General features: G+C 31.0%; 3 protein-coding genes and 2 long non-coding RNA genes across 36 annotated transcripts; 1 reads left to right on the top strand and 4 right to left on the bottom strand.

Annotated features, from left to right (window-relative positions):
• Window positions 1-30,841: 30,841 nt before the first annotated feature.
• Window positions 30,842-77,599, bottom strand: LOC148612130 (uncharacterized). 32 transcript variants are annotated; one of them, XM_088593262.1, is made up of 32 exons: window positions 77,065-77,593; window positions 76,255-76,437; window positions 72,301-72,372; window positions 68,359-68,430; window positions 67,642-67,713; window positions 64,734-64,805; window positions 64,098-64,169; window positions 61,030-61,101; window positions 60,317-60,388; window positions 58,187-58,258; window positions 57,630-57,701; window positions 56,984-57,055; window positions 53,858-53,932; window positions 53,162-53,233; window positions 52,669-52,740; window positions 51,496-51,567; window positions 47,536-47,607; window positions 46,894-46,965; window positions 44,235-44,306; window positions 43,770-43,841; window positions 43,132-43,203; window positions 42,275-42,346; window positions 41,360-41,431; window positions 40,867-40,938; window positions 40,221-40,292; window positions 38,711-38,782; window positions 37,093-37,164; window positions 36,399-36,470; window positions 34,676-34,747; window positions 33,543-33,691; window positions 32,148-33,211; window positions 30,842-31,889 (listed from the first exon to the last, which is right to left on the bottom strand). In XM_088593262.1, coding segments are annotated over exons 1-31 (2,292 nt in total). In that variant the 5' UTR covers window positions 77,067-77,593; the 3' UTR covers window positions 30,842-31,889; window positions 32,148-33,200. The 32 variants fall into 32 exon arrangements, with proteins under 32 accessions (XP_088449388.1, XP_088449387.1, XP_088449386.1 ...); XM_088593261.1 differs by having other exon boundaries at window positions 32,148-33,044; window positions 77,065-77,592; XM_088593260.1 differs by having other exon boundaries at window positions 32,148-33,691.
• On the top strand, window positions 77,521-84,363 carry LOC148612128 (uncharacterized). The gene is made up of 3 exons (XR_015924315.1): window positions 77,521-77,560; window positions 78,261-78,337; window positions 83,564-84,363. It is a non-coding gene; the product is annotated as an uncharacterized LOC148612128 (long non-coding RNA).
• LOC148612129 (uncharacterized) lies at window positions 79,930-82,979 on the bottom strand. Its single transcript, XR_015924314.1, has 4 exons — window positions 82,781-82,979; window positions 82,394-82,465; window positions 81,670-81,741; window positions 79,930-81,115 (listed from the first exon to the last, which is right to left on the bottom strand). It is a non-coding gene; the product is annotated as an uncharacterized LOC148612129 (long non-coding RNA).
• A 4,158-nt stretch (window positions 84,364-88,521) lies between the features above and the next one.
• Window positions 88,522-103,316, bottom strand: LOC148612127 (uncharacterized). Its single transcript, XM_088595360.1, has 11 exons — window positions 103,240-103,316; window positions 102,415-102,486; window positions 100,851-100,922; window positions 100,414-100,491; window positions 99,863-99,934; window positions 98,242-98,313; window positions 97,847-97,918; window positions 95,060-95,131; window positions 94,706-94,777; window positions 94,001-94,072; window positions 88,522-88,597 (listed from the first exon to the last, which is right to left on the bottom strand). The coding sequence occupies exons 3-11, from the start codon at window positions 100,901-100,903 to the stop codon at window positions 88,522-88,524; spliced, it is 639 nt and encodes a 212-aa protein (XP_088451486.1). The 5' UTR covers window positions 100,904-100,922; window positions 102,415-102,486; window positions 103,240-103,316.
• Window positions 103,317-103,623: 307 nt separating this feature from the next.
• Window positions 103,624-111,388, bottom strand: LOC148612126 (uncharacterized). The gene is made up of 8 exons (XM_088595359.1): window positions 111,220-111,388; window positions 109,081-109,329; window positions 108,507-108,578; window positions 108,063-108,134; window positions 107,663-107,734; window positions 106,863-106,934; window positions 106,042-106,113; window positions 103,624-103,699 (listed from the first exon to the last, which is right to left on the bottom strand). The coding sequence occupies exons 2-8, from the start codon at window positions 109,248-109,250 to the stop codon at window positions 103,624-103,626; spliced, it is 606 nt and encodes a 201-aa protein (XP_088451485.1). The 5' UTR covers window positions 109,251-109,329; window positions 111,220-111,388.
• Between the last annotated feature and the right edge of the window lie 359 nt (window positions 111,389-111,747).

The raw sequence follows: 111,747 nt of genomic DNA, 5'->3' as shown, positions 1-111,747 counted from the left end.
ATTTTAGGAGTCGTAGCCCCAACCGTTTTAGAATTAGGAGTCAAATAGAACCCTAAAAAAGCAATGTGAAATTAGTTACTTATTCGACATTCGTTTGATATTCGTTTGCTATTCATTTGGTATTCATTTCACTTTCGATTGACATTAATTTTAGTTTCATTAATGTCTAATTTCGATATAAAGTGTCATTGTAAAGAGTTGGCGGTCAGGGCCGTTTTGACATAAAACCTACATATTTGTATTTGCAACGAATTTTGCTCCCCTAAACCGGAAGTGTTTCAAGTAGCCACTATGCATGTGTTTTAGTACTCAAATATTGCAAAAATTGACAGCCAACCGATATTCGATTTCTAGAGATTGAAATCTCTCAAAAGATGGCGTCGGGATCGTTTTGAAATAAAACCTGTATATTTAACGCCTTTTGCCAACCTTAATCGGAAGCGTATCAAGCAGATTGATTGATTGATTGATTGAGGAATAGGAATCTAGTATCGATTGTTGCCCTAATGGAGTACTACAACCCCTATGTAGTGGCTGTACTTTTTGTACACTTCCGGTTATATATTCCAGACATATTCTGTACCAAATTGGTCAGACTTTTGAGATTTAAGACTTAAACCTTAGAAATAATGGGCCAACAAGGGGGTAACAGAAAATGTCCAGACAATAATTTGACTATTATTCATTTTTGGTTTAATTACAGTTTTTTTATTGGATACCTTATGAAAATCCGCGCCTGTGTTTTCAGATTATAGATACCTCTTAATGGTGGTCAGAAAAGTGTTTGTAATTGATTATTTTATTTGATATTGCCAGGCATATATAATCCGGGGTTATATTTAATAACATGATATTTAATATTTATTAACATGTTGATAATTCGTTCAATTTATTGATATCAATAAATGATTTATCAGCATGTTTATAAATATTTATCAACATGCTACTAATTCATCTATTTATTGGTATCAGTTAATCATTTATGCACATGTTGATAGAAATTTATTAAACATTTATCAACATATTATTAATGTACACTTATAACGGTCATGGCTTGTGAATATAGAGAATCTTTCAATATTCAGATGATTAAAGCTTTTTATTATATAAAGAAGATTGATGGAATAAAAAATTAAAAAAAAGATTTTTCTATTGCAAAAAAGCGGTAATTCTTATGTCCACGAATGTGACACCGTCGTATATTGCTTTAATCTTGACCTAGGGTGAACAGGTAATATTGGGATGAAACGACTCGATATATACATGTACCTTTCATAATATATTTCTCTCCCCTATTCCTCGTAGTATCCCTGAATGCATAATAGGTGTGAAACCACTATTAAAAGTCCCATTTTGGAACAAATCCTTGGAACTCTAAAAAGTAGGATTTATACATTATGATGGTTGTGTACACTGCATCTTCATAGGTAGCATACAATACCGGTACCTTAAAAAAATAAATTCATAACTTAATGGCATAACTCCTGTCATGTCATAATTTATTTATTTTAAGTACACACGCATACACATACTTCTTAGTTTATCTGGCCTAAAAGGCCATGTGAGCTTTTGTCATCACTTGGTGTTTTTCATTTTTGTACGTCGTTATCATTTCTTTTAAAGTCTCTCTCTGAAACCATCTTGTTCACATTTAAAGAAAAATGAGATTTCAAAATGTATGAAAGATAATTTTATCTGGAAAGTCATTATTTATTCAACATCATTATTACATGTATCACATTAAGTATAGACCAACATGAACATGTACAAAACAGTAACAAGCACCTATTCTACATGTACATTGAACTTTGTACTTTTGCATTACATCATCCCCATATTGGTCATTTGTTCCCTAAGAAAACTTTGTACCCGTAGATTCAAAGGTGGCAATGGGTGCATGAACCCCAGTTGCAAAAACTAATGGGCATGGTGATTGTTATATGAGACCATCACTTACCTTCCATTTATTTTCATTTCGAATTATGCCTTAGGAACTACATGTACCTGAATATGTCATTTTATGTGCATTTGCATTTGTACTTCATATATTACACGTATGTGCAGGCCAATTAGATACTGTTTGAGGTACTTGTATTGATGTACATTGTAGCTTACTTATGATGTTGGTAAACTATTTCAATTATTGAATCCTTAATCGCATGACTATATGAGTACTACATGGAAGATTTTTACTTTAATATTTGTCTTCATAAAGATTTGCTGTATACTATAACCAATTTTATTTTCTTTACTATGTCAACTACCTGTACTGAGGGATATACATGTACCTAGCACAACAACGCAAGCAACTTCTTTTTATTTTTGTATTATTACATTATAAATACTTGTATATTCATGTGTGCATTTTAATTTACACGTAAATTTACTTACAGGCATCAAATTAAAGTGGAAATGGGTGGACGCACATTCATGTTTGTGACCAAGTAGATTATGCATTGGTGTACTTAAATATAGCGTAGAATATTGAAATACAGGTATACATGTATAAAACATACATTTATGTTTTTACAGTAAAATTTTATTGGACTGCCTTGACAAAAATAGCAGTACATGCAAGTTTTGTTTTGTATCATATGATTTTTGTGGAAAAAAACATGTATGAGTACACATTACTCAACCCATGTACATCATTGTTGACAATTGTTGTAATAAATTCGGGAAATTCAAACGATCCTTCTATATTTAGATCTTGTAAGCACAACCTTCTGTTGATTTACACATACCACTTCATATGTTACAAGTATATTTAGAAGATATCAGGTTGGGATACAGCTACATATAATGAAAATAAAAAATAATAAAAACAGTCTTATTATCAGAGGATATTCTTGGATTTTAATCACTGGATTTTGAAAATTGATATACTTTTTCTTATGTATGTACTGTATATGTCCATGTACATAGCAATTTTTCTAGGGCTTGTCATTTTCAACGTCGACAAAAGAATTTTCTGGATGACAAAAATAATCCAGTCTCAATTTTTCCACCTGATATATTTGAAAGTACAAAAATCTTTAATAGCTGTAAGCTCAACATTGGTTCAAGTGGGGAAAGTGCCAACTTGATTAACCCAAGCTACATCGTAACTACAACTCTCAACTGGTGTCAGTGTTTCTTGTAAACTATCACCTAATTGGGAAATTGCACTAGCCAGGCACATGGAGTAAATGTCTATCTTTTGATCATGCAAGTGTGACTTTAATGCACATGGTTAAAGGTCTATAAAAAAGTTCTGCCTCTTCTCTTTAACTTTGTTTGAATTGACATAAAAAAAATACTTATAACTTATTTTTGTTTTATACATCAAACTTGAGTGTTAACCTAATGTGCGTAATTTAGTCACTACCCTGATAATTGAGTTCATTGATAGCATAATTGATCTTTTTTCAAGATCGTTAATATTGCCGGAAAAAAGATGGATTTCTATTTATAGCTCATCTGGCCGAAGGCCATATGAGATATTGCCATCACTTGGTGTCCATCATAGTCTGTTGTTGTTAACAATTTTTCAAAACTCTTCTCCTCTGACACAACTTGACCAATTTGAACCAAACTTACTATTCATGTGTCTTTGGTTATCTTGCATAGAACTGATGTGGGTTTTTTTGATTTTGTGGAAAAAACATGGCTGCCATTACTAAAAATAGAAAATAAGGGGAAAGACAGAAGTTTTTCGCATACATCTCGAAAGCCGTTAGGTCAATCTAGATTTTAACTGAGTAAAGGTGTTCAACATAATGAGATCTATTCGTGGTCAAATTTTTGTGTTAATCTGTTTAGCCATGATGGAGTTATTGCCCTTTTTCAACACTTTTTTTTTAAATTGTTTTTTAATTCTCGTTCTAAACCCTCTCATCTGACATGTTTACCACTCGGAACCAAACTTGGAATGAATGTTTTTGGGGTGTTCTGCATAGAATTGGTAAGAATTTAGGAGTCAGACAGTAGTTTTTTGCATACATCACCAAAACCGTAATTATTTCCGGCCTTCAAAAATCTCGAAGGATCAAAGTTGGCAGTCAAATCCATGTTAAAATTATCGCCATTGAAAGATGAAAAAAAAAATTATTATTTTTTTTTACAGTTTTCAGCAAATCATAGACGGAATGAAACTTTAAATTTCTGAAATGATCCTTATGATACGGCCTAGAAAAGTTTGCAGGGATCAAACTTGTTGGACCACTCCTTGATATTGCCCTTGAAAGGCAGAAATTTATATGTTTATAACTTTTCAGCCAATATCTTGAAAGCTATGATAGATAGAATGAAACTCTCAATTGATAACATGAACATGATCTTTATTATAAGTCCGACCAAGTGTTCCTTGAGTCAACATTGTTGGAAAACTCTTTTTTAGAGTTTGACTGCAGATTACGCTCTACAGATTGTGAATATCTCCATAGTACCTTCGTTAAAACTTTACAAAGTTCAAGATTTTACAAATCATTTTCATAGACTACTGTGAAAAATACCAATTGTCATCAAGTAATATAAACAGATCTGGAGTTATTTCCCTTGAAAGACGAAAAATATTTCCTGGTGAGCGATTCAAGCCCCAATGAGCCTATTGTTGATGATTCTTAAAGTTTCTTGTTTAATCAGATCTCAGGTACATGTATGCTATTTTGATATTCCGGTATACATGCATGCATGCAAGATAGTTGAAAATAATGTGCTTTATTTATATGCAATGTACTTACACAGGGCCACAAGTAACAGACAATACTGAATTATCTTATTTCAGATGCAAATTTTACTTTAACTGCAACTAATTTACATAACCATGGAAAGTACTAGTCCCATGGCATCTCAAAAATTTATCCCAATGGAAAATTCTGAATTAGCAAAGTTAAACTAAATCAGCAAAATTCCAAAAGTTTCAAATTTTTGGCTACTAGATTTGCAGTTAATCAAAGAGAAGGAGGCTTTACTAGAGGCCCTAAATATGCATTGCAATACTTAATTGCACAGAAAAAAGTTTGTTCAGTTATCCATTTTACTTATTATAAGAAGTAACATTTATTACTTAAAAGAGGTTAGAATAGCACATATCGCAAGAAGATACAAGAATATCTTCTATGACGTCACATTTGAAATGATGAAACTTCAGAAAATTTGGAATTAATAATTATACACCTCATCATATACAGAATGTGCATGATTCTTTCAAAGACTGCTACTGCAATAAGTTTTCAGTTAAGTGTGTTACTCCATCCATCCATACATGCACATTAATGAGTTTTTTTTTTCAAACAATAATCAATTCGGCATTTTGTTAAACATTTTCAGCTTTGATGCATATATTTCGTGTTTCACTTAAAATGTGTTTGGAATCTATTGTACCATGATTCAGTACAGTCATAGAAACGATCCAATCATGATCGACATATCAATCAGTTTTTGAATTATAAACGGTCAGACATAAATTTCACTAAATTAGTTTTTTTCGACAAAATATCAGATAATCTGTAGAAATCAAATATTCTTTAGGTTTGTAAATCGTCATTTATATGGAAAGAATCTTATCTGTACTTTATCTGAAATAAAAAGGATTAATATATTACGTGACAATACATTGCAAAGAACGTATTCTTACATGTTGTTAACTAATTGATCTGTTGGTATTTGACTGTATGTAAGAAAAATCTATCATTTCTTTTGAATATATGTTGCGGTTTTTTTCTATATTACTTTAGAGGACTCAAGAGAAATCAAAAGAAAGTAATCAAGCGACAAAGACCAGACATGGAAAACAGACACGTATAACAATAAATATAAAATAACCAAACTAATACGTACAAAAAATAAAGTATTTGAGCATCTCGGACTGCAAACTTAGATCATGTACCAGGTGCACCAGTATAACAAGCACCTTGTACAAAAACTTTGGACAAAGAAATTGTCCATTTCTAAATCAACATTGTATACATATAGTAAAACACTAATAAATTTTGTAAAAGATAACTTGATGTAACTACATTTTCTTTTTGCCACGATGATTTGTAATCTAAACGTTGCCCCGAAAAGATTATCCTTTGAAATGATAAAACAAGTGCAAGAACTAAAACAAAATTATCGTATAATTTTTATTATATAGGTCAGATGACATATTTTATTGAACCCCCTTGAACTTTTAACACAATTAAACATATCAAGGAACTTTTTTTTCTTAATATCCAGCAAAAAGACGTTCACTTAGCTTATCCTGTTTTTTTTAGAAACAAAAAATATACAAGGCAACAATTTCAGTTAACTAAATTTATATTGTCTGTAGGTGGGCGCAAGTAACACTGCAAAGGATAGTGTTTTCTCTTTTTATATGCACTGATGCAAGACTTTTCAACAAACGGTGGACATTCCCGTGAGAACAAATTGTGTTTCTCTACTTGCTGACCAATTCCGTCACTCTTATGAGGCTGACTTTATAGCTGATCTGATCAGAAGAAAGAATATCGTTTAGCTAGATCCTTTAATCTCAGTTTCTGCTATATAGATGACGTATTATCTTAAAACAATCCTTATTTTTGAATTTGATACATCACATCTACCACAAAGAACTTGAGATAAAGGTTACTACAGACACTATGAAGTCAGCCTCATATCTTGACCTAAATTTAAAAATCGATGGCAAAGGAAAACTATTGATCAAACTTTACGACAAACGTAATGATTTTTCATTCAAAATTGTTTTTAGTGATTTTAGATGATTTTAGTTACTTTATGTTCTTTGTTGTGTATGTCATTATTTCCATGTCTGGTCTTTGTCCCTGGATTACATTCTTTTGATTACCACTATAACCTTGGTTCCCTTGATTATTCTTAAAAAAAAACATAATTAAATTTGATCATGTAAATATTTGATAGGAAATATAAGACCCGCGCAGGTCCGTGTGTCAAAAGAATAGGCCTGCAGCAGTGCTAAGCTTGTCGTAAAAGGCGACTTAATAATGCTCAGAACCTTAGCCGGGGGCTAGGGCGCTCTGCCCGCAGAGCAACTGAGTTGTGTGTCCCAGGTGGTGGAATGGGGTACCCCTGGTGTGTTATATGCTTGGGTTGTCAGGCTATAATACGGAAAACCTGACCGCAAACCATAATGGTGCACCGTGTTGGGAAAGATGCCACGTACCTCGCACGTTAAAAAACCCTACTGTGGTATTCTCCCAGAGTAGGAACCATAGGGCTCTGCTACAGGATGTTAAATTGCCCGACCCTACCCACCTTTCTCTATTTCTAGTGGCAATCAAAATTTGTCGACCCCATTTTCCTTGTGTCCCATCCCATTTTTCATTTCATCATCATTTCATGTTCATTTCATCATCATTTCATGTTCATTTTATCATCCACTTCATGTTCATCGCCTGAATATAGCTGATATATTGCTGCTCGGGCGTTAAACCCCAACAAACAAACAGCAATGGGGATTCGATGGGGGAATGGGGATTTTGAATTTTTCAGTGGGGAATAGGGGATGGTATATGGTGCAAGTGGGAAGTTTATACCATTCAATATTTGTACATGTTTCTTATGACTTGTATACACATTACGCACGCTGTAACACTTTTTCTACTTGTCCAAGATAACATTTTTCATTTATAATTGAATGAACTACTATTTTTAAGTAATTATGAACCATATCATTGTCTTGCCAAATACAGAGATTCTGATAGTTTTTTAATAGTAGTTTATGATGATCTTGTGATTTCACGGAAAAAAAATCGTCCAATACTAAAAGAGAACATGTGTGGCAGGGAAAACGATATTACTGATTTTCCTATAGCCGACAATACTAACCTTTTCAAGTTTTTCAGCAATTTCTAATTAAAATTAGGACTCGAAAACCATTTTTTGTTGTAATACTTTCATCTAGAGATTAAAAAAATCACCATGGAAATAGAGGTTGACCATCTTTTTTTCAACCACCATCAAAAGTTTGAAGGTACCGGAAGTTTTGCATTTTTTGTTTTGGTTCCGCACTCATTTGTAATACGCAGTCTTTTTAAAATTTCATGAACTATGCATTTTGAAGGATAAAAAAATAAACTTAATTTTTTTACACTTTAATCCTTTAAGAATCTGAGAGAGAAAAATCATCATAACAAACTTTGTCATTACACCAATCTATTCTTTCAAAGTTCTACTTCCTTTCATCTGAATAGGGTACACGATTGGTCAACCTAATGCAGGGAAATAAATACCACTCTTTTTCCCTATACCTCCACTCATCTGAATGAACAAACAGGAAACGTGTTTTTTTTTCACTAAGTACATCCATTTTATGACACACATAAGAAGTTACAGGGCTCTCGTACATTGTTTTGATCCTTGCCAGGGCATATTAGAATCACTGTGCACATCATGCAAAGACAGCTTTTTTCCCTCCTGAAAAAATAAATTAAATGCTGTTTATTCCATAAATAATGAAAGCTGAACAAAATACAACATTGTTTCATCATTAGTTTGACAATGAAGTGTATTTCCTACAGAAACATAGCCCTAATACACAAAAATCTAACAAATAAAAATACTTACTTGAATCTTCTAAGAAGGTTATTTTCAAATCAAGTGTCAAGTATCAAATACATATGGCTGTGGTGCTGCGGCAGGGCACAGTTATTCAGTCAAACCTCTAAACCTGGCCATTGACATCTATTCTTGATTGCTTATACCTATATAAGACAGAATATTGTATTTATTACATGAACAAATCACAATTTGTCACCATATTACCATAATACACGAAATTCATATGTTTTATGCTATGAAAATTAGGCCTCGAACTGAGTCACGGACAATTCAAAGTTTATAGAAAGAAATATCACTAAAGTATGATAAAAAATTATTATTCCAGACATGTCGCAAACTATAATATGTATCGTAACTGTAATTTGCACCAAAACTTTTCAAGAACATGGTCAAAATGAATGAATCTGCTATTAAGTGACCATATGTCATTGGAAATAACTGTTTTTCTTAAAATCCTCAAGAACTGCATAAAAACATTATTTTTAGACAAAAATATCAATTGAAAGGAGCAAAAATACATTAGGTGAGTGATTCTTACATTCAAATATACATAATAAGTGTGCACCTACTTTGAAATCTTCTATATTAAGTCATGCAGGTGTAAGTGCTTGTGTACGCCATGAAGCGGTGTCCGCAGAAAGTTATTCGTTTTTTTTTCCACAGTAACGCACTTATTTCTGCCATTTTTGTGTCTCGAGTTTTTACTTAGTGATACTATGCAAAAACATGCTACAAGTATCAAGACGTTGTATTTCATGTGTTACAAAATTGAAAAACACCATTCAGCTATAGGAAAAAAACGATAGCATTTATTTTCCTATAGTAATATGCAGTCTTTTTACAATTTCATAAACTATGCATTTTGAAGGATAAAAAATAAACTTTTTTTAAAACTTTAAGTTCTACTTCCTTTCATCTGAATAGGGTACACGATTGGTCAACCTAATGCAGGGAAATAAATACTCTTTTCCCTGCATATAACAAATGAAAACTGCAAACTAATTGAGAAAGCGAAAAACGTAGATTTAAAACAAAGAAGGGGTAATACTTGTAATATAATATAAATTTTATTTGCTAATTTTATTTTTATTTGTTTTGAAATATGAGCTATTTTACTCTTGTTCAAAATACGAGACTGGCTGAAGTTAGTTGGTAGGTTTGATAAGAAATGCTCTTTTACTGGTTTAACTTCATGAATTTTCAGAATATTATTTTCCTTAATTTTGATAAAGTCCATATTTAATCCTTTTCTGTTGTATAAGATATAAGCATCGTAACTTTTCGGAGTCCCACTACCTAAAACGACGTTTTTTCCTAATAGTTTGCGTTGTTGATAATCCTGACGTTCATTATGTTACACTTAAATGTATGAACATCGAGCGTAACGTCTGATTATGTCGAGAAGAATAAATCAATTTTCAAATTTCTGTTAAAATTTGACATCTCTTGACCGGTATAAAGAATATAGATTCTTCTTTACTAATAAGTGACTTATTTTTTTTCTACTCTTGATCAAGCATGTTTAAATCTTAATTTTGCCATAGACAATGGAGAAATTATTTAAATCTCAAAAATAGGCTGAAGGGGATAGGTTTCTTTCATGAAGTGGGGAGAAAACTCGGATAATGTAAACTGGAGGTGTATGTACGGGAAAAATTAGACACGTATTTTTGTGCAAATTGATGATTTATTCACAGCATTTTAACTTGCTAAACAAATTTTTTTTACAAAACGTTGAATTGCCTTTATCTTTAACTTATCTGTACTGCACATTTTGCAGTACCAAAATACCATGTTTTCTTAACCTTTACAAAACCACGATTTAAACTATTCATTCTGTGTAAAAGGGGTAATTAAGGGAACCAAGATTTAGCGGAAATCAAATGAATATATATATATATGTATATATGGTATTTCCGCTCAAATCTTAAATTAATTTGTCATATCGTAAAGTCAGGTTCAAAAACTATTTTAGTTTAAATTTTACGTTGATATTCTTACCACAAGACTTCAAATTGTTACCGGCAAGGCTACGCTTTTATAATTTAACAATCCACAATGTATTGTCGCGCCTCTCCAAATCCACGACCATGCCGTTGCTTTTCAAGATTTTCAAGAGGCAGAAAACTAATTTTAAATGACATAAATTTAAAAGAAACGTAACACAGGAAGCAGATGACTGAAATAAAAGACCACTTTGTTCAGCACAAACTATAGCCATATATACAAACAGATTCCAAAATACGACCAAAAGCTGAATTACAACAACAAATAGCACGATGGGAGCGCTTTGACCCAATATCAGTTTATACAAATACTAAACTTAGATGTAGATATTTACACATGACCGTTGAAAATTTACATCTACGTTCATGTACCCCATGAACGGTGTTGCAAACCAATTCATCAGGTAACACTCCAGGTTTGATATAAATACGGGTCTGTGTTGATGTATTAAAAAAATGTACACGGAATACAAAAGAAACGCTGGAAGTTCAAGTGACAAGACAAACATCTTGCATATAAACTTTGCAGTATCGAACTCATTACTTGCATGGACATGTTTGATATGTGTACATTGTACATATGCATGTATTGGAAATATTTTTCCGGAAATAGAAAGTGTTTTCAGATACACAAATCTTAATCATTTCATTAGATAAATACATAGAGTGTTTGCCTGCAAAACTAAAACTCAGGATAGAGTTAAATCTTTATTTGCCTATAATATCAAAACAGTGTTTCCAACTTTGTCGGATAATATTAGGAAATTGACTGCGTTGCTGCATTTATTACTACAAAATTATCTTGAGAGAGCGTGCTACTAGTTTTTATGCACCAATGTATATACTTGTACCAGATTTTTAAAGGCCTCTCAGTCAACGCAAAAAAATAATAATGTAGAACAGATACTGAAACAAGTATAAAAGCAATCGAGTAATTAGGTAAAACTTACGGTCAGGTTTTCAATCATCAGACAGTAAACAATGTCAAAGAGTAATCAAGGGAACCAAGATTATAGCGGTAATCAAAATAATGTAATCCAGGGACAAAGACCAGGCATGGACAACAGATATACACAACAAAGAACATAAAGTAACTAAAATCATACATACAATGTAACAAAAGCAAACAATACATGTGCAGCTAAAGTTGGATTTAGCGTGACGTTTGATGTTTTAATAAATGGACATAGAGATCAAGTGTTAATAAAAAATCCTTTCTCCTGTAAAAAGAATGAATAAATGCACACTTACAATCTTGTTGTTTGTTAACGCTGGAAAGTATGTTGCAAAAGAGTGGGAAAAAAAGCTATTTTGTTTACTAAAAAACCTCGAGGATTTTTGTGCAACCGTTTCTCAATCGTTACTTTTATAAATTAAAAACTGTGGTTCTAAAAAGTGCATAGAATTGAAAATTCCCAATGTAAATTATGTAATTATTAAGTTTTCTTCCGTGTTTTGACAATTGTTTTTACCAGTAATTTCAGTAGGCAGAATAAAGCCTTTTGATTCCTCATCCTTTGCTTATTGGTTACATTATGTTGCCATATTAAGAAATTTAACCTAGTAAAGTGCCAAAACACCTCTTAGCATACCTTGTAAAGTGCATTTGTAATCATTGGTCAAGAATAGGAGAAAAACAATATTTTTCTTCTTGATTCGATCTTGATCTAGACTAACGATTTGTTTACATTTAAAAGATTCATCCTCTAAACAATTTTTTGTTCTTGGTGACATTGTAGGGTCATTATGACACAATTACAACGATGTGTTTAAATCAGTTATTTTTCAATGTGTAATAAGTGAAAAAAAATTTTTGTTTTTGTTTTGGGTGTTCAAACTAGATCTTGTCACTGTTGCTGTTAAAAGGTACCTATGGTAAACTTAATCTAGGTTAACTTTTCAGCAGTTAAACTACAAATCATCCTTGAATGAGAAAGATTTCCAAGGAATGATAGTGCAAGATTTTTGTTTACACTCCTGTCGTTTCGAAAATGTGAGAGTGGTGAGGAGTAGAAACCAAAAGTAAATATTTCCCACTATTCAAAACTATCCCAGCTTTCAGGTCGTGCTCATGTTGATGTATTTATTAAATATTGGTCTTAAACAATTTGATTTACATTTTTTACAAGCTGAGCAAATATTAAAATTTTTAGAACTTATAAAGTTTGAAGGAAAACAGGTCCCTTCAACAAAATTAAATTAAGTATTACAAATCTATTCGATGTGAGTAATACATGTGTAGTCTCATCACAATTTCAACTAGTTTTCACTGAATCGTTACAATCACAGCCATGTCTTGAACAGTCCCAACACAGTTTATTGAGTTCTTACTATCTTAAAAGTCTCATATACATGTACATGTAATCTAGAATACGCTTGACCAGTTTTCTTTATGTCTAAGTTTATCACCTTATCGCTAAATAATAATATTCCATACTCATTCTACTTGCAGGTAATCCTGATATAAAATCACCTCATACACACCCTTAATTCAATGTTATCATGCAATCTTCATACAAAATTACTCCACACTAATTTTACATTTAATTTTATCATGTAAACCTTTAACAGAATAACTCAATACTCATCCTACATTCAATTTTGTCATGTAATCTTTATATAAAATCACTCCATACTGATTCTACATTTAATTTTATCATGTATTCTTTGTATAAATTCACTCCATACACATTGTACATGCACTTTTGTTCTTTTATGTAATCCTTCATTCGAATCACTGCAGAGGCATTTTCTGCTTACTGTAGGTGGAGATGTCAACAAACATTTTTTAATATTTGAATAAAATACAACAAAGTAATCCAATGGTACCTATCTGACCTTCCGTTTTATGGCACACATATATATATAAAACAAAAGATCATTGAACGTACAATGTTACTTATTGATTTCATTGGTTTTGTAACAGTCTAGAGCTAACCAAATACAATGTATCAAAGTCCATCAGTTAAAGGAAAAATATTGTATATGAAAACCATACTCAAAAATTAAAACGCATTTTCCGCTTATGTGGCCAAATGGTTAGAACATGGCAATCTTTGTATCACATCACTTTATTGTCAGCTACCCATTGATGGCAATAATCAAAAGTTTGACTAAAAGATTAAATTACAAAAATGCCTAATATTAAATGTGTGATAAATATTTGCACGTATAGAGTTATTCTTGGTCTGGCTGAAATAGGAATCAATTTTCAAAAAAAGGCTGTGATTTTCCAAAAATCTCTTCATTCAAATATTTCAAGTAAAACCTTCTCCCATATGATTATAATTACAAGCCATATTCAAACTTTTATTGAAATCTATCAAAAACTCAAATTACTGGTCAATGGGATTCAAAATCTGTGATTTTTAAATAAAAGCCTATGTTTTTTCCCTCAAAAAATGTTTTTGTTTAAATATTTTCATCAAGAACTTCTCCAAGATATATATAATCACAAGCCAGATGCAAACTATTATTACAATCTATCAAAAATGCAAGTTATCAGGTCATCGGGAAAATGCTCAAAATCAAAAAATCCTTTTTTATTCAATATTTTACATCAAGAACTTCTCCAATATAATTATAATCATAAGCCAGATGCAAACTATTATTGAAATTAATCCAATACTCAAGTTATCAGATTAACCGAACTCAATTATCAAAATATGTGATTTTTCAACTATCACTTTCCAATAAAGACCTCATTCAGGAGAATGAAAGTAATATGCAACATACAAAATAGATTAATAAAATGTATCTATGTATTGCCTTGAGTGATAATTTAGTAAGACTAAGATGTAGAAAAGGACTGATTTTGACCCAGAAAATGTCTCTTTTTGTTGCCATGGGATCCCAATATTTACCGTTTATTTCTTAAAATCAGGTAATAAAACGGGTGAAATACCGAAGCCATATCATTAATCAGTAAATCGCTATAATCTTTGTTCCCTTGATGATTAATCTTTGAAGTATCATTTTATATAAGTAGTTACATGTAATATTTGCCTCATCACTAAGAAGATAGTTTTAATTGAACAAAGCCCTGATCGGTGTTCGAGAATTTTCTGAAGTCGGCATGATGGAAAATTCAAAGAAACATATAATGAAAACGTATTATTGACCCACAAATCCGAACTGTATAAGTTTTTTTAAGCAAGCACAGCATTTTTATCGTCTACAAATCAACACAACATTCTACAGAAAATCCGAAGACAAGTCCGCATTTTATTGTTTTGAAAGGTTGCATTAAAATGAAAGATATCTTTTTTATTGTTTTCCCTAACACTTGTATCAAGTAGAGATAAATTTCGTTATTTTTTTCCGTATCTTTACAGAGTGTCTGAATTCTGTAATTGGAAAAATTCAATGCATTTGAATGGTAGATTGTGATCCATAGTCGTGAAATGATTGAGTCGACTGACGATACTTACATACCCTTTATCCAGTAGTATGATAATATGTATGTGAAAAACGAAACGGTATCAAATGAATGAACAAAAAAGTTAATGCAAAGTGTAACATGTTGCATGTGTCATTAATTGTGTTTTCCATCCATATTTTATTGCTGTAAATTCCGAAGTTATTGCCTGTATTGATTATTTTAAGTGTTTAAATCTAGCCAAACACGTTATTTTCATAATTACTATTTCGAGAAAAAATCCCACAAATTCCTAGTTATAGTATGGTTTTAGGCTTTGCCTATGCGGGCAGAGCTACTTTTACTCAAAATACATGTGACTAAGTAGATAATGCACCGTTATGTTATCATATCACTGATGTCTCGACCAATGGAATATGCGATACTCTTGTGCGCCCCTGTTAAACAGTTTCAAACAGTCACTTCCGAACTGCATATGTCATTTCTGATTTAAATCGTTATTCAATACCGACAAAACGATTTTCACTCATTCATGTATAAGAACATCTACATCAATAGAACGTTCTGTTCCGAAACCTTAACGAAGTAATTTTAACAATTTTTAAATTGCAAGTTCTTTTGTTCATATAAAGAAAACATTCCCTAGATATCGAATATGAGAACTTGTGCTTCATATATTGAACAGTGTACCGTTTCATGTTTTATGAACTGTTCATTCGACATTCATATATTTGCACTTATTTCTTAATTTAATGTTTCCACTCGAATATGAAAAAAGCATTTATTGATTGGCTGTTATATTTTGATACAACAAAACATAAGAGTTAGATTTTTGTAAACATAGAAAGAAATTATAACAGTTATTCCTGATATCTTAATTTTAGTATCGTATCAAGCCTTAAGGAAATAATCGTCATGTAGAGTTGGAGAGGAATAGTCAAGGTAACCAATATTCTAGCAGAAATCAAAAGAATGAAAACCAGGAATGCAGACTAAACTGGGACATCAAATAAAAAGAACATAAATACCAAAATAACACGGCCAAGAAACTAAAGTAAAAAAGCAACTCGGTCTCCACTAAAAACTGGGAGTATGAACCAGGTCCACTGGTAGGAGGCACGTAACAAAATTTGGTTCATGATTTGATCGACATTTTTTTTTATCTAATCATAATTCATGAAATTAATTTTTAGGTGACATTACAAGATCACAGATGCAGTTCATGTTCACTTTCCACGCTATATTTCTCCTCATGGGGACACTGCAAATCTCAGCATCAAACACCATCTGTAAAACGTGTCTATATGATGATGCCAATTCTGATATATATTGCTATAGAAAATATTAACCAGCATTCCGAACTATATAACGTCATTGACGGGCATATTGCTTTTGTGAGTTTATTATGAAAGAGTATTATTTTACTTAATAAAAAGTATTTGTAAGAATCTGGGAAAATCTGAAATTTTGAGATATAAATGTAATGAATGTAATGAATGATTAAGAATATTGTTGATGGTAGTGGTAATCATGTGATTTTCACGAATATAGAATGTGAAATTACAGACTTTATCTCACAGTGTGAATGCTATCTCATCTATGTCACACTTCTGAATGAAGCTTCTCAGTTTGTTTTTTATTAAAGGAGACGTGACACAAAAAATATAATTTCATAAACTTTTATATTTATTAAACCAAAGTATGTTTAGATACGAGTGTAACAAAGGTTTTCTTATCAGGTTAGCGATAAATAATGTTAAATGATTTATTTGTGTTTTCATGACGACCTAATTAATATGCATAAATGAAAACCAAAAGTAACACTCAATTACCATATATGGAAATGCTACGTCGTTGGTTCTCAATCTCCATTTGGGTACAATCAAAATGTATACATGTGCCCAAAAAATTTAATTCGTCACCGAAAATAGTATGGGTGCAACAGTCGTGTTTAGGAAAGACTGAAGTTCTTCTCGTTTTTTGTCAGGTTTTCATTTTTGTTAGGCATTCATCCCTGTGGTGCATACACAACTTCTTTTCACTCTATTTTGGACTTGAACAAGAAGGTATAACTAAAATAGTAACACTCTGTGTAGCGTTTTTTTCTTAGCCGCTGGGTTTTATTAATAAACAAACCCGATAGACTTAATTATGAACAAGCGATAGCATGGGCGACTCCTTTATCTTTACATGGTTCAGCGACCCGTGACGCAGGTGTCGACACATGTGTATGACATAAATAAGAATTAAAATTTAGTTTCGTTTGTCTTACGGATTTTGAAATTCAATTAACATGGGGAATTTGACATAATTTGACATAATTTGAATTATATATATATATATATAATAGGTGACCCCAGTCCGGGCAATATATTTTTATAGGTCAGGTAAAATATTCATATTTAGCAAAAAAAAAAGATTTACAACACGAGGAAGCCTATAGAAACCCTAATCGTTAATCAAATGAAATTTTCAAAAACCATAATATAAGTAAACAGGATCGTATTATCCTCTATACTGACAGGGATTTATATTACACTACCCTGTACTGGTACTCTATTCGGGAGTAACGTTCCGTCAAAAAAGGTTGAAATAATTTTTAATTGAAGATCGATATCGGAACAGTTTAAATCTTAGAATGTGAATTTAATTTGCTTTATGTAAAAAGTTCAATCTTACATGACAGAACATAATGAAATATTTCTATGTAACAGAAGTAGTGTGTCTCACAGTGGATAGTCTAGTCTTCAAACATGTAATAGTTTAATATTTTCGACATTGTTTATCATTTTCATCTCCAACTGGTTTTGATTGATACATGTAAAACTGTAAATATGCATTCGTTGACAAACCAAAATCTTCAGTATTGTTACGTCCAGTTGTAGACATTATGCAACAAATGCAGATGACCCATGCATTTCAACCAATCGGTCTACTTAATTGAAAACCAAAACATAACACGGTCACGTGATCTCATGCTAATTAAAATTCGATTTTCAATAATTGTATCTTCAATTTAACGACATAAGTGACTACAACGGGCGTTTTGATTATATAAATTAGATTATATAAGTCAAAAAACTAAAAATTAAAAAAAACAAAAACTTATTTTTTGTGTCACGTCTCCTTAAGATTTAAATGTGGATGTGACAAGTCAGCGACAAGAAATTATTCAACTAAGGAATACCAGAAATCATTCGCACAAGCAAATTTGTCGGACAACTTGGAAAACTTAAACATCAAAATCAGGTTTTGTTATCAACGAGTACTACTACTTTTTCAAACTTGCATTTTCATTTTTTTAAAGATTTATCAATATGACATTTATAAAGAACTTTTCTAATATTATCATGAACTTGTTTTAAGGGATCTCGGATTTAACCAGATTTCTACAATTTTCTACTAGAATTTCTGTTATTATTTTTTTCATATTATTTTCTATGAAAAAAAGAACCTTAATTAAGTGGTGCACGCTAAATATCCTGTGCTATTTTCAATTGGGTACCTTCCGTATTAAAATCCTCATAATTTAATTTATGTAAATTCATATCAATTTAAAGAGTAAATCACCAAACAGGTTGATGACGTAACAATAACATAAAACAATTTGGTCTATAAGATATTACATACAAAAATGTTTATCCAAAAAGAAAATGTAATGCATCTTAAATCAAATTTTATATCAAAGATTGTGTTTCTATTGGCATTAATTTCGGTTTAATCATATTTCTGAAATAATTCTAATGGTAATTCTATCTATTTTATATTTTTTTATATTCGTTATCGGAGATTGATAATCTTCATTTTCATTATAGACGTTTTTTTATAACAAAATCACGGATGTTCCGGATAGGGTGTTTGAAGCCTGCAATAATCTGCTATACATGTTAGTATGACAAGATATACTTTATTCTTTTCTGGATATAACAAATACACCTTTGATCCGAACAAAATAAACATTAAGCAATTGTTCAAACGATTATAATATATGGACAAAGTTACGTAAGCTTCAAAATTACAAATTAAGATATGCATTGATAACATCCTATTGCTAACTTGTAGATATGTAGTAAAGGCAATTAAAGAGAAATTTGTATTTGAAAAAAATCAACGACTCAGGTAAAGGAAATAAAGTGGTACAAATTAAAAAAAAAGAAAGATTTGGGACCAATGTGCCACCTATATTAGTGGTTGCTCATATCATGGCCACATATATAATGTCATATCATACAGAGACAGGAAAGAATAGAAATGATACACCAATGCTGATATGGAAACATACAAACTGATGTAGAATGCAGTTGAACGACAAAAATGCTACAAATCGAAAATAAATTATAAAGTTTAATAAAATAACATAAACTGTACGAATTCATATAAACAAATATACTTGTAGGTATATGAACAATTACAGATATCAAGCATAAATGAAAACTCCTTCAAAGGCCTCGTTAACCTTCCAATTTTGTCAGTTTTTCAACCAGTAAAGTATGTGTTACGTGTTAACCACAAAAATACAGTTCAACGCCCGAGCAGCCATATTTCACCTATTTGCAGGCGATAAACATGAAAGGGGTGATAAAATGAACATTTAATGATGATGATGCAATGAAAAAAGGGATGGGACACAAGGATAATAGGGTCGACAAATTTTGATTGACACAAGATAAAAGGGAGGGATGGGTAGAGTCGGATCGGGGAGTTTAGCCTCCTGTGGCGGAGTGCAAAGGTTCCTACTCCTATCGAATACCACAGCAGGGTTTTTAAATTTGCGAGGAAAGTGGCATCTTTCCTAACACGGTGCACCACCATCTTTTGCGTTCAGGTTTTCCGTATCATAGCCTGACGACCCCAGCATGTAACACGCCAAGGGTACACCATTCCACCACCTGGGGCACACATCCTAGTTGCTCTGTGGCAGAGCACTACTTAGTCTCCTTTTACGACTGCTGCAGGCTTATTATTTTCACACCCGGACCTGCACGGGGCGGATGGCGAATGGGGACAGAGTATTGGAGATGCCTAGTTGTTAGAGTTCTAGCGCGATACGAAAAGTCTGCGTAGTTTCGGCAAGCTCTGGCATAACGTATGAGTTGTGATATGAACACTCCATACGCAGGAGCCAAAGGGATGTTGCCACAGATGAAAGGAAAGTTGACAATTCTGAATGAAAAGTCATCACGTTTGTTGTAAAGTTTGGTCAATAGTTTTCCTTTACCATCGATTTCTAAGTGTAGGTCAAGATATGAGGTTGACTTCACAGTATCGTAGTATCCTTTATCTCAAGTTCTTTTGGATAGATGCGATGTATCAAATCCCCGAAATTAGGATTGTTTAAAGATAACACGTCATCTATATAGCGGAAACTGAGATTGAAGGATCTAGCTAAACAATATTCTTTCTTTCTGATCAGATCAGCTATAAAGTCAGCCTCATAAGAGTGAACGAATAGGTCAGCTAGTAAAGGGGCACAATTTGTTCCCATTGGAATACCGACCGTTTGTGCAAAAACACATTGATTTGTCGATTAAAAATTCCAGTATATTGTAAACATCTTCCTCTACATATTTGGAAGATGATTTGGAATTATTTCTTACAAAGTATGAGGAATCTCTACCAAGAACTATATATTTGTATCTAGGTGTACCATCTTTTTTTGGAAAAACAACGATGTATAATGTTTTTAAGTCGGGATTTTAACTGAGTATGGGGAATAGAAGTATACAGTGTTGAAAAATCATAGGTTTTAATGCTACTATATTCAAATAATAGTCTTGAACTGATTTCTCCAAAAGATCTTTCGAATTTTTCAGGATCTACATTGAATTAATACCACTACGGGAGTAACGAGTGTTGTGGTAGGACTGTAGACGCTCTTTGACAGTTGTGAGTATAGAAGTTAAAAGTTTTGAAAGAGGTTTGGTGGTACATTTTGCAGATCCAGATATGAAACGTTGTTTGTATGGATTGTTGTGAAGTTTAGGAATCCAGTACATAGACGGTAAATCACAATCATCGTCCTTGGTAGAGAGACCAAAAGAGGATAGTACAAATTTATGGTTTTCTACAATCTCTTCTTTGGAAGGAGTGGCAGCAGTGCAGGTCTTATCACTGCTATTATTTTCTAAGTCTACCTCTGATAATAAATATTGGATATAAAACGTTTTGCAGACAAAAACAATGTTGTTTTGGGCTTTGTCTGCTGGTACGACAACACACTTGTCATGTATAGTAGATAATGTTTTTGCTACATCGGGGTCTTTGAAAACTGATGTAGCCTTGGCACTCATTGACCTAGTTAAAACTTTCATTCGTTTCAAAATTAAAGACCTAACGGCCTTCAACCACTCTGACAGAGAATCAATGTCTTCTTGTTCTTGTTTTATCCATTTTCTTGCATAGTCCTCGACGGCATACATAAGAACTTTAAAGTTATAATTCCAATTTATGGAGCGTGGTTCACGGTACTTGAGACCTTTAGAAAGGATATTACGCAGAGATTCTTTTTCGATAATGATTAAATCTCCCGTAACGACGTGACCAGAAGGATCATATTTGAATGGAGAAGTTTTGCCAGAACAGTCAGGTGGTTTAGCCTTGAAGTCCTCAATCTCGAGGTTCTGCAATAGCCTTTTATAATTGAAAATTTTGGATGCGATGGGTGAAGTATAGGAATGTGAAATAATTGGTATGGATTTGTCTTTGAAATATGGGGGAACTTTGTTGGTAACGTTTTTGTGATGGAGGATGTTAGCCAAATTAATTGCATCAATACCTTTGTTGACAAACGGTACTGGAAGAAATAATCGTTTTTCTTCATCTTGACTTTTCACACAAACTGGTTTAAAGAGTCTGTGGAAACCAATATCCAAAATGATGGAAACAAGTCTGCATAATGATGAGGTAGGGTCAGAAACAGGAGTGTCAAGACTTGTTTTGTAAAGGGAGTGTAGTAGAGTGAGCGGTATAGAATAAAGTTTGGTTCTAATGTGATGAAGTCCAACAGGATTTGTATGAAAGGAAGGAGACCATCTATGGAGACATCATGTAACTTAGGTGACGTATAGTGGCGATGGCCATGACTCCTTTACCGTCTTGGATTTTTGTCAAATAAATTCATCACATTTATGTTATTGTTATATTGGCTTGAAAGGTTTCCTATACTTTTGATGTTGTCATTGCATCCGTAAGGTATTGCAGTACCTAGTCTGCGTATCCAGTACTTCTCTCTTTCCCTACGATAGTTTTTACTTAGAACGGGACTGTTCGTAGGATGGTAATTTTTTTTCTAAAATACGAACTTTCATGGAGAGGATTGAATGATCTTGTTGATTAAAGTCTTTATAAATTGTCGGGAATTTGGTGGTGTTAATTCCCGAACGATGACCGTACATTCTTTTATTTAATCGATCTTGCGTTTCTCCGACATATATTAAACCACATAAGTTGCATTCTAATCCATATATTAAGTTTGTTGATTTGCAACTTAAGTCATCGTGACTTCTTGTATGGAAGGTTTTGTGTGTAAGGGAACTGGAGATGTAAGGGTCGGTTATAAGAATGTTGCATGTTTTGCAATTTTTTATACCACATTTTGATATGGTACAATGTGGTTCGTCATCGTTGTAGTCAAATATATCGTTTAAAGTGATGGAACATGGTTTGATAATTTTAAAATAGTCAGAATTTTTGTACTGGAATAGATGGTCTGCAGACTGAACGTGTGATTGGGAACTTTTAGTTGAATTGGTCTAATCTGTAACGAAACCTTTTATGCAGTTTATCAACGCATAACAAGAACATCTTTGTACGAATTACAGCAAAATTATTTAAAAGTGTTTCTTTGCAAGAAGTTATGACCAAATCAACAATTTAAATATTTTGAAATAAAATCTTTTTGTATCAAGGCAACTATCAACAAAATAATTAGTCGCCAGAAGACTGTAGCCTGGTTGTTCGGTTCTAACAACTATCAGCAAATGTCTTTTTTATAAAACAAAAAAAAAGAAAATTTTTATAAAACTATACTTTGTTGCGGAATTTCAAAAAGTACGCAGCTTAAATTAACAAGATTAATCTTTTTGTTTAATTTAAGTAATATTTCCATCACGAAAAAAAGTCCTTTATGACAATGAGCTAAACGTTTTAGTCATTTAAAGGTCAAAAACTAGAACACATGAATATACCCCTTGAATGCGTATCTTTCTGATTAAACATTTATATTGTAATAGTTTGAAATAAAATACTGAATTCTGACACGTGATAGAAATCCGTTTATATAAAGTGGATTTGTTACCCACTCAAACAAATCAAATTACTTTGACAACAATACAGCGGGTATCGAAACCATTATTTTTTTTATTTTTCAAGGCTTTATATAAGAACGAAATATTTAGTCTTGAAGTTAATTGGTTTAAAGATCAAAGGAAGCTTGAATGGCTGTACGTATAACTGATATACGACGAAGTTTTAACGATTATACTGCTGTATAAATTGATATATCATATTAGTCCTTGCAATATAAATTTATAATCGTGTTCATGAAATAATGGGATGGTGGTATGATGGTGTACAATTTCAGTTTTGAAACTGGCTGACCGTTTTGAGCCAACAAATTTGTGGTAAGTATATTCATTTGAGTACATTCAGCTCTCCTTGTATCTTTTTGTATTTTTCTTTGGCGAAAATGTTCTAATTTACTCTTACGCTGACGTGTATACAGGTAAATGAGCTAAGTACAATGTATAATTCGTGGTTTAATAGGTTTTTTTTTTTTTTTTTTTTTTTTTTTTTTGTTGTTGTTGTTTTTTTTTCAACCTGAAAATATCAATAACAAACGCCATCTAATGTTGAACTTAAAGTTATGTAATTATTTATATATTGATTAATTCTTTTTTCAGGGTTGTTTCTTATAACAAAATTACCACAAGCAGCCTGAACCTAATAAAAGGTCTCAATCCTTTGACAACAATGTGAGTTGAAGCAAAGTTGAAGAGAAAATGTTTCATTGCTCTATTAAAGAACAAAAAGTAGTATTGCTGTCTTTAATGCGTAAAGCACGAAAATAGTCTCCCTGATACATTTGAGATATTGATGTCGACAGAGGCAAAACGATTGTACGGATAATTTCAATAGATAAAATATGAATATCTAACAATAAATATTTCTCTTCTCAAACTTTATTTGTAGAAGCTTTTTATATTTATTATACGATAAACGTGTGGTTAAAGTTAAAAATATTTTTTTCATAATTTTTTTAAGTTCACCATAAATGTTTTGCAGCCTGCCTACTTTTTATGAATAAATGTACTAAAATTATAAATTTGCTCTCAAATTAAAATTGTATGGTTTAATAATTGAAATCCTATACACACAGTTAACCTATTTTTAAACTGTAAATGAAGGGGGTCACAGTCTGATGGCATCGCAGGCCTCCCCAAATTTCCACAAGAATTTGTATTGCACCCCCAATTGAAGAAAATCATCCTTAATATTTTTTATCAAGAGTTATGTAAGTGATGTTTTGATTAGATTAGCTACTATACTCTTATTTCTGTGGCATGTACATTGACATGTAATTGGATAAAACTCTTGTTGCATTTTTTCCTTTATCGTAACCATCCTTGCCATTAAATGCTAAAGATTATTTTACAGTGGCTGTCGTTTCTTATCATTGAAATGTAGTAACAACCAGTGCATATTTAAGAGTAAAGTAGTTGTCATGAACAAAAACAAAACTGGAGGTTTAATAAAGGCAACCATACATGTCATATGTTTATAGATGAAAGCCTCACCTTCCATTGCATTCCTGAGTCACAATGGTAATGTTATTTATTATTTATATATCATTTTTTTAAAGATTTAATTGAGAATTATGATATGCCATCCATTGCCCGATTTTTACACCGACCGGTACTTAAAATCATTATTTACTTCGTAACGTAAGATGATAAGTTTCAGAACATAAATGGAATATTTAAATATAAAAAAAAAGAAAGTATACAATTAATGTGGTAATGGTACCCTCGATCTTTAATTTCCATATATTTAACGTATCTCAATTAGAAGAAAGAAAGTTCTTTTTTTTTTTTTTAAATTTGGTCCTCATAATGGCTCTGAGAAGGAAAAGATGATACATGTAAATAGGAACAAAGTAAAATTTATATATTTGATCGATCGTTTCCTGGTCCATGCTCCCAGTTTATAGTGAAGTCCGAGTTGCTCATTTACTTTTGTTGCTTTGTACGTATTAGTTGGTTATCGTATATTCTTTGTTGTGTCTCTCTGTTATTCATGTCCCAGGAATACATTCTTTTGCATTAAACATCTGTCAATGGAAATCAAGCCACATTCGTTCAATCTTATGTCCCTTGATGTCAAAATTATTTTTTGTCTAATATATTTTTTGTTCAAATTACTTCATATGATAATACTATTGTAGACACATTTATGGAAACCCTCTCACCTGCAGTAGTGTATTGCAATGAAATCATTCATGGCTTGGGTGGATACGAATAAAAAAGCTGATGTGAAATGTGATGGTACGGTTTTTTTAAAATGGCGCTCTCATTTTCCAGGAAAATGATCTTATTATATGTAAGTATCAGTCGGAGTATATTTACTTTATCTCATATCCAAGTTTGAATAAGATGTATAATCTTGTTTGTACGATCAGTTGAAATGACAATATAGTATCCTTTATCTAAATATCGAACCAAATTACATCGCGGATGTGTTAAGGAGAAATGGCATAAATTGTCATATTTTCATCAACGGAAATGAGCCACTTTTAACTCATCTTTATACTTTATGTTCATTTTTAAGTAGACGAGTTCATTAAGTAGAACTTCCCAAACACAAAGTGCTTGAGATGAGATATCTTTGCGTTTTCTTGTATTAAAACAAAACGCTTTCGAAAAGTAACTTCCCGCAGAATTTTTCAGGTAAAATGAAATATCCACTTTGAAATGAAGTATAAATCAAGCAAATCGATATAGCGCATGCCACTGAACTTTTGCATATTCTTAACCATATAAACCATATAATTGTTCACAATGCGGCGTCTTTGTGCAAGCGCACTCGCAACCATAGATACGTTGACATGTGACAGATATGTGTGAATATCCGGTATAGCAGACTATGCTTTGAGTTTCTTATTTTTTTTGAAAGGTAAAATCAATATTTCATTTCATTGGATAATGTAGTCATTTATCATATTAATATTATTTGCAGAAAAGTAAATAACTCGTGTTAAAGATGACTCCCTTTCCTTTTCCGCAGAACAAAACAATGAAACCTCCCTTTTTATATGATATATGTTCCCCCCCCCAAGCACACAAATACATTTCATAATAGTTCCAAATGAAGTATTATCATATAAGAAATATATGAATTTAATACTTACTTCAGGGAGGCCATAATAAATTTTATTTAGAGCTATGTACGTATGCCTGTACATCACTACATAAATATTTGTTTAACGATGCCAGTGCTATTTAAGTGGTCATATATGTACATGTATATGCATGCAGTAATTCAATTATTTTCTCCTATATAATATGGCTATGAACATACCCCAAGATATGTTTTATAGTTAACAAGTGCATAATTACCCGGAAAGATCATGCTTCTTCTAATTTTCCGAGTTTTCAACTTAAGTTCAGATTAAAATTACAGAAGAAAGGTATGGTATAATTTTATTACAGAACACATTTTAAACATGTATTGTAAACTAAATTCCCTACAAAAAATATTTATGATATTAATCATATTTGTTTAACATTTTATTTTAAAAAATAATTATGTATACACACCAATGAGTGTTAGCACAATTATAGACAATTATCTTAATCACATTAATCACTGTATCTGTCAAATAGAATATGATTCCATTAATACCCCCATCCAGTCATATGAATGTAGTTTAAACAAAATCTTGCACAAAACTGTTTTTTTTTTAAATCCACTTTCAATTGGATGCATAACAAATTGCATTTCCCTTATTACATCCAATATCAATGTACATGTATAATGTACACATGGATTATGGCAGGTGAATGCTTCTCTCTGTTAATTTTGCAAAGCATTTCTTGAAATCAAAATTGAATCCTGCATCTAAGTTCAAGGGAGTATTTATTCACAAATTTTCAGTTAAAAAATGTTAAAGTTCAATATTCTATACTCAAGATTCTATACTGTCATCAACGTGATAGAAATATTAACCATTAGTAAAGTTAACCCTGCTGTCCATGGTTTTGAAGCTTAGAAATATATCTCGAAATTCGGTAAATTCAAATTAGCATATCTTTCATGCAATTAAATTACTTGTCAGTTGTTTAAAAGCCATGGCCACATGGTCGAAATGAATTCAATAATCAATAACAAACATAACAACAATTTGACATGTCATCTAATATTATTAAAATGAAAACAATTTGCATCCCTGATCTAATAGAGTTTGTTTAAGAAAAGTACTTTACAGTTTTTTTGAAACTCTTAAAATGAGATTAAATAACCATTTACTAGTATCAGTTTACAAATTCGCGATCGGGTTGTAATGTATTTATCATTTCAATAAATATTTCGGCAGATGGTTATTTTTGAAAGTCTAAAGACAGTTGTTCGATGTATGTTAGTAGTTCAGTGTTGAATGAACCCCTGCCGAGCCTGTTCCGGACATATTTACAAACGTCTTATACCCAAACAATGATAATCAAAGATACAACTTACCCTAACTTGAAGTATTTTTAACTGGTAACATGTATAACTTAGGAATTCGTCGATTATTGTAGTGTTAGGCCTCTGTAAATAGAAACATCACGTTTTATTTGTTTACTACAAGTACTTTGACGTTTCACGCCTCTCTGTGACGTCAACATCGATACGAAAAATGCTGTCATGTTGTAATTCGAAAAGATTAGGATTTATTCAATTGTTAATTTTGTAGATTAAAAGAACCGAGGATTACATTTAATATTAAAAAATATGTTTATGTGTTATTTACTACGATTTTGGTGTGTCCGGAAAAAAAATACTATCAACTGAAATTGCATTGTGTGCGTGATCCAACGTCAACCAGATGTACAAGAATCAATGCAAACAAAGCTACATAGTTGGATCTGCAAAATGTACCAACAAACCTCTTTCAAAACTTTTAACCTCTATATTCACAGCTGTAAAAGAGGGTCTCCAGTCTTACTACAACAGTTGTTACCCCCGTAGTGGTATTTATTCATTGTGGATTCTGAAAAATTCAAATAATCCGTTGAAGACCCTCAATTCAAGATTATTATTAGAATTTAATAGCATTAAAACCTATAATTTTTCAACACTGAATACTTGTATTCCTCATACTCAGTTAAGATTCGACTCAAAAACATACAAATTCGATGTTTCTCCAGGAAGGATGGTACACCTAGATATAATTATATAGTTCTTGGTAGAGATTCCTCATACTTTGTAAAAATTATTCCAATGCATCTTCCAAATATACAGAAGAAGATGTTTTCAAAATGCTGGATTTTTTATCGACAACATATTTGTCCATTGTGGTTGACGCGTTTTTCATTTTCAACAAACGGTCGGTATTCCAATGGGAACAAATTGTGTTGCTCTACTTGCTGACCTATTCCTACACTCTCATGAAGTTGACTTTATAGCTGATTTGATCCGAAAGAAAGAATATCGATTAGCTAGATCCTTTCATCTCAGTTCCCACTATATCGATGACGTACTATCATTAAACAATCCTATATTCGGGCCCATGATACATCGCATCTACCCAAAAGAACTTGTGATAAAGGATACTACAGACATTGTGAGGGCAACCTCATATCTTGATCTACACTTAGAGATCAAAGGTAAGGGAAAACTATTGACCAAACTTTACCGTAAACTTGATGACTTTTTTTTTCAGAATTGTCAACTTTCCTTTCATTTGTGGCAACATCCCTTGAGCACCTACGTATGGAGTGTTTATATCACAACATCCGTTATCCCAGAGCTTCCCGTAACTACGCAGACTTTTTGTATCGCAATAGGAATCTTATAGTTAGGCTTCTGGAACTGAAGAGCCAGCTAGTTGCAATACATGCACCACACACTCTTGTAGTGAATAAATCTCGTCACACGTTTGACTTCTTAACTTTCTACACTACGTTTTGAAATGACAAATAGTAATTTCGTTCAAAAGGTATTATTTGTAAATCTTTTGCTGATTCTAGAAATTATGATGTTGTTCTTGGTTCCAATCCCACATATTTTTCTGAATCATTTCAGAAGTGTGTTAAAAAATCATTTTTTTTATATCTTTTTTATATTATTATTATCATAATTATTTCTTCACAATCTTCTCAAGTATTTAAATAAATAATTGAATTACCTCCACAGCTTGAGATAAAAGAGGCTACAGAAACAGCTTTTCTCTGCTTTTAGGTATTGCTTCTCGAATTCAACAACAGTGGTCATCTCAGTACTATTATTTATGGTAAAAGAGACGACTTTAGTTTCAAAATTATAAGATGTCCTTACCTGTGCAGCTACATAACTACTAGTACAAGTACTAACTACTCTGATTTTTTAGAACGCCACGAATATCTGCGTAACAGACTCTTGAATCATGGGTATGAGGAAAAGTGGTTTATGCAAATGCTATTTAATCAACACTGGTATATTCACACCACAGTTTGTTTTAAATACCTGTACCAAGTCACGGCCTTTGTGGTATCAGCTACTCTGGTGTAGTAACTATTATATCTGATTTTGACTTTGATTATGGGTCATATTAGCATTTAGTAAAATTGTTGTTACCCTTATTGATATGATGATTAATAACAAAAGTGTGTTTTCGAGATTTATATTTACGACAACGCTGGTCTCCGATTACGTTTTTGATTGTAAGTCAATTTTTATTTTAAATTTCCTTGTAATTCGGGAGAAGGGTCCACAGAAAACAAAATCTGATAATATTTGAGATATTTTTCACATATTTCCTGTACTCATATTTCGACCGATGAAATCACTTGAATATTTGAACTGAAAGACTTTAGGAAACTCTCAATTTGATATATTTGTATTTTATGAAACAAAAGCAAGACCTACTTATTAATACAGTCCCGCACTCATCCGTAAACAGAAAAGTCTACATTGAGAAGAAATACGCTCACGTGTAATAATTTATGGAATGGCATATTTCGTTACATTTAAAAAAGTTAACATACAATAAAACAGGTCGCAATTAAAATGAATCACATAATACTAAAGGAAAGGAGTTAAGTGAATACAAACGTATAAACATTACAGAATGAAAATAACGTGAACTTGGGCGATCCGGAAGGGGTTTGAGCTATTGAAAAATTATGTTTCTAAATTCGAATTTGCGAAATTTAAACACTTTTTAACACTGGTTGTACATGATATTCTTCTCAATTTGATAATATTTCTTTTTTTGTCGCCATACTTTGTCTTCTTATCCTCTTCCTTGTTTTCATCCATCGTTTCATTGGGGTTTTGGGGTTTCTGAAAGGGCATAGTGGACTTACTTCACCAGTGCACCTGATCCAGGTTGCTTTACTTTGGGTTTTTGATTGCGGATTCCGGATTTCTCATTTACTTTTGTTTTTATTTGCGTTTTACTATGGTTATTATATCACTGTGCTCTGCATGAGTATTTCCTTTCTAGTTGTTTCATTTGAACTATGTTTTCTTTGACTTCTTTCTTTCGTTTAAATCATAGTTCCATTGATTTCCTCTTTCAAAATCGACTAATACGTTTCCCTCGATAAAAAATGAAATAATAACAAATCTTTTTCATGTATCGAAAATGGATGAAACTTTTAATTACAGTAATATATTTCATCATCCATTTTGAAAACCAGTTTCAAAGCGTATGTATAAAATGAATAAATCACCGTCATGACGTAAATTTCATTTTTATTAGTTATGTATGTATTAACATATCATACTTTACTATTTCGTTCCGTTAAATCACAAACAAAAATGGAGAATTGGGTAATGAATCATAGTTAATACAGCTACGACTGGGGCAAAGATGCGATTATAGATTGGGGAAATTGCAATGGGAAATTGAACAATGGGACAAAGGGCATTTGGGAAGTCTATCCCAAACAGGAGCTGTTTCGATGCATTTAGGCAAAGTCATGTTTAAGTATTTAATTAGCTTCGTTTCTCACAGGAATAGGCTAAAACCATGCTATTACATGACATGAAGAAGAAATAGTAAAAGCAATGCTTGAAGTCCATTCTAATTTACATTCATTTCAACAACAAACAAACTTCACAAAATTTTATATTTTCATTTCATCATCATCATTTCATGTTTATCGCCTGAAAATAGCTGCAATATTGCTGCTCCGGCGTTAAACCCCAACAATCAATCAATCAATCAATCAATCAATCATATTCTGCCATTTCTGGAAAGCTTTCCCTTGTCATAGCTCTTACTGTATATATTGTTAATACCTTAGAAAGAGGTAATTTACCAGTCCAACCAAGCAAAGAAATGCAATTTGTTTGTCAAAACATATCAGCCGTTGAAGACTCGCGAGTAAAGGTTCGTAGGACAGACGTGTCTTGTTGTAAGTATAAGTTATTTTCAGTATTTAAAAAAAACGGTTTCGTGACAGTAGTATCCTTTTTTCACATATAGTTACAGGATGTAGAATGCATCTATGCAGTAATTTGTGTTTATACACGTTGTGGTGTATCTTTAACAAAAAAGAAACCGCTCTTCTTTATCTGAAAGGGTTACTAAAGTAACTCAACCCCATTCAACTGTTTTGTGACAGTAGTCTCTTTTTAAGTTTCATTTATAGTTGTTGACGACCAAAGTTTCATTACAAATGTTAAATGCATTGCTGAAGAGAACGTTGCTTATGCCAAAGTTTGAATGTTGTATTGGAGTAATATTTCAGCAATAAAGTGTTGAGAACATCTGTCTTGATCTACAAAATATTAAGTACATTAAACTGTATCAGATCTACATGTGAAATTGCTTACTGGACTCTTTTAAATGGAAATCTCTATTTTAATTAGCTAAATAAATATCACAGATACACTCAAATAATATTATGCACTAGTCTTTTATCAACGGTAACAAATATTTTATATATCCTTTTACAAATGATTTAAGTCTATAGGCCACCATTTGAATATATTTTGATAACGGTACTGGCATAAAAAATAGTTTTAAACTTACTTACCATAGTACATAATACATGTACTCTGTAAGATACCGATAACTGGTGATGTTGATAAACCTTAAAATCCTACAATCTCTATTCATCTAAACGCGGAACCTTTAAATACTAGAAAAGACTGTTAGAAACTTGATACCGTATAATAAATCAATACACAATCAAATGATACAATTTTCATAATTTGTGTACATAGATGAAGGGATATCGGTTTTTTTGGTTTTTTTTATTTTGTATTTTTGGTTTTTTTTATTTATTTATTTTTTTTTTTTGTTGTCCGATTTTCTATTACAACATATTTTGTTTCATCTAGTGTTCATTATAGTAGTTAGCATAACAGTTCTGAATCACATTCTTCATGAAACAAACTTAAACAATTACCCGTTCTTTAAGATATAAAGAAAACATCAAACGAAATAACATCAAGAAACAAGATGAAAAAGACAGTACATTTTACGAACTTCAAAATTATAATTATTGCTATTTTTCGTCATGAAGCATTTAGTAATTGTGCTTTTTTAAAATAAAGACTAAAAATGATGTAAATAATATTTATAGATTTATATTCATTTAGCTCGTTTAAAAATTTATCTTTAGTATATGTTATTACGGTTATTTGAATAAATCACTATTTTATTGCTTTTGAAAACAATAAGATCTTTAAAGTGGATAAAAGCATAATATTTTGGCAATTTATAAAAAAAAAATATTGAAGAATTTATACACAATAGCAAGTATGCAGAAGCATATGCCAAATATATAAAACTAAATCAAGCACTGCGTCTGATTAAAATAGAAAACAGACATACGAATCTAAATTCACAGCAAGCTTTACTATACGACACGGTAAAGGTTAATAGTGAAACATATATGACTTAACCTTTCAGTGGTTCATCAAGAAAACTATATATCAAGCAAATGTAGAGTAAGAAAACGTAAAATATGTATTTAACCTATTTTATAATTATTAAGTTATGAATCAATTATTTGTTTGCAACGTTTAAAAAGTGGTAAAACTGATTGTATAATTAACGTACAAATACATATAAATCCAACATTTTACTTTGTATCTACAGAAAAGAACAAGATAATGATTATTGATATCGTACATTTAGAATTCTTGCTGAACCTGAAATGTCAAACTCATTTCAGATAGATAACAGGTAATAAAGAAACAAAACTGTAATCTGAAACCCTAAAACAGCAATAAATATTAGTACTAGACACAGTATTAATTGACATATTGAAATAAACAAGTTTTGTATCTTTATAATGTGAAAACATTAATTTGATATTTCAAATTTTATTTTTCCAGTACATGTATGCAGACATGGCATATCAAACAAGCAATAATGTAACATATTGATTAACAAATGAAACAAAACATAAAACAAACATTACCTTGGCATGTTTGAAAGTCCGTCTTGACCATGCTGTATAAATACTGGTTTTTCCGGTTATAGCATCGAATAGTTGTTTTAAATTTTCTCTCAAATTTTATCCATGACCAAAACGGATATGTATTGCAACCACAAAGTACATCTAAATTCCTATAAAATCATGATAGAATGGAGTTCTAATCAGATTTAGTAAGAAATTTACTTATTATATAGATTGCATTAATGTACCGAATGTTTTTTTTTTAATGCCACTCTCGGATTTTCTCCCACAAAACGTCACAAATAGTCTCAACACGAATATAATCCCGCCGTTCACAAATTTAAAATTCATGTTGAAAACTGCAACGAATAATGGAGGAAGTCAAAAATAACAAAAATATTATCCCTCGTGCCAAAAACATATTACGATATAACTCGTGTGCGGAACAAGTGTCGAACACCCGTTTAATCTAGACGTTACTTGGCATTCGTTAGCATGATTTGGTTATTCAGTCTTTCCAATTTATCATCTTATTGGGACATAGCAGAATGCAGCAAATCTCAGTGACTGAAACATTCCAAGGTACACTTCTAGTATATCTACTGTTCCCATTTAGTTTCACATTTATTTTTGCTCAAATCCTAGCTGTTTAATTTAAGTAATATGCTAGCAATAACTTTGATATTGACAAAATTTATCATACGAATTCCGAAAAACGAAAACAAGTGCATCTTCAATCTCCATAACTTGTTAATAGAAACAAACATGCAACATTATCGACACCAATCTTCATGTTTAAAAGACGTCAACAAATTTACAATGATGATACAATTTAGGAAAAGAGTACATAATTACACCGAGGAAGAAAGTATTTGTGAACAAACTAGACTCAAACCAGATAACTAAAATTTAGACAGAGATCCTAGAAATAAATAAGCAGCATTGTTTCAAAGCATCGGGTACTTACAACGAGCAAACAAGTATGATATATTGTGGCCAGTGAGTATAAGGCGTCAATCAGAAATCATTTGAAGTAATGACTCAGGTGTTTGGAAACTTTTACACTATTCGTAGTAAAAGAAGTAAGATATGAAAATATATATGCAAATAAACATTTTATGTACAATTTAAAACAAAATCACTAATAGACTTACAAGTATTTGAGACTTGTCAAGTTAGCATATTCTTCGGGATTGATATCTGTTAAATTGTTGTTTTCAAGATGTCTAATGAAAATAAAAATAAATTATTATAATGTAATAGGAAATACTTGATTTCAAACAACTACGTTATAAAAACAGAAATACTTACTATGAAATAAGAATTGGTATGCTATTCCGTTTTGTCACACTGTCAAGCGAAAGAAAAGAAGGTGAACGGATTGAAAATATAAGTCAAGTACTTTAATTGATCTTAAATGGAGGACGTCAAGAATCGTGCACCACTAATTATTATTTTTTTATTTCATGTTTATTACTTTTTCAATAATCACACTAAAACTGCAATTTTTCAAACAAAGAAAGGGTGTCTGCAAAATGACAACTATCTACTAAGTATAAGATTCAATGATTTTGATCAATAGCTTGTCTGAAAATGCCAAACACCTCACCTCATGCATTTTATCATGGTAGTGAACATATTTGATTAAGATTTCTACCATTTTTCTCAATTTAGTAGTAAATCAAAAATTAACCATCTATATGAGGAATAGCATTCAAAATATATATTAAATATCATTTTGTGTTTTTTTTTTTTTTTATTTTGATAAACTGTATGATTTAACAGCTGCTGATAGTTGGTAAACGGACCGAATTATAAAGAAAATGCTATGTAATGTTATGAATGTTATATAGGTGATAAGTATAAACAACTTGTCATTGATCCAACCTCTGCTTTTGAAAACTGACAATAAAATATATTTAACTTAATTTACGGTCTTAATTTTTGCAATTGCATACTTAATCAAGGAAATGGTTCACGAATTAAAATGAAAACTTAACCGCCACCTTCTTGATCATTGTAGTTTAAAGCATTTGTATACATTCTATCAAAATAAGAAACAAACATTTTATTAGATAAAACATCTACTAATCAATACGAAACACATTGTAATTCTTTTCTTTGCCTGAAAAGTTGAGAAATTATCGAAATCTGTAACATATGTTCAGCTTCATGATATAATGCACATGGCAAAATGTTGCCTTTTGCATTTTCGGAAAATATATTTTCATTAAAATCAACGAACCATGATTTTATATCTTTTATAATGCTTATCATTTTATAATTTACCTTTTTTTTCATGTTTGCAGTAATTGGTGAAAAAGATAGCAAAAATGAACTGATAATAGCTTAACGACCCTTCATGTCCTTCATTCAAGTTTTAGTACTTGACTTTTATCTATGATCTGTTCACCTTCATTTCACTCGCTGGCCAGTGAGATGGGGGTGTCTATAGTTTGTAATTATATATTCACAAAAATAAACTTAAAACTCTGTTAAGTAAAATCAATATATGTATCAAGTATAGAAATGGATAGACTGAAATTCAACAGAAAGTATGGAATGTATTGGAGCCTTGCTTTGTCGAGAAAAATTATAGTAATTCTAAGATAAAGCTTTAAAAGATATGTTAGGAAGAAAATGATAAAATATGAAACAAGTACTCATGATAACAAATATTTTGTGTGCATTGCATTGAATAATCTGTAGTACATGTATATACAAAGGGAGTGAATGTAAAATATGACAATCACACTTCAATACTCGTATTATTTAGAATTGATTGTAAATCATCTTTGAGTCTTATATTTTAAAAGACGAATTCACGAAGAAGAGTCATTATTTTCAATAACAGTTGTCATTTTTGTAAAAACTTACATTTGATTCAAATTTCCAAGCCCACTAAAGGTTCCTGTGTGAAGGACAGTAAGCATATTGCTTTGTAGGTACCTTAAATGATATCATTTATGAAATGCAGATGAAAATTTAAACAATTATTTTTGCGGTGTTAATATATTTTTATCGTTACACTAGTACTGATGAATTAATCTTTGCATTGTTTTGTGTAGATTTTAATCTTTATCTAATAAACAAGTACTATCTTAAAAAAACGATAGCCGGCGCAGTAAAATTTTGGTGTTTTTTTTACTTAAATTTTCTACATATTATTAAAGACTAACATATGGCACGCAGTTTAAATTTTCGATAAATATCGAACGCCACTAAGTTATCAGTATTTGGCTAACAGAATTGCGATCAGGTGACTTGCATTTCTATAGAAGAGCGTCCTTAAGATCAAAAAGTAAAAAAGCGAAACTATACCGACTGTGTCGGGAAAAAGACTCTTACCTTATAATTTATTTGTTTTTGTTATTTTAGATAGGTAAAACCAAATGATGACTTTGCCCCTGAGTATATGCAATCAAAAATATTCCTATCTTAAGATTAATTTAAGAAAATTTTAATATTTGTTTTTACCGATAAGATAGGTATGTAATATTTAACCCACTCGTGTAATTGTTTAACATTACAAAATATTACCAATATCGTTTTGAACACTTATCATACTTACAGTGTACGTAAAGATGTAAGGCCCTTAAATGTTCCCTTGTAAAGTACGATCAGTTTATTGTTATGAAGGTACCTTAAACAAATATTTAAATTTAAAAACACATGTATACATGCACACAATATGTTACGAATACGTATGTTACGCCAAGAATAGACAAAGTTATAATCTTTAGTAAGTCAAATATATGAGAGTAAAATTGATACATTACATTAAATGTATTACATTAGTTTAGGGACAAAAAGTCCACAACAAGCCCGAAAGGGCGAGTTGAGTTTTTTTTCTGTTAAATGGCATCGTAGCGTCAGTAAATTAAAGGTTATATCATTTAGCCGGGACAGTCACTCAGACAGTCAGTACAGTTGATTAAGGAAAACCATATGTAAAATATAGTGACACTGAAACTGAAAACGAATCTGAAGAAGATTTTAATGAACAAATATAAATAGGATATGCTCAGCGGGTAAGTTAAGATGAAGAGAATCGACCGATTATTGTAAAATTCTAAAGTAACCGGGATCGTAATACTATTATAAAAAAGCAAAAGAGGTCCTTACCATGTCAATGAAGACTACAAAAAATGAAAACATCAAGGAAAAACTTAAGTAAATTTCTTCTTGAAGCTAGAGAAAGAGGTAGTAAAGTCTCAATTAGACGTGATTAATTGTTGATCGACAATTAAATGTATCCATTTGATGAGAGCAGCAAAGAGTTGCGTGAAGTTACGGTCAGACAGGGATTCGGCCAAGCTCACGGTATTGTAAATATGTTGAAACTCTAATAAGAGTAATCTAGGGATCCAAGGTTATAGCGGTAATCAAAGGAATGCAATCCAGGGACAAAGACCAGACATGAAAAACAGTCATACACAACAAAGAACATAAATCAACTAGAATCATACAAACAAAGTAACCAAAGTAAATGAATAATATAATGTTGGGTATTGATATTTGTACCGTGGGCTGCAGGCCTGATTTGTATCTTTATCTTATATTTATCTATGAATGAAAAAAAAATGTTGAAATAGATAGTAATCGAGGAAAAAGGAACAGCATTGTCATTTCACAGTAAAATTTATTTTTAAATTCTATTCCAACATCAATTTCCTTTTCAACGTCTTTTTCATGGTCGATTGTTTTCATTTAAGGACAAGAGAGGAGATAAACATACAGTCGGAGGTGAAACAAATAAAAAGACAATAAAGAAAGGTGTTTTGTGATATTTCTAATATCTTAGAGACCAAATGGGTTCGTCATTTGATTTTTAACAAAGCAGGAGAATGTGCCTGTTAGTCATCCGAAATAAATATTTTTCAGCAAATATTCAAATCTGCACTTGTAGAAAACATATTTTATCTGTAATTTTCATAAAACGCGTAGTCAGGTTTAGATAGCGTTGAATTGTTCACTGCACTTTTCAAAGGTCTGAAACATTTCACGCCATAAATATGCGTTTTGTTAAGTATAGTTTAGATATAATGAAATGCAAAGGAACTATATAGTTGTTTTATCGCCTATACAACTGACATTATTTTAATAACATAACCGAAGACATGTCATTTCATCATGCTCATCATGCGATAAAATGAAAATGAAATCAATTAGATTGATACGTTACTTACAAGTTTTGAAGTGATGAAAGATAATCGAATACTCCATCGTCGAGTTCAGTAATCTTATTATTGTTAAGTTCCCTGAAACCAATTTTCGAACCTTAAGTGTAATGTCATCCGATTTTAATGAGTTTTGAAATGAGTTTGTCAATATATGTGTCGCGGAGCTGCTTTGTTGTTGCTAGATTATTACCTACCGGATGTACTCAGTTTGACCCCACCGGTGCCGATGACCGAGCAGGAGATACTTTACCTTCCGGAGCACCTGATATCATTTTTATAACAATTTTTTGGGAGTTTATCATGCTGCTTTTACCCTAGTATTTTTTGCATGTAACGTCTTGTTACCCTTATCTTCCATTTTTATAAGTAAATTATTTAATACGGTTCGTTGTATTGTGTATGCAGATCGTCTTTGTTTCATGTGATCACGTACAGGCCATGTTTTATTTATTTTTTATCTTTTTCACGTATTTGAATCATCCCACTGCTGACACTATGGAATTTTCTCGCTGATTTCTTTGTAACGAAATTTATTTTCCTTTTAAGGAGGCATTTTATCGGAAAAGTTTAGGTTATCGTTAGTATATCATGTGACAAATGAATGAAATATAACTTAACGTGTTAGAGTATAAGAGTAATCAAGGGAACAAAGGTTATAGTGGCAATCAAAAGAATGTAATCCAGGGACAAAGACCAGACATGGAAAACAGACATACACAACAAAGAACATAAAGTAACTAAAATCATACATAAAAAGTAACAAAAGTAAATGAGCAACTCGAACTCCACTAAAAACTGGGAGCATGGAACAGGTGCACCAGTAGGGTAAGCGTCCTCTGCTTTTCTAGAAATACCCGACGAGTTGCTCATAAAAAGTCAAGTCCGGGGTAGACAAACGAGGAAAGGAAAACTATGACCCGTTGAATACATCAGTTTTCATGGTGCTGATGGATACACCATAACGACCCACGAGTTCATGATGACGACCATAAAACTTCTGTAGTGATGACTTCAATCTTGTAGCAACATAACCCTGTTCCAGAAGCCTATTTGTTAGAATTATAGCGCGATACAAAAAGTCTGCGTAGTTTCGGCAAGCTCTGGCATAACGTATGAACACTTTATACGCAGTAGCCGAAGGGATGTTGCCACAGATGAAAGGAAAGTTTACAATTCTGAATGAAAAGTCATCACGTTTCTCGTAAAAATTGGTCAATAGTTTTCGTTTACCATCGATTTCTAAGTTCAGGTCAAGATATGAGGCTGACTTCACAGTGTCTGTAGTATCCTTTATCTCAAGTTCTTTTGGGTAGATGCGATGTATCACATCCCCGAAAATATGTTAACAAACCAAATCATATAGTATAAGCTTTAATTGGTGATGTTATTGAAAAAAAAATCACTTCTTATTGTTGATTCTTTTGTTATATTAAGCCGAAAGAGACAGTATAATACTAATTGTTAGGCCCGTAATATATAAAAATGTAACACAGTAATTGATATATTTGGTACTCACAGTTGGTAAAGATTTGTCAAGTAGTCAAATAGATTTGGACTCAACCTTTCTATGTTGTTATACTTAAGGCGCCTAGAGATCAGATTACAAGAAGTATTAACATAAATCCGTTTATTATCGTTACACCTGTCACAGTTGGTTGGAATAAAATTTTTAAAAACTTAATAAGTTCAGGAAGAGTTCATTGGAATTACATGGAGGAGTAATCAAGAAAACCAAAATTCTAGCATATGAAAAGCCTTAAAATTAGAACTAGGAATCATATGTAATTTTAGCGAAGTCTTGAAATAAAAATCATTGCAAAGGGAAAAGTAAATCGCAGACTGGGATTTCAAGATATAAATATTTCAAATTAATTACCAACTAAAATATTTTCTTTTGTATTATATAGTAACCCAAATTGGAACGATAAACAACTGGAATTTGCTTTACATCAAATCGATAACAGCAATTAAAACAATATATTTTATAAGTCAGTCTTTCAATCGAAACTAAAAATCCACAGTGGACTTGATAGAGTGAGTTTTGACGTTCTGTTGAAAGCAATTAATGTTAAAAAACCTACCTTTTAAATAAAACCAATCGTAAAAAAGTGTGCTTTTATTTGCTTGAATGTAAAATTAATTTTAAAAAATATGGAACTCACAAGTATTGAAGTAAATAAAGGTGGTCGAAAACTCCATCGCCGAATTCAGTAATTTTATTATGGCTGAGTTCTCTGAAACACAATTTGCCATTAAAAAATGAAAGATAAAAAATACCCATTAACATCGAGCTGTAATTGATTTGTTTTACGTGATGGAGAATTAAGAAGAAAATAGTACAGTACTTAACAAATTTAATATTCTCATTTTGACAAATTATATTGTTAATTCCCATTAATCTCTTATAACCAGAAATATTATCCCAATCTGTGGCTACACCGCCTGCACAAAGTCCAGCGCTGCCCTAGACCATTCGGCCAGCTAGAATATATATATATATATATATATATATATATATATCATATCATATCATATCATATCATATTAGTAATATTCTCAGCAAAAGCTCATCAGTATAAACGAGAGCACCTAATTTTTTTAATTTATCATGTATAATCTGTTTTTCAGTATTAAAGATGCGGTATTTGTACTTACAAAGCCGATAGTTTATGTAAACCGTCTAAAGTTCCATTCTCTAAACCAGTTATTTGGTTATAGTCAAGCTCTCTGCAAGCAGAAATTTAAGTCAAGTTTATGCGTACGTTTATGATATGCTTTTAAACTGTGTGTGATTTCCGTTAATAAATGCATACTTACTTTCAATTCGGCAGCTCTACAGGGGATGTATATAATATGATTATCTTTAAATCATCATGTTCGAAAGCTAACTATATTCATAACAGCCTTTGTTCACAATATACCACACTAGCTTTTGAGCGAACATTATTTTTACAGCATCATGCATTACCGTATGTTTCCAAAAGACTTATGAAATTTGGTGAACATATAAACAAATCAAAACATTACATTTTTAATTATGATAAAAAATGTTACGAACTCATTTACATTTTGGATGTATGTGATCCCAACAGTTGCTATTTTACAAACAATTGCGATAAAACGTCCCACAGATGTAATTAAACCGAACATAAGTCATTTAGTATAAACCAAACTATATTTAATTCCTCCCTATTGTTTTGTTGTCAGCCATTTTTTACAATAAATATTGGAAAATACTTTTTTGATAATTAAAACATGTGTAGTTATTTGTAAATATCTGGTAGATGACACATTATGTTCAGATCATATCTAGTTTCAAAATTAATTGCATAATATTGACAAATACGTTTCCGATTGAATATACTTAAAAAAATGATGAAGTTCCAATGGGAATTTGTACAATGCTAGCAATGCGTTTGATGTTTCATAGATAGAAGAACAAAGTATAAGATATTTTGATCTCAAACATACAATTGTAGCTCTTAATTAAAGGTAACAGTATGTGGATTTATACAATCCTGTACATATATCTATTCAATTAAACAAATATGAGACACTTATCATACTTACAGTGTACGTAAAGATGTAAGGCCCTTAAATGTTCCCTTGTAAAGTACGATCAGTTTATTGTTATGAAGGTACCTTAAACAAATATTTAAATTTAAAAACACATGTATACATGCACACAATATGTTACGAATACGTATGTTTCGCCAAGAATAGACAAAGTTATAATCTTTAGTAAGTCAAATATATGGACAAACGGACACCCAGTTTGCATACGAATGCCAAAAACATCATAAGTGATATGAATTCCATCAACGTGAAATAGAGAATAGATGAAATAGTCATAGAATGATACAAAGTTCGCAAAGGATAAGAAGATCTGATCAAATATGTTAACGTATAAGAAACGTTTATTGTTTTCACCGTCGTACTATTATGGATTAATTGCCTTTCCTCGTTTGTCTACCCGGACTTGACTTTTTATGAGCAACTCGGCGGGTGTTTCTAGAAAAACAGAGGACGCTTACCCTACCGGTGCATCTGGTCCATGCTCCCAGTTTTTAGTGGAGTCCGAGTTGCTCATTTATTTTTGTTACTTTGTATGTATGAATTTAGTTACTTTATGTTCTTTGTTGTGCATGTCTGTTTTCCATGTCTGGTCTTTGTCCCTGGATTGCATTCTTTTGATTACCGCTATAACCTTGGTTCCCTTGATTACTCTTTCATAACTTATATCACAAGATGTTTTTTTTTGCCGCTGACATTGTAATTTTACACTGTCAACGTTAAAGGCGATAGTGAAACTATCAAAAACTTATGTATGCAGTACATATGATAGCCGAAAGAGACAGTATAATACTAATTGTTAGGCCCGTAATATGTAAAAATCTAACACAGGTATTGATATATTTGGTACACACAGTTGGTAAAGATTTGTCAGGTTGTCAAATAGATTTGGACTCATCCTTTCTATGTTGTTATACTTAAGGCGCCTAGAGATCAGATTACAAGAAGTATTAACATAAATCCGTTTATTATCGTTACACCTGTCACAGTTGGTTGGAATAAAATTTTTAAAAACTTAATAAGTTCAGGAAGAATTCATTGGAATTACATGAAGGAGTAATCACGAGAACCAAAATTCTAGCATATGAAAAGCCTTAAAATTAGAACTAGGAATCATATGTAATTTTAGAAAAGTCTTGAAATAAAAATTATTGCAATAGGAAAAGTAAATCGCAGACTGGGATTTCAATATATGAATATTTCAAATTAATTACAAATTAAAACATTTTCTTTTGTATTATATAGTAGCCCAAATTGGAACGATAAACAACTGGAATTTGCTTTACATCAAATCGATCACAGCAATTAAAACACTATATTTTATAAGTCAGTCTTTCAATCGAAACTAAAAATCCATAGTGCACTTGATAGAGTGAGTTTTGACGTTCTGTTGAAAGGTAGAAAAACCTACCTTTTAAATAAAACCAATCGTAAAAAAGTGTGATTTTATTTGCTTGAATGTAAAATTAATTTTAAAAAATATGGAACTCACAAGTATCGAAGTGAATAAAGGTGGTCGAAAACTCCATCGCCGAATTCAGTAATTTTATTATGGCTGAGTTCTCTGAAACACAATTTGCCATTAAAAATGGACGATAAAAAATACCCATTAACATTGAGCTGTAATTGATTTATTTTACATGATGGAGAATTAAGAAGAAAATATTACAGTACTTAACAAATTTAATATTCTCATTTTGACAAATTATATTGTTAATTCCCATTAATCTCTTATAACCAGAAATATTATCCCAATCTGTGGCTACACCACCTGCACAAAGTTCAGCGCCGCCCTAGACCACCCGGCCAGCTAGGATATATATATATATCATATCATATCATATTAGTAATATTCTCAGCAGAAGACCATCAGTATAAAAGAGAGCACCTAATTTTTTTTTTAATTTATCATGTATAATCTGTTTGTCAGTATTGTAGATGCGGTATTTGTACTTACAAAGCCGATAGTTTATGTAAACCGTCTAAAGTTCCATTCTCTAAACCAGTTATTTGGTTATAGTCAAGCTCTCTGCAAGCAGAAATTTAAGTCAAGTTTATGCGTACGTTTATGATATGCTTTTAAACTGTGTGTGATTTCCGTTAATAAATGCCTGCTTACTTTCAATTCGGCAGCTCTACAGGGGATGTATATCATATGATTATCTTTAAATCATCATGTTCGAAAGCTAACTATATTCATAACAGCCTTTTGATAATTAACACGTTTGTAGTTATTTTTAATGTCTGGTAAATGACACATTATGTTCAGATCATATCTAGTTTCAAAATTTTAATTGCATAATATTGACAAATACGTTTCCGATTGAATATACTTAAAAAAATGATGAAGTTCCAACGGGAATTTGTACAATGTTAGCAATGCGTTTGATGTTTCATAGATAGGAGAACGAAGTAAAAGATATTTTAATCTCGAATATACAATTGTAGCTCTTAATTAATGGTAACAGTATATGGATTTATACAATCCTATACATATATCTATTCAATTAAACAAATATGAGACAAACGGACACCCAGTTTGCATACGAATGCCAAAAACATCATAAGTGATATGAATTCCATCAACATGAAATAGAGAATAGATGAAATAGTCATAGAATGATACAAAGTTCGCAAAAGGATAAGAAGATCTGATGAAATATGTTAACGTATAAGAAACGTTTATTGTTTTCACCGTCTTACTATTATGGATTACTAGTTCATAACTTATATCACAAGATTATTTGTTTGCCTCTGTCATTGTAATTTTACACTGTCAAAGTTAAAGGCGGTCGTGAAACTATCAAACACTTATGTATGCAGTACATACAGGAACAAGTGACATATCCCTCTTGTTTAAAAACAAAGACATTTGAATTGTTTAGAAACCTATTGTGAAACATTCTTTACTATGGTGCTGTAGTGTGGGGAATGAATAAAGTAAAATACATTGAAGCTGTTAAAAACAAATTACGTAAATGGCTTTTGTGAACTTGACAGATAACAAATAACCATATAACTAGAGAAGATTGTGGTTGGTACGAACTGTATGTTAATTATATGTGTAAGCCAATCAATACTATTTGTGTTTACTACATCAGAGGACAATAGATAACCTAAAGTATGTTATAAAATAATGTTGGATATTAACAATAATGGACGCTTGAATTGGTGTACAGAGGTCAAAGGACTGTTATTTTTGTATGGTTTCGGTGAAGTGTGAGTAAACCAATGTGTTGGGGATAAGTCATTATTTATCTTTGTGTTTAAATAAATATTAAGACTTACACATGGACAGAACTAGTGGGAAAATATTTCTAACTCATTCAAATGTTTTTATTTTTATACCAAGATTAAGGATTCAATATGCATAAATAGAAATACAGTCAAACCTCGGTAGCTCGAACTACAAGGGGCCATTGAAAAGTGTTCGAGTTATCGGGAGTTCGAGAAATTGAAGTTCGTATATTTCCGGATTTCTTTCGTTGCCGGTCAGAGTTCGACATTATCGTTAGAAATTGCTTACTTCCTCCGAAGTTGTGTTAGATCGCGTATCTTTTTCATTTGCTTTCGGAAGATTTGTTGATTTGTGAACATTAAAAATGCTGTGTTTTCTTTTAAAAACGTCCAGAGTGTGGGTTCATTGGTCAATAATTTGTTTTCATCCGATTTTCTGTCATGGTTTCATCATACCGATTTCGGAACATTTTCGAACTTCAATCAGTTTTATGTTAAGATCAAAACTACCTAATTAGTGATGACTTAAAAATTACCTGTAATTAACTAAAATGACATTGAATAATGATAGGGTTTCAATTTTTCACAGCTTGTATTACCCAAGCTGACAAAATGGTTGACGAGTTCGAGTTAGTGAGGATTATTCTCTAAGATTTATTAATGGAGGGTCCGACTAGTCAGTTCGAGTTTTCGAGAAATCAAAGTTCGAGAAATCCAAGGTTATTTATATTGATTATATAGGAGAAAATGTTGGTACTTTGAATTGTGTTCGAGAAATCCTGGGTTTTCGAGTCATCCGAGTTCGAGCGAGTGAAGTTCGACTGGTACCGATGGCGGTTGATATCATGCACAATTGAGTTTATAATGCTGCTTTTACCATAGTATTTTTTGCATGTAACGTCTTGTTACCCTTATCTTCCATTTTTATAAGTAAAATATTTTATTCGATTCGTTATATTGTGTATGCAGGTCGTCTTTATTTTATGTGATCACGAACAGGCCATGATTTATTTTTTATCATTTTCATGTATTGGAATCATCCCACTGCAGACACTATGGAATTTTGTCGCTGATTTCTTTGTAACGAAATTTATTTTCCTTTTTAGGAGGCATTTCATCGGAAAAGTTAAGGTAATCGTCAGTATATCATGTGAACACTGTGACAAACGAATGAAATATAACTTAGCGTGTTAGAGTATAAAATATGTTAAGAAACCAAACCATGTATATAGTATAGGCTTTAATTGGTGATCTTATTAAAAAAATATATTATTGTTGATTCTTTTGTTATATTTAGTCGAAAGAGACAGTATAATACTAATTGTTAGGCCCGTAATATGTAAAAATGTAACACAGTTATTGATATATTTGGTACTCACAATTGGTAAAGATTTGTCAGGTTGTCAAATAGATTTGGACTCATCCTTTCTATGTTGTTATACTTAAGGCGCCTAGAGATCAGATTACAAGATGTATTAACATAACTCCGTTTATTATCGTTACACCTGTCACGGTTGGTTTGAATAATTTTTTTAAAAACTTAATAAGTTCAGGAAGAGTTGGTCGGAATTACATGAAGGAGTAATCAAGAAAACAAGATTCCAGCATATGAAAAGCCTTAAAATAAATACTAGGAATCATATGTAATTTTAGAAAAGTCTCGGAATAAAAATTATTGCAAAAGGAAAAGTAAATTGCAGACTGGGATTTCAATATTTCAAATTAATTACCAATTAAAATAGTTTTTTTTATATTATATAGTAGCCCTAATTGGAACAACATAATTTTCGAATTTTTGCTTTACATCAAATCTATAACGGTAAGTTAAAAAAATATTACATGTACAAGTCAGTCTTACAATCGAAACAAAAAACCCACTGTGCACTTGATAGAGTGAATTTTGAGGTTCTGTTGAAAGCAGTTAAGGTTAAAAACCTACATTTTGAATAAAACATTAAAACCAATCGTAAAAAAAGTGTGCTTTTCAAAGTAAAATTAATTTAAAAAGATATGGTACTCACAAGTATCGAAGTGAATAAAGGTGTTCGAAAACTCCATCGCCGAATTCAGTAATTTTATTATAGCTGAGTTCTCTGAAACACAATTTGCCATCAAAAATGACCGATAAAAGATACACATTAACATCTAGCTGCAATTATGTTTGTTTTACGTGATGAAGAATTAAGAAGAAAATATTACAGTACTTAACACATTTAATATTCTCATTTCGACAAATTATATCGTTAATTCCCATTTATCTCTTATAACCAGAAATATTATCACCATAGAAACATTTTGACTTTGTTAAAAGTAATCTCCCTTTCTCTCTATCATTGTAGAGAATCGGTTAATCATTGACTCTTTTTATAAGTGTAGGTGCTGCTGAAAAAATTATTCACATAGGAATTGTTTCAAGGAGTGTTTTAATAAAAAGTACCGAATAGGCAACGACATACGTTTTCTCCTTTATCAAATTAGTCTCATAAAATATCTAAGCATGATACATGTACATTGTAGCACTTTTGAACAACAATTTATTACGAAGTTAAGCAAACCTTGTTGCCATGGAATTGAATCATAAATAATATGTTTTGATTCTGATATTATTTTAAAAATATTATAGTTTTAAATATGCGAATACGACATTTTTTTGCAGGTTAGAATCTTTCATAGCACATACTTTAGAAGCTCAGATAAAACTTTTGCACATTTTCCAAATTACTATAAATCAGAAATGGAAAAGGGCAATAAAAAGTTGCATGGCCATATGTTTTGAAAGTTGCAAATAAGAACTTGCCTCATGAAACTGCAAGATCAATACTTAAGTATGATTGATACCTAGAGGTTTATTCCCAAGGGACTTACTTTGAAACTTGTTTACATTGAAAGAAAATAGTAGTTAGTTTACTGGGCAGCAGTCTAAATTTTATGATCTTTAAACGGGTTGTTTTACAATTTGGAAGTCAGCCACATCAGATTTAATTTTTGAACTTGTTTATCATAGGAGACACTAAGGGTAACCAGTGGTGAAAATTGCTAAGAATTAGCAGCTTTGATATTTTAGTAACTTAGTACACGATGTATGGTAGTACGGAACAATTCATTTTTAGATGATATTATGTAGTAATGAAAAACGTATGTTTGAATGACCTTTACCAAACTACTGTTACAATATAACAGATTATTTTTTTCTTTTAGCGTGAATTTTATGCATATTTATCCCAGTATATTCATATCAACGTAATCGAGGTCATTTTAGTGTGACAGCATTCAGAGCGAACTCTGGCGCCAAAGGGAACCTGTAAAATTTCCAAGAAATGACTGTTAAAGCTTGATATGTTCAGTACCTGCATGGTTCTCTTCTTAACTTAAATATTGACCCTTTCAGCGTAAAAAGACTATATTTGACTTATATCTGAGAAAAGTTATAATTACATTTGTAGCTCCATGAGTTCATATCCGTATATGTAACTATGAACGTAAGTACATGTACCTTATAATATATATCTACAACGTCTCAGAATGTGACGACTCTAATCACTACACTGCTCCATCGGATCAAATTGATACAGGGAAGATAACGTAAATTTATAGAAGGGTCTGAAAAATTCCCAACAATGTTAGAACTGTCAAATTTGCGAAGCAAATTTTTAAGCGTTCTTTAAACCCATGCTGGGGGCGTTCGTTTAAATGCACCACAGAAACGTTCGTTTCTTTTTGTACTTTTAACTGTTATTTTTATACGTTTTACTATTATTAATTCATATAATTTCATTAATTTTATTTTATTTTTGCTTTTGTTTTTATGTCTTCATTATAATTCATTTTTTATTATTTTTCGTCGTTCGTCTACCGTGCGTTTAAACGCACGATATAAGCGTTCGTCTATCGTGCGTTTAAACGCAAGCTGGGACAGTTGGTTTATAGTGCGTTTAAGCGCACGATAGGAGCGTTTGTTTACACGCACACTAGAAGTGTTCGTTTATCGTGCGTTTGGTGAGCGTTTATCGTACGTTTGGGTATCGTGCGCGCAGAAAACCTAAACGTCTCAAGGAGTGTACGATGCAAATTTGGTCACTCCCTCAGCGGTATTTGAACCCTTCTTGTCTCTGACATCTATGGCAACACGGCCTGCATTAAATCCAACGCTCTAGACCACTCGGCCAACTAAGATATATAGAATACAGCTTTCGTTAACCGAGTGATACTGCCTCGTAAGGAAATCTGGAGCGCGAACATTAGTACATGATGTAACTTGATAGGACAACCTCCGATGGTATCGAGTAAGACAATAGGGGATCTGTCACAGTATACACATACAGCCACACCAAGTATATAATACATATAAGAAGTATAATTTGGTGAGGCAACTCTGCCATCTCACTTGCTAGTATAATATCATGTAGATACATAGCATGCAACATAGTATATGTGGTAATACAAGAATGCATACATATATGTAATCAAATCTAAAATACATCACGACTCTAGAAGCGATGCTATGACTGCAAATTTGATCATTTCCTTAGCGGGATTCGACCCCCATACAGCCACACCAAGTACATAAGACATATAAGAAGTCTAATGGGATGAGGCAACTCTACCATCTTACTTGCTAGTACAATATATATATAAAACGGCATTAAAATAATACATGTATATGGCGCTTAACAAAAATTGTAAAACCCAAAAGAAAATACATATGATACAAATCATGTATTTTCAGTTCATGTGGGTCCTATTTAGGACAAATTTCTTCACTTGAATAAAAATACTCGATTTACCAAAATCGTAATTATATCATGAATACTGCCACGAACAGAACGTTACTATTGTGGCGCTTCGTGTTGACCATATGGGTGTAAAATAGGCATCATTGGACTTAAATCGGGGGTAAACGAGTCATAACATACGTTCATATTCGTAGATATGGAGATATTTTACACCTACATTACACAGTACACGTTTCGACCCGCATTTATAAATATTAAATTAACACTTGAACACTTCTGTAGAAATGAAAAACTATTGTTTCCATAAAAAGTAAGACAAAGAAGATATATCTAATTACATGTAGATTATAAATCATTAATAACTTATAATTTTGAACTTAGTTCTGAGTATAATGAAAATCTCCGATTTTTCGACCCAAAAGGCTTTCCGATAACAAAGGATTGCTATCGATTTTTTTTTATCTCAATCAACTTTATACTTACAAAAGATAATAAATGAAATTTGTGCAAAACCGTATACATGCACTTACAAAGTTTGCAGTCTATTTGAAAAATGAAGTATTCCTTTCTCTAAAACAGATATTTTGTTGTAGCCGAGGTCTATGAAATCACATAAAATGCACATTAAAGTCGTAGATTATATGTATCTTTCTTGCTTTTTTTCTTGTCTCTTTGTCCACTTATGAAACGTTAACTTTCTGGTCTCATAAAGTGGGATAAAGCATATACATTGTATATACTTTCATTTGACATGAAATGAAATGCACACAGCTGTCCGAAATACACGAAGTATGAGCAAGTTTTCTATCTTCGAATAAGGCAGATGTTGTTTCCTGCAGTTTTTGCAATGAGAGAAAAATAACCTCACCTCTGTACAGAAGACTTAAGGAAACATGTTTTAATAAGTTTTGCAATACCCAAAAAGAAAAGTTTATTGTATGAAAGTGAATATTTAGATAAGCCAAATTGATTTTTTTAAATATTATAAAGTTAAAGATCAGACATGTTTTTGAATCTCTGGAATATTTGAGATCTGAAATTCATTCATAACGTTACAGCTATTAATATTCTTGAAGACGTTGAACTGTTTTTTTTTTACATCCATTGGCATTTTCTAGTTGCAACCGACGAAGAAAGTAATGCTTTTGGTATATACTGCAGTGGAAATAGTTCCACAATATATACTTTGCAAAAATCTACACCAAAAATAAGAATGAACTATACACGACTTTTGTAAATCAAACTCACAAGCTGGTCAACTCATGTTGGTTTTCAAATGTGTCCTCAGCTATTGAAGGAATACTGTTGCTGCTGAGATCACTGAAAAATTCAAAACCTGTAGCTATATTTTCATCATTTTGTGGTAATTTGAGTCAAAGCATTTGGGACAGCCTTATGAGAACTAAAATCAATTTTTACATTAATAATTTGTAATTTTTTTATGAACTAGTGCTTGAAGTTTTTGAACTGTTTTAGATTCTTTTTTACGAAACGGAAATATTTAGCAAGAAAGATATGTGAATGTACATAGCTGGATAGAGGGTTATAACTTAAACCAAAAAAAAAACATTATCCTAATGCATTGTTTGGACACAGGACTATGTTTTGTACATGATAACAATCCAATATGATTAATCAAATTGTTATCCACATCTGTTTTCTTGAAGTCTTTATGGTACGTCAAATTAAGATTGACATCTAATCTGCAGTTTCCTTTTTTACATCTTTTTTTTAGTTTTTTTAATATTACTCTTTTGATGGTTTTTATTGACATATTCTCTTTTTCACTAGATTTTTAAGTACATTTTTAATGTGTCCTCTTGTTTTAAAAAAAAACTTTCAATGAAAGCTACAGCGGTTCGACTATACAGATTTCAGAGTTTAGATTTTATATTAGAAATAAATTAATTTGAGATAAATATTGTAATCTTATTGGTTAAAATAATTTTGTTATATCTCAATGGATAAAAAATATTGCCATGCTCCTATTCAGTTAAATTCAGAGCTACTTTTCTCATGTTTAAAGATAAAAATATGTTTTCAAATTAAGTTATAAGAATTGGCTATGATAACAATTTTGTCTTCGCGCAATAAACAATATGCACATGAAAAATTTGTATTATTTTTCAATAGACAAAATTTTTATTATTGCTAATTCTTAATTAAAAGATGAACAAATTTAAAAGATATAGCATATGCTTTATAGCTCCACACGAATTTATGAAAGATAAAAGAACCGATACACATTTCGTATCAAAGACAGCAAACAACAAACATGTCAAATATTATAAAAAAACAAGTAAGGTATTGTAAGTCATCCAATAAAAAGGTACATGTTGTAGAATCGCAGTGTGTTATTATAAAGACGCAAAGTCAAGATAAGTTGTTATTTTAAATAAAGTATCCAGATATGAGACTTACATTGTCGTCAAAGTCGTAAGATTCATTATCATTTCCTTATTACAAACCGATAAACCATTACTATTCAATCGTCTGAAATATGAATAAATATGCTTTATATTTAAGCATAGATTTCAAGGTATCCTTACCATTATTGAGCAATATGTATTAAAGCATTAAATCTAAGCATTTAAAAAAGTAATATAAACCGAGAGCATTCCATAGATAGTTTTTGGGGAAAATTTAGTTATAATAGACTAACACAATTAAGCATATTTGGAAAAAAAGGCAGGTTAACGGTGGCGTTGTTGTCTCTTATTCTCCAAATCCATATTGAATGAAAATAATATAATTTAACTTATTCCCCATAAACATAAACTTTTACGAAAATACTTTGGTGTAAAATAGCAAGAAACAAGTGATTTTACATCGCTTTTGAATGAAGTTGTGAGATGATATGTATTGTTTTTACAGTCTCAGTGTATATTGAATTTTATAACGGAATTATACTAACAACGTCCGTAGGTTTTTAAGTTCTTCAAATGTGTCGTTTCTAAGTACGGAAAGCCTGTTATTTCCGAGATCACTAAAACAAACAAAATATACAAAGATAGATTAGTGTTCAAATGACCAAAAAAAATCTCCAATATTTATGCTGAAATATCTTAATTGTATGTATAATATATCACAATTTCCAATCATACCTCAAACACATATATGTAAAAATTTGCACAATATTCACGTTTGTTGATTTAAACTAATATTGACTTAAAAAAACATTATTGTTTTTTTAAGTCAATATTAGTTTAAATCAACAAATATATGATTTGTAAAAATGAATCTAAAAATTTAATTTTCATATAATTGGTCCTGATACATTTGTATATATATATATATATATATAGATAGATAGATAGATAGATAGATAGATAGCGTCGTCTTTATGTTTATTTTTTAAAGAAATTTGGGTAAGGGTGTAAACAAATCATATACATGTTCTTGTGCATATATGCTCAAATGCAAAAAAAAAAACAAAGGATGAAGCCTTATCAATCAATGTTTGAAGAACAGGTTGAACATTTACCATAAAATTCTTTTTCGTAATAGAGAAAGGTACGTATACAGCAGTGATATATACAAGCAAAGGAACATCATTTCATATGAAAATATCTTTTATATACAAACATGATTTAACGATAGGTTTACATACAGTGTCCTTAGAGACGTTGTAAGGTTAACCAGCATTTCCTTGTTGAAAGTTGTTAAATAATTTCCACTTAAAACTCTGGATAATATAAAAGTTAATGGCAGGTCATTTGAAAACACCCACTATGTTTGAAGTTTTTGTCTTATATCAAAGTACTTTATCAAGTGAGCAGGTCAGTTAAAATAAATAATCAATCCTAATATATAAAAATGCATTTGCATCATCTTTCTTGCTGTTTGAAAAATGATAAGTATGTGAACAACTCGCTATAAGAAATGGTTTAGCTGTGTTGCTATATTGGAATTTAACTTTCAACCAAATATGAGCGGTTAAATATGCAATCGCTGATTTCTGGGTTTTATTGCACATTGTAAAAATGGAGTCTTAAAGGTGCAAATGCATTATATTGACATTTTTCTTTTTGGTTGACTATTGTAATACTAGTTACGGTATAATAAAATCAAAAGATAGACTCTAAATAGTTTCATATAAGCAAAGGTAATATGATTTTCTACAAACGGTCGACATTCCAATGGGAACCAATTGTGCTCCTCTACCTGCTGACCTATTCCTTTACTCTTATGGGGCTGACTTTATAGCTGATTCGATCCGAAAGAAAGAATATCGTTTAGCTAGATCCTTTAACCTCAGTTTCCGCTATATAGATAACGTATTGTTTTAAACAATCTTAATTTCGGGGATTTGATACATCGCATTTACCCCAAACAACTTGAGATAAAGGACACTACAGACACTGTGAAGTCAGCCTAATATCTTGACCTACGCATAAAAAAATATGGTAAAGGAAAACTATTGACCAAACATTACGACAAACGTTATGACTTTTCATTCAGAATTGTCAATTTTCCTTTTATCTGAGGCAACATTCCTTCAGCACATGCGCATGGAGTGTTCATATCACAACTCATACGTTATGCCTGAGCTTGCCGACACTACGCATATGTTTTTATCGCCGAAGAATTCTAACAAATAGGCTTTTTGAACAGGGTTATGTTGCTACAAGATTGAAGTCATCACTACATGGTCTCCATCATGAACTCGTGGATCGTTATGGTGTATCCATCTGCACCATGAAAATTTATGTATGCAACGTGTCATAGTTTTCCTTTCCTCGTTTGTGTACCCGGATTTGAATTTTTATGAGCGACTCGGCGGGTGTTTCTAGAAAAGCAGAGGACGCTTACCCTACCGGTGCACCTGGTCCATGCTCCCAGTTTTTAGTGGAGTCCGAGTTGCTCATTTGCTTTTGTTACTTTGTATGCATGATTTTAGTTACTTTATGTTCTTTGTCGTGTATGTCTGTTTTCCATGTCTGGTCTTTGTCCCTGGATTACATTCCTTTGATTACCGCTATAACCATGGTTCCCTTGATTATTCTTCCCTCAATTTAACCGATAGAAGAAATGATGCTATACCTCTTGATACGTGTAATATTCCCAATCCCACGCACGCGAAGTACACGAAACACGCACGCGATTCCCAAGAAACACGTACACAAAAGGGCTACAAAGTTTTAGTTTTTTTTTTCTTTTGGTCTAACAAAGAAAATATTGGATTTTTGTTTTGAAAATTTTTCATTTATATTATACACGGTATATTTCGGGAACATTTTCAACAGTTTCGGATTTTAAAATTATTGAAATTTCATAAAATTGGGGTAAACTATACTAAATATTTAGATAATAAAGTAGTTTTGACTTAATAGAAACCATCTTATTGCTGTGATTATAACAAATAAAGCAATTTCAATGTGGAAAATGTCCAAGTTTGTTGTTCAAGTTTGTTAAATGAGATTCCATCATTTTTGTCTAAAAATGGAAGCATTGCATATGAAACATGTTCAGAACGTTCATCTTTATCATATATAGTACATTGCAAAAACATTTTCATTGGTCTTGAAGTATAGAAATATTGACATTTTATAAGATTGAGGTAAAATATACTCAATGTTTAAAAACAAAAGTGGTTTTGGCTTGTGCAAGACCATCTAATTGCTCTAAAAATGAAAAGAATGTAATTTCTTTATGGAAAGTTTCTGCTTTTGTTGTATATATTTCATTAGGAACAAATTTTCCTTGTTCCAGGAGAATAAAAATATCAAAATTTATAAAGTGTTGGTATGAAAAAACTTATTTTCGAATAAAATAACATTTTGGATTAATACAATACCTTTTTATTGGTTTAAAGATAAAACAGAATGCGATTTTATCTATAAAATGGCAATATTTTACAACAGTGTTTGAGAATGGTCAAAACATTAATTTTAATCGGACAATTTCATGTACAATTATGTGTAATATTTTTAAAAATATTTGATTTAATCTGACAACAATAATTTCGAATACATATGAAAATATTTATTCTCATCCGACAAACATACCGCTATAGTACAGAAAACTTGTCCCCGACAATTTCAAGAGACCCTTCAAATTTTTACAGTATTTCACTATATGTACAAATAATATGAAAATGTTTAATTTTTTTTTTTCATATATGTATTGATCGTGGCAAAAAAAATGAACACTGATTTAAGCATTGAAAACGAAATTACAACGGTATTACGTAAAAATGATTCACCATAGAAACAATTTTTATCATCCAATCACGATACGGAAACGTGACACAAAAAACGATTCACGAAATGAGCACACGAAAGGCACGCAAATACAAATCCCGCACTGAACGTTACATGATCTCACGAAATACGCACACGAAGCACACGAAGCACGATAAAATGAGAATGTTACACGTTTTAGCAGGTGTTTTCGTATACGGTACAGTAATTCCTTAGTATAAGGCTAGTTTTGTAATGGCTCCCTATGGTTCGTCTAGTAGCTTTCTTGCCAATTATATAACAATTATGCTTTAAGGAATTTTATCAACATGGTTTCCTACCACTATTATTGTGCTGATCCAAACCCGGATTAAGTCATTGTAACTGTAATTGTATGTGTCGGTTTTATTTTTTATTTATTTATTTATTTTTTATTTTTTATTTTTTTTTGCTTTGTTTGTTTTTATTTTATTTTTCTAAACTTCTATTATATTTTTTTTATATTGCTCACAATACAATATTTATATTGAGTCAACGACCTATGTCATACTTACAATTCTTGTAGTTTGTGTAGTTTGTCAAATATTCCAATTTCAAGGCCACGTATTCCGTTACTTCTAAGATCTCTAAGAGGAACAGTTATTAAGATTTCTTTTTACATGATGCCTTATTTTTTGAAACAATAAAAATATTATAATTTCACGAAACATGCAGTCAATTTACGTGCACTCTGTCTTAATCAGGATAAATAAAAAAGCTTTTCTGTTTAATCATGACAAAATACTTTAAATTCAACAATATGTCGACAAGTTTAATTTTTATTTAAGTACTTTTCTCAATACTCGTTTCCTGCCTTCGCTTCGGATAGTTGGGTTATTTTTTTATGTAAACTTAAAACACAAGAATGTTATTTTTGAACATGAAATATGCTAATGGGGAGGGGGATTTTTTTGGGGGGGATGGTTGTTTTGTTTTGTTGTTGTATGTTTTTTTTTTTTTTTTTGCTGAGTTTGAATTTTGTTTTTGCTTTGTTTTATTTTGTTTTTGTTTTTGTTTTTGTTTTATTTTTGTTTTTGTTTTTGTTTCGTTTTTATCTTTCACTTTTTGTCTTCGTTTTATGCAAAACTCATATTTGTAATTCATACTTAACCTATTGAAAACATTTTTTGTGACGTATATATATTATAATACTTTACTCACAAGCTGTTCAAATCAGCTATACCATCAAACATTTCCTTCTTTATAACGGATATTCTGTTACTTCCGAGATTTCTAAAAATATGCAAAAACCAAAACAATGTCAATATCGATACTTGTCGGTGATAAATAAAAAGGGACTTTTTATAAGAAGATAATTTAGACTATAACTTTGAAATAAATTATATTTGTTCTTGCATTTGCATATTGAATCCATAAAAACGATTTTTTTGGTGGGATTGGGGTAAATTTTTATATTTTACTCCAAAATCCTTAGTGGTATCGCAATCTTAGTGATACCCTTGTAAAGCTGAGACATTGGGCTACTTATTACACACATTTGTTTATTAAGTTAAGACGTTCGAACAATTAAATCACAAAAATCTAGGTTTTTAACCAATATTGGTATAAATATATGCTTCTAATGAAATAGAATATTCTTTGGCGGTAATAGGAGGTGAGTTGAGGGTGCACGATGGACCCTCCCAGCCCATGGTCCTCGGCTAGCCAATAAAGAAAACTTTATGTAATAATACTTCAATATTGTAAGGTCAACATACAATGTTCTTAACGAGGAAGTATTTCTAAGAAGTTCTGTTTCGAAAACTGACAATCTGTTTCCATACATAGTTCTGTAATATAAAGTAAACATAAAACAAAATATTTCAAATAAAAGAAATGCCTGCACACATTTTTACCTCATCAACTGTCTAACTACTAGCCATCCGCTAGTTGTACGGCAAAACGATTCATGTGAGATACTAAATCGCTGGTTTTAGTATATGGATAATGGTGAGACACCTAAAAGTGCGGTATTTCATTTAGGTGCAAATTTATATAAAAGTCAAACACTGTTTAAGGTAGAGGTGATCCATGGTGTAGAAGGTAAAAAAAAATAACAAACGGTGTGTTTTGTCTACTTATATTATATTTTGGCGTAAGAATAATCCTATATTTCTTCAGGTCTGCATTTTTCGAGAAAAGCATACATTCATCACTCACCAAAATCAACCAAATAAAGCCAGGTCAAGAGTGATAGCTAACACTTAAAAAGTGCAAATTTCATACACAATCTATACAATTTTTATCGCAAATGTGCAGCATTTAAAGTCAACCTAAGACTGTGTTTATGGTCAGTAAGTGTGTCTTATTTAAGAATAAAACTGAATTATGTGGGTTTTTTTTACATGCATGAATCACTTCTTATTTGTTTTATAAAAACTGATAATAAAAACTTTTGTTATTTCGTTGGCCATGGTCATTTATACAGAAATTTTGATTTTGTTTATTAAAAAACACATCACATTGGTTTCAGTCATAAACATTTAATATACAGAACAGCACTTGTTTTGGTAAGAACGGTATTATGGTTCTTCAAAGTTCATCCTTTTGCCTGTTTGGTTTTTATTTAACTTCACATCACTGTAAATGTCTTTTGAAATATATGTTACGTTATGTTTTATTTGTTCAATACCTTCCAGGATTAATCAGTTCATTTGTAACTCAACAATCTATTGATGTGATAAAATTAAAAATGAAAGATAGAACTAGCATATTCTGTATACACATACGACAAGAAATGAATTTACAATAAGTTTTGAAGATCATATTGGATGTAATAAAACACACAACCTGCTAGATAAAGAAGAATAAACAATGTTATGGTTGTTTGTCCTAATATTAAGCTGTAAATCATTATTAAGTACATGTATATTTTCATAAAAGCGTTTGACGATGCAGCATTTTCTCCCACATTGTTTTAATTCACACGATGAATTGAAAAAACAAAAATTTTAATTGACAAAATAATTACGTTATCCGTACTTAAATAATTGATATAGTATTTGGTTTAGTGCATAAACAATCTGAACATTTTACAGATTATAAATAGCATAAAAAGTCCCAGTTTGTTTTAGAATTGCCTCATGTTAACATGAACAAGTATCTATGCAATAGTTTCTAGAAACTGCTTTTGAAAAAAACACTTCACACAAACAGAGAATCAAATTAATATATGGTTATACCCGATGAATCATTTAAAGGAATTATTTATGTTATGAGATATATTCACCAAGAGTAGCAGAGAACCTTTATTAACCACTTTTTGTGATGGATTTATTTTCAACTGACGAACGGCATTGAATGGGGAAAGAATTGTGAACCGCTACATACTTATGAGATCATGGATCGTTATGGGGATATTCATATCCAATCCGTTCACTCTGTCATAGTATTTATTTTTCTTTTTCGTTTACTTCGGACTTTAAATTTTATGACAAACTCGGTGAGTGTTTCTAGATAAACAGAGGACGCTTTCACCATCGGTATATTTCGTCCATGATCCCGATTTTTATTGGTATCTGGGTTGCTCATTTACTTCCGTTTCTTAGTACGTGTTATTTCATTTTTTTGCGTGTCTATTTACCCTGTCTAGTATGTCTCCTTGGGTTATATTATTTTGATTACCGCTTGTATCTTGATTCCCTCTGTTACTCTTTGAAAATGTAAATGTTTTTCAACGTTGGTTAACCTAACATCTGTCTACCCCGAACCAATCATTTTAGTCAAAAATGGATTCGGTTTAGACAGTTTTCACTGTAATGCTAAAATATGAAATATGCTATTTATACTTCCACTAGATACGTTATTCCATTGAAATAAAGAACATCATTGAATCTGAACATACTTACAAGTATTGCAATTTATGTAAGTTATCAAATGTTCCCTTCTCCAAAACAGAAATGGTATTGTAGCTAATGTCTCTGACAAAGAAAAAATATTAAAAGGTTTCATGGTAGCATTATTTAGACCTTTTCTTTTATTTAAAAGATGTTATGAAATAATTGAAGACTTCAAAACATGTATTGATTATCATTGAAAAATACCCACGTCATTTACAAAAAAAAATGTTATATAAACGTCCTTGTATGTATCTATGTGAGCAGAGTTACTTTAAAAATTTAAATCCCTTTCGGAAATAAGATTCATTAATATCATATTAAAGAGTAATTGAATCGATATACTTACAATATCTTTAAGTTAAAGATATTTCTGAAGAGTTTTCCTCTATTACTCTATTACACAGATTTTCATACCCATACCGTCGCTAACATATTCCACGTTGCGTCATTAGAGGCGTAATATGTGTACTTTTTATAAACCACTTGAAAAGGCGATTAAATCAATATTTTTATTTGCAGGATAACACAATACACAACCATTATCCTAGGATATCGGAAATATGGCGCGAAACGAGGGTTAATCGCTCGACAAAGCCTCCTGAAACCCCCGTTTCTTAGTCTCATACCCATATTTCCGATATGCGAGGACACTGAATATGTATTGTATATGTAATTCTTATTTGATAAATATTATAAATCTTACACAGAATATAAATACATACAAAGACAGTAGTTCCACAAGATCGTCAAATGTGTCATTGTCTATAGCTGAAATTCTGTTACTACCAAGGTCTCTGCAATAAGCATATTCCTTGAATTCCCCTTATATACAAGAGACATTTTAAACCATGTACCAGTTGACTCGCAAAAAGTCCTTTTGGATTTGATTGAACTATCATTTTCAACTTCAAAAACAAACATTTTGAATTTGAACACTAAAAAAGTTTATTTACAACACGGCAGACGAAGAAACTGCATATTTTTTAATTATCTTTCTTTATACTACTATATTGAGTTTGATTGGTTTGTTTTGTTTAATTTTTGTTTTTTGTTTGTTTTAATTTTTTGTTTGTTTGTTTGTTTTGTTTTGTTTTTGTTTTTTGTTTTTGTTTTTGTTTTGTTTTGCTTTGTTTTGTTTTTGTGGTTTTTTTTTGTTTGTTTGTTGTTTGTTTTTTTTTATTATTTGAAAATTCATTGATTATTTGATTTTAATTGATTATTTCATTATACACATGTACATATATTTTTGTACATTTTAACTTTATTTTGTACTTATAACTTATCATGTGAATAATCGAAACTTATGGCACAGGGAACAATAACGTCTTTGTTTAATGGATTTTTGATACAGTTTTATGAAATATCAGAACAAAAGAATTATACCCCATAGCATAACCTTCTCCTGCAAAACTGCTAATAGTTTATGAATACGACATCAGTTTAATTCAAATAAGCCATATTCGAGGGTTTTGTATGCGTAAACCCGGTACAATTAAAAAAAAATAATTACTCGCATGTGTGTACCTGTGCATACCCTCCTCCTTTAGTTAAGCTATAGAGAAAAAATGATTTAGTAAAATTGTCAGAGCGTCCGCTTACATTACTCCTACTAGTAGTGTAAGTTCCATACCATTCATAAACTATTTTAATTTTGTGAAGTGACACTTTTTACATTTTTCATGATCCAAACATGTAAAATGTGATAAGATAATTGTTGGGCCAGGTCCCTGCAGAAAGTTTACAAATTTTATATATTTTGGGAACTATTTTTTGCCTTGGAAACTGTAAACAATATGGCGGCCTCGATGTCGATGAGAAAATCAGTCATACATTTTGTACCTTTTCTGCATGTAATATTTCTCCTCATTGGAAATTAATAGTTTGATTTTGTTTATTAAAAAACACACCACATTGGTTTCAGTCATAAAAATTTAATATAAAGAACAGTACTTGGTTTGGTAAAAACGGTATTATGGTTCTTCGAGGTTCATACGTTTGCCTGTTTGGTTTTTATTTAACTTCACATTACTATAAATGTCTTTTAAAATATATGTTACGTTATGTTTTATTTGTTCAATACCTTCCAGGATTAATCAGTTCATTTGTAACTCACCAATCCATTGGTGTGATAAAATTAAAAATGAAAGATAGAACTAGCCTATTCTGTATACACATACGACAAGAAATGAATTTACAATAAGTTTTGAAGATCATATTGGATGTAATAAAACACACAACCTACTAGATGAAGAAAATAAACAATGTTACGGTTGTTTGTCCTAATATTAAGCTGTAAATCATTATTAAGTACATGTATATTTTCATAAACGCGTTTGACGATTCAGCATTTTCTCCCACATTGTTTTAATTCACACGATGAATTGAAAAAACAAATATTTTAATTGACAAAATAATTACGTTATCCGTACTTAAATAATTGATATAGTATTTGGTTTAGTGCATAAACAAACTGAACATTTTACAGATTATAAATAGCATAAAAAGTCCCAGTTTGTTTTCTAATTGCCTCATGTTAACATGAACAAGTATCTATGCAACAGTTTCTAGAAACTGCTTTTGAAAAAAAAACTTCATACAAATTGAGAATCAAATTAATATATGGTTATACCCGATGAATCATTTAAAGGAATTATTTATGTTATGAGATATATTCACCAAGAGTAGCAGAGAACCTTTATTAACCACTTTTTGTGATGAATTTATTTTCAACTGACGAACGGCATTGAATGGGGAAAGAATTGTGAACCGCTACACACTTATAAGATCATGGATCTTTATGGGGATATTCATATCCAATCCGTTCACTCTGTCAAAGTATTCTTTTTCTTTTTCGTTTACCTCGGACTTTAAATTTTATGACAAACTCGGTGAGTGTTTCTAGATAAACAGAGGACGCTTTCACCATCGGTATATTTCGTCCATGATCCCGATTTTTATTGGTATCTGGGTTGCTCATTTACTTCTGTTTCTTAGTACGTGTTATGTCATTTTTTTGCGTGTCTATTTACCCTGTCTAGTCTGTCTCCTTGGGTTATATTATTTTGATTACCGCTTGAATTTTGCTTCCCTCTGTTACTCTTCGAAAATGTAAATGTTTTTTGAACGTTGGTTAACCTAACATCTGTCTACCCCGAACCAATCATTTTAGTCAAAAATGGATTCGGTTTAGACAGGTTTCACTGTTATGCTAAAATATGAAATATGCTATTTATACTTCCACTAAATACGTTATTCCATTGAAATAAAGAACATCATTGAATCTGAACATACTTACAAGTATTGCAATTATGTAAGTTATCAAATGTTCCATTCTTTATCATTGAAAAATACCCACGTCATTTACAAAAAAAAAAACAAAAATGCTACATAAACGTCCTTGTACCTATCTATGTGAGCAGATTATTTTTTTTTAATTTTAAATTTCTTTCGAAAAGAAGATTTCATTCAAATCATATTAAAGCGTAATTGAATCGATATATTTACAATATCCTTAAGTTAAAGAGATTTCTGAAGAGTTTTTCCTCTAACATTGATAATGAATTACGGCTCAATTTTCTATTATAAAGGGAAGTAAATGAATAGTAAGTCACTTTTCGAATATAGTCTATATCAACCCAATGTTATCTATTTACGGAAATCGAAATATTATTTTGTTTTATTAAAAACCAACTTAAAACATAAAAAAAAATATCGTGTTAGTTTAGATATTCATGCATGTATACATTATTGTGCAGGTTTCCCTCTTTGATGGTCATTTACCTGTACTTACAATGTCTGTAGTTTGATTAAACTATCAAAAACTCCAATTTCTAGGGCAAATATCTTATTGTATCTTAAATCCCTTGAAATTAAAAAAATCATATCAGTAAAAACAATTTAGATTTTGCGCTTCATATCTATTAAAGTTTGTGTTCATTCACAAAAAAATATGTATTTATGACAAGATTAACAGTCGTAAGTTCATTTTCCAGACATGTATTTACAGATCATTATAATATGTGAAGTTTGTAGTTAACTTTCAATCTGAAAAATCTTTAAATATTTAAAATGTATTACAATATATTAGTATCAGAAATGTGACGTAAAGCGGAATGTTTTCATCATTCAAGGATACATTGCTAAGCAAAAACTTATATACAGAAATGACAAGAAACATTTCAGTATTACGTAAGTAGTATAACATTGCTTGAAATTAAGTTCAATGTTAATTGAAAATATCTTTCAATTGCATTCTTTCATGGGAAGTCCTCTAAATAATGAAATAAGTTCAGGAAGATATACATATGCCGCCCAACGTTTGTACGAAATTTTAGCAAAATATCTTGTGAGCACACTGAATATGTATTGTATATGTAATTCTTATTTGATAAATATCATAAATCTTATACAGAATATAAATACATACAAAGTCTGTAGTTCCACAAGATCGTCAAATGTGCCATTGTCTATAGCTGAAATTCTGTTATTACCAAGTTTTCTGAAATAAGCATATTCCTTGAATTCCCCTTATATACAAGAGACATTTTACACCATGTACCAGTTCACTCGCAAAAAGTCCTTTTGGATTTAATTGAACTATCATTTTCAACTTCAAAAACAAACATTTTGAATTTGAGCACTTAAAAAGTTTATTTACAACACGGCAGACGAAGAAACTGCAAATTTGTTTTTAATTATCTTACTTTATACTACTTTTTTATTTTGATTGGTTTGTTTTGTTTTTGTTTTTGTTTGTTTTTGTTTGTTTCTTTGTTTTGTTTTTGTTTGTTTTTGTTTGTTTTTGTTTGTTTGTTTGTTTTGTTTTGTTTTTGTTTGTTTTTGTTTTTAATTTTGTTTTTTTTTTTGGCTTTGCTTTGTTTTGTTTTTTTGTTTTGTTTTTGTTTGTTTGTTTGTTGTTTGTTTTTTTTTTTATTTGAAAATTCATTGATTATTTGATTTTAATTGATTATTTTATTATACACATGTACATAGATGTTTGTGCATTTTGAATATCTTAAAGTTTTTATTTTGTGATTAGCTCGAGAAAATCCAATAGTGAAAATACAAAGCTACTTATAACTTATCATGTGAATAATCGAAACTTATGGCACAGGGAACAATAACGTCTTTGTTTAATGGATTTTTGATACAGTTTTATAAAATATCAGAACAAAAGAAGTATATACCATAGAATAACCTTCTCCTGCAAAACTGCTAGTAGTTAATGAATACGACATCAGTTTAATTCAAATAAGCCATATTCGAGGGTTTGTATGCGTATTCCCGGTAAAATTGAAAAAAAATAATTACTCGCATGTGTGTACCTGTGAATACCCTCCTCCTTTAGTTAAGCTATAGAGAAAAATTGTTTTAGAAAAATTGCCACAGCGTCCGCTTACATTACTCCTACTAGTAGTGTAAGCTCCATACCATTCATAAACTATTTGAATTTTGTGAAGTGACACTTTTTACATTTTTCATGATCTAAACAAGTAAAATTTGATAAGATTGTTGTTGCGCCAGGTCCCTGCAGAAATTGTACAATGTTAAGCCTTTTCAGAGAAAAAAAAATCAAATATATGAAAACTAACGTCATTATAAGTACCGTTGAGACATTTATCCATTTAGGTCATGTGTAATACAAAAATGAGATTATTTCAGGTAAAAATAATGTTTGTAATAATAGTCCTGATTTCTTTGCTGGCCTTTGCACATTCACTGGGGTAAAGCGGATGACCGTTATGGCCGTTGCGGTCATTCCAAAATTGAGATTGGAAATTCGTGTAAGAATATTTTTTAATACTTTTTGCCTTGGAAACTGTAAACAGTATGGCGGCCTCGATGTCGATGAGAAAATCAGTCATACATTTTGTACCTTTTCTGCATGTAATATTTCTTCTTATTGGAAATTAATAGTTTGATTTTGTTTATTAAAAAAACACACCACATTGGTTTCAGTCATTAAAATTTAATATAAAGAACAGTACTTGTTTTGGTAAGAACGGTATTATGGTTCTTCGAGGTTCATACGTTTGCCTGTTTGGTTTTTATTTAACTTCACATTACTATACATGTCTTTTAAAATATATGTTACGTTATGTTTTATTTGTTCAATACCTTCCAGGAGTAATCAGTTCATTTGTAACTCACCAATCCATTGATGTGATAAAATTAAAAATGAAAGATAGAACTAGCCTATTCTGTATACACATACGATAAGAAATGAATTTACAATAAGTTTTGAAGATCATATTGGATGTAATAAAACACACAACCTACTAGATGAAGAAGAATAAACAATTTTATGGTTGTTTGTCCTAATATTAAGCTGTAAATCATTATTAAGTACATGTATATTTTCATAAAAGCGTTTGACGATGCAGCATTTTCTCCCACATTGTTTTAATTCACACGATGAATTGAAAAAACAAAAATTTTAATTGACAAAATAATTACGTTATCCGTACTTAAATAATTGATACAGTATTTGGTTTAGTGCATAAACAATCTGAACATTTTACAGATTATAAATAGCATAAAAAGTCCCAGTTTGTTTTATAATTGCCTCATGTTAACATGAACAAGTATCTATGCAATAGTTTCTAGAAACTGCTTTCGAAAAAAAAACTTCATACAAATTGAGAATCAAATTAATATATGGTTATACCCGATGAATCATTTAAAGGAATTATTTATGTTATGAGATATTTTCACCAAGAGTAGCAGAGAACCTTTATTAACCACTTTTTGTGATGAATTTATTTTCAACTGACGAACGGCATTGAATGGGGAAAGAATTGTGAACCGCTACACACTTATGAGATCATGGATCTTTATGGGGATATTCATATCCAATCCGTTTACTCTGTCATAGTATTCTTTTTTCTTTTTCGTTTACCTCGGACTTTAAATTTTATGACAAAATCGGTGAGTGTTTCTAGATAAACAGAGGACGCTTCCACCATCGGTATATTTCGTCCATGATCCCGATTTTTATTGGTATCTGGGTTGCTCATTTACTTCTGTTTCTTAGTACGTGTTATTTCATTTTTTTTGCGTGTCTATTTACCCTGTCTAGTCTGTCTCCTTGGGTTATATTATTTTGATTACCGCTTGTATCTTGATTCCCTCTGTAACTCTTTGAAAATGTAAATGTTTTTCAACGTTGGTTAACCTAACATCTGTCTACCCCGAACCAATCATTTTAGTCAAAAATGGATTCGGTTTAGACAGTTTTCACTGTAATGCTAAAATATGAAATATGCTATTTATTCTTCCACTAAATACGTTATTCCATTGAAATAAAGAACATCATTGAATCTGAACATACTTACAAGTATTGCAATTTATGTAAGTTATCAAATGTTCCCTTCTCCAAAACAGAAATGGTATTGTAGCTAATGTCTCTGACAAAGAAAAAATATTAAAAGGTTTCATGGTAGCATTATTTAGACCTTTTCTTTTATTCAAAAGATGTTATGAAATAATTGAAGACTTCAAAACATGTATTGATTATCATTGAAAAATACCCACGTCATTTACAAAAAAAAAGCAAAATGCTATATAAACGTCCTTGTATGTATCTATGTGAGCAGAGTATCTTTTAAAAATTTAAATTCCTTCGGGAAATAAGATTCATTAAAATCATATTAAAGCGTAATTGAATCGATATACTTACAATATCTTTAAGTTAAAGATATTTCTGAAGAGTTTTTCCTCTATTACTCTATTACACGGATTTGCATACCCATACCGCCGCTAACATATTCCACGTTGCGTCATTAGAGGCGCAATAGGTGTACTTTTTGTAAACCACGTGAAAAGGCGATTTAAACGATATTTTTTATTTGCAGGATAACACAATACAAAACCGTTATCCTAGCATATCGGAAATATGGATAACTCGGCGCGGAACGGGGGTAAATCGCTCGGCAAAACGTTTCTAAGCCTCATACTCATATTACCGATATGCAAGGACACTGAATATGTATTGTATATGTAATTCTTATTTGATAAATATCATAAATCTTACACAGAATATAAATACATACAAATACTGTAGTTCCACAAGATCGTCAAATGTGTCATTGTCTATAGCTGAAATTCTGTTATTACCAAGGTCTCTGAAATAAGCATATTCCTTGAATTCCCCATATATAAAAGAGACATTTTAAACCATGTACCAGTTGACTCGCAAAAAGTCCTTTTGGATTTGATTGAACTATCATTTTCAACTTCAAAAACAAACATTTTGAATTTGAACACTAAAAAAGTTTATTTACAACACGGCAGACGAAGAAACTGCAATTTAATTATCTTACTTTATACTACTTTTTATTTTGATTGGTTTGTTTTGTTTTTGTTTTTGTTTGTTTTTGTTTGTTTGTTTGTTTGTTTGTTTTGTTTTGTTTTGTTTTGTTTTGTTTTGTTTTTGTTTGTTTGTTTTTGTTTTTAATTTTGTTTTTTTTTTTGGCTTTGCTTTGTTTTGTTTTGTCTTTTTGTTTTGTTTTTGTTTGTTTGTTTATTGTTTGTTTTTTTTTATTTGAAAATTCATTGATTATTTTATTATACACATGTACATAGATTTTTGTACATTTTAAATATCATAAAGTTTTTATTTTGTGATTAGCTTGAGAAAATCCAATAGTGAAAATGCATAGCTACTTATAACTTATCATGTGAATAATCGAAACTTATGGCACAGGGAACAATTACGTCTTTGTTTAATAGATTTATAATACAGTTTTATGAAATATCAGAACAAAAGAAGTATATACCATAGCATAACCTTCTCCTGCAAAACTGCTAGTAGTTAATGAATACGACATCAGTTTAATTCAAATAAGCCATATTCGAGGGTTTGTATGCGTAAACCCGGTACAATTGAAAAAAAATAATTACTCGCATGTGTGAACCTGTGAATACCCTCTCCTTTAGTTAAGCTATAGAGAAAAATTGTTTTAGAAAAATTGCCACAGTGTCCGCTTACATTACTCCTACTAGTAGTGTAAGTTCCATACCATTCATAAACTATTTGAATTTTGTGAAGTGACACTTTTTACATTTTTCATGATCTAAACAAGTAAAATGTGATGAGATTATTGTTGGGCCAGGTCCCTGCAGAAATTTTACAATGTTAAGCCTTTTCAACGAAAAAATCAAATATATGAAAACTAACGTGATTATAAGTACCGTTGAGACGTTTATCCATTTAGGTCATGTGTAATACAAAAATGAGATTATTTCAGGTAAAAATAATGTTTGTAATAATAGTCCTGATTTCTTTGCTGGCCTTTGCACATTCACTGGGGTAAAGCGGATGACCGTTATGGCCGTTGCGGTCATTCCAAAATTGAGATTGGAAATTCGTGTAAGAATATTTTTTCTTTATACAGTTGTCTTTTCAAGTAACTCAACAAAATAAATATGATAAATAGTTAGTAATTCATCAATGTCTGAAATTTTAAGAGAGAAGCATATGGGTAAAATGTATGATTAATGAGAAATTGCAAGGTAGCCAAGAATCTTTTTTTTTTCTATGATGACTGTAATATGCGGCAAGAGATGTCCGTAACATGAGAAACAACACCATTTCGTGATGGTAGTTGGTACTTTACCATTATGATAAACATTGAATTGCAGAAGATTTCACTGAAATATGTTAAAATTGATATACTTCATAAATTCATTCAAATAGCTTCTACTACAAGCGTTATTTTGTACAAAATACTGGAAAAAAATTGAAACACGTTGAATCAATGCATTCGGAGATCCATCTTTGAACACCTTTCTGGTGTTTCCCTGCAGCAAAAGTATTCATGGTAAGAGCCGAACAACGAAGTACCTCCGTGTTAAGTAACGCAGAAACATCGTGATAATGTACATGTATGGCTGCCGTGTGCGGTAGGCAATATTGTGGGCTGTATTCGGCAGGGAGTGTATGCGAGTCATACAATTTTAATTTCATAATATGATTTTAGGTGAGATCTGAACTTTTGTGTATGATCATATAAGAGAAATGAAAAACAATTATGACAAAGAAAATAGACTCAAGAGAGGAAAGCATTTGTTCATATTAAATGATATATTAGGTTGTAGAGTTCTTTTTGATTCACCACATTCATGTTATAAACTTACTTGCTACAAATCTATCGGTTCTAGTAAGGGTAGTTGTATATAAAGTGTCAGAAAGCATGTTTCAAAATATACATACAAATTGAAATATGTTTTTCTGACTGACATTATACATGTATATTGCAAACTTCCATTTACTTTGATGGCATCTCTAATTCAGCTAAGAAAAAAGCATGTCTGTTCAAGGTTACATTACCGACCAAATATTGTTTGCCTACCTTTGCACGTCTATTATTGTATTTTTTTATTTTTTATTTTTTTATGTTTATTGTTATTTTTTTACAAAATGTTGCTAAAATATCATTTCTTAGTTTAATCTCATATATTTCCGCCTATGAAACATTAAACAGACGTTTTTTTTTCTTAGCCTTAAAACAGAATAACACCTATGTTCAATGATCGAGAAGGGGGCAGTTGAGGTGTCCATGGGTCGTGAACCATTTCCGTGACTAAGCTGGTAACTACGTTAGGTATACTTGCATCAGATTAATTCGGTTTAAGCATATATTATTGTTATATACCTTCTCTTTTGCATAACATAAATTATTACAAAATAATAATATTCACATTCAATACTCCACTTAATTTGATACTTAATATTATGTAGAGAACAAAGGGGAAAAAATGAGTTTTTTAAATACTAAATTGAATGACAAAAATTCTCAAATATTAACCTTAACAAGTATAATAAAGATGTAGTTTCTTCTGTTTTCTAAGTCTATCTTTACTTGTGGATAAACACCTAAACTAATAGATTAATTCAGTAACTATTTTACACATATCAATATTTTACAATGTTTTGGTCAATATTTCGTATTAAATAAACCCGTTACGATCAGTCTTCCCGTCGGTCTCTTGTACTGTTACGGTCATCACACATTATTCGTTACGATCAACCAGCCGACATTTTTACCTTGTAATTTCTAATTAACCATTTATTTTACCCATATGCTTCCCGCTTCAAATTTCAAGCATTGATGAATGACTGATCATTTGTCATATGTATTTTGTTGAATAACTTGAGTAGACAACTTAATTATAGAAAAATATTCTTACCCGAATATCCATCAACATAAAGGGATAACCGTAATGGCCTTAACAGTCACCTGCCTTACCACAATGACATTGCGTTGACATGTATGTGTGTGTGTGTTCCGTTGATTAACATTTGTATTGTGTATATTAATTTAAAGAAAAAAGGATTGTCTACGACGAAATGTCTTATTTTGACGAGAATAAATACATGCACGTTGTCTACTTATTACAATCAAAGTTGTTACAAAACAAACAGACTTATTTATTTGTTAAAACAAGAATTGGATCCACGACAAGATGAATTTTGTAGCTTTTGAAAACATATTAGTACAAATGTTGAACTGTTCACCTGAATAAGATGAACAAATCATCTTTTGTACCAGGCTGTGTAAAATCCTGCTTTTGTAAACATAAGACGAGCATTGTAAATACAAGAATGTCAAAATATTCATTACTTTATAACATTATAAGTGAAACTTTCTGAAAGTTTTCCTATTTTCCATATTTTACAAATCACTAATTTGTTTTTCTTGAAAAAAAAACGCGTGACAATTAGATTTTTCATGCGCATACTTTTGAATGAAAAATACACATGCAAAAGAAAAGGATATTGTATCCCAGATAACTAGTTAATCGTTCTTTTTACAACTTGTAGAGGTCCGCCAAATCTTCGTTTTATTGGGAAACACATGTAAAGTTAATTTTCTTTGATTATTTGTTTAAGACTTACAGAAACTTGGGTTTTTCAAGGGAAAAGCAGACCTTTTTGTATTCGTTTAAAATTATTAAAGACATGTTACTCTGTACAATTAAATAATACTAACAAATGTTGTAGTTGACTTAAATTCTTGAATGTACCATTTCCTATAGAAGATATCCTATTGTAACGCAGGTCTCTAAAAATAGAATAAATGGACTTATTACGCGAGCATATAAAACTCTTTAACCGGTTATGTTGTAAAGCGAGATAAATGATCGGGAACAGATCGATGTCAAACATTGCACGCGATCGTGAATGAGAATTGTGAGGTTCATAAACAAAATTGTTGTTACTCTTTAAACAGTGATAAAAATAAATGATGTCTGTCATAATGACTACAATTTGCAATAGCTGTGTAATAGTGTGATATTCAACTTTCATTCATTTCATTATGAAACCTTTTATCTACATATCCTTTGCTTCATGGGTTGTGTAAAACATCCATATGTTATAACTGTGAAGTGTTGCATCGAATTTATTTTGGAAAAAGTTTTTATGTGATATTGAAATCTCTCATTCAATTAATAGACATTTTTTGCATGTGATATCATGATCTGAACGATTCAAATACCATGAACTTCGGTGCTTTTTTTCTCAGTCAGAATTGGGTTTTTTTCGACTTCGGTGCTTTTGAAATCGCACATGGTCATTTTTATATATCATTTATCATGCGTTATTACCTTTCATCAACAGACTATGTATATTTGAATCAAAAATTTAATTTTAATGTCTTTTGGGGATTAACATAAAATCAATTAATACATTCATGTATTTGATATACTTATATAGCCTTAAATGGGGTGTCAATCATGCAACATTACTTAAAATCGAACGGTGCTTTTATAATTCAATGAACAGGCATAATTACGATCCATAATTACAAGTTGTTCTTTGTTGTGTGTGTCTTTCCCCCAGTCTAGTCTTTATACCTGGATTACATTTCTTTTATTTCCGCTAGAATTTTTGTTTCATTGATTTCCCTTTCAAATAATACCTTACGGCAACTTCAGTCTGCTTGGTGGTTGCTTAAAATTCGAGAATTCTTAAATGTTAAATAGGCTAACGATGAAAGTTTTATTGTTTTCTTTAAACTTTTAGCAATATTATTATTCTGGAATAAAACATACTCTCATCCAAAAGCTATGATACTGAATTTGTTAATGGCTTCTAGCCATTAGTAACAATATAAACTTTTTTGAAAAGTTTTTTTTTCAAATTTTCCTTGCTCATGGCTTAGCCTAATGCATTTTTTCTCTAGTTACCTTACGAACAAAACCTTTCATACAAGAAGTCACAATGACTTAAGTTGCAAATCAACAAAATTGGATTAGAATGCAACTTTATACGGTCTAGTATATGTTGGTGAAACACAAGAACGATAAAACAAACTAATGAGCGGTCATCGTTCGGGATTTAATACTACCAAATTCCCGACAGTTTATCAACAGTTTAATCAACAAGATCATTCAATCCTCTCTCTATGAAAGTTCGTAATCTAGAATAAATTAACATCCAATGAACAATACCGTTAGAAATAAAGAAAAACTATCGTAGGGAAAGAGAGGCGTACTAGATACGCAGACTAGGTACTACAATACCTTATAGATGCAATGACAACATCAAAAGTAAAGAAAATCTTTCAAGCCTATGAAACAATTACATAAATGTGATGAATTTATTAGACAAACATCCAAGACGGGAAAAGAGTCGTGGCCATCGCCACTATACGTCACATTAGTTACATGATGTCTCCATAGATGGTTCCCTTCCTTTCATACAAAAACCTCTTGAACTTCATAACATTCGAATCAAACTCTATTCTATACCTCTCACTCTACTACACTCCCTTTACAAAACAAGTTTTGACATTTCTGTTTCTGACCCTACCTCATCATTATACAGACTTTTGCCATCATTTTGGATATTGGTTTCCACAGACTCTTTAAACCAGTTTGTGTGAAAAGTCAAGATGAAGAAAAACGATAATTTCTTCGACTACTGTTTGTCAACAAAGGTATAGATGCAATTAATTTGGCTAACATCCTCCTTACAAAAATTCCACCATATTTCAAAATCATTACCGATTATTTCATATTCCTATACTCTCCATTCAAATATGGTCCTTCTGGTCACGTCGGTACGGGATATTTGACCATTATCGAAAACGAATCTCTGCATGATATCTTTTCTTTAGGTCCCAAGTACTGTGAATCATCTCCATAAATTGGAATTATAACTTCCAAGTTCTTATAGATGCCGTGGAGGACTACGCAAGAAAATGGATAATACGAGAACAAGAAGACACTGATTCTCTGTCAGAGTGGTTAAAGGCCGTAATGAAAGTTGTAAGTAGGACAATGATTTTCGATGCTACATCAGTTTTAAAAGACCCCGATGTATTAAAAACATTGTCTACATGACAAATATGTTGTCGTACCAGCAGACAAAGTCCAAAACAACATTGTCCGATGATTCTGATTTACCGTCTATGTACTGGATTCTTACACTCCACAATAATCCATGCAAACAACGTTACATAGCAAAATCTGCAAAATGTACCACCAAACCTCTTCAAAACTGTTAACTTATATACTCACATTCGTCAAAGAGAATCTGCAGTCATACCACAACACTTGATACTCCCGTATTGGTATTAATTCAATGTGGATCCAGAAAAATTTGAAATATCAGTTCAAGACTATTATCTGAATATGATACATTAAAACCTATGCTTTTTCAACACTGTATACTTCTATTCCCCATACTCAGTTACAATCCCGTCTTAAAAACATTATACATCATTGTTTTTTCCAAAAAGATGGTACACCTAGATACAAATATATATTTCTTGGTAGAGATTCCTCATACTTTGTCAGAAATAATCCAAATCATCTTCCAAAAAAACATAAGATGTTTACAAAATGCTAGAATTTTTAATCGGCAACATATTTGTCCAGTGTGGTATTTGCGTTTTTCGACAAAAGGTCGGCATTTCAATTAGAACAAACTGTGTTCCTCTACTTGCTTACCTATTCTTTCACTCTTATGTGGCTAAATTAATAGCTGATCTGATCCAAAAGAAAGAATATCATTTAGCTAGATCCTTTAATCTCAGTTTCCGCTATATAGATGACATATTATCTTTAAGCAATCCTAATTTCGGGGATTTGATACATTGTATTTACCGCCAAAGAACTTGAGATAAAGGATACTACAGACACTGTGAAGTCAGCCTCATATTTTGACCTACACTTAAAAATCGATGGTATAGGGAAATTGTTGACCAAACTTTACGACAAACATGATTTCTTTTCATTCAGAATTGTCAACTTTCCTTTCATCTGTGGCAACATCCCTCCAGTACCTGCGTATGTAGTCTTCATATCACAACTCGTACGTTATGCTAGAGCTTGGCGAAACTATATATACTTTTTGTTTCGCTCTAGATTTCTAACAAGTTGACTTCTGGAACAGGGTTATGTTGCTACTAAATTAAAGTCATCACTACAGAGGTTTTATGGTCGTCATCATGAACTCGTGGATCGTTATGGTGTATCTATCTGCGCCATGAAAACTGATTTGTTCAATGTGTTATAGTTTTCCCTTTCTCTTTCGTCTACCCCGGACTTGCTTTTTTTATTAGCAACTTGGCGGATGTTTCTAGAAAAGCAGAAGACGCTTACCCTACCGTTATACCTGGTCCATGCTCCCAGTTTTTAGTGGAGTTCGAGTTGCTTATTTGCTTTTGTAACTTTGAATTATTTTAGTTGCTTTATGTTCCTTGTTCTGTTTTTCATGTCTGGTCTTTGTCCCTAAATTACATTCTTTTGATAACCACTCGAATTTTGTTTCCCTTGATTACTCTTTACTTTGAGCTAGAGCTGCATTCATCGAATGAAAGGGTAAAGCTGGTCAATGATCTACTAGCCATTCCACCGAAATACTTTTGTGCATAGTGAATGTTTCATTATTTTTATGTATATTTTTCATATAGGATTTTCGACAAAATGATACTTACAAATAATAAACACTGGAAGGTAAATCTGGAACTGTAGTTAGTTCTATATTATAACAAGAGACCCTAAGACCACTATTTCCGTAATTAGGACATGAGCATCTTAACGGACAACTTTGTGCAGCAGAATGTGTTATTAAAAGACAGTTAAGTATTATATATGCTGCAACGTTTGATTCTTTTAACCTATAAAACAGAAAATCATAATATGAGAACTGCATCATTATCCTTATTAAAAACATCAGCAAATACTATTGTTAATTAAATAAATGTTTAATAATTTATTCGATATTTACATGTAAAACATTCATATCTAATATTTCTTTTTAACCGAAACATCCCCTTCCAATTGTGAAACTTGTTGAAGTAATATAAGTATATTCTACTGAATACCTTTGTATCATCGCAGACTATCATCAAAAGATTTAAGAATATATGCACACATATCAGAAATACATTTAATCTGTAAAGAAGTAGAAATTACTTAACAACGTCATATTTAATAACTCTCCGTTTTGTTTTGTTTTTTTGTTTTTTGGTTTGTTTTTTTTTTGTTTTTGTTTTGTTTTTGTTTTTTGTTTTTTTTTTGCATTCTATTTAAGGCTTTAAACTGTACGTTGTTCAATATTACATAACAAAAAGTAAAACTAACTGTATGTTGACAGTTTTCATAACCAGAGCTAATAATGAATAATGGAATCCCGTACCTATTCATAGCAAAATATTTTTTTTCATAAAATATAGCAATTTCATATTTTGAAAAATTGTGTACTTTTTCTAGTGAATCATTTCTTCTATTAAATCAAAACTTACATTATGTTCGTGTTACAAGTGTCTGCTACATCACAAACTGATTTAAACACATATATTTACTCTTGAATGTCTGTATTGTATTAATTAGTATCCCTCAGGTTTATCGCAATAGAAAATTCAAAAATGACTAAAGTCCAAATCAAACCTTAGATGCAATCTTTCGTTTTTTGGTAACGAAGATTAAGGTAAATATTTGGATTTGCGTGGTTCTTACAAAAAATGTAAATTTTAGGTCTTGCAATGTTTGTCAATGCTTCTAAATCTGTCAATTGCATACTTAATAACTAAAGATCTAAGGAGCCCAAAAAATTTGGATAAATCAATATCTTGCAAAAATACTAGAGAACATATATAAAGGTAAGATGTTTACACTAAACACTGGGGGGTTGTTAAGGTTATCTGATTACTTAACCTAAATCTTTCTAAATCCATAAGTTTATCTTAGTTCGTAATATATTGCAAGTTTGTACTACGTGATATATGAACTGTGTAATATGTAAGTGTCTAATTTTATCAATGTATAGTTGTTTTTTAATAAAAACTTGTCATTGGCACCTCTCTAAATCGAACATTGCTTTAATCAAAAAACCAATTTTAACAGGAAGACATAACATGGTTAACATACATAATAATATGGAATAAAATGGACCTTTCAAGCATAAAAAAAAACCATGAAGATTCTTAGTAATTCAGCAGGGGTTTACTTTAATTCAATGACATTCTGGAGGCAAAGCATTACTTTCATTACTTTTTCAGTCAATTTTTCATTTAATGACCAAAATTATTATATAATTTAAATAAAGTTACGTAATATTATATTGATATGACGTATATTGAATTTAGAACATTACTGAGTACAACTTGATACGGCATAAAACAAATTGTCAAACATATATTTATTTTCTGCATGAAGGGACATAATCCTAAGCTTGATCTACATTTCCAAACAATGAAAATGTACGAAGTAGAATTATAATTTTTTTTTAAATCTGTAAGGATAAGAATTGAAAACAAAACTTGGAAGATTATATAGGCAAGTTTACTGTCTTATGAGAACATATTGTTTTTCCATCGGAGTATTTTATTGACACTATTCTAGGTATGTAAATTCTAAATAAATTAAAATATATATTCATCAATGCAATTATCTGTATTTTTTTAAAATAATTCACAGTATAAGTCTATTCATTTGAAAGGGCACAAATGCCGGAGGCTGCCATCTTTGTTCCACAATTGGAACCCTCTACTAGGAATTGATTTGTTCCCTTTTTGGGTAAGTCTTACTTTGAGATTGGATATCAGTATTCATTCCAACGCTCCAGTGGCGACAGTTTGGGTTAATTCTATGACCCGAAGTCTACCACATGTACCTGACTGTAAACTTATATTGTAATTTAACTTGACAAGTACATCACAAATATTCATGTAAAAAAACTCTGTCTGCAGTGGGTGTAAAATGTTGTAGAGAGATATCAGATCCATGTACATGTAGGTATTATTAAACCTAAAATAATTTCATCGTATAAACTACATACATACTAGAAAACATAAAAAAATAAAAGTCTTGTCGTTATTTATTTATTTATTTTTTTTTTAATTTTATTTTATTATTTTTTTTTTTTTTGGTGATCTCGGTCCACGAACATTGGAATGTCAGTATTATAATTTTAGTTACAGCATTATACCCGTTATATATTGTGTAGAATATCATTAAAATTGTCGGAAGCATTTCATTAATTGGGTATTAAATCGCATTACATGGGAAACGATTCAACTAGATTGATGTTGTATCGCGCCCTTTAAAGAGTAATCAAGGGAACCAAGGTTATAGCGGTAATCAAAAGAATATTGGCAATTCTGAATGAAAAGTCACCACGTTTGTCATAAAGTTTGGTCAATAGTTTTCCTTTACCATCGATTTTTAAGTGTAGGTCAACTTTTTGCATTGACACTATCCAAGAAGAGGAGGTTGGCTTTCATTATATTTGTTTTTAAGTGGATCGAATGCAATAAGTGGAATCTAAATCAAAACAGAACGCTATAATATTCGACGCAGAATGACTGTTATATAGGTATGAACGTCCAGTGACCATGTTTTCAGAAAATATGTACTTATGGCAAAAATATACTTATCTAGAAAACTCCGCTTTACTGTTAGATAATTGCCTACTTAAGTGAAACCCAATTGATACACCTGTGTATAGATCGCTTCAACCTAGATTCGTTATAAACCAGAACACCTTAGATTGATATTGATTGTTTGTATTGAAAGATTGTAGTTTCATGTATATGGAATTAGTGTATTGTTTTGTTTTATTTTGTATGAATAATAAAAACAGCAAGCTAATGTAAAAATGATGATTGTATAGGTATATATCTCAGAAAATATCACTATCCCCTTAGGAAATACAACGAGTTTTGACACGAATATTGATTTTTTGCATTGGTTGATATATTGATACATCCATGAATTGTAAAAAAAAAGCTCGAAGGAGTGACTTATGTGAAAAAAAAAATGTTTCATTACGCATATTGTGTCAGGCATTTGACACACGACTGTAAACTTTATGTAAATATCCGAATGTAGGAAGGTGTAGTGTAATGCGTTGATATTTTATTTTTTTCTAATTTTGAATATAGTACATACTGTGAAATAGTTTAACGGTTTGTCGTAGAAAGGTATCACGTCTTCGATTGCGTACATTGTGGAACAATTACTATCATAACCATTTAACAAACAATAACTATGATTGCTGAATTATATCTTTCTCAACACCATGTAATATGAAATAAAAAGCAGGAGGAAAAATAGATAATAAATATGAAAAAAAAAACACATGTTTTCTAAATAATCATTCTGTCGCAATGCTGAAAAATATGTAGTGCACATGTTTACACTCAATAAATAAACAAATAAATCAATGAAAATTACTGCAACATAAAATGTTATTCATTGCTTATCTTTCCATTGCAGGTAATGTCTGCGCTTTCTTAAAAATGTTTTTCTTTTTTTTTTTTTTTTGTCTTTGGGAAATTCTCTTCTTTTTTAAGACTGATACATGTAAAATTTGAAAATACTTGATGTTATGAACGAAAAATGAACAAAAAACAAACTATTACATAAACCTTCAAAAAGTGAACACAGTTTGTGATAAATAATTATAAGGTATATCTTCAAACATGAAAATAGCAAATTCATTAGTTCTTCCTTCTTTAATTGATTCATTTATCAAAATTTGTTTAAGCATTTCTATATTTAAATCCACGTTTTATTTAGGCAACAACGTAATAGACTAGTTTATTTATAGAATGAAAATAACAAAATTAACAGTCAATATATACATATTAATATTTATGTATTGAAAAAATAACACAACAATACCAAAACAATTTAAAGCATTTTGTCTGCTTACAGTATCTATCAAGTATGAAAAATATATAAGCACATGTTCTACTGAGTTATTTCAATAGTTTAGTTTAAGACTAAGCAAAGTGGAGAATATACATAGGAAGTAGAAATAAAGCGTATTAGGTATTGGAATAAGTTTGTTTCCGTCTATGTATCGGAAATCATTTAGACAGTCATGCTTTTCTTTTTGCTAACAAATTTAATGCTCAACAATAATTGTTTAAGAATGACCTGTAACATTATCAAGTTGAATTCACATACACAAAGTAAGAAAACATACAAAGATGCCAATAAAAACTTTCAAAAATTAGAAAGATGATGTTCGGATATTATCAAATGCAAGAAAATACTTCAATATGATTTATGAAATTAATTATGCTGTTTTGTCTACTTGAAAACACGCACAATGATCTGTTTATCTTTTAGTTTTATTGTCTTCTTTTGAACAATATAGATAATAACATAATTATATGAAAAGGAAATGTTTTCTTACCGTGGCAAGTGTCAAAGTCAACTGTGGTCATATTTTTAAGATACTGATAATTGCGGTCAAAACATTGGATCGAAGATTGAAGTCTTTCTTGTGATGTAGTCCATTTAAAAAATGGATATATGTCGCATCCACATTGGACATCAGCTTCACTTTAATTCAATATGACAGCAAATCGTCACAAGTTAATGGATATAAGAATACATAAACACATTATTTAAAACCAACTGTTAACTGGAGTACATGTTAACTATATATGATGAAGAAGTTGATAAGCCCCATATATTTGTCGATGTAAATTCATCTAACATATCATTTTGGTGATTTGGAACTCATATTAATAAAAGAAGTTAAGAAAAGGATAAAGATGACGTATTACATAGTGATGTGCAGCAAAAAATGTTGGCATGAAATATTTTGCAATTCAATTTATGTACATCGCTTTGACTATTGTATAACTTCCCAAAGTTTAGAAACAATTTCGTTGTAATTTTTACTAAAACACTAAAATCGACAATATTTTCCTCTTATTACCATATTCTTAATTTGCATTATTCTAAATTAACATATAACAGTATTCAATATAAATGGTCAGTTTTCTAGTAGAATTTAGTTTAAATTCTACTAGTTTCATTTTATTTACAGCTTTACATAATCAGTAATTCATCATCCTACGATTTTGAACAAATAAATAGCTAAAACTTACATATGGCGAAGGTATTTTAATTCAGCAAATTCCACAGGATCCAAGTTGGTTAAATTGTTGTATTTCAGACCCCTATTAATAAGAGTTCAACTATTGTTGTAATATGTTATACGTATTGTATATTTTTGTATAACTAATCTAATTGAGTAACAAATATGTAATCTTCAATATTTCCTTATCATGCTTATATTGGCTCATCAATTTTTTCTACAGAAAAGACAACATTTATGACTTAATGTTTTATCAAAAAATAGTGCATTGCAAATTCAAAGTTTATAGGGAGACTGTCGTTTAAACACCATATTAATACCAATATATGAGGATATAGATATACGCTATGCCAGTTGCCTGTGCTTAGTTTTAGGTCTTCATGCGCTATGCCAGTTGCCTGCTGCTTAGCTTTAGGTCGTCGTATAAAATTGGTTACTTAAGTAAACTACAGTACATACCATAACTGTTGCAAAACGCAGTAAATCTGATTTTTTTTATGAAAGAGTAAGTCAATTATCTTTTTTAACCGTTAATAAATCAATGTTATCATCTATTTCAATTGTAAAAGGTAGATTATAAAGTATGTGTCCATGTACAAAGAAATATATTTACTTTGCCATCATTCACTGCTCATCTCATAACATTTAAAACAGGATACTTTATCTTCATGTATGTCTTATTTATGTATTGTTATATATGTCAAAGTTATATAACTCTCATTATTGAAACTTACAAGTATGTTAACACATTAAGTTGACCAAACGTTCCTGCATTGACCACGGTTAGTTGATTATGATTTAAATGCCTGAAATAATTATCTAGGTATAAATGAAAACGACAAAGGTAACTTAATTGAAAGTAAAGTTGGTTTTATTCTGTTTTTTTTACATCATAATGTATATTGCTTTTTACATCATAATGTACATTCATTAAATGGTTCAATGGTTTTAGTGACAGAATCTCAAGCAAGAGATTCAAGAACTCTGGGACATACATACAACCTTTCTGAATTTTATTTAGTTATTGTCCCTCAGTGAAAACAGTTTTATGTCAGTTAAACATTGATTGGTTTCAGAACATCATTGTAATAACAAACCAAATAATGAGATCTTTTACTCACAGAATTAGTAAAACATGCAGATTCCTGAATGTTTCCTTCTCTAACACGGAAATATCGTTGTAGCTTAGACCTCTGTTGAAAAAAATCAAACCCTTGCTATCAATTTAAACCTTTCGTCACCGTCATGTCGCAAGTAAGTATTTGATATTGAAAAAGCTTCAAGAAATTATTTTTGCGCTTATTCTATAAAAATGCAACCACAAGGTGTTCAATTATCTATATTAAAGATATTACTATCTTAAAACCTGAATTCCTTATATAAAATATAAATAATGGAATGCACAAGCACATTTTCTTTGTACTTGTTTACACGTTTTTGATGCAGTTTCATCTAATGTTCTAACTGGTCTATGTAGAAGTGCACCTCCTGTTAGATAGTAATTGTTCTGGCAACAGTTACTGTGAAAAGCCTTATTCTTAGATTGTTTGCAGTGTAATCAAATGTAATACACAATGAATAAGTTGTATGTATTTCGTTTCTTACTCTCGCTTACTTCCGATTTGGTTCGTATGAGTTGATAGTGCGCACAGGTTAACCTTGTTTTCATAAAGGTGCATATGTTTTTGGCAAAATTGTTTAATGCATCGTCATTTATTTTGTTTATCTGTTCGTTTTCATATATTCCTTGTATATTTATTCGCATCAATTTTCAAACACACCATGCTTCATCTTTTAATTTGACTTAGATCTAAAATCGATGCATATGACACGATAATACTTACAAATATGTCAACTGAGGTAAATTGTCAAACATTTCTTCCTCCAAAACCATTTTTTTCTAGAATCTTGGTTCCCTTGATTACTCTTTCATACCGATAATATGACACAACATAACACAGCTAATCAGAAGATTGAATTTTGGATTTGACGTTCCAGAGAAAGTTATTGAATGCTTAGATAGATGAAACTTATCAATGTGAATCGTATACGTATACATTGTTATTTATTCTTCTTTCTTCCTGGTATAACAGAGACATCTAATGATGTTACGTGAAATGTATTTTTTTTTACTTCAAAGAAATACTAAGTTTTCTTATGGCCTCCCGATTTTATGTTGCGCCAACGATGTTTGGACAAAACAAGCTGTTCTTTCGGAAGTTCATATTACATGTTCATTAGAAGCTAAAGCAGATTGATATACTGATCCAGTTGAGTCAAGGGACACTCAAGTTGAGTTTATACATTTGGATTCCTTACAAACTCCTTTGACAAAGTAGTAGTTTGAACGAAATTAAAACCTCAGCGAAATGTTTTGCTTATTGTTGAGAAGTGTAACACAATGTGTATGAAAATGAATGTAGTATTAATATTTCATACACTTTGATAAAATGTACCTTCCATGTATATATAGGACTATTTGACATTCTTCTACATGCGTTTTGGTAATTTTTTATGCATGTTTATGCATGTTAATAAACAGTGATACTCACTACACAAATTATTTTTTGTGCTTTCTTTTAATAAATGTTTACAGGTAGCGATGTTGACCAACTAAACCCTTATGTTGACAAAATATTTCGGTATTATTTAATGGGAACCGTTTTCTCAATCTTGTTTTGACTAATATTTTTATTTACGCTTCTACGATTTGTTGGAAATCACTTCGTTTTAAAAGTGAAACAGTATATTTAACATAATTCATCCTACAAAACTCACATCAGTTCATGCGCAATAATGACTGAGTAATCATGTGAACCTAGATTCTAACGGAAATCAAAAGAATGTAATCAAGGGACAAAGACCAGACATGGAAAACAGACAATCAAAACAAGGAATATTAAGTAAGTACGATAATATATACAAAGAAACAGAAGTAAATGAGCAACTCGGACTCCATTAAAATTGGGAGCATGGACCAGGTACACATGTAGGGTAAGCGTCCTCTGCTTTTCCATTCCCGCCGAGTTGTTCATAAAAAAGTCAAGACCGGGGAAGACGAAAGAGAAATGAATACTATGAAACGTTGAACGAATCAGTTTTCATGGTGCAGATGGATACATCGTAAATTCAAATAATTCGACATGGCTGAGCTTGTTCATGGTAAAGAAGGTAAACTTAACGTTTGGTATTCGTCATTCATATTTCAATGAACGCCCTCAACTCAAATATGGCATTTTTGACAATTTATATCACACGACCGATGATGCTAGGTTCGATGGATATGCTTAAAAAGTCGACGGATATAATCACACACAAATTTCTGATTAATGCGACTGAATCTTTAGACATTAGTTATTATGTCAATTGGGTCATTAACATTTGCTCTTTGAATGGTTTGTAAGCGTGCTATTTAATTTCAAAATCGTCTTCAAAAAATATCAACAAAAGGTTTAAAAGCTGAGGCCATTCAGCATTTTTTTCCACTTGGCGATTTTGATAATATTCTTTTGACTAAATTACATAGATTTACAAAATGTGTCTTCAGTCGTAAACGACACCAACCATTTTCTTCTTTCTAAAGGTAGTTTCTATAAGCTACCAACTATATGTGAAATTTCTTTGATATTTAACAGTAGAATTTGACTATTTTGTCAACACATATCTGTTGTTGTTTTTCTTCGCATAAAATTTACGTCCATAAAGTTAAAAATAAAATTAAATTAAAGACCGATGCAATCGAACTCACGAAAAAGTAAATTCTTAGTATATGTTTAACACATAAAATCAACTTTATATTGCAATATTCGATATACCAATATTTTACTGTAGCATGTGAGTATTCATTGATGAAAAGAAAATGATCGATCTATGTGTACAGTTTATTTGTTTTTTTGTTTTGTTTTTTTTTTTTTTTTTTTTTTTTGTTTTTGTTTTTTTTTTTTTGTCAGTTTGTTTATTTGTTTGTTTGTTTTTTTTGTTTGTTTGTTTGTTTTTTGTTTTTTGTTTTCATAGGAACTACCTTTTTAAAATAAAATTCAGTTGTTTTTTTAAATGCAAAGCAATGGTATTTTATGCATCCATTAAAGTTTCAATGCTTCCATGAATAACTTATTTCTAATTACAATCGATTAAGGTTCTGCCAAGTCAAAATCTCGGTATACGAGTATATTTTTTTTATGTCAATATATTTTAATTTTATTCCAATGTATAATGAACTGAGAGGTTTTGGAAAGACTTTGTACCCCGCAAAGTTCATAATTGTTTTTCATTTTCTCGGGGAAAATTGAAATTATGATTTGTTCTACCCAATAAATTTTTGGTAATTTTATATTCTCTTAATCCAACAGACAACGAAAATTGATATTTCATTCCAAATTGTTCGTCAACAGTTATTTCAAAATATAACGAAGGTCCTCCAGATCTTTGTTTTAATTGAAAAATCATTTAAAGTAGAATTATAATTTATATACAAAAACTGTATGTCTTGGAACAGGCAACAAATAGGAGATGTACAAAATTCATTTATATTAGCAAAATTTAATGCTCTGTCAATTTTACACATATGGTGAGCCATATGATATGCATTTCAACTATCAGTAAATTCATAGGAAACAAAATATGAATGGAAATAACCTAAAAGAATGTAATTTCATATATTTCAAACCCAAAAGAAGTATGTATCGTTTACTACGCAGACTTTTTGTATCGCGCTAGAACTCTAAATAATAGGCTTCTGGAACTGGGTTATGTTGCTACAAGATTGAAGTCATCACTACAGAAGTTTTATGGTCGTTATCATGAACTGGTGAATCGTTATGGTGTATCCATCAGCACCATGAAAACTGATTTATTCAACGGGTCATAGTTTCCTTCCCTCGTTTGTCTACCCCGGACTTGACTTTTTATGAGCATTTCGGCGGGTGTTTCTAGAAAAGCAGAGGACGCTTACCCTACCGGTGCACCTGGTCCATCCTCCCAGTTTTTAGTGGAGTCCAATTTACTTTTGTTACTTTGTACGTATGATTTTAGTTACTTTATGGTCTTTGTTGTGTATGTCTGTTTTCCATGTCTGGTCTTTGTCCCTGGATTACATTCGTTTGATTACCCTATAACCTTGGTTCCCTTGATTACTCTTTCATAATTTTCTAGGCCATAAATCATTTAAATAATGAAAGCATTAACGATTTTATGGGTATCTGTTAGTGTTTTAAATTTTGACGTTGGACAATCCATAACGAAACAAAATACAAGATGTTTAGTCTCATATTGCTTTGTAAATTTCATAACCTGTTTTTAAGCAAATTGTTATTGAAAGACTTAGATATCACGGCAGAGTAATCAAGGGAACCAACGCTATAATGCTATAACGGTAATCCAAAGAATGTAATCCAGGGACAAAGACGACTATACATGGAAAACAGACATACACAACAAAGAACATAAAGTAACTAAAAACAAACATTCAAAGAAACAAAAGCAAATGGGCAACTGGGACTTCACTAAAAACTGGCAGAATGGACCAGGTACACATGTAGGGTAAGCGTCCTCTACTTTTCTCGAAACACCCGCCGAGTATGCTAAAAAAAAGTCATGTCCGGGGTAGACAAAAGATGAAAGGAAAACTATGACCCGTTGAAGAAATCAGTTTTCATGGCGCAAATGGACACACCGTACCGATCAACGAGTTCATGATGACAACCATAAAACTTCTGTAGTGATGACTTCAATCTTGTAGCAACATAATCTTGTTCCAGAAGTTTCTTTTTAGAATTCTAGCGCGATACACAAAGTCTCCGTAGTTTCGGCATGTTGTGATATGAACAATCCATACGCAGGTGTTGAAGGGATGTTGCCACAGATGAAAGGAAACTTGACAATTCTGAATGAAAAGTCATCACGTTTGTCGTAAAGATTGGTCAATAGTTTTCCTTTACTTTTGGTTTCTAAGTGTTGGTCAAGATATGAGGCTGATCTCACAGTGTCTATCGCCTCCTTTATCTCAAGTTTTTTGGGGTAGATGCGATGTATCAAATCCCCGAAATTAGGATTGTTTAAAGATGATACTTCATCTAAATAGCGGAAACTGAGATTAAAGCTAAACGATATTCTTTCTTTCGGATCATATCATAGCAGTAAAGTCAGCCCCATAAGAGTGAAGGAATAGGTCAGCAAATAGAGGGGCACAATTTGTTAGCATTGGAATGCCGACCTTTTGTTGAAAAATGCGTTCACCACACCGGACAAATATGTTGTCGATTAAATATTCCAGCATTTTGTAATGATCTTCTGTATATTTGGAAGATGATTACGAAATATACATTTTTTACACAGTATTACCAAGAACTATGTATTTATATCTAGGTTTACCATCTTTTTGTTGGAAAAAAACAACGATGTATAATGTTCTTCAAGTCGGGATTTCAACTGAGGATGGGGGATAGAAGTATACAGTGTTAACAAATCATATGTTTTAATGATATTATATTCTGATAATAGTCTTTAGCTGATTGTCTCCAAAAGATCTTTCGAATTTTTGAGGATCCACATTGAATTAATACCACTACGGGAGTAACAAGTGTTGCAGTAGGACTACGGACCCTCTTTAACAGCTGTTAGTATAGAAGTTAAAAGTTTTGAAAGAGATTTGGTGGTACAACTATAACGATTTAATGCGTATCTGTAAGTGTTCTAAATTTGACGTTAGACTATCCATAACAAAACAAAATACAAGATGTTTAGACTCATATTTCTTGATAACCGCCATAAACTTATTTGAATCAAATTGTTATTGAAAGATTGAGATATCACATACACGGAAGTGCGGAAATATTAGCTAACACTGGTTTTCTTAGTAAAATACTTACAAGTGTTGCAAGTTGAGAAGATCATTAAAAGTTCCCTTTTCTAAAAGAGATATCTTGTTAAACCCAAGGTCTCTGAAACAATAAATGACATTAATCATTCTATAAATTTCATTGAATCTGAAGAAGGGCAAAGCTTTCTGCCAGCACACAGCTATATGTCAGATTCAGTTGATACTTTCTAGTACAAAGTCTAATACTGAGATCAATATCAAAGGTGTCATTGCAAATCAAATCTTTTAACGAGAGATAATTTTTCAAACATATGAGTACTTATGTAGATGTTGGCTGATTAAGTAAGCACTACTGTACAAACACACGATTGTCCGTACCATAGTCAGTCATATTGTAACTGATTCAGTCCATATATAACTGATAACGACTGTCAAAAGAACTGAGATAGACTGATAAAATTAGTGCAGTCTTTTGTAGTAACTGTATTAGTTGAAATTTGACTGAGTAAGTCACTTTTCAACTGTCTAAAACTATTTTGCGTTTATTCAGACACATCCTGACTATTAAATGTATTTTGCGTTTAATCAGAGGTTTTTTGGACTGACTAACCCGATTTGCATTTAAACAGACGTTGTTGGACTGGCTAAACCCAATTTGCATTTAATCACACATTTAAGGCTTATTCGAACATACTTACATATAAATGAATAAATTCGTATTGCGTTCATTCGTTAACTTTTTCTACTGGTTTATTTCCCGTTCTTTGCTTTGTTAATTGCTTAACAATACATCTTGTATTTTCATTCTAAATTAAGATTTTCCTTAATATCATTACAATTAATCATTCAACTGTCCCTTATCGATATCATAATATAACTTTATTTCAAAACAATGTAAACCTGTATCCACGCCGGTGTGGCATATCGCCTTAAGGCGGTACAGTATAGCTAAATAGTAAACTTCTGGGAACCTCTCTTAAAATACATGCACATGCATGTAGACCATAGTCAGATTCATGTGCAGGACGTCCGTCAAATCCAACCCTAGAAAATATTGAAATTCTTTTTAAATCCCTGACCGCTCCCCTCCACCCTCCGCATTTTAGATCCAACAGTGTACACACGTTAAAGGTAAACTTCGTTATAGTAGCATTAATTTAATATTGTTTTATTAAACCAGCGATCCCCGTGGGATGACACTAATATTTAATACAACACACTGTATACCTATATGCTGGCAGTAAGGACCTGCAATGTACCGTAATTCGAATATCTTTTAAAAATGGCAATATATGTATATTTAGAAAAATACAACCCAACCAAAACCATTGTCAGTTTATACTGAACACCTCTGATCGATAACCAGTTTAAATGAACTACTGCCGTTAGTCTTTTCTGGTTTCTATAGTTTCAAATCAAACTCCGTGTAAGCTAATTCAAAAAATGAACCAGATTATATAACTTAAGATATGTACAGTCTTTGATCTACATGTACCTCTCAGCAAATCACATATATTTCTTAGAAGTACATATATAGATTCAATGTTACGTATCGTCTAGTGCAAATGAATCCTGTACAACACAGCTCTATCATCACAAGTATTATTTTAATGCATATATATGTTTTGCTCGTTTATTTGTTTTGTTTGTTTGCTTGTCTTATTTTTCGTTTAGGGAGAAAACCTTTTCGTGCTACGAATTAGTCTTACTCTACATTCACGTCAGTTTGATACCAAGAAATGTTCCATTTTCATAAATTCCGCCGTTCAGAAATGCACGTAAAGATAGCGGATACCAAAGGGCAGTTTCTGTTGAAAAAACGTTGATATAATAAAAAAAAAATAGAGTAGAATTAAGCAACAATAGTCTGAATCACCCCTTTTTTATTCACATGTTTTTGATCGGAACCACCCATTTTTTATATGAATAAAGTTTGGTATCTGCCCTACACATGAAATATCGAATCACAACTAGAAATATTCATACTGTTCTGTATCATTAATCTGTTTTATATCGTACGATTTATTTATTTTCTGCCTCATTAAACACGCCGACATGTGGAAATATAATACATGTAGATGTATATCTAAGTTTATGCCGATATATTTGTGTAATACCACAGTGATGAATCCAGACCTTGGTCAGCTGGAGGAGCTGACCAAATGTCAGATTTTTTTAGGAACTTGTTTATATTTATAAGAAAAACAAAAAGGGTGAATAATGCCGGTTAGTTGGTCTTATTTGGGGGAGGGGGTAAATTTGTTGATGAAGAGCTGCGCTTTAAGCGCATGATACGCCCTTTTAACTTGTCCTAATGCTTTTGATGAATTTATATGATCAATTAGAAATACTGTCAGCCCTGTAAAATTACCCCCCCCCCCAAAAAAAAAAAAAAAAAAAAACGTAAATAAAAATTGCTAATCGAACTACCAGGATACCTCTAGTTTAACTAAGTTTGCTGTCTTTATTGTCATCCATAAATTTCTACCTTGTTCAAAATACACTTTTCTGACAAGGTTACTAAGTACCTTTTATATTTATTAGTCGATCATCATAACAAATGGTCCGTTTTCAACTATTTTTCAAGGAATATATTCCCTTGGCCATTTCTGCGTTTTTTAAGTACAACAAATCTTTACACGGAAATGAAATATCTGAAATTTATAAAATTCCAAAGGGGGCTTACGTCAATAGATATGAATCATTCACCAAAGTTTCATAAAAATGCCTGTCCTCGATCTTTTTTAAAAACTCAAAATGTCAAGTAGAACCACAAGTCTTGGTCTCGCAAGGCAAACCTTCAACAAATTACTGAAATGAAGATGCTTCATTTTCCAACTTACATAATGTTCTAGGCAATTGTCATGTTCTTATACATTGTATCATTGATGATAATGTTATATTACTTATGATTATAATTCAGTAAGTTTGCAGTCATTTATTCACCTACACTTGTATTAATAATATTTTACCTGAAAATTGGACATTTATCTGTTGATAGGGTACATGTACTCGTATCGGAAAACGTTCTGCAGTAGTCGTAAACATTTTAGGGGGTGGGGTGACATATATTTCACAAGATCTACACGCACACACACACACACACTCGGTGTGAATTGGTTTCGCTTATAGCTGTACGAGATAAGACGAATTAAGTTATATGACATTTGTTATTTAACCTTATGGTGATAATTATTATTTTTAAGATACGCAGGGTGGGGGGTCCTTAGCCCCTAGCTCCTCCGGTAATTCAGCCACTGTATCATATAAGTTTTAGTTAAATAAAAATACTGGTACCGATTTCATAGGAATTTTATGGATTGATTTGAGGGTTTCTGACCCAAGGGTTTATAGATTAGAAGGTAAAGGAGGACAAAAACATATATTTTGATCAAATTTGGTATGTGGCTTTTGTTTCAACCCAGGGGACCATCCAGACGCATTTACATAAATTAATTTTAGTGTTGTTTAAAGCATGTGATTTCACTCGTCTGTCTCGTTTTGCCATTAAGTAACAGGAATTGTTTAATTAAAAAAATAAGATCGCATATTTGTACAATTTTTAATTCTTGATATTAAGTTATATATTCATTTTTTTTAAATTGAAAACACAATATTTTTCTTAAGTTGCAACTTAAATCTCATCTACTTTCATGAGTGTCGCATTTAAAATGAGCGTATTTACCAATTCAAATACGCAACTTGTACATGTAAGACTTTTTCCTGAAATCAAAGTCTTCCTTTGGTGGTATGTAACCTGGTTGTAATATTTCATTAAGATTTACGCGTCACGATAAGTAACCTGACTCTCTGTACATCAAATGTCTTCTTTTTATCTTTATTTTATCTAAATTTGAGAAAAAATATATGACGATTTATAACTAAATAATATTTCAAAATCGAGTATTTGACATCACGTTACATGAAACTTATTTCATATACACCTCATTACAAAAATAATCTATAATATTTGGAACTTGGAAACACCTTGTCGGTTGATCCATCCATCTATATGAACTTCATCACAAACATCTAGTCCTCCACTGGACAGATTAATTTATAGTTTTGTATGCAGCAATATATACGTAGGGCATACGTTAAAAGCGATCTTAGTTAGCGTCTAGTTTTAACATTCGGCTTAATTGGACTCCTATTCCAAATTTAACTTACCGAATGATACAGACTTTTTTGTCACAAGAACCTCAAGTCCTACTTGATGGGTTAATTTAAAATCATAATATGCGGCATAATATTCGTGGAGCACATGTTGTGAGCAATTTTCGCTTTTGTGCCAGTAGAGGTAGTTTCTCATAGCACGACAACGTGTGTAACTTTAAATTAGTGTATCTAGTCTCTTAAAAGGGAATCGAAAATATAAACAAATACCTACTCAGTAGATTACACCGCCATTAAACCTACTGGATAGAAAATAGATTTTGATCAGTGTTGTATATGCGTACTAGTAACACCTTATAAGAACTCACCGGTACCGCCTGTGTTTTCATAGATTTGATCGAACACAAACATGATCGCAGCATGCAGCACTAAAAAAGTCTGTTTGACACAAAATAGAAGCTAAAATGTTCTATTAAGAGATTCGAAAATATATACTGATATACGGACTGGCCCGTTTTCACATTTTATTTTATTAACTAAACAGCCTTCCTTACGTTTTTCTTTTTCTTTTCTTTTTTACATTTTTTTTTCAACTTTGCTTCTAAATTACAAACTGTATATATCAAATTGAAAAATCTACAATACACCCTACATATTTATTAAGTTTCTCGCCTAAATAGATCATGAATTCACCCACTATTCTAGTCCGCAGAACTTGCATCGCAAAACCTCTCTCAAAGCGACGATGGTCACTATAATTGATTTTAAGTAGTTGAGCACGATTGTGACATTTAACAAGACTCTTGCAAAATGATTTGTGGCGATGAGGTATCAAATTTTAAAATGCAGACTACAAAACACACTGCCGTATATGTCGAAATGAATAAAACAAGAGGGGATCAACCATTTTAGGAAGAGAAAATTTCAAACTAGGAAATTCAAAGAAAGGGCCCCAAGCTATAATTTTGCCTCTGATATACACAAGACCACACAATTGTCCAACAGAGGAAGGAGGCCCCCTTATCTTAAAAAAAAATATGTCTGAATACACGCAAAATACTTTTAATCATTCCAAATATGTCTGATTCAACATAAAATAAGTTTAGGCAGTCAAAACATTACTTACTCTGTCAAATTTAAACTGAGACAGTTGATACAAAAGAATGTTCCAACTTAAACAGTCAAAATCAGTCCTTTTGTCACTCATTTTTTTTTTTTTTTTTTTTTTTTTTTTCCTTGTACTGTAGTGAAGACTTTCAACGTTCAAATAAAACAAATCCGCTAAATTACTTGAAAACGTGCATTTATAATAATACGGAAACTCGCTTGTTTGCTTACGCAGAAATCAACATCAGAATTAATATATATTTCATTTTTCTTCTTTTTTTTTTTGGAATACAATACTTACAAGTGTTCCAAATTTCGAAGACAATTAAAAGTTCCATTCTCCAACACAGCTATGTCATTGCCCCACATGATTCTAGAAATATTGATTAAATATTTTTTTTATTGTGACCTTATTTGGAAAGATAATGTATGTACAGATTATTTTACAGATAAAAATTTAAACAACTAACTTTAATATAAGCAAATCAAGCTGATCGATTATATTATTAAATTCCACATATAGTATTTTGATATAAACTGTCTTCCAAAAAAAAATGATTGATTAAATCCAGAAAAAACTGTTATAAAAATTCTGTTTTCATACAATTTGATAACAATATGAAAACCAAATTGTAAAACAGGAAGTGTCTCAATTCAAGTAGGTTAGAATCTCGATATAGCAAATACGTTATGATTAAAAGTTGCGGTGAAAGCTGCCACAATTTGAAGGTCATGCAAATGAAGCTTTACACATGAGTCGTTTTGTTGCTCGGATCATTAACATTTGATCATAGATTGGATTGTTGGCATACTGGTAAATTTCCAAAACCATCTTGAAAAGAACAAAATCCAACTACCTAGGTGTGCAGTTATTATTTGTGCAGATTTCGTTTTATTCTAACGTGAAATCATCATTTGTTTTTAAAGTTAAAACAATATTATTATATTTTTTCATGTTTATAAGTCTCAATAACAGCTGTTCACAAACCAGGATGATAATACCTACAGCTCTCGCAGGTTTGGTAGATCATGAAAGGTTCCACTCTCTATCAGGTATATATGGTTATCCGCAAGATTTCTAAAAACAAAGAGCTGTTCAATGTATGAAACGTGTTACTGATAAGATCTTAAGAATCATTACGAATCCACTCTTTCAACGGTATTTTTGTTAATATTATTGAAACATTTGTGTACATATGTGGATTTTGGCTGATTAATTAACGTTTTAAGCCGTTCTGATAAATTAAACTCGTTTTATGACTTTAAATCGTGCATATATAGATAAACAGAGGGGCACGTGTTACTTACGTAGAAATCTATGTTATAAATGATACTTTCCTTTTTTGAAAAAAATACTTACAAGTGTTGCAAATTTCGAAGACCATTAAAAGTTCCATTCTCCAAAACAGATATGTTATTTCCCCATAGAATTCTAGAAATATTAATAACAGTGTTTTGTTCATTGTCACATTATTACGACAAATAAGATTTGTACAGAGTATTTTATAAATAAAAATGATAACAACTATCTTTAAAATAGATCGATTCTACAACCAAATACCATATATGGCATTCTGATTTAAATTGTCTTTCAAAATCAATTCAAAGAAAGGGCCCCACGCTAAAATAAGATCATTTTGCCTCTGATATACACAAGACAACACAATTGTCCAACAGAGGAAGGAGGCCCCCTTATCTTAAAAAAAAAAAGCTAACACAAAAAACGGTCGAAAAGGTAAAACCACTTAGATTAGACAAAAACAACATTCGAATAAAACAGAATATAAGATTAAACGCAAATTAAGTTCCGACGATCCAAAAATGTATGAATAAAGACAAAAGAAATTTACTCAGTCCAAAAACGTCTGAATAAACGCAAAAAAGGTTTACTCAGTCCAAAAACGTCTGATTAAACGTAAATTGAGTTTAATCAGTCCAAATATGTCTGAATAAACGCAAAATACTTTTAATCATTCTAAATATGTCTGATTCAACATAAAATAAGTTTAGGCAGTCAAAAAATTACTTACTCTGTCAAATTTTAACTGAGACAGTTGATACAAAAGAATGTTCCAACTTAAACAGTCAAAATCAGTCCTTTTGTCACTCATTATCAGTCTATATAGACTTTATCAGTTAAATTACGACTGACTATGGTACAGACCTTCGGGTTTTTTTGTTTTTTTTGTTTTTTTTTTTTTTTTGTTTTGTTTTTTTTTCTTGTACTGTAGTGAAGACTTTCAACGTTCAAATAAAACAAATCCGCTAAATTACTTGAAAACGTGCATTTATAATAATACGGAAACTCGCTTGTTTGCTTACGCAGAAATCAACATCAGAATTAATATATATTTCATTTTTCTTCTTTTTTTTTTTGGAATACAATACTTACAAGTGTTCCAAATTTCGAAGACAATTAAAAGTTCCATTCTCCAACACAGCTATGTCATTGCCCCACATGATTCTAGAAATATTGATTAAATATTTTTTTTATTGTGACCTTATTTGGAAAGATAATGTATGTACAGATTATTTTACAGATAAAAATTTAAACAATTAACTTTAATATAAGCAAATCAAGTTGATCGATTATATTATTAAATTCCACATATAATATTTTGATATAAACTGTCTTCCAAAAAAAAATGTTATAAAAATTCTGTTTTCATACAATTTGATAATAATATGAAAACCAAATTGTAAAACAGGAAGTGTCTCAATTCAAGTAGGTTAGAATCTCGATATAGCAAATACGTTATGATTAGAAGTTGCGGTGAAAGCTGCCACAATTTGAAGGTCATGCAAATGAAGCTTTACACATGAGTCGTTTTGTTGCTCGGATCATTAACATTTGATCATAGATTGGATTGTTGGCATACTGGTAAATTTCCAAAACCATCTTGAAAAGAACAAAATCCAACTACCTAGGTGTGCAGTTATTATTTGTGCAGATTTCTTTTTATTCTAACGTGAAATCATCATTTGTTTTTAAAGTTAAAACAATATTATTATATTTTTTCATGTTTATAAGTCTCAATAACAGCTGTTCACAAACCAGGATGATAATACCTACAGCTCTCGCAGGTTTGGTAGATCATGAAAGGTTCCACTCTCTATCAGGTATATATGGTTATCCGCAAGACTTCTAAAAACAAAGAGCTGTTCAATGTATGAAACGTGTTCCTGATAAGATCTAAAGAATCATTACGAATCCACTCTTTCAACGGTATTTTTGTTAATATTATTGAAACATTTGTGTACATATGTGGATTTTGGCTGATTAATTAACTTTTTAAGCCGTTCTGATAAATTAAACTCGTTTTATGACTTTAAATCGTGCGTATATTTCGTGTATTGAATGAACAATGATTTCATGATTAGCTTATTTCATTTCTAAAAACAATTAATTTAGGGTTCTTCCAAGTAATTTAGATATACGAGTACATTTATGAAAGTGTCAATATATCTGAATTTCCTTTCTGAGGAAAAAAATGAAAATAAGATTTGTTTTGCGCAAAGAACTTTTGGTAATTTTTTTTAAATTAGTAAACAGTGGAAATTGATTTTTTCATTCCAAAGTGTTCATAAACTATTCATTCAGAATGTAACAACCCCCAAATGTTGGTTGCTATGAACAAAAATATTTATGTACAGGAAGTGTATGCCATGGAAAAAGCAATAAATAGATGAAATATATAAATATAAGTATATCTTTAATATTTGGAACACTTTAAAGCTCTGTCAAGGGGGATTTGTACATATAGTGTGTCATATAATATGCATTTCAATAACAAGTATATTTATAGTAAATGAAATATGGAATAAAAATCACCTACAACAATTGAATTTCATGCATTTCAAGTGCAAATGAAATATGTTGAGAAGTATGTATCGTTTACAAGTGTTTCATAATTTCTAGGCAATAATTCATTTAAATAATGAAAAGATTTACTATTTTCTGTGTATCTGTGAGTGTTTTGGCGTTGGACAAGCCATGACGAAACAAAATACAAGATGTTTAGTCTCATATTTCCTGATAAACTCTATAACCCTATTTGAATCAAATTGTTATTGAAAGATTGAGATATCAGATACATGGAACTGTGGAAATGTTAGCTACAACTGGCTTACTTGACCAAATACTTACAAGTGTTGCAAATTGAGAAGATCATTAAAAGTTCCCTTCTCTAAAAGAGATATCTTGTTATACCCAAGGTTTCTGAAACAATAAATGACATTAATTATGTCATAAATTTCATTGAATCAGAAAGAGTACTAAGCTTTCTGCCAGCACACAACTATATATCAGATTTTGTTGATACTTATTAGTACAAAATCGACTCCTTACAAAGTCGACGAACATTATCATTCATATTTCATTTGTAAAAAAAACGTCTGTTTAAAAGAGGCGTGGTTTAAAGTGTATGACCTTGTTTATTGATCGAAAAATTGTATCCAGGATGAAATGAAACAAAGGCATCTATTCTAACATTTAAAATGGTCATATTAAATCATTACTTGTTTACGTAGATAAATACTTACAGGTGTTGCAAGTTAAAAAGATCATTAAAGGTTCCCGTCTCTAAAATGGATATCTGGTTAAACTCAAGATTTCTAAAAGAGTTATTAACACCAATTATGTCCTATGTATTTGTTAAACAAACGAAACATTTTATGCCTGCTCTTACATGGAAGTGTAGAATAGTCTAACGTTTAACTAAATCATTGGACATTTCTATGTGCTCTTATGTAATACCCTGAGGTCGTAATAAAATTAATATTTTAAGAATTCTTGCTGACATTTGATGCTCGTGTAGTAAGTAAACAATTACAGTCGATTAATAAATTTTATTACAATGATTACGTAAGTACGAGCTGGGTTTTACACTATTTTGAGACCCCTGTTGTTTACAAAACGAACGTGCCACGCAATGTTATAACATAATAATCTATAAAATGTTTTACGTTTTGATTATGCGCATGCCATCATGTGACATTCCGAATTGGGTAGGAAATAACCACTAACCAAACGGAATACAAGAAGCATTGTTTCATTGGCATAGATTTGGTTTAAAAAAAAAGACTTACACTGTTTGCAGCTTATGCAGATTTCCAAATGTTCCATTCCGTAGAACAGCTATCTCGTTTGAGCCAAGGTATCTAAAGTAATCAGTTAAATGACTTTTGTATAGCACCATGACACGTTCAAAAGTCGAGAATGAAACTAAGATTTCAATCAATTTAAAAACAAAACATCAAATTCATGAGGTCTTTGATACATTTATAAGTATCAGTCCACATAAAATACAGACGCTGCCAATGCTAAAGTGATTCATGGTGAAGAAAAAAACCACCAAACAAATGATGCTTTTTCAGTCTACATATGCTATGCTTTCACATGACAATTTATTATGCATTCAGATCTGCACTTTTTAGAAAAGCATACATTCATCTCTCACTAATATTAACCAAACGAAGCTAAGTCAAGAACGATATCTCTTTCAGTGTGCAAGTTGCATGTACAATCTATATATTTTTTTTTATTTCAAAAGTGCAACAACCAAATGAAAAACTAAGACTGGTTACGTGCTCAGTAACTGTTTCTGAACAAGAAATAATACTGAACTTGGTGAGTTTTTGATATGCATGAATCACCTTCTTTCTGATTTTTAGAAAGACTCTTCTTAAAAATAACTCATGAAATTTGTTTTATACAGTACTACTCATGACACAATAACTTATATAAAATGTTCATTAAAATTCTCAATCTTATTTTGATACTGCAACCGCAAATTGTAATTCAATGGTGATTTTGTAATTCGAAGCACGTCAATTTAAAACTTAATCTGTTTCTTGCATGTATAGCATTACGCTGACTTTTTCGTTTAATTTGAATCAATCGAACCACGACTATGTACCATGTACCAACAGACCATTTATTTTTGTAATCAATTGTCATAACTGCTGTTTAATGAATTTAGATAAACAATTATATAAAACTCAGGTTACAAATCAATAAAAATCGATTTAAAGTAAAGGAAAACATTTTGTCGGCATTAGAAGAACAACAATTAAATATGCAAAGCAGTAATGCCATGAGAGATATTATTTGAAGTAAATCTGGAATACCAGTTAAATTTAACTTTTTATACTTAATACTTACAAATTGATCAATCCATTCAGATTAGCGAACATGGACTTTTCTAAGGACGAAATTCTATTTTCTTTTATCTCTCTGTGTCACAACAAAATGACGATGAAAATGAATTTATAAATAATTGTTTAAGTAGTATTGTTGAATGCATTTAACAATATCCAATGCCAATGGCTTGGTTTTCAAAAAAACAATAAGAATGCAATGCGGTTTAAGCATTTTGAGTATTTTGCCTTTAATGTTTCTTATGTTGAATAAAGTTGTTTTTTTCTTATTTTATCATTATCACTACTTATTTATTTATTTTTGCTCTTTTCTGCAGTTGTATTTCTGTACTTTGTGTCTTAATATTGTTAAAGAACTCATTATTTCTTTCTTTGAATGACATTTTTAATTAAGGCTCAAGTTAAAATAAAGCGTTGTATTTGGTTCAACGTTTTATCGGATCAATTAGTTGTTTTAAAGGTGTAAGAGAAATGTCGATTTAAAAGTTGAGATCTTTGACAATACTGAAAGCTAACATTTACATATTTTTATTTTCATTATTTGTATTTACCTACAGTGTTTTTAAATTATAAGATGAATTTCCGATTATAGCTACAGTCTCAGGAACAGATATGCCAATACCATCTAGAGATCTATAAAAAAGAACGAATAGGTGTAATGTCATCTCTCTTCCCTTGTATTAGATTATGTATTAATCACTTTCAAAATCTTTTTTTCTATGTTGTCATGTAATAATATTGGCTTTTATATATACTGGTCTTAAAGTAAAATGGCCAAATGGATTATGATCTTTCCAACGAGCATATATACCTCTTTCGTGAGTGATCTTTGTTTTATAATGCACATTCTTTTTAATCGCAACACATCTACCTAAGCAAATTTAGCCTTGAATTTTATTTTTATTGTATTCAATTATATGGTATAAGTATAAGTATTTAATAATTTAATTATTTTTTCCTCAGTTTTGACATAATATATGGTGCATACTTACAAGTGCTGTAAGTTACCAAAGCTACCAAATGTTGCATTTTCCAAAACCAACATCTGATTACCACCTAACAGTCTTACAAAAACAAAACAAACTCATTGATGTAAATGGATCACATTAAAGTTTATCAAGTTACAAATAAATATGTATATATATATACCAGTAATAACTCATAGGAAACTCGTATCATTTATCAGTGCATGTTTTTATCATGTAACACCGAATTAGCTTTATTATTCTGTTAAGTCAAAATATTCAAACCCAAGATATGTGCATTTGTTAAGAAGGAAATACATAGAAACCGTCATTTTTGTATAATATGTTATTGGTAATGTTTGGATGAATGATGAAAACGAAAGGAATTAGTAAAGTTAACTAACCATTACTAACAAGCCTAATACTAACGTTGTACTGTAATGTCCAGAAATGGAATAGGTACCCCAAAATAGCAATACATGAAGGATACTTATATAGTACATACTGCCAAATGGTACAATAGCTATTTTGAATGTACAAAACAATTAGATATTCCGTGATGAGACAACAAAAGGTATGATAGACGAGTAACACATTAAAGGACAAAACGATTCTAAATATCGAAAGGACCCTCAAAACCTTGAGAAACTCGTGTACTTCGGAAGGTTGCATTTTGCAAGACAATCGCGATCTTGCTTATTAGAGACTGGTGAAAAAGGAAGAAAATATATGGAGGACGTTAATCATCGTGGAAAAACCAACACTGGCAAATCAGGAACTTTTAGAAAGACGGTTTTGATCTACAGGAAACAAGTTCTTGTCCTTCTAACTTATGTGTAGTTCGTCGATGAGCCTGAACTGGACAATAAATGCATAGCTCAAAAATCTTTCACCTATTTTACAGAAGTCTTTTCTATATTGTTTGAACGACTATAGTGAGGAATTAATGTAGTGCATTCATCAATCTTATAACGCAGACAAAATTCAAATTTTTTATGATTTTTTTATGATGATCATCTGGCAAAGTGGTATGTCAGGTCTTCGTCACGTGTAAAAGATTGAGCGTGTACCAAACTTTTCAAGTATAGGAACAGGTAAATCCTATAGTGTGTTCTTAAATCTTTATTGATTATTGGTCAATATTTTAAGACAGCGTTGTACGGCCAATCACAACTCTATTTACTTAATGTTTCCGGTTATTCACACAACTTCTGCAAATCAAATGATAGATAATAGGGGAAAATACAAAAAAAAATAATTAAAAAAAATAAAACCAAATCACACACAATCAGGAAGGAAATATATTGCAACATGTATGGTAAATGAGGAATGCCACAATTGCTTACATTTAGATCCGTGAATGATTTATACCTTTGATTATGTTAGTTTCATCCAAAACATGTAGTTGGGCTTTTTATTGTATGAAGGATTTTGCTACAGTTTAGTCATATGATACAATCATTGATAAGTTTGAAAACCAACTATTACCATAAGCAATTGATAGCCTCGAAAATAACCAGATTTCTCTGTTAATTAATCATGATATTAACCTCATCCAAAGTTACTGTGTGATACGACTGCTCATACTTACAAGGTCTTCAATTTTGTTACACTGTCGAATGTTCCTTTCCTAATCTCTGTAATTTTATTATACTTGAGGCTTCTGAAATTCACAATTTGGCGAAATTAAAAACATTTAAATACATTTAAATGACATATAGTAATATGTGCAACAATATCATTTTCGTTCTCGCTACTTGACTTCTCATATTTTATGTGTTAATGGTACTTGTTGCAACTGGAAAATTGTCTTAGACAACATGGGTGTATAAAATGAATATTCCTTTGTACTTGAAACAAATCATTAAGATATTCTCATCATCAAAACAGAATATTTTGACAAACTTTCTTTAGTTTGGTGTTTAAAAGGAAGGAAAGTGGTAGCGATATTTTGAATAATATTACTAAATTAACCAAACAATCAAATTTGTAAAGAAAGCATATTTTTTTTAAAAAACTATTCTTGTGCAAAGAGTAGTGAGGAGTTCTGCTTGAAATGGCGAAAAATATATATCATGCAATGAAGTACTTAAGTTTTGATGACTACACAGCACGATATTTAAAATGCGCTGTGGATTCTTGTTGAAAGATGACATCTGTTTAGCAAAATTTTTGTGTTTATCAAATTACAGAAGATGCGAATAGTCTTCTTTTAATACAAAATGCCTAAAAAGAATTGTTTTATGTTAGGCATGTTGTCTCCATTTAGAAAAAAAACAATGTTTTGTGGCTAGTCATTTCAAAACCAACTAACTACCACAATACTCTACAATATATCTTACAGTTCGAATAATCACTATTTATTAATTACGTTGTTTATCATGCTAAAATTCAATATTTCAAATAGATTACATACACTGTTTTCAAAGAAGAAATATTTCTGAAGGTTCTCCACTCAATAGCTGATATGCCAATGCCATTTAAGTACCTTAAATACAAAATAAAAAGGTTAGCACACATTGACAATATACTTATATGACATAAAAAGTGTATTTTCTTTTTGTTTGTGTGGTAGTCCTTTAATTTGAAAAAGATTTGAATACTGTTAACAAATAAGTAGTTGATTTTTTTAATTATTGCGAACTTTCAGTGATCATAAAAGAGAATACTGAGTTTTCCGGAAGAAGTACAAGTTTATTTATTTATGATAACTAGACAGGTACATTTGTAATGAATTATGACCGCAAGTACACAACAAAAATAGAATATTTGTGTATATTCAGTATGTGCATTAATATACTCACAAATGCTCTAAATGAGAAAGTTTATCAAATATTCCATTCTCCAATACAAATATCTGATTATTGTTGATATTTCTGTAAATTCAATTAAAAAAAAAAGTTATTCTTTTGTAAAAACTAATGATCAAATGTCTTATTTACAATATTTAATTAATTGAAAAATTAATAAAAAGGAGTCGTCCACCCTTTTTTTGTTGATAGTTGACGTCTGAACCCAATCTTGATTGATCAGATTACGTTGTGTGTTGTATAAGATACTGTTTGCAGAAACATTAAAACAAATAAACCATTTGTTTTCCTTTTTAACAGTTTGCTACATTTAGTCAGGACTAAAATACATGTAAAGTATACAAAGATATGTGTTTTTACAGTGCCACGATAAGGGGAATCGGGCGCGCGCCCGCGCGCATGTGTGTGTGGATAAGGAAGAAATTACACACCCAAGTTTGTCTTAATACTTACAATTCCGAAAGGTGAAGTAGGTTATCAAATGTTCCATTCTGTAACTGGGTTATCTGATTATAACTGAAATTCCTGTAAAATTAGTGAGCTTTGGTATTTGTATCTTAATCTTCATAATGCAACTTTTAGTTCCTACAACGGTCATTGTAGAAAATTAACCTTGTCTTTAATCATGAAGACCCTTCAAGCAATTTTGATGCAATTCATATCAATGACTTTCCTATTATTGTAAGAAAACATCACCCTTCAATTTATTTTGTCCAATATTGAACTGAATACAGAACTCTAATCGTGTCATTTGGAAAAACCACATGTAAATATGTATACTATATTTGTAGTTTGTCATACTATTACAGTATAACGAAAGAAAACGACTCAAAACTCAACTTTGCGCTAGAGGTAAAGCCTTCAACTAAAACTGCCAATTTGTCTGTGGAAACAGTCCTTTATATAGTCCTTGGTAGAGATTCCTCATACTTTGTAAGAAAGAATTCCAAATCATCTTCCAAATATACAGAGGAAGATGTTTACAAAATTCTAGAATTTTAATCGACAACATATTTGTCCAGTGTGGTGGACAAATTGTGCTCCTTTACTTGCTGACCTGTTCATTCACTCTTATGAGGTTGACTTTATAACTGATCTGATCCGAAAGAAAGAATATCGTTTATCTAGATCCTTTAATCTCAGTTTCCGTTATATAGATGACGTATTATCTTTAAATAATCCTAATTTCGGGAATTTGATACATCGCATCTACCCAAAATAACTTGAGATAAAGGATACTACAGACACTGTGAAGTCAGCCTCATATATTGACCTACACTTAGAAATCGATGGTAAAGGAAAACTATTGACCAAACTTTACCACAAACGTGATGACTTTTCATTCAGAATTGTCAACTTTCTTTCATCTGTGGCAACATCCCTTCAACACCTGCGTATGAAGTGTTCATATCACAACTCATACGTTATGCCAGAGCGTGCTGAAACTACGCGAACGTTTTGTATCGCGCTAGAAATCTCACAAATAGGCTTCTGGAACAGGGTTATGTTGCACTACAGAAGTTTTATGGTTGTCATCATGAACTCGTTATGGTATATCCATCTGCTCCATGAAAACTGATTCATTCAACGGGTCATAGTTTTCCTTTCCTCGTTTGTCTACCCGGGCTTTTTATAAGCAACTCGGCGGGTGTTTCTAGAAAAGCAGAGGACGCTAACCCTTCCGGTGCACCTGGTCCATGCTCCCATGAGTCCGAGGTGATCATTTGCTTTTGTTACTTTGTATGTATGATTTTAGTTACTTTATGTTCTTTGTTGTGTATGTCTCTTTTCCATGCGTGGTCGTCGTCCCTGGATTACATTCTTTAGATTACCGCTATAACCTTGGTTCCCTTATTACATAGATATGTAGTTATTTTTTTTTATGATGTGAGTATTTTATGGTACTATTACAGAAATTTTAATACTATACATTTTTAAAGTATCAATCAAATTCGATAAGCCAGTAAAACCATTAATCCAAGTAAATATCCTTGTAAGATAAATCTTTTTTTGTATACTTGAAATGAAAAAGGATTTTTAAATCGCAAAAATATGTTTAATATGATAAATAACAAAATATCTATCGTCTAGATCAAGTGTAGTTGGAATACTAAATAGAATTCCACGTATAAATATCGTAAAATATCAGACGCAGAAATAGGGGATAGATTTGGCGTACACACAACCCGTTAAATTGAAAAAAATGCATGATATTTTGATTTCTCACAAGTTCTGCGCCCCCCCCCCCTTTCTAATAAAAAATGTCGCTCTATAAGTAAATTCATGTAGAACATATCGATACTATTTCTTTAGACTGAAGTAATTGAGTTCAGTTAAAGTTACCATAATTACAATAGTGTTGGAGAACTAAATGCAAAAGATAAATAAAGAAACAAAATAATACTCACAAAGTATTCAGGTTTTCCAATCTATCAAAGACACTGCCATCTAATACTGATATTTGATTACTTGTGAGGTCTCTGTTAATAAAAGAATACGGAGAATGAGTAATCTTCACGGAGAACATTACTTGATTTTAAAAATGTTAAACTGAAGAGTGAGATTTGTAAATATTGCTTAGTGCTGATATAAAGAAAATTGCTTAATTCGTTGTTCACATTTCGCATATGCACTCTCGGACTCTGTCTCTAAAATAATTATTTTTTCTCAATTAATTTTGCACAAATTAATAACAGTATCTATATCTTAATTCTTGCATTCAATCTTCATTATTACTGAACAAAAAGTTATTTGATTACATGTGCAAAAATGAATTGATTCGAAACATTGAGTAGATAATGAAACTATTTATTCTAGAAGGGCTTGTCATATTGGTTTTTTTTACTTATAAATACTGTAGCCGATTAAGATCGTCAAATAATTTGTGACATATCGTCGGAAATGACGAGATAAAAAACATATTCAAATTCTGAGAATTGTAAATGTATTAGATGTGCTTAGTAAAATTTGTAAATGAATATGTCGCAGTTTTCATTGCCCTCATCGAATTTTATCCTGCAATACATTGTTTAAGTAAATGGTATCTGTAAATAAAGAATAAAAATCGTCGTTTTTTTCTTCCTTTTCTGTCTTTAAAAATAGATATTAAAACCTGAGAGCAGAGTATAAAAATACAACTTAAGTAGCAATGCTTGTACAATCAACATAATTGATTTTATACAAGTAATCATGCATCGCCATGTTATTTGCAACACCGGTGTATACTCACAAATAATTAAGCTTGGTTAGTTTGGCAAAAGTTTCCTTCCTAATTATTGATATTCTGTTCCAACTAAGGTCTCTAATTCATCAAAAAAAGTTGTTGGTATGTATTATGAATATTGACAAAATGTATCTTCAGGTGACAAAGTAGATAAAAGAAGCCTACATTTTTCGAAAAATGGTTCCGTTTGCGCGTAAATTGTTCAGATGATTGATATGTCTTGATCTTATCATTAATAAGTAAAGCGTATAAACGAAAAAGGTCATTCTTCACCATGCATTCTTAAGAAGATTGAAAACTGCACTAGATTCACGAAAATCATTCAACGAATGTTCTACTAAGTTAGAATTACAGTAAATGACTGAAATAGTTTGCCTAAAACGCAATATATGTGCTGATTGTTTTCGTCGGAGATCTAAATTCGTAATGTCTCAGCAGATCAGATTGGATGCCTATGGTCGATGATTCCATAGTCTTCAAAATAGTAGCATGAATCGCAACATTCCCTCAGTCATTAATAAAGGTAAACACACATAAATGTAGTTATTTTTATGATGTGCGTATCATACAGTACCGTTACAGAAATTTTAACACTTTACATTTTAATAAGTTTCAATCAGATTCGATAAGCCAGTAAAACCAATAAACCACTTAAATGTCCTTGTAAGATAAATCTTATTTATATACCTGAAATAAATAAGGACTTTTGGATCGTCAAAATATGTTCAATGCAATAAAATAACAAGAAAACGAGCGTCTATATCAAGTGTAGTTGGAAAACTAAATAGAAATATGAGTGTTCTTACAGTTTTCGCAAAGACGTGATGTTTTTAAGTATTACATTTTCAAAATTGGATAGCTGATTCCATGGCAAATATCTACAAAAAAATCAATATCGATAGAGCATGTAAATAACATATCAACCCCACGTATAAATGCCCTAAAATGTCGGACATAGCAATAGGGGATAGATCCGGCGTACACACAACCCTTTAAAATAGAAAAAAAAATTGCATGAAATTTTAATTTCTCACAAGTTCTGCCCTCCCCCCAATAAAAAATGTCGCTCTATAAATAAATCCATGTAAGAAGATATCGATCTATCTCTTTAGACTGAAGTAATTGAGTTCAATAAAGCTACCATAATTACAGTAGTGTTGGAGAACTAAATGCAAAAGATAAATAAAAAAACATATTGATACTCACAAAGTATTCAGGTTTTCCAATCTATCAAAGACACCGCCATCTAATACTGATATTTGATTACTTGTGAGGTCTCTGTTAAAAAAAGAATACGGATAATGGGTAACCTTCATGGAGAACATTACTTGATTTTAAAAATGTTAAACTGAAAAGTGAGATTTGTAAATATTGCTTAGTGCTGATATAAAGAAAATTGCTAAATTCATTATTCACATTTCGCATATGTACTCTCAGACTCTCAGTCTCTAAAATAATTATTTTTTTCTTAATTAATTTTGCACAAATTAATAACAGTACCTAATCTTAACTTTTGAAAACAATTCTCATTATAACTGGACAAAAAGTTATTTGGTTACATGTGCAAATATGAATTGATTCGAAACATTTAGTAAATAATGAAACTTTTTTATTTTAGAAGGGCTTGCTATATTGTTTTTTTTTACTTACAAATATTGTAGCCGATTAAGATCGTCAAATGTCCCATTTGCTATTTGTGGTATAACATGGTAGTTAATTTCACTGTAATTGTAATTGATGATATAAACATTAATTAAAAAAAAACATCTTGTACATCTGCACCTTGTCTGTGTTTGTAGATTTATTCAGGGACATTTTGTTTAAAGCTTTCCTATTGTCTTTTCAAAACGTTATGTCATACATTGTCTTTCTTCAGTTGCATATTTCTGTTATATCTGATTAAGCAAACATATTGTATCAGAGCAGCTTTTGTCTCAATGTTGAAAAAATATGAGGACAAAGGAGACTTGACTAAGACGTTTATGTGTTTGTAACGATCATCTATCACAATGTCAAGCGAGAGAACGGAACGTTTGTGAAGAATGATTGAATGGTGAACAATAATATTGTTTATATATTTTGTTCGACATATTAGTCAAAATTGAGACAAACAAATATTCATATATATTACAGTGAAATGAAAAACAATGTATCTCTTTGAAAGTCATGCAGATAAAGCGTTATTTACATTTTCTAATACCATATTGATATTTAAAATATTTACACATAGTAAGCATCTGTAGGTAATTCAGGAATAACTTTAAAAAACCAATGACCGATACAGCTGACTTTTGAACCATTTGTCGAACTCGTACAGGAACAGAGTTCAGGACATGACGAGTCAATTACATGGGGTATGGAAATTATTGCAAAAATTATGAAGTGGAATAACATTCTTCACTACTTTGTCTTCCAATTGGGATTGGTTACAATCTCCTTTTGTTTTCTGTGTAGATCGATACAAACGAAGTACCTAAAAATACGTTATTAATATATAAATATTACGATGGGCATATGCATATTTGTTGTAATTCTGGTGTGATGCTAGTAACACGGCAACCTAGATATGCAAAATTTTTGTTTAAAACAAACATCTTCAGTGACAACCAAAGCAGTGAGAAAGAGTAATCAAGGACGCCAAGATTCTAGAGGGAATCAAGAGAATGTAATCAAGAGACAAAGACAAAATACGGAAAACAGACAATCGCAACAAAGAACATTAAGTATCTTCAATAATATATACAAAGTAATAGAGTAAATGACCATCTCCGACTCCACTAAAAACTGGGAGCATGGACCAGGTGCATCGATATGGTTAGCCTGTTCTGCTTCTCCGCCGAGCTGCTCATAAAAAAGTAAAGTCCGGGGTAGACGAAACATGACAAAAACTATGACATTTAGAACAAATCGATTCTCATGGTGAAAATAGAGACACCGTAACGATCTATGATATTATGATGACGACCATAAAACTTCTGTAGCGATGACTATGTAGCAACATAAACCTGTTCCAGAAGCCTATTGTAAGAAGTCTAGCGCTGTACAAAAACTAGTAATCAAGGGAACCAGGATTCAAACGTTTATCAAATAGATCATTACCTAGGGATTACGACTAGACAAGGAAAATAGACACACATTTCCAAGAAAATGAAATAATCCCAAATGACACGTACAAAGAAGTTAACATCAATGAGCAACCCGGACTCCTCTAAAACTGTGAGTATGAACCATACACATCTGTATGGTTTATTATTACAAAGTTTTCCGTCCAATTTGCTCATGAAATGTGAAGTCCGTGATAGACAAAAGATTAAAGGAAAACTATGACATAATAAACAAACAGGTTCTCATGGTGAAGATGGATACATATAACGATCACCGAGTTCGTGAGTTACGTGGAAAAATGACAAAATAATTCTGACTCAGAAATACGTTTTTCCTATCATATTTTGATATTTAATTCGTATCACCACCGACCATTATGAATGAATCTTTCATTACAAAAATATATTTGCTAAAATTTTAATTTTCCTCGACACTAAATTACAATGACGCTAAGTGGAACTTAATATCGCCAAAAATATTATTTATTTTTGAAACATTTTAATAATTTCATAACAACACTTACAAGCAAAAGTTTTATGGTCTTCATCATGAATTCGTGTATCGTTACGGTGTATCCATGTGTGACATGAAAACTGCTTTGTTCAATGTGTCATAGTTTTCCTTTTCTCTTTCGTCTACCCGGGACATGCTTTTTTATGAACAACTCGATGTGTGTTTCTAGAAAAGCAGAAGACGCTAACCCTATCGGTTCAAGTGGTCCATGCTCCCAGTTTTTAGTGGAGTCCGAGTTGCTCATTTGCTTTTGTTACTTTGTATGTATGATTTTAGTTACTTTATGTTCTTTGTTGTGTATGTCTGTTTTCCATGTCTGGTCTTTGTCCCTGGATTACATTCTTTTGATTACCGCTATAACCTTGGTTTCCTTGATTACTCTTTGATATATATATATATATATATATATATATATATATATAACATGGATTTGGATATAGAGGATAATTTGTTTTGACGTTTACATGAAAAACATACAGCAATATGATTAGCAGATGGATTGCACACGTTGACAGGACCCTTTTCTGTCCTTTTTTTAATAACCATATCATAAACAAATACCCACAAAGATTTTTTTACATTATGTTTTTAATCTTTCTGAAAAAAAAACTTGCACACTAGTGCTGCTTGTTTTATTGCTCTCTTGTATACAAAACTGTTATTGCAGATGGCATTCAAAACGTTTGATATAAGCAATCAATATATGTTTTTTAAATATATATTTTAGATAAATACCTTTACTCACAAAAAACGTAGGTATCTTCACATTCTTCAATTTAATAAACGAAAATAATTTCACTTGTTGAAGTGTTGGCGTTTCGGGCAATTTAAGGACAGCTTATTATCCAATCACATTGGTTGTCAATCGATACAGAACGTGTTTAATAACACAAAAACTCAACCATGTTACTGCACACAGGTTAACCAAAAGTATTTTATTTCTTTGGTCCTTATGATTTGTAGTTCAAATTTGACAACTTTATTAGTGCTTCGCCTGCCGATAAAACATTTAATGCATACTTGAAAAGGATATAAAAAACGTTTTAGGTATATATTTGTTCACACAATGCAAAGTAAGGAGTACTTGTAGTATTTATTACTTATTTAACATTGATATGACAGATAATGGTCTGTGAGAAATTTGTGCAAGTTGTAAAAAAATAGATTGATTGAATTAAAGACAATGGACAAGAGTATGGTATGGAAAATTTTTTAAAACATTGTGCGATTCCTTTAAAACATTTCACCACAGTTTATCTTGATCTATATTCAA

The sequence above is a fragment of the Perna viridis genome, chromosome 7, assembly GCF_037379345.1.
Source record: "Perna viridis isolate PV_CMFRI_1.1 ecotype Kerala chromosome 7, ASM3737934v1, whole genome shotgun sequence".
Taxonomy (NCBI): domain Eukaryota; kingdom Metazoa; phylum Mollusca; class Bivalvia; order Mytilida; family Mytilidae; genus Perna; species Perna viridis.
This window is presented reverse-complemented; position numbering and strand designations above follow the sequence as displayed.

Coding starts and splice junctions, on each gene's coding strand:
- LOC148612130 (XM_088593260.1), bottom strand. Junction 57,056..57,629: donor ATAGCTGATTTGAACAGCTT/GTGAGTAAAGTA, acceptor TGTTCCTCTTAG/AGATCTTAGAAGTAACGGAA. Junction 38,783..40,220: donor TTGACAAATCTTTACCAACT/GTGAGTACCAAA, acceptor AATTGGTTTCAG/GGAACTTAACAATAATAAGA.
- LOC148612127 (XM_088595360.1), bottom strand. CDS start 100,903: ATGTTGGTTTTGGAAAATGCAACATTTGGTAGCTTTGGTAACTTACAG. Junction 94,778..95,059: donor CTTCGAAATTTGCAACACTT/GTAAGTATTTTT, acceptor CTTTGTTTTTAG/AAATCTTGCGGATAACCATA. Junction 88,598..94,000: donor CTTCGAAATTTGGAACACTT/GTAAGTATTGTA, acceptor TTATTGTTTCAG/AGACCTTGGGTTTAACAAGA.
- LOC148612126 (XM_088595359.1), bottom strand. CDS start 109,250: ATGTTATTCCACTTCATAATTTTTGCAATAATTTCCATACCCCATGTA. Junction 106,935..107,662: donor ATCACGTCTTTGCGAAAACT/GTAAGAACACTC, acceptor TTGATGAATTAG/AGACCTTAGTTGGAACAGAA. Junction 103,700..106,041: donor TTGGAAAACCTGAATACTTT/GTGAGTATTATT, acceptor TTGAATTTACAG/AAATATCAACAATAATCAGA.